Source organism: Rhineura floridana, chromosome 8, assembly GCF_030035675.1.
Source record: "Rhineura floridana isolate rRhiFlo1 chromosome 8, rRhiFlo1.hap2, whole genome shotgun sequence".
Lineage (NCBI taxonomy): Eukaryota > Metazoa > Chordata > Lepidosauria > Squamata > Rhineuridae > Rhineura > Rhineura floridana.
In genome coordinates, this window is record NC_084487.1 from 29,070,029 (window position 1) to 29,214,207 (window position 144,179).

At 42.8% G+C, this 144,179-nt stretch overlaps 1 protein-coding gene across 1 annotated transcript; it reads right to left on the reverse strand.

Annotated features, from left to right (window-relative positions):
• Positions 1-38,834: 38,834 nt before the first annotated feature.
• On the reverse strand, positions 38,835-104,321 carry SYT10 (synaptotagmin 10). Its single transcript, XM_061582173.1, has 7 exons — positions 104,195-104,321; positions 89,573-89,933; positions 65,081-65,645; positions 47,657-47,777; positions 44,522-44,693; positions 41,766-41,895; positions 38,835-38,939 (listed from the first exon to the last, which is right to left on the reverse strand). The coding sequence occupies exons 1-7, from the start codon at positions 104,319-104,321 to the stop codon at positions 38,868-38,870; spliced, it is 1,548 nt and encodes a 515-aa protein (XP_061438157.1). The 3' UTR covers positions 38,835-38,867.
• Between the last annotated feature and the right edge of the window lie 39,858 nt (positions 104,322-144,179).

Consider the following 144,179-nt stretch of genomic DNA (forward strand, 5'->3'; position numbering starts at 1 on the left):
GCATGGTTCATTTTACACAGAAGAAAGTAAACATCTGTTTCGGCAGAGGTGGGGAACGCTGTAGAGCAGGGTACTAAATCTCCAGCCTGCAGGCCTAATTCAGCCAGCATGGGTTCTGTATGGCTCTCAAGGTTGTTTCCTACAAACCATCCTCACCTGTCCCACACCTAACATCCTATGTGATACCATGGGTGGGGCAGGTAGGGATGGAAGGATCCATCAGTTTTGGGTCTCTCAGTATCTCATTTTTCCTATTTTAAATTCAGTTCTCCACATTTCTGCAGCAATTTCCCTTCTTTTTTAAAAAATACTCATGAAAATTCTTTAGCATTTTAGAGCAAATTTCTCCTTCAGCATTTTAGATCGAATTTCTTCTAATAAACTCATTTTTTGTATGCAGTTTTGAGTAATGCACACATTTTTGGATGTTATTTTTACCTGTACATCCAGTTTTATGCACACTTTCCCCTAATATATATGCATTTTTTGTATACATTGTTTGGTTGATGAACTGCACTGTCAAATTCAGATACCTGTGAATTTCGAAGGATGGCTGTGTTTTGGTTCTCACATGTTTTGGAAAATTTGATAGATTTGGCTTTAAAAGCAAACTGAATCGAATTTCTCCTCCATCCCTAGAGGCAGGTATGGACATGGCTAGAAAGAAACAATCAAGAGCTTAAAGGTAGCTCCCAATTGTTGGCAACCAGTTGATCACTGAGGCCATCTGTTGGGAATGCTTTGATTTGGATTCCTGCATTGCGCAGGGGGTTGGACTTGATGGCCTTATAGGCCCCTTCCAACTCTACTATTCTATGATCATGGGGACTGTAGTTTACCCCTCACAGAGCTACAATTGCAATTTGCCTGATCTCAGTGACTTAAAAAGGGCTGTCACATAAGGAGAGCCCTATTGGATCAGGCCAGTGGCCCATCTGGTGGCCCATCTGGTCTAGCATCCTCTTCTCACAGTGGCCAACAGATGCCCATGGAAACCCCACAAGCAGGATTTGAGTGCAAGGGCACTCTCTCCCCCCTGGGGCTTCCGGCAACTGGTTTTCAGAAGCATACTGCCTCTGACTGTGGTGGCAGAGCACAGCCATCATGGCTAGTACCCATTGGTCACCTTATCCTCCTTGAATTTGTCTAATCCTCTTTTATTTATTTTTATTTATTTATTATATGATTTATATCCTGCCCTTCCTCCCAGCAAGCCATCCAAGTTGGTGGCCACCACTGCCTCCTCTGGGAGCAAATTCTGTAGTTTTACTATGTGCTGCATGAAGAAGTACTTTCTTTTGACTGTCACAATTGGACAAATCATAGCAACCTCACACATCTAGACCTGTTGTGGTGAAACCAGGTAGGGTTTCTTAACTTCTGGCAATCTTGGCAATTAATGAATAGTCTTGAGAATTTCAGGATATATTTTCAAAAAATAAAAATAGTATCATGCAGCAAAATTGGAATTATGAAAGGATGACCGCATTTCGTTTCCATTTTTATTTCTTCCTTGTTGTTTGTTAGTATTGTCCTCTTCATTCAACTGTTGAGCCAAAATGTAGGGATTGGTAAAAAGGAAGTTGGAAGGCAAAGTCAGGAGAGTCAAATCACTCCGTAATGCCTGGGTTATTAGAAGTTCAACTGGAGTGTATACCGCAGATCAGGAAAGGGACCACCAGGACCAAGAGGATGCCAGTGTGGTTAACAAGCAGACTTAAAGATTCTAAAAGCGGCAAGAAGGTTTCCTTCAAAAAAATGGAAGACTTGTGTTAATGAAGAGAATAAAAAGGAACGCAAACCTTGGCAAAAAAAAATGCAAGGAGACAATGAGGGATGCTAAAAAGGAATTTGCAGATCACATTGCTAAAAACATAAAAAACAAAGATTTACTTAAATAATTGTTAGACTTAATCTGAACTGCAACATGAATTCTTCATATGTTTTATGTGTGGTATAGTGTCAAGATCTTCCTATAAAACTGATTGGTGGCTATTATTATTAATAATAATAGAATCACATTTCACATGAGTTACAAGGTGATTTAACATGCCATAAAACAGTTTTAAAACAGTACAAAACCCAACTAAAGATAGGTTTAAAAAAAATACAAATACAAAACAAAATAATACAGACTTTTTGCTGTCCTGGGCTTTTTTTAGGAGGAAGACCAGGATATAAATTTAATAAAATAATAATCAGTGCTTTTTTTGGTAAAAAAATGAGGTGCCAGTACTCATATCTTGATAAAAATGCCATGGGTGTCAGCCATGGGCAGCAAAAAAAGAGGACTCCATAACGGTTAGTACTGACACAAACCACCCAACAATAATAACAATAATAATATGAACACTTAAGCTTATCCTGATGGGATATTACTAAGATGATTACTAATCAGAAGCCCCCAGATTCAGTCCCTCACATCTGTATGAAGGGCTGGGAGAGAAGGCTGCCTGAAAACCTGTAGAGCTGCTGACAGTCATAGACAATACTAAGCTAGATGGACCAGTGGACTGACTTGCTATAAGGCAGTTCCTAAGATAAGTTACTGAGAGTTTTTTCAAATGTCCATATTATTCACTTGATAATTGCAATTATGAAGTGACTAATACAATATGTGAAATCTTCCTTGGCCCAGTTGTTAAGTGTGGCAAACTATGGACGTTGGACTCAATTTTGGATGTTTGACTCAAAAATAACTTGGTCTTTTCACATTACCAGAAAATGAGAAAAATGACAGAGATTGTTCTGTGCTGAATACTCTTGGTATTAAGGTAATCCAGAAAAACTGAAACATAAATATCACTGCAATTCTACCAGGCCTTGTCAAAGCTAACAACAGACTCTTATGGGGTGTACAAAGATTTATGAAAGCAATCCCAGAGTTTCCATTGCATTTTGAGCAAATGATTCTTCTTCAGGGCCATTGGTAATAGAAATGAGTGCCAAGGAACAAAAGGACTATGGACATGTGTGTTCTTTCCAAAGCGAAGGCTATAAAAAACAAACAAAGCAGTAAGAAGCTGGGAAAATATGCATTTATTAGTTAGATATTCTAAAGAATTGTTTGTTCCAATAGTAGCTTTGATTTCACATTCTGTTTTCCAGTATTTACACAGTTGCTGTAGGGTATATCCCCATGCTTATCCCCCATGGTTGTTATGTTTAATGTGAGATGTACTTTTAAAATCATGTTTCTTGATCTAAACATGAAACCAAAATCAACTCTAAAGGAGGAGGCCCAAGAGGCAGATACATAAAATCTGAAGAACCTTCAAAAGCTAGCCATCCTTTGAAAGCGTCAGCCTCTTTTCAGCTACAGGTCTGTACACAGACGGAGTCCAGGATGACATTAAAATCTTTTGGAAGGCAACGAAATTTAAAGCTCCTGCTTTTACTGTTTATTCCTCCTAGAGCTTATTGAGAACAGCTTCTGCAGCACTAAGTAGAGTTTTATGAAATTTCACTTCTTTTCAATTTATTTCTTGACTGAATGGTGCACACAAGTGTAAATCTGAGCCTCTGGAAGCATCCTCGTGTGACCTTGTTAACTATGAGCAAATCACAGTTTTGGCTGGAAAACAACAAACTGGAACAAACAGAGAAGAGAGAAAAGAGAACATAAGAACATAAGAGCCTGCTGGATCAAGCCAGTGGTTCATCTAGTCCAGCATCCTGTTCTCACCAGATGCCCATGGGAGGCCTGCAAGCTGGGCCTAAGTGCAAGAGCACTCTCCTGCACTCTCCAAGAACTGGTATTCAGAAGCACCCTGCATCTGACTATGAATTCATCATGGCAAAGTACCTGCAAAACAAAGAATTCAAGATAGCATCTGAATAACTGAATCAGCTGCAGGATGGGAGTACAAGTAACATTGTGTGTGTGTGTGGAGGGGTTTCTAGGAGCAAAGTTGAAACTGTCATATTTCTTTTTTTATTTTTGCTGTATTGCCAGGAAATGTACTGTTGCCTGCTAACAGAGGCAATGTTATATTTATAGTATGAACAAGTTTTTTTTGTTTGTTGTGATATTTGCTGTTACTGTTTTATTATTTTTGTTATTATGAAATTGTTCTTGTAATAGCTATTCACTTTTTTGTAAGCCACTTTGAGCACAATTTGTTTTGTGGAAAGGCAGCATACAAATAAAATGATGGTGATGATGGTGAATACCCCCACCCCCAAATTAAAATAGTAAACAAATATTATTCAACACAAAGCAGAAGTGGCAGAGAGGTCATGTGGAGCCACTGCGCTAACTTCCAGGCAAGTGGGTCACTGTAGCTTATTGAGACAGAGAAGGGAAGGGGTGAGGAGGCAGAGAGGTCGTTGGTGTGGTGCAAACTCACCTGCAGAGGCCAATGTGACACTTCTGCTGGTGTGTTTGCATCACGCTTTCCTCCCTGTCCCCCCAAGCAACAGTGACCCGCCTGCCTAGAAACCAATGTAGCGGCTTTGTCCCACCTGGTGAGCTTTTTCTGATATTAAGGTTCCAGTCCTGTACAAAATTGACTTCAGTTGGGCTTATCTCTAAGTCAGTGATTCTCAAACGGTGCGCCGGGGCACACTGGTGCGCCGCAAGAGGTGGCTAGGTGTGCCGTGAATATTATGAAAGTATATTATTAAGTTATTTTTATTCATAGTTTAAAATATATTAATATATTTTTAATTTTGTACACAAAGTGCGCCAGAAATTTTTTATATGTTTTACAGTGCGCTGAGAACCCAAAAAGGTTTGAGAACCACTGTTCTGAGTAGACATGCCTATGATTGCATTGTATGGTACTTGATTTATACACAGGATCGGGCATCATGTATGCAGTATATTTGGAAACTCTGTGTGTGCACACTATGAAACTGGTCCTATCTATTCATATATCTAATGAATATTTTAAATGTGTTCTTGACCTGTTTATATCATTGAATGTGAAGTGATACAACACTTACTATTTTATTATGTAAATAATGTTTTGGCTTCCTCAAATGAATCCTTGTTTCCTTGGTCAGTTGGTTGAATTCTTTTCAGGGCAACTTGAAAGAAAAGGTTGTGATTAGTGGCCAGGGAATCAGCCACCTTGTGGGACAAAGGTGGTATGCTACTTTTTCAAATCAGTCAGTCACCCCCTCCATCCATCTCATTTTCTCTGCAGCCCTGCTCCTGAATGATCAATTTATGGCCCAACTTTGGATCATCAAGTTTTTACACTTAAACCCACTGGCCTGTGTCTCTTTCCCTCCCTTCCCATCACCATTGCTCCTGTGGCATTTGCTGATGCTTATAACTACTACATCCCATTTCCTGCCAGCCACGATTCTTATTGATGTACAGACAGCAGGAGGATTGTGTAGGTAATAGCTTGTGGGACCCACAATTAAATTAGTTTGCTCTGCTCTATGCAATAGGAAGAAGTTGGAGCCATGCAAATTGAGATGGTGTGTACCTCTATGTGCTTCTGGTGCTCATCTCTGATACATAACCTGTTCATGGCTACCACTGACATTGTTTAAAAACTCCAGCCAGAGACAGATGCACTATCATAGCCAACTCTGAAGAATGGGGCTGTCACTGATGGGTTAGGGTCCAGTTCCTTCAAAGTTTTTTTTCTATAGTGGGTCCAAAGCAAGTCAAGATCTGACCAAGAGCTGGGCTGAACATTAAGCCAGACACAAGGATGGTACAGGCAGGTACATTCCCATAGCACAGGAGCAGCTTGCCCAGTTATCCCAGCAGTATCATTGCTGCCACTTACTGGGACAGTGAGGAAAAGGGCATGGCAGTGGTGAGGTTGGGGCTGCATGGTACACCAGTGGAGCCTATCTGGCATTTCCACAAGTGCACTCAGGTAGCCCCTACCTCTCCCTCTCCCTCCCCTAGTAAGTGGCAGTGGTGCTGGGAAGCTATTGTTGTGTCTCCAACTAGGTGAGCCACTGTTCCCATAGTGAATTCTTTCCCTCCCTACCATAACTTCTAGGGGCATGTAATGCAGTGCCATTCCTTGGGAGCTTTCCCACCGCTACCAGCAGCCAGTTTCCATGGAACAGGGGCAGGGAAATTCACTGTGTGATTCTGCATCATGTGCTCCTAGATGTTATGACAACAACAGTGAGAACTCACTACATCGGGGTGGTGGAACCTGTGGCCTGTCAAAAGTTGCTGGCCTACAATGCGCATCACCCCTGACCATTAGACATATCAGCTGCGGCTGATGAGAGCTGGAGTCCAACAACATCTGGAGGGCCTCAGATTCTCCACCCCTGCTCCACAAGGACCCTGTTTTTCAGCTGCATCTCCATGGCAATCAGATGATGAGACTCAGCTCAGAAATCTAAAGGAAATCAGGGTCTGATTATGAAGGCTCTCAGTGTTTTTAATGAGACAGGAAATGGAAAAGTCACCTATTTCCTGCCCATAGAGCCACTCCTCCTGCCAAACTTGAAGCTGGGGAAGGTTAAACTACTGCTACCATTCAAGTAAATCAATAGGCCATCACTTGTCAATGCTTCAAACACTTGTGCTATGAGTATAGTGGCCGGTGCCCATTGGGGATGGTAGGGCGGAAGGCAGGGAAGCCAACAGTAGGTGGAACCAGAGCCAACGACAAGCAGAGCCAACTAATTCTAGTTTTGTACCCATCCTCCTCTCTGTTCCACAGGGATTGAAGAGGAGGAAGCTGGCAGCCAATGTCACCCCCAGGTTGGTTGTAAGTAAGTAGGCAGGTAGGTGGGGGCTGGATGAAGGCAGACAGGTTGGTGGAGACTGGACCAGCATCCACTAGTCACAACAATTCAAGAGACACCAGAAAAGAGTCACCAATCAAATTGGTAAAAAATTGAAGAAAGAGACAGAAATTGTGGGAAGGCAATGCTTGTATCTTGCATCATGTATATTACAATTGAGTGAGATGTTATGATTATGGGGGGGGGGAGCTAGTGTGGCGTGGCTCAAGGTTTTGCTTAGGGCAAGGGGGAAACTTGATTGGATCACAGGGAGGTCTCTGAGATGGCCCTACAATGCATCCATTTTGTTTCCCCCAACTGAACTGGAGCTGCAAGCCTGTTTCGGTGTTAAGATTTTCCTGCCTCCTCTTGTTAAATCTAAATCTTCTTAATTTTAGTGCATGTCAATCAATATATTAGTTTCCAACAACTTATATGTCTATCTCCATTGGAAACCCCCCCCACACTTTCTCCTTGCCTCCCTCCCCTTCAGCATGGTCCTTGTGATTCCAAATCGTCACTGTAAATCACTTATCACTGCCTACTTTTTAAGACTTTGCAACCACAGATATTCATTGGAAAGACAGATTCAGATGCCATGGATGAGAGAGGAGAGGTGTTAGCTGTGATCCATCTGACAGTGGTGCAATTAAACTGCCAGGAAAGAACTGCAGCAGCTAAAAGAACCCCCCTTCTACATTTTGTGTTGTTTAACAAATGGTTTTGAGCCGAACACATTTTACATTGCCCATCCCAGGAAATAATTACCATAACTGGCTTTATAATAGTTCATGTGATGGGAAAGGGGCTATTAGTCATCATGCAAATACATGGAGAAAGGAACTGGATGATTTTCGAAGCATCATTTTGCCTGAAGGGTATAAATACGTGAATAAGACTGGAGTCCACAATGTGTGTGCCCTGTTGAACCCAGGAGGACTTATTTGTTTGAGTAAACATGCATGGGATTGCCTTGTACATCTGTCTATCTGTCTAAAACAAAATACATTTCCTTTTTGAAAGACAGAAGTTATTTAAGATTCTTTTGGAACCTTGTTGTGTGACTTCCCTTTTATGTTTTCTGAGTTTGGAGGGAAGGCTAGCTTTGCCTTCTACCATTTGGACCTTGGTAAAATGGAAGAAGGGCCTCATATCCTAGATCAGGGGGTTGGGTGGTCTGAGGCACAAGGGCTGAATGCAGCCCTCCAGGCAGCCTTGTAGCCAAGGTGGGGCAAATGAGTACACCTCCCAAGAGCTGTGTTTCACCCCTCCCCACAGGATGTTTTTTTTAAGAAAATTGTCTTTTTAATTTGTGACATGACAGATAATGTCAACCTCCATTTAAAGAATGATAGCTTGTTTTAAGAACAAGAGTGATTTAAGAATAGGACACTGAAAAATTAAGTGAGTGAGCCAAGGCGAGCGCACAACAAACACTTTATCTGGAAGAGACCCCAAAGGTCTGCTCTCTCAGGACTCTCCCTGACTGAGGGTAGATTTTTCATTTTCACAATCACCCTATAATTAATAGATTCTGGAAAAAAAACCAGCCTGTATAATAACATAAGCATTGAAGTGTTAAATATTAGAACTTTGTATTATGGAATAGAGTTAGACTCCACCCCTTGGAATTTCCTTTGCTCTGCTTTTTTTTGTTTCAGTTGTGTTCTTTACCTAGCCAGACACAAAGAAGCAGGTTTGTTTGCCTGTGGTAAGAAGTAAGAATTTCTTTATTCTGAAATTATCATGAGTACAGCAGGATTGGGGGTGAAATAAAAAGATAATTTAAAGTAATCTGGAAAAAAATAACTATCTTAAGTTACCCTTTACTCTTTTAAAGCATTCACTATATTCACAATCAGAGTAGTTATTTTTCTTCTTTTTATTGAGTACTTGATGACAAAGGATGAAAACAGCCCTAGAGGAATAGAAGCATTGCTATGCACACTACAGTTAGCTGCATTGTAACTCAGGCCTAATTTCTGATTTTCCCAATGTGTGCAGCTCAGCATGAGGCCTTTTCAGGGTTTCTGGGCAGAAAAATCAACCCAGCAACCAGTACAAAGAAATCCAATTGCTTTCCACAATTAGTTTCCAGTTGTTTGGTTAGCCATTTATAGAGCAACCAGTTAAAAAGTTGCCCTTTGATTGTCCAACAGGAAGGAAAATCTAAAGATCAGAAACAAGATGAGAAGGAGGGATCCTCAAGGAGGAGTTGACATCTTTTGGTATTCCCTTGTTCATTGTATCCTTAACATCCTTTATTCTTATGAAACAAGAAATATGCCTGCTCCTTGTAACCAAGGCAATGTAGTTAAATGAAGAGCAAACGTGTAGGTTCATGCAGCTATATTCATTTCAGTTGGATCACAGTTGGCTATAGAATCGTACTCATAGAGTGCTTATCAATGGTTCCTTCTCAAACTGGGGGGAGGTAATGAATTGCTCAGTGTTGGGCCCAGTGCTCTTCAACATTTTTATTAATGACTTAGATGAGGAGGTGCAGGAAACGCTTCTCAAATTTGAAGATGATACAAAACAGAAACAAATTCAAAGAGATCTTGATAGGCTGGAGGATTGGGCTGAAAACAACAGAATGAAATATAACAGGGATAAGTACAAAGTTCTACACCTAGGAAAAAGAAACCAAAAGCACAGTTATAAGATGGGGGATATTTGGCTCAGCAATACTACATGCAAGAAGGATCCTGGAATTGTTGTTGATCACAAGCTGAACATGAGCCAACAGTGCAATGTGGCTGCAAAAAAGCCAACTGCTATTTTAGGCTGCATTAACATAAGTATAGTTTCCAAATCATGTGAAGTACTAGTGACAATTCCATTGGCATATTGGTGCAAATTTCTCAGGATATACACATTTTTGTATGTAGTTCTGCCTAATATACGTATTTTTTTTGCAAAGCAGTTTTCCCTTATGTAATTCATGTTTGTATGCTATTTTTAACTGATATATGCATTTTAAGCATACTTACCCTTATATATGCATTTGTGTACAAATTCCTTGGCTGGACAACTGCATTGCAAAATTCAGAGAAGTGTGAATTATGTAGGTTTACATATAATTGCAAACTGAATTAAATTTCTCCCCAATCCCTAGGTGGCAGGTACTGAACGAATGCAAAAAAAAGCCAGGAGAAATGGAGGGAAGGGCCTCTGCACATACCCTAAGCTACCATCACCCATGAGACATCACAGCTTCCTCCTAGTTTCTGAATATACACCAAATGCAACTGAAAATGTAGCTTCACATGTTTCCAAGGAGATAGTTTCTGTAACTTCTTTCAGGGGATCCATTCTTCATGTTTGAAGTAAAAATGCTCACCCAATCTGTATAATGCTTCTTTCCACATTCTAGGGGCACCAGGACAAAGAAACAACAACAAAAAGGCCATATATTTTTGAAGCAATGTTGCTCTATTAAATGTAACTAATGTGAAGCAACAGAGAACCCACTGTTTCCAAGCATTCCGAGCACTGGGAAGAATTTCCTTCTTCCAGCCAAAGCAGCTGCTGAAAATCTAGCTGCGCTTTCCTACTCCCGCAATGGGGCCTTTTGATTTCTATTGGCCTTTAGCAAGCCCTTTGCCAATGAATCACAAGAGGAATTTCACACTGCTGTTAACTAATTGAATTCTGAAACACAAGATACCACAAAGCCAAAAGACGCTATTTTAGCCTTTATTGGCTGCAACTGCTACCCAGTCAGAGATATTTAACGTGATCACTCTGAACGCTTTTGCATTGATGAAGTGATAGGCTCATTTTCTCTCTAGCCGTCAGGGCTAGTTACAGCTCCCCATGGAGACTGTGATTTTTTCTTTCAACAACTCAGGAGCACTGTTTGAAGATGCTCTTCATGGAAGCCCTTGCTGACTCCTGAAGAGCGAGGTACATTTAAAAAACAAACTGAATCTTCCTTTGATGTGAGAGCATAGTTGCTCTTTAATGATGGTCTTTGAAAGCATTTGCTTTCCTTTTCTCTTTTAACAGTTCTTCAGTCTGTGGCTTACTCTGGAGACATCAAACCATTTTTGTGAAGGAAGCTTCTCGACAGGACAGGCAAACCCAGGAACATATCAAACCTATGCAATGCCCACTGACATAAGTGAGATTTGAGATCAGAGGTTGTATTTCAAAGGATTTTCTGTCTGTCACTATCTGACAGATTGGTTCTGTTTGGCACAGTACAGGAAATCTCCCAAGAAAACACATCCCAATACAACAAGATTTTGGGCCTTCTTCAGACAAAGCAATGGTCACAGTTTTGTGAAGGCTCAGTGAATGGTTTGGAAGCCACCTGACACTGAGACATTGCTTAAGCTAAGCTGCTGTGGGCCTGATCGATCCCTTGGAAGGGAGATGACTGGGAGGGTAATACAAGAGTGGGATGAAGCCCCCATCTGCACTATACATTTAAATTAAATCAGTATCATACCACTTTTAACAGCCATGGCTTCTCCCAAAGCATCATGGGAACAGAAGCTGGTTAAAGGTGCTGAGAATTGTTAGGAGACCTCTATTGCCTTCACAAAGCTACAATTCCTAGAGTTCTCTGGGAAGAGGCATTGATGGATAAACCACTCTGAGTCCCCAAGATGATGTTAGGCATCCAACACATTATATCAAACTGTGGACACCCCCCCCCGCCCAGCATTCAGCACTCAGGCCAAGTGGTGAGCTAAACAATAAGCTACAAAAAACAATCTGAGGCATTCTGGAATATTCTGTAGTCTTTTTATTGGTGTGTATGTGTTGTTATTATTTATTGAATTTAGTAGTCCAGCCACTCTGGGCGACGTACAAAATAGGCATACAATACCTAGACATTAAAAATCTAAAAACAATGAAGATATAATCTAGCCAACCCCAAAGGCCTGCCTGAAGAGCCAGGTCTTCAAGGCCTGTTGGAAACTCATCATAGAAGGGGCATGGTGGAGATCATTTGGGAGGGAGTTCCACAGGGTGGGGGCCACAACTGAAAAAACCCTCTCTCTAGTCCTCACCAGTTTGGCTGTTTTGACTGATGGGATGGAGAGAAGGTCTTTCGAGGCTGATCTTGTTGGGCGGCATAGATGATGATGCTGGAGGTGCTCCTTTAGATAGACTGGGCCAAAACTGTATAGGGTTTTAAAGGTCAAAACCAACACCTTGAATTGGGTCCGGTAAGCAACTGGTAACCAGTGCAACTCTTTTAGCGCTGAAGTGATATGATCTCACTGGCGGCTGCCTTTAATCAGATGCGCCGCTGCATTCTGTACCAGTTGCAGCTTCCAGACCGTTTTCAAGGGTAGCCCCACATAGAGCGCATTACAATAGTCTAGGCGAGAGGAGACCAGGGCATGTACCACCGATGGGAGCAGATGATTGGGAAGGAAGGGGCGTAGCCTCCTTATCAGATGGAGTTGATACAGTGCTGCCCGGCTCACAGCCGAAACCTGAGCTTCCGTGGACAGTTGGGAGTCAAGAATGACCCCGAGGCTACAGACCTGGTCTTTCAGGGGCAATTGTACCCCATTGAGCACCAGGTCCAAATCCCCTAACCTTCCCTTATCTCCCACGAACAGTACCTCGGTTTTGTCAGTGTTCAGCTTCAGCTTATTCCTTCCCATCCAGCCACTCACCAATTCCAGGCACTTGGATAGGGTTTCCACAGCCAACCTCAGTGAAGATTTAAATGAGAGATAGAGCTGTGTGTCATCCGCATATTGGTGACACTGCAGCCCAAATCTCCTGATGATAGTCCCCAGCAGCTTTATGTAGATGTTAAATAGCATCAGGGAGAGGATGGAACCCTGTGGCACCCCACAAGTGAGAGGCCAAGGGTCCGAAACCTCATCCCCCAATGCTACTCTTTGGTGCCTATCAGAGAGGAAGGAATGGAACCACTGTAATACAGTGCCCCCTATGCCTAACCCCTCCAGGCAATCCAGAAGGATACCGTGGTCAATGGTATCAAAAGCCGCTGAGAGGTCTAGGAGGACAAGGAAGGTGCACTCACCCCTATCCAACGCTCTCCTCATATCATCCACCAAGGCGACCAAGGCTGTTTCAGTCCCATGTCCAGGCCTGAAACCCGACTGAAATATATCCAGATAATCCGCTTCCTCCAGTTGCGCTTGCAACTGCTTCGCCACCACCCGCTCAACCGCCTTGCCCAAGAATGGTAAGTTTGAGATTGGGAGAAAGTTGTTCAGATTTGGGAATCCAAGGAGGACTTCTTTAGAATTGGTTTTATTACTGCCTCCTTGAGGGCTGATGGCATTACGCCCTCTTCCAAGGATGCATTTACCACCGCCTTGATCCCCTCACCCAGACTGTCCTTGCAGCTCATAATGAGCCACGACAGGCAAGGGTCGAGTAAGCAGGTGGTTGGCCTTAAGGTTGCAAGCACCTTGTCCACTTCATCAGAAGGAAGAAGCTGGAACCAATCCCACACCACCAGAGAACCACTGGCCGACTTTGGCTCACTCACTGTATCCATAGTGTAGACGATCGATTTTATCTGCAAAGTGCTTTGCAAACTCATCACAGGAGGTCTTAGGTTCTGAAGCGACTGGACCGACCAGGCTTCGGACCACTTGGAACAGCCTCCTGGGACAGCACTCTGCGGACGCAATAGAGGCAGCATAAAAATCTTTTTTTGCTGCCCTTATCGCCACATGGTAGGCTGCTGCAGCCACTTTAACCCATGTCCGATTGTCATCAGAGTGAGATTTCCACCACCGGCGCTCTAGCCGTTTCACCTCCTGCCTTCAAGTTCACAACCGTGGAGTATACCACGGTGCTGTCTGAGCTCTATTCAGGGGGAGAGGGCATTTCAGAGCCACCTGGTCTAATGCCCCGGTGATCGCCTTATTCCACTCCTCCACCAGGGTCTCGACCGAGTGCCCATCTGCAGGCTCCATAAACTCCCCAAGCGCATTCAGGAATCCATCAGGATCCATCAAGCACCTGGGCTGGACCATCCTAATGGGTCCTTTACCCCCACAGAGGGTGTGTGGCATCGAAAGGTCTACTCTCACCAAGTAGTGATCTGACCATGACAAGGGGGTAAGAGATGTAGCCCCCATTTTCAGATCACTCCCCTCCTCTCCCGAGACAAATACAAGGTCAAGTGCATGGCCAGCTACATGGGTGGGCCCCCTGGGAATAAGGTGCAGCTCCCAGGAAGCCATGGTTTCCATGAAATCCCGAGGTGCCCCTGTGAGGATGGCCTCAGCATGTACATTGAAATCCCCCAGCACCAGCAAGTTTGGGGATTGCACCCGCACATCCAAGACCACCTCCAGCACCTCGACCAGGGAGTCAGTCATGCAGCGGGGTGGGCGGTACACGAGCAGAATCCCTAAGCTGCCCTTTGGGCCCAACCTCCAGTACATGCAATCAACAACCTTGGTCTCATGGAGAGGAGGTCTGGTGAGAACCAGGGACCCCCAATAGATGACCGCCACTCCCCCTCCCCAACTTCCAACCCTCAGCTGCTGCGCATATAGGAACCCAGCTGGACACATGGCCTCAAGGATGGGAGCTGCGGTCTCATCCAGCCAGGTTTCCGTAACGCATGCCAGGTCCGTGCCCTCATCCAATATCATGTCATGCATGAGAGATGTTTTTTGGGCAACGGACCTGGCATTGCACAGCAGCAACCGAAGGTTAGAACATGGAGTCCTGCATCCCCCAGCTATCTTTCGGTTCTGGGCAGCCCTGGAACAAGGGACAGATATTACGTATCTCTCCCTAGTTCCTCTTACCTGACGTGGCCTCCCTCTAGCACTCCACAAGCATCTGCCTCCCAGCCTCGTTATATCTTGGCCTCCCATCACTCCCCCCCGATTTACACATGCCCCTGACGCTGGAGTCCGCAACTCAGGCAGGCCACCCACCCTTAAAACCACCCAGAACCCACCCTTAAAACCACCCAGAACCCACCCTTAAAACCACCCAGAACATCCTAAAATCCCACAACCACACCAGAGACCCACCCCCCAACAACAATTAATTTAAAATCAAAGCAAAATTATTTAAAACTAATCCCCAAGCCCAACCCAAGGCCAGAAAGTCCTCCAAAAGAAGCTGCATTTAAAGGCTGGAGGGTGGGGCAAGGCAGGTGGAAACAGCCTCCCCTGATAGCAGCTGATATATATGTTTGATAGTTTGGTTAAAAATAAAATGAGTAAGCTGGAATTTATTTTTTAAAAACATTTCTATTTTTTTCTGTTAATCTAACACAAGGAAAAGGTTAAATACTAAGACCCGTTAATAACTAGATAAGCTGGACAGCTTTAAAATAACTGGGGTGGGCAGGCACCCTGAATTTTGCTCCTGGTTCCTTTCAGGAAGGGATGAGGGCAGATTTACAATAACGAATGTAAGAAGAGCCCTGCTAGATCAGGCCAAAGTCAAGCATCCTGCTACCCACAGTGGTCAATCAGATGCCTCTGGAAAGACCACGAGCAGGGAATGAAGGCAACAGGTTTCTCCTCCTGCTTTTGTTCCCTAGCAACTGTCAATTGCTACTGACACGGTGGCTATATGCTACCTCCAGGTTCAGAGACAGCATGCCTCTGGAGGTAGCATATAGCCATTGCATCAGTAACCATTGATGTAGCCTCATCCTCCATATTGTCTAATCTTTTAAAACTGGTGAGGCTGGTGGTCATCACAGTATTATTCTCGCAGTGAATTCCATAAGTTAACTATGCACTTTGTGAAGTACTTTATTTTGACTAAGGGCAGCCCAAGATATTTTGCTTCCTGAAGTGGACAAGATGGCAACTCTCCTTCCCGCTCCATTTTCCTGTACAGAAGCCACCAGGATTGGCAGTTGAATCTTATGTCAACACTGGCAGTGGTCCATTGCCATTCATCTTGCCTGAGGGCAGTTTAGGGGGTTCAAGACAGGCTGTATGGCACACACAGCTTTCTCCTCCAACTGAAGGAAATGGGCGGAGTCTGTCACCATCTGCTGCCTGAGATGGTTGCCTCACTCTACCTAATAGTAGGGCCAGCCCTGCTTTTGTCTGTCCTACATTTATATATATATCTCCCACCTTTCCTCCCAGAAAGAGCCCAGGGTGGCAAACAAAAACGCAAAAAACACTTTAAAACATCTTAAAAACAAAAGACTTTAAAACCATCTTTTTAAAAAAGGTTAAAAATATATTGCATTTTAAAAAAATGCTTTAAAAACATCTTCACAGATATAGACTGGGATAAGGTCTCTACTTAAAAGGCTTGTTGAAAGAGGAAGGTCTTCAGTAGGAGCTGAAAAGATAACAGAGATGGTGCCTGTCTAATATTTCAGGGGAGGGGATTCCAAAGTGTCAGCGCCACAACACTAGAGATCCACCTCCTAAGTTGTGCGGAACGGATCTCCTGATAAGATGGTGTCTGCAGGAGGCCCTCACCTGCAGGGCACAGTGATTGACAGAATATATAAGGGGTTAGACAATCTCCTACCACTCAGTTTCATTTCTGGCATTAATGGGGGGGGCACTATGATCTCCTTACCATGTCTAGTACCATCAGGCACGCCACTTCTTTATTTAAACTCTCATCACTGGATCTTTCAGGACCGATTCCTTTCAGCTAAATGTGTGAAATGTCTCCACTGAAAATGAGTTTGTGCGGATTGACATTGGAAAAAGGTAATTCACCTCTAATAGCTCATTCACGCTGCAGACAAGTCATCACTTACATTAACAAGTCAGTGAGTGAAGATGAGCCCCAGCCCCAGCTTCCAGAGTCATTGAGGAGAGGATCAGAAGTAGCAGATGGTGGAACAGAGACCATGCTGTCTCAGTGTCAATTTTCAAACAAAAACAAAGCCCTACTGCTGTCTGCTGCTATAAAACTACCTTGAAGCATCACTGTGGCTGAAAGAGTGTCTACACATTTATATTAATGTTTATTCATTATTGCATTTATATCTCACCTTTCCACGAAGGAGCTCAAGGAGACATACATGGTTCTTCTCCTTCCTATTTTATCCTGATATCAAAACAATGAGGTAGGTTAGACTGAAATATGGACTTGACTTGTCCAAGGTAGACGTGACTTGTCCAAGGTGGCCCATAAGCTTCATGGCTGACTGGGGATTTGAACTGTGGTCTTTAAGGTGTTGCTCCAGCACTCTAACCACTACACCACCACCACCATCATCATCATCATCATCATCATCATCATCATCATCATCATCATCATCATCATCATCATCATCATCATCATTATTATTATTATTATTATTATTATTATTATTATTATTATTATTATTATTATTTATACCCCTCCTTTCGGCCAAAGGCCCTCAAGGCTGCTTACAAAGAAAAATAAACACAGGTATAAAAATACAATATAAAAATACAATGAGTGAATAATTTTTATTTTAGTCAACCAACCACAATACAATATAAAAATATTAACGTGAGACTACTTGGTGACAGAGCTATGGCAGACATCAAAACAATATGATAAAATTAATTACAATTCACAATCTTACAGGGTCTGGTCACAATGGCCAAGTTCAGAAATTTGGCCACTTGAACGGTAATTGCCTTATCAGAGCCCTCTAGTAAGACAGGCAGAAGAGACTCAAGGGGATGGCCTGGAAGGGACTGCATAATGGGGTATAAGAGATCTTTTCTGGCCCCTTTATGATACCTACAATTAAACAAAACATGTAACACAGACTCCACTTTGGCGTTAAAATAAAAATACAATAAAAGCAATACAATTTATGAAAATTAAATTAAATAACAAATAACATTATAATAACAAATAAAATTAAATAAATAACATTATCACTATCGACACTGCCAATAAAGAGGAGGTGGTGTTAGCGGGGGCGGCAGCTCCCAAGAGGCAGAAAGGCGACAGGCATTTGTTACAGCGAAGCTGTTTGCTGTTTCAATGCTGTCTCCTCTCCATGTCCTCCATGTTTTTGAACACACAACAACACTCAGAAGTGGCTCGTATCAGTGGTAGAGCACTTGCTTCATGTGCAAAAGGTCCCAGGTTCAGTCCCTGGCATCTTCAGGCAAGCTCGAGAAAGATTCCCAACTGGAATCCCGGAGAGCCACTGCCAGTCAGTGTAGGTGATACTGAGCATCAATGGTCTGACCTGGCATAAGACAGCTTCGTCTATTCCAGTGTCGAAAACCAGACTTCATCAACGTGGCATCCTCCAGATGTTGCTGGACCTCAGCTCCATCAATCCCAGGAAAGATGGCCAATCGTCAGGGATGGTGGGAATTGGAATCCAGGAACATCTGAGGAACATCTGGAGGACACCAGGCTGGCAAAGACTGTTGCAAACTGTCACTGGCTCAGTTATACTGCGAGATGATGTGTGATCAATATCTACCTGGAAGAAAGGTTTTCTTTGTGGATAGGACAATTTCTGTGCCATTTTCTCACCAATTGCCCATATTTTGTTTGGTTATCTGCACTTTGACTTGTGTACATTTGTTATTTTGTAATGTGTGAAAGGCAAAACCAGTGTATTTTATTCATCTCTTTATTCATTCAGTGTGGTGTAGTGGTTAAGGTGTTGGACTACGACCTGGGAGACCAGGGTTCAAATCCCCACATAGCCATGAAGCTCACTGGGTGACCTTGGGCCAGTGGCTGCCTCTCAGCCTCATGAAAACCCTATTCATAGAGTCGCCATAAGTCAGAATCGATTTGAAGGCAGTGCATTTATATTTTTATACACCAGTGCAATCCTAATGGACACAGAGTCCTCTTGTCTCCTGGAGAGAGCCACAGCAACTGCTGCACCTACATCTTTGGCAGTAAATTAAAATAATCAGTTTCTTCCCTGCAAGCATGAATCCCTACCACAGACCTCTGAAGTAAATTGCATTTTGTTTCTTAAGTGGACAGTTTGGTAGGAGCAGAGTAATTTTGGCATCACTGGAGATAAGAAACATGATTGGAGTAGAAATCCCGAGCGATTTATCAGAGCTCTCCATTTAAGAATTCAGTGAGCACAGCATGGTGCTATTTATCATACTTTCAAACAAATCACATACAGATTATGCAGGTTTTCAGTGTTTCATAGGCTGCTTGCCAGCAGAAGAGTAAATAGCAGTAAATCAGCAGTCATTTCACTTAGTTGAATCAGGCGGGAGAGGTGAGCCAGTGCCAAGCCCCCCTCCATTGGTCCAGCTGGGGCTGACAGCCCTTTGGCTTCTTCCCCACTCAGAGCTGCCTCCATCAGTGCTTGTTCTGCCTAATGGTTATGGAAATGACATTTTGAAAGAATTGGTACTCAGGTATGCTTATTTTCTTCTTCCTTTCCCTTCTTTCCCCACCTCTCCTTTTTGTTGTGTCTTCTATGGCCAGACAAGACAAGACATCATTTCCACCATTTGAAATTGAATGAACTTAAGTAGCAGGATATGGGTCGTGGGTGGGGGATGCAGAGGGGCTTTGTCCTTTTGCCCCCTCTGTGGTCCCAGCCGAGGATTGTCCCCACCCTGCACCTGCTATTTGCATAGACAAACTCCCATTTAACCCAATGAAAGAAATAGCAGGCATGCACCCACCCAAGTCTGGTGACCACAGCAGGGGACAAAGGGTTAAAGGCCCCCCACATCACACATGAGCAGCACGTTGTCTACTTTGGCCCTTAGATTGTAAGCCATTGTGTTAAATGAGGGAGGGGGAACCTGAGGCAGAGGGGCCAAGTGCAGCCTTCCAGACCTCTCTGCCCCATGGGATTCTCCCCAGGCCACACCCTCCTCGAGTGCTTTTGTCTGGCTGGAATGGTTCCTTGAGATCTGATCATGGCTCTTGCTTCCCTGGATGGAGGACAGACAGTTGCGTGTGAGAGGGTGGAGGAACTAGCCTGGTGTACAAAGGTAACATTTCTGTTCATTGCTCTGCTCACCTTTGCCTCTGGCCCTGCCCACCACTGGCATGTGGCCCCGAGAAGGTTGCCCCAAAGGCAATGCCGTCCCATGGCTGAAAAAGCTTCCTTATCACCTTTTTAAACTATAAACCAGCTTTAGTGCTTTAGCAGAAAGTGTATATAAATGCAATAAATAAATTACGTTTTGGGTTTGCAACATTTTGCGTGCTGCAAAATCCATTCTGGTGTCTTGGGTTGCCTGTTTTAAGGAAAAAATACCTGCATATTTTTGTAAAGGTGGAACAATTAGTGCACCCTTAAGGCATATGCACAATCCATAGCCTCAGCAGGTTATGCTCATACTAGGAAATGCATATTCGCCCTTGGTCACACTGTACACTTGTAAAGAGTATTAATGGTGATAAGTGATGAGCATTAATGGTCCTGAAGAGACCCTCCCTGGACCCAGAAAATCTTAATAACTATAAGCTGGTGGCAAATGTTCCATTCCTGGGCAAGGTCCTTGAACGAGTGGTTGCAGGCCAGCTCCAGACACTCTTGGATGAGACCGATTATCTGGATCCATTTCAGTCGGGGTTCAGGCCTGGTTTTGGCACGGAAACAGCCTTGGTCACCTGGTATGATGACCTTTGTTGGGAGAGAGATGGGGGGAGTGTGACTTTGTTGATTCTCCTTGATCTCTCAGCAGCTTTTGATACCATCGGCCATGGTATCCTTCTGGGAAGACTGGCTGAGTTGGGAGTGGGAGGTACTGCATGGCAATGGTTCTGCTCCTACTTGGTGGGTCGGCTCCAGAAGGTGGTGCTTGGGGGACATTGCTCTGCCCCATGGATTCTCCAGTATGGGGTTCCACAGGGGTCAGTTCTGTCCCCCATGCTGTTCAACATCTACATGAAACCGTTGGGTGCAGTCACCAGGAGTTTGGAGTACACTGATGACACGCAGCTCTATTTCTCCTTCTCATCCTCTTCAGGTGAGGCTGTCAATGTGCTGAACCAGTGCCTGGCTGTGACAATGGACTGGATGAGGGCTAATAAACTGAGGCTCAACCCAGACAAGACTGAGATGCTGCTAGTGGGTGGTTCTTCTGACCAGATAGTGGATGTCCAACCTGTCCTGGATGGGGTTGCAGTCCCCCTGAAGGAGCAGGTTCGTCACTTGGGGGTTCTCCCAGAACCATCTCTGTCACTTGAGGCTCAGGTAGCCCAGCTACACCCCTATCTGGGAAGGGATAACCTCGCTTCAGTTGTCCATGCTCTGGTAACCTCCAAGTTAGATTACTGCAATGTGCTCTACATGGGGCTGCCGTTGAAGACGGTTCAGAAACTGCAGCTTGTGCAAAATGCAGCAGCCAGATTGGCAACAGGGACCAGACGGTTTGAACATATAAAACCATTTCTGGCCCACTTGCATTGGCTGCCCATATGTTTCTGAGCCTGATTCAAGGTGCTGGTTTTAACCTATAAAGCCTTACATGGCTTGGGACCAGAATACCTGATGGAATGCCTCTCCCAACACTAACCTGCCCATACACTACGCTCAACATCAAAGGTCCTCCTCCGGGTGCCTACTTCGAGGGAAGCTGGGAGTCTGGCAGCAAGGGAGAGGGCCTTCTCAGTGGTGGCCCCCAAATTAGGGAAAGATGCTTTTGATGAGGTGCGCCTGGCGCCAATCCTGTTACCTTTTTGGGACCAGGTCAAGAGTTTCCTCTTCTCCCAGGCATTTTAACAGCATTTGAATAACATGTGTTTTTAACTTGCTTATAGGTTTTTATGTGTTTAAATGGTTTAAACTGGTATACTTGTTTTTAATGTTCTTAATTGTTGTAAACCACCCAGAGAGTTTCAGCTATGCGGAAGTATATAAATACAATAAATAAATAAATAAATAAGTGCCCCAACCATTGTTCTGTTCTTAGGTTTTGTTCAGGCATGCATGCATATTATTTGATGGGTGTGTAAACTGATACTCACTGAGCAATCTTTGTCTTTGAGGTAGGGATGGATCTGTCAATTTCAATTCTCACAGTTTCACATTTTTCCAGTCTTAAATTAAGTTCTCCACATTTCTGCAGCAATTTGATTTTTTAAAAACTCTATAGCATTTTGGTGCAGATTTGTGCCTAATGTATATATTTTTGCAAGCAATTTCTCCTTCCTGTATGTTATTTTCATGAATATATACATTTTTATGTACATTTTCCCCCAATGTGTGCATTTTTGTTAACATTGGCTGGTTGGAGAATTGCATCACAAAATTCGAGGAAGATTTGGCTTTAAATGCAAATGGAATCAAATTTCCCATCCATAGTTTGATGTGATGTGTGTGTGTGAGTGTGTGTGTGTGTGATATTAACAGAGGACATAAAAAAACCTCTGACATTTAGGTTGATACTCCATGCACATTTACTTGGAAACAAACTCCACTGAATTTTCATGACTTTTTTTAAAAAAATGCAAACTGATGTGGAACTGTGGAAAACTGAACTTGGAAAGATGAGAAACCAGAATTGAAAAATTCACCTATCCCTAGCTGCAGAACATTCATGTAGATCCAGAACAGTTCTCTTAATGAAAATAAAGCTTCTCTGTGTTGACCTTACGAGCAGCTGCATAGGCTGTTAATGGGTTGCCTGAGCCCATTTTATATTGTAATATTATCTTACATCTCTGTAAAATACATAATTTTACTTTGGCTCACTTACAGTCCAATCCTATGCATGTTTACTTGGACATAAGCAACATTGATTTCAATGGGACTAACTCCTATATAAATGTGAATAGGATTGGAGCCTGAGGGAGCAATCTGAAATCCTGACTAAGAACAACAAGGCTAAAGGAGCAGCAGAACCACCTCTCCATTATACAAGTAATAATTTGTCAATTTCAGTTCTTTCAGTTTCTCATTTTTATAATTATACTAGGGGCTTCACCTCTGCTCGCTTTGCTTGCCAACTCTGCCTACCATCACCAATGCCCCTTTCTCCCTGGGTCACCAAAGCCCGCCTCCCCCCTGGTTTGCCATAGCTCTTCCTCTGTTCCCCTCAAGTGTCACCAGAGCTCCCCTCCCTTCCCCACCCCACCCACCCCAGGTGTTGCCACAGCTCCCCTCCCTTTCTTCCCCCCCACCCTATGGGGAGGTAGAACTCCCCCTTTGCCTTGTCCCCACCCCCCCCAGGGGATGGCAGAACACCCCCTTCCCCTTCTCCCATGCCTATCACCCCAGGGGGCAGCAGAACTCACCCTTCTTCTTCTTCTCCCCAGCCCACCCCTCCCAGGGGGGGCAGAACTACCCTCCCCTGGCTGGCCTCCCACCCACCTGGTGAGATCATGTGGGCCTGCCACCACTGCTCTGGGCCTCATCACACCTGTGTGTCACTTTCAAACATGTAATATAGGTAGAAATTCAGTTATCTATATTTCTGCACAATTTGTGGTCTTTTAAAAAAAATCCTCATGAAAATTCTTCAGCATTTTAGTCTGAATTTCTTCTAATAAATATATTTTTGTATGCAGTTTTGATGAATGTACACTTTTTTTGCAAGCAATTTATCTTAATATAATACATTTTCAGTAATACATTTTGTGCACACTTCCTCCCTAATATATGCCCTTTTGTAAACATTGCTTGGTTGGAGAACTGTATTGAAAAATTCAGATAAGTGCGAATTTCAAAGGAAGGCTGTATTTTGGTTCTCATATTGTTTCAGAAAGTGTAGAATTGATAAATTTGGCTTTAAATGTGAACTGAATCAAATTTCTCCCCCATCCTACTCTGCACCCAAAGGAGTGAGGGTTGGTTTTGTCTCATTTTTCGACTGTGCCACCTCTAGGCTAGCACAGCAGAGAGATCCAGATCCAGATCAGGTCAATCACTGGTAGCTGGACTGGCTTAGGATCTAGTGGATCCCTATTTTGGGAGTTTCTGCTAGCTGCCACTGGAGTGGGTCCAACTCTGGCATTACCTTCCACTGACCTGCTGCCAGAGACCAGTAGGCCAGGTAGATGAACACATCCAACACTTTCAACCCCTGTCCCTGCCCAGTGTGGTGGATCAGACGGTTGGATTGGTCTATTACTGTGATTGTAGTAGTTAGGGAGCCAGATGAGAAATGGGGAGACCAAGGTTCAAATCCAAATTGACCCTTGCAGCAAAATGGATGGTTCAGGGTTACCTCAGCTTAGCCTACTCACAAGATGGTTCTGAGAATGAAATGGGCAAGGGGAACCATTCATGTCATTGCGGCTTCTTGGAACAAAGTCAGCACATAGTTCCTATGTACTAATAGCAAACTCATTCACTGAGTGTACATTGTTCCATAGTCAAAAGATTGTCATCTATGCCCAACAGGGAGTATAAGCAGGATAGGGAGTTCCAAGTTTGCAAACACAGAAAAAAAATCTTCAAGAAAAAGCTCTAAGTGGGAGAGAACCAACAAAGAACCGAATGAGGACTGAGAATACTCAGTGGGCATGGAATGCTGCTGGAGAGGAACTGCAATGGAGTATCTTGGGAAAGGCTAAAGCTAGTTGGCTGGAATCCTGAACAGGAGTGCTCTTTTCTGCAATATTTTGTTGCAAGTCCCACTGAAGAGGATTTGGGCCAAAAATAATCATCTGAGTTTTCTGGCTTCCTTTTATATATTTTGAAAGAAAGGTATAATTTTGATATTGATCATTATTATTTAATCTGATATGCTATTGCCAACTGAGATGATAATTTTTATTTGCTTTTTATTGCATTTTATATTATTATTTCCCTTGTTTTTAAATTAATATTTATGTATAATAATCTTCATGAGTAAATTGTTTAAATTAGTGAGGGGATGTGAAAATCATTTGTATTGTATTCCAATGACATTTGTAATCTTTATTTCTCTTGGTTCTGGGATCTTTAGAGTCCTGAATAATTTTTTTTTTTTATTGACTTCCAATTTGTCGTAAATCAGCTATACAAATATAATACATACGTATCAAACCTGTCTCTTAATACATTACAAACTCACTTTCCTCCATAAACTGTCTTAATTATTTTGATTAATCGTCAAATCCCATTATCATTATTTCATTTTGATCTTTTCGCAAAAAGTCCAAGAGAGGCTTCCACTCTTTGAGAAATATATCTATCGATTTTTTTAAAGTAAACATGTCAATTTGTCCATCTCTACTAAATCCATTAATTTCAATAGCCATTCTTCCATTGTAGGTACTGATTCCATCTTCCACTTTTGTGCGTACAAGTCTTGCTGCCGTAATCATGTATAACACTGAATAATTCTTATTAATGTGGTAATAAGTGTTTCACCTAATTTCTAGATTTCAGTGGCTAGTCTTTCATATTTCAAGAAATTGAAAGTAGATAATTTTAGATTACTTTATTTCTTCTTTAAAATACATATGAAACAAATAGAATAAAATTATATCAAATGTTTCTTGTTTTTGTTTCTTTTAGATATAAAATTATCACAAACTGTACACTTGGTAACATATCTTTGAGGTGTTATCATTACATGTTTTGATTTTTCTCTTGACCGACAAATAGATTTTCACACTTTCTAGATGATACATTGTAAAAATACAGAAACATATTGTTGTACAGCTCTCAAAGGCTAGTGCAAAAAATACAGTTACTATATCAGTAATAACAATTATATACTCTCATTTTTCCACAAACGGCTGTTTATAGCGCATACAAAAAGCCAGGGACATATGTTGGGAGAAGGGAGAAGTGTGCTTTAAAAAATTCTGTCTATCAAATGCAGAAGCCAAAGATACCAACTTGAACAATGGCTAAGTACCAAATCACAAATTGCCTTGAAAAAGGTCACATAATTAACACTGCATAAAGGATACCAGAAAAGTTCCTATTCAGCCAACATCAAATAGCAAAGGGTAGGCAGATGGTTTGAAGAACAAGGTCGTCCTTCATAAGCTACATTGACTTGGCCTTGTGACTTAGGCCATGCACTATACATTTAAAGTAATATCATACCATTTTAAATAGTCATGGCTTCCCCCCAAAATCTTGGGAACTGTAGCTTGTTAAGAGTGCAGAGAGCTGTTAGGAGACCCCTATTCTCCTCACAGAGCTACAATTTCCAGAATTCCCTGGGCATCGGGATTGATTGTTAAACCAGTTTCAGAATTGTAGTTCTATGGGGGCAATCAAAGTCTCCTAACAACTCCCAGCACCCTTAACAACTTACCCAGCATTCTTTAGGGGGAAGCCTTGACTGTATAAAGTGTTATGATACTGCTTGAAATGTATAGTGCAGATGGGGCCTTAGATTATTCCACACAGATAGGCAGTTGAACAGAGTTTTGGGCTGCCTAGAGCCTGATAACAGAAGAATATATCAAATGGCAGAACTGCGATTAGGAATAGTGGCGGCTCCTAGCCTTGTCCGAGTTCTGTTGTACTAAAAGAGGATTGCAGGGGAGGAGTGCCTGAATGGTGCACAACTCAGCACATCTGAAGCATATGCAAACCCAGTGTTGTCTATTGAGAAGGGGATTTCCCCCCACAAAGCAATATTTAATGGGTAGTGTTTCTGTACATATGCATTCATCCTAAATTTCAAGCTGGAATGTGCTGTATTTTTCCTCCCCCGCAGGAGCTTCCATACACATGTAGCAGTTCCATAGGTAGATCTAGAAATTGTGGCCATTGACTTTAGTGGTGGAAGGAAAATGGGGATTCAGATGCTTAGTTCAGCCTTCCAGAACCTGGTGCCCCCTAGATGTATTGGACTACAACTCCCATCAGTCTCAATCAGGGACTGTGGGCATTGCATCAGGCTCTAATTTGCAACACACTAACTTTGTAACTAATTTTAAAAACTTTTTTTTAAAGTGCATTATTATAATGTTTAGCTTTCAAGATTCCCAGCAGTTAGCTATCCCTGCTTTATTTTTTGTTTTCTCCTTCCCTTTTTGGACAGTAAATCCTTTATTTCATTTTTCTAAAAATAAGCATATATATTCTAAATCTCTGTGTATGTAAAAACCAAAATAGTCTCTGGTGAAGAAAATATAATATCAAAAGCCAGACTTTGTCCACCTCATTTCCATGGAGCAGATTCCCTGAATACAATATTAGAAAGAAGTGGAAATTGGACGATTATACTTAAGAATCTGCAGGTCTTTGGAACTTAGCTGCACTCATTGCCTTGTGTAGCTGAGTTTGTATGGCAGAGTAGCCAACATGGTGCCTTCCAGATGTTGCTGGACTATAACTCCTATCATCCTAGTCCAACAACATCTGGAGGGAACCATGTTGACTGCTCCTATATGTCAAAAATCTGTTCCAGCCAGTGAGTATAAGATTGACCCTCTAACCCCACTGTTCAGCCTTGGCTCCCAGATGTTCTTGGACTACAACTCCCATCAGCCACAGCCAGCTTAGCCACTGGTCAAGGAACATGTTGAAGAACACTGCTCTGACCTATCCTACAAAGGCAGGTTGCCAAACAAACCTGATGATCCAATACTTGGTTGTCGGGCAGCAATGAGCTTCTGTTATGACAGTGTAGTCTCATGATCTATTTGTCTGGCTTTTAAAGAACATTGAGGTGGTTATGATTCTTCTTAAGGAGTATATGACAGAGTTTATGAACTCCATGTACTGATCATGGAGAGAAACTGAGCACATTGTCCTTGGAGAACCTTGCAATGGACAGCAGGTAAATTCCTCAACTTTTGACAAGCATTGTTACTAACACTTGATGTCCGCTACCCTTGGATGACAAGAATAGTGGATTTGGGGGAAGAAATAAGAGGCATAGTGTGAAGAAAGATGTCAGATAAGTTGGCCAGTTATTGACAATTTATAAATTGGAGGGGGGCACTTCTCCCAGGATATTTGGTATTCCTGCTTAATATACATGGTGTCCATCAACTATGAAGAGCATATAGATCTGTTTTTGGCGTATTCATTGTTAAGATGTGGAGTGCATCCAGGCTGATGCTATTTTCTGAAAATTCTGGTTGTGCAATTATAGTTCATTTTACACTGTTGCATGACAAACCTACTTCCCCCAAAGACTAGACTTTTTGCAATAAGGAAAGCAATTGGAAAATGCACTGGAAAGCATGGGAGTACACTTGCTTTAATGCAACTTCATCTAAATTCCCCTCAAACAAACCAGAATGAAAGCTCATTAAATATCATCATCTAAATATCACCATCTCATGAAATATCAGCATCTAATCTCCCTGTAAACAAATTAGGATGAATGCTCAATAAACAGGTCATCTGGAAGCACCCTCAGATAGGCAAGGGGCCTCTTACCTACCAAATGATTAACAATATGTGCGTGTATTATAAAATGGAATGTGGCAATCAGTCAGTCAATCAATAATAATAATAATAATAAATTTAATTTCTTCGTCGCCTATCTGGCCGATGGCCCCATCCTTCATTCTTGACAGCCAGCCAGTGTATTTAAAAAAAGAAATCTTGAGGATCAGAATAAAAGCATTTGAGTGAAAGGAAGGAGCAAGGCAAGGTGCAGTTTGTCTGACTGAACTCTTATCTCCCTGCCCACCCCAGAAATTGTTCTACCAATCCAGTAGTCTGAGAAAAAAAGATCTGGGACAGTAAAGAACTTTGGGGTTGTATTTATGGAGAATCAAGAACCTCAGTGCTTTCACTGTCATCAGTAGAAGAATGACTGTCTTGAGCAGGTACAGTTCATTCATACAACCCGTTGGGTAGCTTCCACAGCTGACAATGGGAAGCCCTGATTATGTGATTAGAGTGCTATATTGTGTGATCTATACCTCTTTCTACTGGCACAGAAGTTTGAGGTGGACAAAGTACAGCAATTTTAGAAGAAGAAAATAGTAGAATTTGTATGAAATAGATATATATTTTACATACTTTAAATTGAGAAATAATTTCATTCTTCTTATTGTTATCAAAAGTAAACTTTGTTTCTTCATTTCCCATATAAATATATAGACATTTCAAGTGCAAGGGGGCAATGTAAGTACTCATGGTAAAGACAGATACTCTCACAATCTTTCATGCAAACAAGATCTCATATTGACAATAATCCACTACAGGAGGAAACCAAATCAAATTTAATAATACATCACATCTGAATTCTGAATCTGGCTCTGCTGTGACAATCCAGTCATTTTAACTACCAATTTAGGCAACCAAGGCAAATGCTTCTTGTTGATGGCTTGCTTGAGTTATACAAGTTAGGATGAAAATATGACTTTCAGTGGAGATTATAGGCACACATCCGATCCAGCAAATTGCTTCAGGTATGTGAATACTAATGCATGCACAAGATCAAACTATATTGACTGCAGCAAATACAGGATGGGGAACCCCAGTTCTACACTGCAAAAAGGGTGGCCGTGTGTCCTACTTTACATAGGGCAGTCATCTCTTTGAAAGGCTGTCAAAAGACAGTCCTCTCTTTGAAGGAGCCCTCTATTGGAACAGTTCTCTGACCTAAGTCCATCTTAAAGATAAAGGATCATGAGAAGGGTGCACAGGCCTTGAAGTGCCCGCTGACAGCATCTGGACAGTAGACTGAGCAGTCCTCTGGTTGCAGTTTTCCCGCTATGGTGAAATATATTGCATTTCTTTCTTTCTTTTATTTATTTTTTAATGGCACTGTTAAACTGCTTTTCTGGGCAAGCCCATCCAAAGCAGCCTTCTGTTCCACCCAATGGCTATTTTAATTGTAGGAATTTCTAAATGTGCATCTATACCTTTACATTTTATGCAGATCTGAACTTTCTTTTATCCACTTTTTTGATGATGCATTTCTTCTTTTTCTTTGATGATGTGTTAGCAGCCACCCTAATTGCAAAACAGTGGGGGTATGCATACTTTGAAATGGGTGTTTAGGCTTTTCTCCACCTACCTTTGAGTCCTGCAAGCGGCAAAGCACATGCTTTGCATGCAGAATTTCTCTGGGTCAATCCTTAGCTACTCCAGTCAATAGACATTGGGAAAGGTCTCTGCTGGAGCTCCTGGAGAGATTCTACCGGTGAGTGACAGTACTGAGCTAGATGGACAAATTACCCTGACCTGCTATAAATCAGCTTCCTATGCTGTTTGCTGAGAGACTATAGCTCAGTGGTAGAGCAAATGCTTGGAAGGCAAAAATTCCGATTCACTCCCAGCCATCTCTAGGTAGAGCTGGAAATGACTCCTGCCTTGAAAGCAAGCATAGACAATACTGAGCTAATGGGCCCAATAGTCACACTTGGTATGTGAAAGCTTCCCATGTTTCTATGTTCCTAAGGTGCTCAGAACTCCTTTTCTCCCAACAAGTCTTTCAACTTGTTAAAGGCAGCTGGGATGGGGTTGAAGGTGAAAGGTAGGGAAGCAATACATATCCCCTCCATCTGGCTGCTTCTCTATTTCAGATTGTCTACCTTCACTCACCACTCTGTGGTGAAGAAGCAACATCCAGGATTCCCATACCCAGGTTTTCTTTTTGCTGCCCTCAATGTAGTTCCACCACAGAGTTCTCTTCCCAGTTCATTCCCATGGAGGCGGCTGATCCCCATGAACTTTCTACTGAGCATGCAGAAGAGATCTTTCCATTAAAACGAATGGTGAGCATTCAACATGAAAGTAAGCATTGGGGCAAGAATTGTTTGAGCAAGCTCCTTTCGTGCCAATGGTGCTTAATTAGAAGAATATACTGAAGCTCCATTAAATGAATGAGTGCTGCATAGGAACAGTTTGACAATTTGAAAATGTCAATATTAAACACATTTACAAGAGACACTTCCCCGTCCATACTTTGTTTAGCTCACTTCTTCAGAATTTAAACACCATGCTAGTGAATTTTACTATCACCTTGTCTCATACTATGAAATTATCACCTTGTCTTATAATATGAAATCAAATCATTGCAATGACCAAACACATAGTGATGTTTGAGTACCTTAGTTAACACAACAAACTATTACACTCAACACTCCCACCCCCTAAATTCCCATTATTTGGCCATTCAGCACACATTCATTTTTGCTGCACACATAGAAAGAAATGTCAAGTAATCTATTTCCTATGTACTTTGTTTTTTTTTAAAGCCTCATTTTAAGTTAACACAAAAACAGTTACTGCAAATAGAGAAAGCACAGCAGCAAACAGACTTTGAAAGTCATCATTTAAAAGCAATATTACAGATTCTACATATTGGAAATACTTTTGGGATCAAGAACATATGAAGAGCCCTGCAGGATCAAACCAAAGACTTATCTAGTCCAGCATTGTGTTTTTCACAATGGCCAACCAGATGCCTCTGGAAAACCTTCAAGCAAGACAGAGGGCATGCAAAATATTAAAATCTGTACGCTATCATTCAAAAGTGTGTTATTTTTCAAATACTGAATAAGTATTTTGTGCAATGTAGAAATCATTATTTAAATTACAGTATTTGTGTGTGTTCTTATTTGCTAATAAGAATCAGTTGCAGTTTGGCTATCAATCAGTGAGAAGGCTCCTAAAATCATCTCAGAATTTTGTCCATGGAACTCTTCTATATAACGTTTCTCAGTTGCACATGGGGCTGATTGCATTAGTTTAACGGATTAAAAAGGTAGCACTTCTGTCCCAATTTCTAAAATCCCTTTCACACTGCAGTGCCTGTTGCGTTAAGGAACAGCAGCTTTTTCAGCCGATATACTGGCACTTTGCGCAACAGTCTTTCACACGGCTGCAGTGAACGTCTTGTTTTCATCCCTCACCCATTATACGCATGCATATTGTTCCCCACTGTGTAGGAGGTCTAAGATCTCAACCCAGCACCATGCAAGCCCTCTCCCTTTGGCACCTGACTTTTAAAATTATTTTAGTTGTATAGACATAGGGGTGTGTGTAGGAAATGCTGCTGCTATCTGCGCTGATGCCAGAATACTGGTACAATTTTTGTCAGGCAAAAAAACCACCACGCTACTAAAGGGCGGGAACACATTGCATGCTAGGATGCCTGTCACATGAGTGGCTGCAGCTAGTGAAACACTCCCATGATTTTCAAGGTTCCCAGCCTTGCTAACAGATTATTTCTGGTATCATTTATACCAGAAATTTGCACTAAATTTGCACTACATTTCCCTAGAATTTCAGAGCTAGCTTGGGCATCGTGTGAAAGATCAAATGTAATGCGCAAATTACCAGGTAGGAAATTGTCAGAATAACGGAATAAAGTGCAGTGTGAAAGCAGCCAATATGAAAAAAGGATAGATAATGGAAGGGGTGGGGAGGAATAAATCCAACTTTCTGTCCCCCCCTGCCTTCTCCCAAATAGATGATTGGCACAATTGGACATGAGGGTAGGGTGTATGTGGCAGAAGCTCCTAGAGGGAGCATTTCAGATAAATGTTTATGCAGCACCCATAAAATGGGTTCCCTCTTTCTGAGACCAGACAAGAATTGTTAGTGTGAACTAAGGCTTTTACATCTTATACATTCATGCATGAATAAGCCCCATCTACATAATCCATCCACCTCTGATCGCACAGATGGAGCCTACTCATATACAAATATAAGCAACAGTTCATATATATACATCTACACAGATCCCTGCTTTCTATATTGGTAGTAATGCCTTGGCAGTACATAAAGTATCTCTGAACAGTAAATTTGGCACACTGACTTCAGTTCCTTTCACATAGGATAATTTACATTTTTGGAAAAAAATATGTACTTTTCAAACTGCAACTGCTCCCTAAAATAATTTGATACAAAAGTATCTTCTATTAATTATCTATTTTCTATTAATTCATTTGCAATACAGTTAAAAAGACGTTTGCATCTGGAGCATCTCACAAAACGTAAAACAAAGAGAAACCAGAAATTTAGTTTGATTTGTTTGAACCTCTTCATAGTAAACATGTTCATGATTTCCAAACAATGAAAGAAATGTTAATTTAGCCACTCAGATATTAGCTCAGGAAGAATTTATGAGTCCTGCAAAGATTCTATGCATATGCTATGACTAGATGAGCAGTTTTGACTGACATCAATAAATTTGCTCAGATAAGTAAACTTTAGACAGATGCACAAGTCTTTTCAGGACTGAACCCAAAGATACATTTTTGAAAAATATCCACAGTTACATTATTGAAAATATCATTGATAAATGAATAGCAGGTAACTAATAGCTGGCATTTTACTCCCTATGCTGGATGAAAAAGAATATGCCTTTAAGGCCAAGAAAGCTACTAGCTTTTAAGAGGATCATAAATAGTTTAAGAGAGGCATCATGACCCATGGTGTACACACATTTATTTCATCCACAACATTACTTCTGGTCAAACAGGTTGGGTAGGTTTTTGAGACACTACAAAATCCTGTCAAACTTTTTTTTACCAGATGTGATGAATGTGCACACAAAGAGGAGCTTACCTTCTAAAAATGATGTCTCCAGTCTATGCTAGTACTAACACAACAGCTTCACTGTTTTAAGATGCATATAAATCACAGCTCCCACAAAGGCATATGCATGGACTACTATTACTAGCATATGTTGTAATCCTGTACACATTAATTGAGGTGTATGGAAATGCTGGTTCACACAGGTTAGGCTTGTAGACCAATTGCATGGCTGCATGCAGGAATGAGCCTTGGCACTGTGTATATAACCTGCAATGAAAGCTGGAACCTATGCACTTAGATCCTGTTTGCATTGCCACGCAGAAACCCAGTTAATATTATAGGTCATAAGAGAGGAGTACGTGAGTCCAAGGCTTGATCCCACACTGCAACAGATAGATAACCTGGGCTGGGACCTTGCCTTCGATCCCATTGAATCAATGGAGTTTATGCCACATATGCAGTCATGCCCAGAACTGTATCCTTATCCAGCCTTTCCCAACCTTTGGGTCCCTAGATGTTGCTGGACTACAGCTCCCATTAGCCCCAGCATGGCCAATGGTCAGGAGTTATGGGAACTGTAGTCCAACAACATCTGGGGACCCAAAGGTTGGGAAAGACTGTATACCTAACCCAAAGCTTTGTGCAGCCCTGAGCTCAGTGGAATCAGGGACTGCTATGCTTGTGAAATACTGGGGAAATGTCTATGCATGGAGCATTCTCTGGTGAAAGCAAATGGAGGAGCTCCTACTCACACAGATTGCCATATGAGCCTCAGAGCCCCACACACAAATCTAAGCCAATGAATCTGACCTTTAGACTGCATTTCTGTAATAGGACCCCTTATTTCCCATGTGGCTCAAGCACATGTAACTTTGTGCACGACTGTGGCCTTGCAGCCAATTCCTGTTCATATTTACAAAGACTCGGTTTAGACACCTGACCTATGCAGTGATCTGTCTGCATGGTTGAGGACCAGATGTGCACCATCCCTCTTCACCACACACCAAAAATAACATGTGCAGACACTCCATAGGGAGCTACATATGCAAGTGTGGGTGGGATAGGTGCACACCCCTGCCCCATGCTAACTGAGTGTGGAATGGGTACATGTCTGAAGTGGATCCCATCAAGTTTAATGAGACTAACATCAAATAAGTGTGTATAGGATTACAGCATTAAATGGACAACACTGAGGAGGAGGGCACAACTGATTTTTTTTCCTTTGGTGTTGGATAATTATAATAATCATGCTAATACTAATAGTCATTTAAATAAAACTATGACACTTGAAATCTCTTCCAAGTTACAATAAAAGTTCTGTCTTCTTAGTAGAAACCTATGAATCAATAAAAAGTATATGTTCTTTACAGAACACTAATGCTACATTTGTTTATGAACTCAAGAGGGTTTTTGTTTTTGGATGGTAGGCGTAAAACAGTGCAAAATATATTTAAATCTTACAGTATATCACTACCAAAAATGTAGCAACAAGAGCAAAAAGGCCCTTCTTATTATTGATGGCATGTGAAGAGAAAAGAATCAGAATAGCTTTGAAAACTCTAGAAAGTATGCAGATGTATGCAAACCCAAAGAGTGTTTGCACAGTATTTGTGATGACAGTTAAGAACAAGGAGTGCATTACAAGAATTCTGCAAAGGCTAATCTACATATACATGTTTCTGATACAATGAAGTCCTATTAATAAGAGTTAGATAGAATACTCTGTGGTACTTCTCCAAAAGGTGATACAAATGATGCTTGCAGGGATTTAACCCCATAAGCATCAACTTTTGACCAGTATCCATATCCAAATGCTCATTAAAAATATTCTGTACAGGATATTGGAAAATAACAGCTAGATAGTATTAGTTATACTGCTACTGGTTGGAAAGTATGTGTGTGGTGGTTTTGATGCATGAGCCATCATTAGCTCTGGGCCAAATCTGCTGTCCTCAGCTGCCACCCTGGGTTCCCTATCCACCTATCCCACCCCCTCCATCTTATATTTATTCATTTTATTTCAACAATTTATATGCCACTTAATTACAGTCATCTCTGTGTTGACATCATACATTTAAAGTGTGTTATTTCCCCCAAAAGAATCCTGGGAACAGTAGTTTACCCCTCACAGTGCTACAATTGCCAGCACCCTTAACAAACTACAGTTCCCAGGGTTCTTTGGGGGAAATAATATGCTTTAAGTGTATGGTATACACACAGCCTATGATTGACAGAAACAGGAGAGAGGGAGCTGAAATGAGGAAATCGTCTTCCTTTTTCCTGTTCTTCACATGACCTATCCTGTCATGCTGCCTGAAGCATGCACACATGTGTCACTTCCTCTCCCAAAATTAGAAGGGCAGAAAAAGAGGATCAAAAAATGGTGGGAAGTAAGGAAGTAGCAGCTGTAGAATGGGAGGGCAGGTTTACCTGTGGCTCACTTTATGGAACTGTTGTTGGGTTGGACAGGGAAGGAGGGTTACCTGGATCTCTATCACTTGGTACCTCTGCAGCAGGGATGGGGAGCCTTGGACTACAACTCCCATCAGCCCCAGTCAGCAAGGCCAATGCTCAGAGGTGATGGGAGTTGTAGGCCAGTAAGAAGGCCACAAAGTTCCCACTTGTCCTTTACAGAGTGGTCCACCACCAACTCTAGTTACCAGTTGTGGCCACCAATAGAGTATAACTTGAAATATCCAAATGTCTTTTAAAAAATCTAAACAAAAAGCAGATGCCTCATTAAAGGGATATATCCAACATGGAACTGTGTAATTATGGGTAGAACCTGGACTATGTTAGTCATGCTTAAGTCCTATTGATTTCAGTGGGTCTCAAGTTAGTCAGGACTAACATTTCACATTAATTTCATATTGGTGGAACCAAAGTGTCCTAACTTCAGGCATTAAGTCTTCTTGTGTTCAAAGGATGGGGGGGGGAGGCTGCACAACCTGGTCCTGCCCCCACTGTCGCCTCCTCTCCTGACCTTTGTGCATTTTATTTATTTATTGAATTTATATCCTGCCCTTCCTTCCAGAAGGTTTGAATGAAATTATAACATCTTACAACTATCCCAGAGATTTGCAAGTCTGCCCAGAATTCCTGATTGGAGGAATATTTCTGAGCATATAGACGTGAATGTGTTTAGTGGAACATAGGAAGCTGCCTTATACTGAATCAGAGTTTTGGTCCATCTCGCTCAGTATTGTCTACACTGACAGCGGCTCTCCAGGGTTTTAGACAGGAGTCTCTCCCAGCCCTACCTGGAGGTGCCATGGACTGAAGCTGGGACCTTCCGCATGCAAGGCAGATGCTCTGCCACTGAACTGTGGCCCTTCACAGGGAATGCACAAAGGTTGGGACTGGAGAGAAGCCAAAGATATTGGGGGCAAGGACACTGCTCCACATTGCATACATTCATTGAACTTGAGCACACCCAATGCCTGAATAGGGCTTCAGTCTGGATCAAATCCATTGGGTATACTATGAAACTAGATGCAAATATTAGATTTGAAAATAAATGAAGGTTGGAATTGAAGCCCACACGTAGCCTTTATATAGGTGATTTAGCAAATAAATGTGATCAGCAAATGAGTCATAAAAAGGTCCACATAAATTAATGCAAGCAATTTGCAGAAAGAAGAATCAAGCTGAACTGAACCATTTCTGTTATATTGAGCTCTATGCTTAGCTTCTTTTTTTATCTCTTGGCAAGACCAGCTCTGCAAGAAGGCTGGTTCATACCTGACATTTTTCCTGAATTGAGGTAGTCTCCATCACACCTGAAGTGAGGCACAAGAGTTTAGTTTCTTGCAAATAGCAGGGTCTGGCAAATTTCCCCTGCAAAAATGTTCTAATGTAGGAACCTTTTTCCATGCTCCTCCTAAATATAAGGAATCACTGATTTTTCCACACACCTATTGCAAAGATTAGTGTGCTTGTGTGAATGCAATCAACAGTCAACACAACAATGTTCCGAAACATCATAAACCAATGCAGGAGAATTGGGCTGCACAGATTTAACTGGACTTAGTAGCCAACCCTTGCATTAAGTAGACAACAAAGCTTGACTTTCTCACTTCCTTCTCCACCCAAACAAAACAGGTTTTACCCAGGAGGAACAGTGGGGAGTGTCGTTTTTGGCAACCCCCAACCCTTCCAACCACAACACTGATTATGCATTCCAGAACAAGATGGCAGCCTAGTACCATTTTGGGGGGGAAAAGACTCTTTGTCTTCCTGAAATGATAGGTGTTTAAAAAAAAATGTTACTGCTGGAGGCTTTAAATTTCTAGTTGTTGCCGCTGTCAACCCGACAACCATATCTGTGGACTCATGCAGTAGAATCTCTATTTTTTGAAAGTGGGTGTGCCTCAACTTCTAAGTGAGCTGAATTCATGCTGTAGCCTCATAAATGCTTATGCTAAACTTCTGTTTTATCCAAATGTCTGATTATGAGTCCTCCAAGCCAATCACATCCACAAAATTGGGCTGAAATACAATAAAGTGTTAAAGAGTTGCCTCTTTGACCTAGCAAAGCAAGGCTATATCAAAGCCCTAGAAGCTAAAGTGCCAAATTAAGGGCTAAACTTGTGATGGTTAAAGCATCTTTGCATTTAATGTGTAGGGGTTTTTTTTAATGCAAGCAGGAGCCTCTGGGATGGATGGGCTGATAATTATTGGGGAATTCCTTCCTAAAGCAAATAGCAGAACCGGAAGAGTGATTTTTGCCAGCACTGAAGTAGGGAAGAGAGGATTGAAGCCCCCTTCCCCAATCTCAATAATTATCAGAACTTTTCCCAGCGGCTGCTATTTGCATCAAACACACACACACATAAAATGCAAAGATGCATTTAATATCATACCACACATCTGGCCCTAACACACGTCACTTTGCACATTACAGTTTTGCATTTACACCCAAGACATTTTAGTGTACACCAGTCTTTCTTAAACTTTGGAGAAGGGGTATGAGAAATCACAGGGGCAGATGAGGGATTGCCAGCTGGCCATCCGTGGCTAAGCAGTTGCAATTTTTCTTGGATGAATGGATAACTGGGCGCAGACCAGCCTTTCCAACTGGATAGCAGCAGGGAGAGGAGAGGAAAAAGCTCCTGTCTATCCTCATACTTCCTTTGTGGCTCTGTGCTACCGTTGCATGCTTGGCTTTCCTCTGACTCTCAAGACAACCCAGCAAATAGGGAGGCCCATTCAGAGACAGCATGTCCTCCAGCTTCCTGAGCACATTTTGGAGGAGACTGAAGGAGGAATATAGATTCTTGGAATTGCTGATGCACATGTGAACCTCCTTGAGTAGACTCTCTGAATCCCACTCTGTATTGGGAATATACAATGTAGAGTACATACAGAAAGTGGTGATGGATTTCAAAATATATAAGAAATACTGGTGCACACTTAAAAACACTGTATGAGCATTTTGTACACTCATCAGGGAGCTGTGATAGACTGCAGTTCCCAGTATAGGATTCACCCAGTGGCAAACCGGGTTTTGCCTCTACATAATGTATAAAATTGCTACAACTTAGAGGCACGTTGATGAAAAACAAAGGAAGTACAACAGAAAATGTGATGTTGACACAATTTGTGCTGTCATGAAGATTACGTTGTCTTCAAGACCTTACACACACCTATATTTGTTCTTCTGAATTCTTTGTTCATACAAAGAAAGCAATGATCAGGGCACCTTTTCATGACATCTTTAACGGGTATTCAGGAAATACAATGAGAAGTTAAGAATTCAAAATGTTGGTATGATGCAGTTGAAATACAATTGATTATAATGCAAAAATCTGGCTGCAGGTCATCAATTGGACGCAAACCTTTTGTAGCATATAGATATGGTGAGCTTGTGATTGAGCGGGTCCTTGGGAATCCACTATATAGTCTAGGGAGTAAGTGGTGGTTTTGGTGATGAACAAGACCCTTGACTGTCAAAACTGGTTGCTCGGCCTGGCAACTGGAACAAACAAACACAACTTTTTAAAAGAGACCTTTTGAGATCAAGTTCAGCATCCTGCGCTCACATTATATTTATTTATTTATCGAAATAGTTATACTTCACACTTTCATAAAATATATCAAGGCAGTATACTACATGTACATATAATAAAATCAATAAAAGTATCCACAATTAAAACACCAATAAAACATCAGTAGATACTGGTTGGTTTAGAAAGAAATTCATATTGAGAGGGCCTGCCTAGCGATACTGTTTTCAGAAGGCATCTAAAAGAAGGCAGGGATGGTTCCTGCTGAACCTCTACTGGTAGGAAGTTCTACAGGACAGGACCCACCACACTAAAAGCTCAGTCCCTGGGGGAGGTCAACCAAACTTCAGGGGTGCAAGGAACCATTAGAAGTGCCCCATCAGAGGCTCTCAGTTATCGAGGTGGACTATAAAGGATCAGATGGCACTTAAGGTACTTTGGGCACAAGTTGTTTAGGGATTTGTAAATTAACACAAATACCTTGAACCTGGCCCAGTAGCAAATCAGCAACCAATGCAGCTTTCTTAGCAGCAGAGTAACATGTTGCCACTGATCTGCTCCTGTGAGCAGTCTGGTCACTGCACTCTGTTGCAACAGCCGGACCAGATACAAGGGCAGCCCCACAGTAATCAGGTTTTGAGGTTACCAATGCACAGATCACTGTGGTCAGGCCACTGTGGTCCAGGAACAATTGTAGCTGGCATACCAGCTGAAGTGGTAAAAAGAACTGTAGGCCACAGAGATCACTTAGGCCTCAGGTGGCAGCAGTGGATCAATAAGTACTTTCAGACTGTGTACTTGCTCCTTCAGAGGGAGTGCAACCTTGTCCAGACCAGGCAATTGACTTGTCTTCTTGACATTAGCCAACCACATGCCTCTGGGAAGTCCACAAGCAAGACATGAAGCAAAAGTCTTCCCCACTGTTCTTTCTGGCTACTAGGAATCAGAGGTCTACTTGCTCCACATAGCCATCATGACTGATAGCTATTGACAGACCCATCTTCCTCCATGAATTTATCTAATTCCCCTTTGGAGTCATCTGAGATACAGGGCATCACTACATCTTGTGGCACCATTTTCCAGCCAGATTGGATTACTGCAGTGTGCTCTACATAGGAGAGCACTGAAGAGTCTTCAGCAGCTTCAGTTGGTTCAGGATATGGCTTCAAGGATATTGATGGTTGCTTGCCTGTGGGCTCATAACACACTTATCCTACAACAGCTGCCCTGGTTGCCAATTTGTTTGTCTCTTCAGGAACTTTAAAGTCCTAAATGCTTGGATCCAGGATACCTTAGGGATTGCCTCCTCTTGTATCAGTCTGCTCATTCCCTAAGATATGGAGGAGAGGCTCCTCTCTGTGTCTCACCTGTGATGGAAATATTGTTGACTGGGACAAAAGAAAGAGCCTTCTTAGTGGCTACACCCAGACTATAGAACATCTGCCTCCATGAAGTTTGGTTGGCTCCCTTCTTTGCTGTCTTTCATTGATTGATCAAAGACTTCAATCTAGCCAATCAGATCCAAGGCTTTTGCCTTGTGAGACAGATATTTTTACGTGGTCAGTCTGGTTTCATCTGTCTCTTATTTTGCTATTGCAGAGATATGTTAATTGCTGGAAGCTGCCCTGAGTCATGTGTTTGCATTATTTATTTATAATTGCATTTATATCTCCTAAAACTTCCCAGGAGCTCAAGGTTCCCCTCCTCCTTATTCTATCCTCACCAGTTAGACTGAGAAACAGTGACTTGCTCAAGGTCACCCAGTGGGCTTCATGGCAGTGAGGATTTGAACCCTGGCTTCCTAGATCCTACTAGTCCAACACTCTAACCTCTGCACCACATTGAGAAAGGTGGGATATACATTCTTCAACAAATAAACAAACAAGTCTGTCATGTCTTTTGTCTGTCCTGAATCTCTTGCCAACTGGATGCTCTTTTAATAAACTATATATATTGGATTTGAATGTTAAACATCATGCTACAGTGGGGTTACAGAAAAATGGTTTCCAATCTATATGCTTCCCCCAATAGAACTAGTAGAATTTTTGCTAGTTTGGGGAACATAGGAAGCTAGTTCAGTATTGGTTCAGTATCTGGTTCAGTATTGTCTACAGTGTTCTTCAACCTTGGGTCCCCAAGTGTTGTTGAACTACAACTCCCATCATCTCCAGCCAGCTTAGCCAATGGCCAAGGATGATGGGAGTTGTAGTCCAACAACATTTGGGGACAGAAGGTTGAAGAACAGTGGTCTATGCTGGCTGGCAGCGGCTCTGCAGGGTTTCAGGCAGGGAGTCTCTCCAGCCCTATCTCGAGATGCCAGGATGCAAGGCTCTACCACCGAGCTACAACCCTTTCCATGGTTTTCAAAAACTTTTCTGTGATCCCGATCCAGGGGGCCTTTTGGCAGTTTTTTTTTTTAAAGGAAGGGAAGAGCAGGGGATTCAGTCACAGCTGTGTTGTGTCCGGTTTCATCTTTCTCAGAAATGCATCGGTAGTGAATGTTGTTAACTGGAGGGACGGAATGTAAAAGGGAGTCTTTTAAAAATTTGAATCTATATTCTAGTTAATGGGCTTTTTCAAATGATTTTAGTAAAATACAAAACACAGTTTTCTTTGGTGAAAATGCTTTTAGGGTCTTCTTTCATGTGGTGTTTTGCACATAACCTCCCCCACTTCTTCACAGTTTTATCCAACAAAAGTGCTGCCTAAATGCAGAGGCCTGTTGGAGATATGATATTGGATAAGAGAGATATAATGAGGACTAGGCTGCTGCAGAGATGTTTCAATTCTCTTACCTCTACTAAGGGATGCCAGTGGGTTATAGGCTTGCGGGGATATGCCAGCATTTCATTCCAGTGGTCCCTTCCGAGTCCTTCTGCATCAAGTCCAGTTCTACATACCCCAATCACCTCATTGTGTCCTACTCTAGGATTAAAGAAGGAGAGAGAAATGTCTCACAATTATCCACAACAGGGTGTGCTCAAATAATACAAATGAGCAACCACATTGTGCAACAAGAACAGCTAGTCTGCAAACTGAATGAATTCAGCAAAATAAGAAAATTCTAATTGGTGCCACTTATTGGACTTAATTTATTTTGCTTCTGCTAGTCATAGCTGGGCTAAGGAGATACAAGACACTGAAGTCCCATATTTTCACCGGTGGAAATTTTATTCAGTAACTCCTCTAGCCTCTGATATTTCACTTAGCATTGGTTAACACTATCAAGCATATTTTCACATTCAAAAGGACTAGGAACTTGCTTGTTTTTTTTAAAGCTGAGATTCTTGGGAAGATTAAGGTTGCAATCCTGTACCTGCTTACCTTGCAGTAAGCACCACTGAATTCAGTGGATGCCCTTCTGAGTGTGCAGTATCGGTAGTGAAAAATGGGTACTAAATTTTATACTGTAAATAAATAAAATTGTGCTGTGTAAGTCTATACCTGTTATCACATGTTCTGCTTCCACAGGATGGTAGCATACGTACCTCTCTGTCTATCCATGATGCTGTATAGATATCCTTGAAAGCAATGGCTTTTCTGCATTTTACTGTCAGACACTTTCAAATGTGCCCTTTTAACATTTATCATTTTTTTTTAAAAAAACTCCATTAGCCATGAGAGCTAGATATATTTTATGCTTAATAATGAATGCTAAAGAAGTAAAACAGCCCTTAATACCCAGGATTCTGAGGTAAGTCTACACAGGAGCAGTTTCTTAGGGAGCTTCAAATTGCCCATCCCATAAGTATTTATTTATTTATCCGGGTGAGGCCATCTGCAACTGAGCCTTTTTGACTGTACAGTGCCACCTTTGGAATGCTCTCCATTCATTCTTGATCGGTGCCAGGCAAATGCCATTTTTGTTCCTCAGGTTTTTAAAAAACTTTAACCCACCATGACAGTGTCTACATCATGCTCTCCCTTCCTCCTTTACTGATCATAATATCATCCTGTACTCAAATTCCAATTCAATTATTGGAATACAGTCACTTATGCGGCCAAACTAGGAACAGCCACACAAAAGATGGAGGTATCAGCAGAGGTTTGCAGGAGTACCAAAACTCTTTAGACCCCCCCCAGGTGAGGGATCTTAAAAAACAGTCCAATGAGGACTGAACATGTCTAGTGGCCACACAATTCTGACTGACGGTCGAGAAGGAGGAGGAACTTAAAATTTGGTGTGGGAGGAATGGAGTTGAGTGGCTAGAAAAGGAGGGGAAAGGAGAGACAAAGCTATAAAGGTGCCCAACCATTGGCTTGCCAGCCAGCATCCACCTCTTTACTTGCTCTGGTCAGCCTCCTACTTTTGCATAGGAGTGGGGAGAAATTTGATTCAGTTCCCATTCAAAAGCAAATCTATCGAATGTATTCCTGAAAAAAGAAAAGAACCAAAACAAAGCCAGCCTTCAAAATTCACCCTTATCTGAATTTGGCGATGCAGTTCTCCATCCAAGCCATGTTTACAAGAGTGCATATATTAAGGGAAAGTGTGCATAAAAATGAATATAAATGAAAATAGCATACAAAACCACATTTTATTTGGAGAAACTGCTTGCAAAAATGTGTACATTAGTCAAAACTGCACACTAAAATGTATGTATGAGGAGAAATTCACATTAAAACGCTGAAGAATTTTCATGAGGGTTTTTAAAAGGGAAATCTGCAAATAGCTACCGAAATGTAGAGAACTGAATTTAAGACTGGAAAACTGAGAAATGAAGAGAACCAAGCTGACAGAATTTTCCATCCCTGCGTTAGAAGGGAGAGCTTTGAAGGCTCCCTCTTTGCACATGCACACACACACACACTTTTTGAGATGGTGGTGGTGGTGATAATGAGTATTTCTTAGTTACCCTCCACCAGAAGATCCCAGGGCAAGTTACAACATATAAAATCACAACTTAAAAGTTTTTTTTAAAATAGAAATAAAAGACATTTTAAAAAACGATCCTATGGGTCACAGAGACGCTTTTAACATTGGAATGGAAGGGTGGCATCTAGAATTACCTCTCCCTTTGTCCCTGCTAAGATTTGGAATACCCAGAGCTGTGAAGTGCACATAAAATGTTTTAACAATCACAGCTGTGAAGAGCAAACATTCTCCGAGAGTCTGTCCTTAAGTAGCCAAAACAGCATCACCCATGAACAAGAGGGAGGTTTGCAGAAGTACAAAAAAAGGTTAAGGGGGAAAAAAATCTAAGGGGATATTCTCCCCTCCTGTAAAAAACAGCCCAATTAGGAATGAGTATGCTCAATGGGCACAGATAGTTGAGCATCTGTTGGAAGGGGGTGGGAAAATGGCAAATCAGAGGCAGGGGGAAATGGAAGAGAGAACAGGGCTGTTTTGAATCCTGAACAGGAACACCTAAGACTACAACATTTTGTTTTAGATCTGACGTGTTTTATCTACAGCACATCTTTTTGCTTTAGAGATCCCCACCCAACAATTGTATTGTGTTAATTTTGTTATTGTTACTTGCCCTAGAAGTATACATGTTTTATAAATAAAACCATAATCTTTCGAAAAAAAGAGGAAAGTGTAATATACCGGTCATAATCCATAACAGCAATGGAGAGGCTGACTTGGTCCACATTCTCAGGGGGGATGTCAAAAACAATGGCCTCGCTGTATACTGGATTGAGAGTGTTTTTCTTTGTAGTTGTTTTTCTCTTTTTCAGTCTCCGACCGTCACACATCAGGGACACTTTGACATATGGATCTGAAATAACAGGAAGAGATTTTAACACAACTGGGTAGGAAGACATGCAGAGTTCGCACGTAGGGGAGAAATTAGCAATCGGTTCCACCAAGCATACATAGGAAGCTGCCTTATGCCCATTCATGCCTGTGGTCCATCTAGCTTAGTATTGTTGTCAGGCAGGAATCTTTCCCAGTCCTAGCTGGAGACATCAGAGATTTAAATCTGGTACCTTTTGCATCTAAAGCATGTTTTCTGTCACCAATTTACACTGGTTGATGTGCTCATAAATGACATAGAGTCAAGAGTGGGCAATGAGGTAGCACAACTGGCAGGTGACACCAAATTATTCAGGGTGGTGAAAACCCAAGCAGACTACATGATCCCAAAATGATCTCTCCAAGTGAGGCAAATAGGCAACCACATGGCAAATGAGGTTTAATTTAATTGGGAGTCACTATTTTTGGGTGGGATTCAATCACATACCAGCAAATTCAGGTTGTGCAATTAGTTGATTTGGTACTCTTCTGCAAAGCACCACTCCCCCCCCATTAGACTTTTTGCAATGAGGAGTGCAGGGAAAATGCACTGGAAAGTATGGGTAACAATTACTTGATCCAACATTGTATAACCTCCCTGCAAACGTATCAGAATGAGACCCCGGCTTGCTCAATACATAGCTGCTGGCATCTGAACTCTCCTCAAACATTGTGCAAATGAATCAGGATGAACGCTCAATAAACTGGGCATTTGGAAGTGACCCAAAAGTGCCAAGTGATTCACATTAAGGCAATTTTCTTTTAACTTCATTGATAGTGTTTGAACTGGCTAAAAGTATCCAAGAAAGAGATGCTGGGGTCATGGGGGATAGCTTCATAGGAACATTGGGAGGAGGCACGTAGCCCACTGTGATATAGTACATGCTTTGTATGCAGAAGATCCCAGGTTCAACTCCCAGCATTTCCCATTCAGGCAGGGAGGGGAACCTGTGGCCTTCCAGATGTGGTGGGTGATCATTCCCATTGTCCCTGACCATTGGCCATGCCACCTGGAGTGGATGGGAACTGTAGCCAAACAATACCTGGGGGGCTTCAGGTTCCCTATCCCTTCATTAAAGTATCTCAGAATTCTGAAACACCGGAAAACCTCATCCTAAATGAGTCTTCAGTAAAGATGGAAAGATCTGTCAGTTTCGAGTCTCCTAATTTCTCATTTTTTCAGTCTTAATATTCAGTTCTCCACATTTCTGTAGCAATTTGCAATTTTTTAAAAAAATCCTCATGAAAATTCTCCAGCATTTTAAAGCAAGTTTCTCCTAACAGACACATTTTTGTAGGCAGTTTTGACAAATATACATATTTTTGCAAGCAATTTCTCATAATATAATGCATTTTTTGATTCCCCCGGTCATATATTCACTTTCCCTGAATATATGCATTTTTGTAAACATTGGTTGGTTGGTGAACTGCATTGCAAAAGTCAAATAAATGCGAATTTCAAAGGATGGCTGTGTTCTGGTTCTCATATTGTTTTGGAAAGTGAGAATTTGATAGATTTGGCTTGAAATGCAAACTGTATCAAATTTCTCGCCCATCCCTAGTCAGAAGCAGCTCGCTGGATGGGGAGGAACCGCTACACTAGCCTCCCGGCAGGTGGGTTGCTGTTGCTTACCGGGGGGGAGGGACGAGGCAGTGGGAAGACCAGCAGGATTCAAACACACTGGCAGGAGCACTGCATCGGCTCTGCTGGTGCATCTGCACTGGGCCAGTCTCCCCACCGTCTCACACCCTTTCACTCCCAGTAAGCAACAGCGCCGTACCTCCTGGGAAGCCAGCGTAGTGGCTCTGCCACATCCAGCAAGCCGATTCCGGTCTTTATGTCTTGCTAACATAACATAATTTGAAGCCAGCTCCTTTGGATGTTGTGTGTGTGCATGTAAGTAAGTCCTGCTGAATTCAGTGAAAGTGCCAGCACAATCCTATACATGTCGTGGGACCATACTCCCAGGCAAATGGGTATAGCAGCCTACATTGTATTGAAATAAAATGGTAATGGACTGCCTTCAAGTTTATAGTGACCCTATGAATAGGGTTTCATGGTAAGCGGTATTCAGAGGGGGTTTACCATTGCTTTCCTCTGAAGCTAAGAGGCAGTGACTGGCCCAAGGTCACCCAGTCAGCTTCATGGCTGTGTGGGGATTCGAACCCTGGTCTCCCAGGCCGTAGTCCAACACTGTAACCACTACGCCATACTAGCTCTCTGCTTTCCACTGAACTGAACAGAAAACTTCTAAGTAAGTATGTATGGGACTGCAGCCCAAGGCAGCTGCTAACATACATAGAAGCTGCCACAAGTTAACAACTGTGCTGCTGCTGATGTGTGTAGCGGGCTAAATTGAGCTTATCAGGAAGAGAAGTTGAGATAAGATGTCAAGATCCTGGAAAGAGGAAATAGAGCACAGAATGGTTTTCCTTAGTTTGTTTTCCTGAGGCTGAAATTACATGTTACAAAGAGTCCCATGTTTCTTTCTTCCACATTTTCTTAAGTCCAAAGCAAACAGAGGGAAGGTTCCATCTGGGCAGGAGAAGGCTGTGCTTAACCCTTTCCCCTCTGGTCCTTTTCCAGCTCAGCATCATCTTCCGCAAGCTGCTTGCTCACCTGTGCAAGGAAGATACAGGATCCCTGTTATCTCCACTGTACCTTTTCCCCTGCATGAGAAAAAGCAGTGTGGGGAAGATGATTTTGAGCTGGGGGGAGGATGAGAGGAGGGGAGAGGATTAATCAGCTTCTTCCGCACAGACAGATTGTCCTATCAGGGTACTTTTTTTAAAAAATGTGAAAGAAAGAATCATGGAGCTCTCCATATTGTTTAATCCCCATTGTCTGTGAACTCAAGATCAAAGGCCTTGGAATCTTGATGATAAATCCTTTCCCCAGAGGATCAACACACATAGGCTAAGCTAAGTTAAATGGTGCATGCTTACCTGATGAGCCAGTGATGTCCATAGCTTTGAGATTTCTGCATTTGATGACTGTGAGGGTCATCCTCCCTGCTGTAGGCAAATAACAAAGGGAAAACATAATCTCCCCCAAATCTATACTTTCCTGTAAAAAAAACAAAAAATAGGTTTAAATAGAGGTGAGGCACCTTTTTCAGCAGGTCTGCTCTCATCATCATCCCCTCACAGAGGTACAATCATCTGATCATCAGAGGTACAATCCTCTGATCATTCTCCCTTCACAGAGGTACAGCACTCAGAGTAGTTTAACAATCAATCCCTCTTCCCAGGGAATTCTAACTATGTGAAGGGAATGGGGGTCTCCTAACAATTCTCAGCACCCTTGACAAGCTACAGTTCCCAGGATTCTTTGGGGATGCCACAACTGTTTAAAGTGGCATAATACTGCTTTAAATTTATAGTGTATATGTGGTCTCACAGGCCCTTTTCAGGCATTAGGATCCAAAGTTAAACAAATACTTGAGGTGGAGTGAGGTGGGGATGAGCATGTTAACTTCACCACCCCTTTATCATTTCTGTCACTCCTAACTCATGGAAAATCAGGCTTCTAAAATGTAGGATGACCCTCCATGGATACAGGAGGTTTTCTGCTCCACAGAAGTCCTCTCTCTGAGCTGCGAATACAACAGAGCTAGAGGAAGCAGACCCAGCATGTGTTTATCTAGCACTGGAACCTAATGCTTGAAGCAGGGTACAGTCTGCTTAACTTCTGGTTCCTTTCGACCAGGGCTCTACATCAGTGGTTCCCAACTTGGGGGCCGTGACCCTCAGGGGGCTGCAAAGTAATCCAAATAATCCAAAGTAAAGAAATAAATTATTTATTAATTTTTTAAAAATGTCTTCACTCCCTGGACACAGTCTACTTCCCACTGCCACTGCAGACGACACTTCCCCTTGCTCCAAACGAGAGGGAGGACTTTTGCTACAATGCCAGAGTGTCTTTCAGGCATGCCAAGGGCAGGCATCTGCCTATAAAACACGTGGCAGATGCCAAAGGAGGCTGAGGGTGAAACTACCAGGAAGAAAGGATTGCTATCACTGACTCCCATCTCCTCGCACTGCTGCAGCTGACACCCTTACTCAGAACGAGTACTGCAGCTGAAATGTATTTATTTATTTAATTATTATTGCATTTATATTTCACCTTTCTTCCAAATTGCTCAAGGTGGTGCACATAGTTCCCCCCCCTTTCCATTTTATCCTTACACCAACCCTCAGAAGCGTAACTAGCTTTTTATGTGCCCTGTGCAAGGTTTTATTTTGGGGGCCCTTAATTTTTTTCGGGAAAAAAATAATAATAAAACAAATACGATATAACAATTGCTTTCATTTCAGCAAATCCATTTCAGGGCCCCCTTCGTCCTGGGGCCCTGTGCCTGTGCACCTGTTGCACCTGCCTAGTTACGGCACTGCCAACCCTGTGAGATAGGTCAGGCTGAGAGGCTGTGTCTGGCCCAAGGTCACCCTGTGGGCTTCATGGCTGGGTGGGAATTTGAACCTGGATCTTAATCCAACACTGTAACCCACTGGTATTGGGAGACAAGGCTGTACATCAGACCCTGGGGCCGGGAGGGGATACCAATTTGATGAACCTTTGCATTAAGAAAAGAAAGCAACACCTCCCTGTCTCCAGGGAGCTTTTTATGGAAAGGGATATTTGGAGATATGCTTTTGCCACGTACCATTTTTTCAATTAACAGAGGCTAAATGGTGTAGTGGTTAAAGTGTTGGACTATGACCTGGGAGACCAGGATTCGAATCCCCACACAGCCGTGAAGTTCACTGGGTGACCTTGGGCCAGTCACTGCCTCTTAGCCTCAGAAGGAGGCAATGGTAAACCCTCTCTGAATACCGCTTACCATGAAAACCCTATTCATAGGGTCGCTATAAGTCAGAATCGACTTTAAGGCAGTCCATTTCATTTTTCAAAATTACAATTAGCATGGGGGGGTGTCATGATTTTTTTTTGAGCTGATAAAGGGGGTCCCGTATTCATAGAGGTTGGGAACCACAGCTCTAGATTATTGAACTATGTTACAATCAGGATCTCTAACTTTCACCTCCCTTGCGAGGTAGCACCACTGAGAGATGCTATTCATGTCATTACACATAGGTAGCACCACCACCACCCTGTTTTAATAACTTATCTTAGTCTAAAGATGTGGAAAAGTCAAAAGAACATAAGAGGAGTCCTGCTGGATAAGATTAAAGGCCCATTTAGTCCAGCATCCTGTTGTCACAGTGGCCAATCAAATGCCCACAAGCAGGACATAAGTGCAACAGCACAAGAGCACTATCCCTACTTGAGTTTCCAAGCAACTGGTATTCAGAGGCACACTTCAAATTTCAGTCTTACAATATCATAAAGGGGGAAAGAGACAAATTTAAAGCAGCTTTCCTTCTAGCAATTCAGTAGTGTTAGACAGGACAGTTGTATGGATTAGAACCCCCAAGTAAAACCTCATTGTTCAATTCCAGGTTTCTTATTTAAGATATTTAATGAAGATTCAAGAGTAAAGCAAGGGAGAATGATAGCATCCTTTAAAATGAAAATTCAAAATTGTTCAGCTAAACGTTACAGGCGTTCTTTGCTCTTACCGTGAACATCAGCATGGCCCACTTTTTGGCCCTGTGTTGAACAACGTAGGACTGAAGCAAGGAGTGGTGCCATGCTGAATACCTCTGCCCCTGATGTTGTATGCTCCTCCCTTGATGTCTGCACATACAGTGTGAACATCTGTAACAAGGGGCCCTTTGCACATGAAAGTGTGTCTGTGAAGGTATCCCTGGAAATCTGCCAGCTTGAATAAGCAGAGTTGCAGATTCCAGGCAGGCCTTCACAACTATATATGTGAAGCCCCCCTTGCTACAGACTTTCATGCTGCATGTGCAGACGGAGGGACGGTGAATGCAACATTAGGGATGGAACAACCCATTGGACTTCAGTAACTTACAGATGCAAATGTAATCATTTGCAGCATGGATTCTGATGTAGGAAGCAGAGTTCCTCTGAGCCGTCAAAGATGGACATCAGCTTTTCCAAAAAACTTGCTATTTTATGACTTGATTCCCAATGAGTAGGATGAGTGGGTGGGACAAGAAGCACAATCAGAAGAAATTCTGGTTTCTGACTGTCTCACACATACACATGAAGGAAAATGCTAAGCACATTGTTGAGTTTATGGAAAGGTACAAAGATTGTGAGATGTTTCTCTTTCTCCTCCCAGACCTTCTGTGTGTAATGGTGCTAAAGATTGGCTGTGTACCATACATTTAAAGCACATTTCCCCTTTCCCAAAGAATCCTGGGAATTTTAGTTTACCGCCCACACAGCTACAATTCCCACCAACCTAAACAAGCTACAGTTTCAAAGATCCTTTCTTTGGGATGGGGAAGTGCTTTAAATGTATGGTGTGTAGACAGCCACTATCTAAGTGAGGGCTTGCATTGAGGATTATGGACAGTCTTTGAGCAGAAAAGGGGGACTCTGAAGAGAAACAGGGTTTTAGGGCCTTGGGTTATTACAGATCCAGTCAACCCAGACCATTGGCCATGCTGGCAGGGGCTGATTGAGAACTGATTGAGAAAACAACAGAGAAACCTGGGATTTTAGCATAGCTGTTACTGGGCAGCAGCATGTTTCTTCCCATTTAACAGAAAAAAAAGATTCATTGGTATTCAGTATGAACCACAGTTCCCTCTCCAGTGGGATGAGTTACTGTAGAATTTTCTTACCTCTGTGCCGTCAGTATTCTAAGATCCTGGAAGCATACAGGTTCTAGAATCTAACAGTACCCTTTTGTGTGTGTATGTTTGTGTGCAGTTATTTTTTTTGTGTAGAAACATTCTTTTTCTTTTAGTCTGTCTGTCTGTCTGTCTGTCTGTGTCTGTCTGTCTGTGTGCGTGCATATATAAGGGAGAACTTTTGGATATACTCTCTGGACACATTGGCACCACATGGCCTGAACCTGGAGGACAGTACCAGCATTACTTAGCTTCTGCAAATGAAGCCCCTCTGAGCAGTCCATCCTCAAAGCTGCCACCTTGGTAACAGCATTTGTATGTTAGCAGCTGATGAAGGTGGAAGCCGAAACTTTTGGTAATCCAATAGAAACCTCTGTTTTGTTAATCACAATTACGTGCATATATTTTTAGGTGATTAACGGAACCCTTATAGGGATCCAGAGTAAACTTGGGTTAACTTCTGTTTGTTGCCTTCACACACACACACACACACACACACACACACACACACACACACACACACACACACACACACACACACACGTGCCTAGGGAATCTCCTCCATAGGCACTTAACTATCCAAGTAAGCAAGTGTTGTATCATCTTATAGCTATAGTATGGCAGTAAGTTTCCAGAGCAGTAGGCATGTTAGATAATTGCAGCAAAAAAGAAAAGAAAAGAGTCTTACGGCATCTTACAAACTAACAAATTTATTATGGCATAAGCTTTCTTGGCACACAGTGGACTTCATCAGATGCATGAAGTGTAATCCTAAATTGGCAAGTGAGGCAGAGAGTATAAGGGAGTGAGGTCAGTGGGAAATGAAACACAAAAGGAACAGACAATACTATAACCTAAAAGCAAAATAATTACAGTGATCAATTAACAAGGCAGTGCTGGTGATAACGCAAAGACCTTGACATTGGTAAACTATTTACCACATGTTTCTTCTGTAACTTGTACACTTCTTTAATTTTAAAATGTATAAGTTATGGAAGAAACAACTTAATCTGAGGTTTGAGAATTTGGGGGAGGGGTTGTACTTAAGTTTTTGTTTAAAAAAAGTTTCTGCATTCAGTCCTAGGCATGTTTTCTCAGAAGTATGTCCCACTTATTCCAATGGACTTTCTCCCTGCTAAGTTTGCAGTCACAGGAAGGGATGGGAAAGAAATTCAGTTCAGTTTGCATTTAAAGGCAAATCTATCAAATTTACATTTTCTTCAACAATATGAGAACCAAAACATAGCTATCCTACAAAATTCACACTTATCTGAACTTTGCAATGCAGTTCTCTAACCAACCAATGTTTACAAAAATGTATATATATTAGGGGAAATTGTGCATAAAAATGCATGTATTAGTAAAAATGACATCAAAATGCATTATATTAGGGAAAACTGCTTCCAAAAATGTGTACATTAGTTGAAACTGCTATAAAATGTGTTAGGAGAAAATCACTCTAAAATGCTGATGAAAACTACACTAAAATGCTGATAAATGAATGCTGATGAGGACTTTAAAAATGCCAATTGCTGCAGAAATGTGGAAAACTGAATTTAAGACTAGGAAAATGAGAAACCAAGAGATCAAAAATGGACCGATCTTCCATCCCTAGCCACAGTAACCCTGATGTCTGCCATAGAATGAAATCTTGCTCCTTAATTCTTAAGTATGCAAAGCCATGCTACAGTTTCTCAATGGCACAGGAAAAACACTTTGTATGGGATCAGAGGTTTTTATATAATTTTCATATATGTTTCTTTAAAGAAGGGGCATAGCTAAAGATGGGATGGCACTATATGAGTGTGGTTAAACTTGAGGTTACAAGATACCAATTATCCACCACCACCACCAAACTTGTATCATTCCATGCATCCATCAGTTTTGAGTACATGGCACCAAAATACTGTCTTGCAATAAGTTTTCTTTCCAAAGATAAAAGTAGGCCTGTGGTATAATGTTTTGAAGTTATGGCAAATGATGTTAGGACATTGTTAGTCTGCCTGCATATTACAGAGAGCCTTTTGGGGGAGTTTTGTTTGTGTTGTGTCAGATTCTCATGAAATGCAAACAAAACCTGCTGGGAGAGAGAAGGGGATAAAGGTTTTGCTCTGAAAGTGGCTGTGAAACAAGTTGCCAGTTGGGAGAGTGCTGAGAAATGGATGAAAACATACTCCAAATGAGGACCAGAGAGAAACTGAAAGCAACCATGGCATTTTCACTATAGTAAGCTGCACAAGTATGCAGATGATTCACACAAGCACACACGACTACAAAACAAGAAAAAGGTATGTCAGCCTCTAAGACAGGGGTTCTTAACCTGAGGTCCATAGACTTCAGGGGGTCCATGAATTTGAATGGGGGGGAAATTACATCTTTATTTTCACTAACCTCTAACAGTTAGTGTCTAACTGAAATTTAGCATTTCCTTCAATTATGAATGTAGGCAACAAACCACAGTAGTATTAGCAGTACCTGTGACTTTGTCACCAAATATTTTCATATCACATTACAGTTGTTGCAGATATCTCAAAATATCGTTTTCGCTCATCACAACTTTGAAATTACGGTAGTTATTAGACCCTCTGCTAGATTGCACGTGATCACAGTCTTCCTGTCTACAGATGGCCGTGCGACGTAGCTGGCCAACTATTGGGCAATTCTGTGCCTAGTAGCCATTCAGGCACCAAACCAAATATTTCTTTTAACATTTTGAAGCAGGTCATTGAGGAATTGGCAGCCTCACCATTTCCCTTCAGTATGCAACTGGATGAAACTACAGACATCTCTCAATGTAGCAGCTCCTTGTTTTTGTTCACTATGTGCATGCTGACACCATCAAAGAAGAATTCTTATTTTGTGAGTCCCTTTTGGAAACTACAAAGGCCGTCAACATTTTGGAAATGGTAGAAAGTTTTTTCCCCAAACAAAACTTTGACTGGAAAGAAAAGCTTCATACAATTTGCACAGATTGAGCTCCTGCGATGCTTGGTAATACATCTGGTTCTGCTACTTTAATGAAAAAGGAAGCTCCTCACATCGTCGTCACTCATTGCTTTTTACACAGACATCAGAGCTTGGAAGTAATTCGTTACTTTTTTGAGGAACGAGTGGGTAATTCCTTTACATTTTGATGGTAATAGAACTAGGAGTAATTTTATTACTTTTGTGGAGGAATTGTAATGTTTCCAGCATTACATTTGGGCATTACTTGGGGGGGAAGCAGGGGAAGTCTTCTGCTCCTCTGATTTGTGGATGAAAATCATGTGCCTCAAACTGGGCTTCTGTGCAGCGTTGCTCTTCCCTCATGCTCTGTGGGTGGGTAGGAGGCGAAGAGGGAGGAGGTGGAGAGTGAGAAGGGGTGGAGTGGAGAAAACAATTGTTTAAAAAAATAGATGGTGGTGGTGAAGAATGGAGTGGAGGGGAAAAGGAGTCGGAGGGCAAGGACATGGATAAAGGAGGAGAAGGAGGCAGCAGCAGAATGGAGATAAAGATCTGTGGAAGTGAAACATGACAATGTGTGTGTGTGTGTGTGAATACTGTGTTTGCACTTGACACCCAAAGTGGCCTCCACCACCCTCTCTGGCTACCATGCTACATTTTAACTTTTTTGCATCTCAGGGGAAAATGTTTGCTTGGGTCAGTGTCCCTTCGTTGGTGGCATGGCAGGGTCCGGGAGGTGGCTAAGTGAGAGCGATTATGCTTGCTGGCTGGGGGGGGTGTTGCACTTGGTTTGACGTGCAAAGATCTGTGTAGTGGCCTCTGCCTCCCTCCCCACATCCCTTACCAGCGGAGAGACCACCATTGCTATCTTATGGATAAAAATAATTATTCTACTACCTCTGTATGTATGTGTTTATTTTTAATTTTGTTTTAGGCTACTTAGATGTGCAGCTTAAGATGCTTAAGATGTACTTAGATCATGAAAAACTATGGAATGCTTTAAAAGAAATGGGGGTGCCACAGCATCTGATTCTCCTGATGCGCAACGTATACTCTGGACAAGAGGCTACTGTAAGGACAGAAAATTGAGAAACCGATTGGTTCCCTGTCAGAAAGGGTGTGACACTGGTGTATTTTATCACGCTATTAGTTTAATCTGTACGCAGAACATATCATACGAAAAGTGGGACTGGACCAAGATGAAGGAGGTGTGAAAATTGGAGGGAGAAATATCAATAATTTAAGATATGCAGATGATACCTTACTACTAGCAGAAACCAGTAACAATTTGAAACGAATGCTGATGAAAGTTAAAGGGGAAAGCACAAAAACAGGACTACAGCTGAATGTCAAAAAGACCAAAGTAATGACAACAGAAGATTTATGTAAATTTAAAGTTGACAATGAGGACATTGAACTTGTCAAGGATTATCAATACCTCAGCACAGTCATTAACCAAAATGGAGACAATAGTCAAGAAATCAGAAGAAGGCTAGGACTGGGGAGGGCAGCTATGAGAGAACTAGCAAAGGTCCTCAAATGCAAAGATGCATCACTGAACACTAAAGTCAGGATCATTCAGACCATGGAATTCCCAATCTCTATGTATGGATGTGAAAGTTGGACAGTGAAAAAGCAGATAAGAGAAAGATCAGCTCATTTGAAATGTCATGTTGGAGGAAAGCTTTGCACGTACCATGGACTGAGAAAAAGACGAATAATTGGGTGTTAAAACAAATTAAACCAGAACTATCACTAGAAGCTAAAATGATTAAACTGAGGTTATGATACTTTGGACACATCATGAGAAGACATGATTCACTAAGAAAGACAATATGCTGGGAAAAACAGAAGGGAGTAGAAAAAGAGGAAGGCCAAACAAGAGATGGATTGATTCCATAAAGGAAGCCACAGACCTGAACTTACAAGATCTGAACAGGATGGTTCATGACAGATGCTCTTTGAAAAGAGAAATCTGCGAACACCTGAAAACACTTCAGAACTCTTTCAAAAGTTATTTCTTTCTCGATGGCATTAAAGTTGAACCATGGATCTGCAATCCTTTCTGATATAAACTATATCGAAGACGTTGACCAAGCCAAAGATGAACTCATTGATCTTAGGACAAAAATCTTACTATAATTGGAGTTTAACGCAAAAAGCCTTGGAAAATTCTGGTGTTCCTTGAGAGAAGCCTATCCTCGCCTTGTAAAGTGAGCTATGGAAGCTTTAATTCCATCTGCAACAAGATATCTTTGCGAATCGGGATTTTCAACACTTGTAACCATCAAAACAAAAAATCAAAATCGATTGGATGTCCAACATGACATGCGTGTTGCCTTGTCAAAGACCACCCCACAGTTTAATGTTCTTATTCAAGCTAAGCAACAACAGCCTTCACTCTTTGTCTTTAAAAAATAAAATTTAACTTTCACTTGCCTATATTTTAAATGTATTGTCTTGTTATTTAATACATTAATAAAGAAGCACATATATTACTATATCATAAATTTGTTTTTTTAATATTTTGATAATTGTATTTCAATTGGTTTCCTTTGTAATCCTATGTATTTTATTTTATGCATTTAAAAACATGATTCTGAGAAGGGGCCCATAGGCTTCACCAGACTGCCAAAGGGGTCCATGGCACAACAAAGAACCCCTGCTCTAAGGCAATCTGCATCTTTATGTGCAGCCGGCTATTTGGAAGTCAGTGGCTGCAGTGGAACAATTTATATACCACTTAATTACAATTGTCTCTTAAGTGGTGAGCCACATTAGATAGGACGCGCTCAGGGCCTACACCTAAGATTAGCATGCACCTAATATTTTTATGTGCAGACCTAAAAATATCACATGTGAATCTAACAAATGCATGTTTGAAACATATCTATATATGGCCTTGTGTAGGATCTGAGGATCTAGAGGAGTAAAGCAGGAGGTCTCTAAGACTTTGGTGTCTGAACTTGTCTTGCAACTGGGATGGTTTAGCAGCTAAAGGGATCAATTACTGATTTGCATTGTCCTTGATCTAATGGCTACAGTTTCAGTTTATCAGGTAGCAGTGGCAGTTGGTGGCTCCATGTCAGTGGGGCAGTGGAATCCACTCTGGGTTTTAGTGTGAACTTTCAACGAGCTGTCCAAGGTGCTTTTGCCCTGCTTTGGACTAAAAGCCAAAGAGGATTCCACTGCCCCATTGACATGGAGCTACCAGCTGCCACTGCCAGGTAGGTTAGATGCTACTGATCCCAAACTCTGTAGAAGCCAACTGAAAGCAAATGCTGTTCTTAAACAGCAGAAGATGACTCTGAAAGAAGGATTCAGAAAACTGGAGACCAAACTGATGCTTTGCAGCCACTGTGGGGATTTCCAGAGTAGAAAATATTGAAAGTGCAATAGTAGAGATCATTCAGTTTGTAATGTAAGAGTTAATTCTGTTGTTAGTAAGTCAGCTATCCAAGAGAGTGGTGGTAGAGGTCTTGCTTAGCAACTAGTCAGAGTGGCATGATCTTTTCTGAGGTAGCAGATGCTCTGATAGGCTGTGTAGTTCTGAGGGCGTTTTCTCCTGTATGTTTGTTTGAATGTCTCCCTGCTATGCACCAGGCCTGAACTAAGAAAGACATTTCTCCCCAAAACATACATTGTTTTTGTTCAGTTTGTTCTAGTAAAACACTTCAGGATTTTTTCTCACAGGACTCCATCTGTGTTATTTAAGTGACTTTGCTAACAGAAAAATGCTAGTCAGAATCACAGAGATGAAAGTGTCCTCAAAGGTTCCACCTCCCCACCGGAATTCTTTCTTCAGTGCCTGAGAGATGGCCTTAGGATGCAGCAAGGTGAAGTAGACTGTTTTCAGTGACTGAGTTCAGATTTTGTCAACCATTTTACAAACTGGATAAACTGCTGTGGACATCATGTGCACACCAAAACCAAGCACACCACATACCTATTCCACTGGCTACAACAGAATGCTTCTTCCAAGCCAAATTTCAGTGGGAGGCAAGGGAGAGAACCCTGCTGGCACCAGGGAAGGACTTTGCTGGTGAATGGGTGCCCACAGAGGCTATGTTAGCAACTTCTGTTTTAAGGGAATAGCTGAAGGCAAGAATTCATGTCTGAATGGTGCATGAGAAACTGTGACGTGTGCACCTTGTATTGTGGTATTTGGTTCTCCATTTAAGTGCTGACCCTACCTATATTTCTGAACCATCTGCTAAAATCAAGGTGCATTAATAGATACTCAGCATCTATGAGACCTGTCACCCATTGTCCATGTTGTTGCCAGTCTAAGTAGAATGCTAAGGGTGAGACCACATAGTATACACATCGTTCCCCTTCTGGTCATACAGTCATTCCTATACAGTACCATGAATTGGTTACAGCTACCTAGATTGTTTCCAACAGCTGTTCAGAAGAGGCAATGAGAAAAGAAATGCAAGGCCACAAAATGCATATGGTGGCACCAGAGGTGACCATTAGCACAATCAAGATGAAACAAGCTGGTGCTTTGGAGGCTGCACTAAAAGTCCCTGGAGGCTCTATTAGGAATACTTTGGCCTAAAATGTTTGCCACTCGACGAACCTAGGACAGCTCCAGAGGGTGGCAGGATCAAGCATATCCCAGTGGCTTTACAACCCTAAATGACTCATTGAGCATCTCAGATCAGAGGCAGTGAGAAAATTCTGGGATGAACACCCTACCTATCTCCGGTTAAAGGGACCCACTGATGGTAAATGGCCTGACAATCTCCTGAATCATGGAATTGCCCTTGAAGGGAGCAATCTGTTTCTGAAATGAATCAAGAAACCTGAGTATGGACCATAGATCAGGAGTGGGACAAAGGTAGATTGGAAAGATCTCTGGGTGATTTGTAGCAGATCCGCCAGGCGTACTCCAGGGTTTTCTAACTCCTCTCAATTGTTTAACAAACAACTACAAAAAGGTTCTTGGTTAGGCGGGTGTGCTCAGAGACTTTGCAATAGTGGTGGATGGTATGGTCGGGCTGTGCTGCTCACCTGACCTCCCTCTGGCTGAGTTGCTGCCACATACAGGGATGGAGAGAGGGAGGGGCGAGGGAGCAGCATGCTCGGGGCAGTGCAAATGTGCTGGTTGAGCTAATCAGGCTATTCTGCCAGCGTGTTTGCACCACACTGACCTTGAAATCATTTTGCCTCTTCCTGCCTCCATCCCAATATACAGCAGTGACTCTGCCACAGGGAGGTGAATTGAGCAGCACAGCCCTACCATGCCATCCGCTACTGGTGCAAAGACTTGGTTCTGGCAATGAAGCAATTTCATGGGCTGACCATGTGAGCAGATGCACACTGTTCATTAATTTTAAGTGTATGCCTCATCCCCACCACTATTATGCATCTGGCTTTGGTGGTTTAGTAAAACTGAAAGTAGTTCCCACAACCTTGAAGTCTGCCCATTCCCACCATAGGTCAGTTGTAGCTTAACATGCTTTGCATGCAGAAAAGCCCAGATGCAATCCCTGCCATCTCCAGTTAAATGGATTGTATAGAGGTGATGAAAAAGACCTCTACCTGAGACCCTGGAGATTTGGTTACTGCTAATTGGGTAAATAATCTGACCCTTGTAACTTAAGGTAAAGTTAAGGCTTTGCTTGCTGCACACAGAAACCTCCCAGCTGAAAGGCTGGACCTCTCGATCAAAGCTTTTTTCTCTTCTTTTTGTAAAGTCGCAAAGTTATTATTTACAATTCTAAAAAGCAGTTCATTAGCAGTAAATAAGGACACAGCCACAGTAAGACACACACTATAATTGGCCTTGTGTGCCGCAGAGAGCTGATGGGACTTATACTAATGTCAGAAGCCAAGAAGAGCAATAATGTTCCAGTGAATGCACATTAACAAGTCTCTATCAATGGCAACATGTTTTAGAGGATACAAGTCTTGCTCAAAAGGATTGGATGACCCATGAGGCTTGAGTTTCTGCGTTGTATTCAGTAAGAGTCCTACTTAGAGTATACCCATTGAAATAAATGAACCTGAGTTAGTAATGTCTATTAACTTTAATGGGTCTACTTTGAGTAGAACTAGTATTGAATGCAATGCTCCGTGGCCAGTCTGGGCTATATAAAGTACAATGTCCTCTCCTTTTCTGCGTATCACTGGGCCATTATAATATATTTCAACACCTATCAGATATAATTCTAAAGGCTTGCCGACTGCTATATTTAATGCACTTAGGTCATGGGGGTACATTGAAAAAGTTCATTTTTTTGATAGGTAGAATTGATTAAGGTCTCAATCATACCCTATTTACCTGAGAGTAAGTTCCACTGAATTCACTGGCTTCTGCATAGCCATGGTTAGAACGGCAGCCTTAAACTCAACAACAACATTATCATCATTATCATTATCTGATAGTGACAAGATTATCATTATCATTATTATTTGCTCTTTTTCACCAATAGTGAGCCAAAGCAACTTACAAAATATAATTCCTTAGGCTAGCTTGGTTAAAAAAGTACCTATTTGTATGGGCTAGAACAGACATGGCCAATTTCTCCGTGGATGTGGGGAAACTCTAGGTTAAGATAGTGAACCGTGGGCTGAGAAATTGTATTTTGCTCCATAAAGTTATTGCCTCAGAAGAGGTCAGGCTTCATGATAAACATAATGGTAAGGGTTTTGCAGCTGTGGAGTGCCTGCAACCTGACAAAACTCTCTATACAGTTACATCACACATACACAGTCTAAGAGAGAGATGCATCATTAGAATGTGGAAAAACTCAAATTTATGAGGAGCTGAACTTATGCTTTTCTTTTCCCTATGGTTATATCTGTAGGCCAATGTCTAGATTTGGTGGGACCACCTATGGCTAGATGATAAAGGTGTATACTGACTACAAGAATCAGTTCAGATCCTGAAGCAGCACTTTAGAAAACTGCCTACTTCAGTCCAAAGTGCTTCACAGATTGCTCAATTCAGCTCGTGGTTTGTCCATGTCTGGTTCATTTCCCCTACTTTCACTATTGGACATTTATTACTTCACACACACACACACACATTTTGGCAGAAGTGGATAAAAGTTGCAGGCAAGTTTGCCGCTTCTGAAAGCACGAGTCCTGCTGAATTTCATAAGGATAGCTGCAGCTGTAACAGTTTTAGGGTCCACTAAAATTTTAGTGCCCCCCCATTTACTATTGGGAAATTTCTTTTAATTGAAGCTGATGAAATTTGAGACATACTACGTCCTCCAGTGGATAAAGCTTGCCAAATTATATCATCTTATCAGGAGGTTCGTTCTGCACAATATAGAAAACGGACCTATAGTGTGGCGGCACCTACCCTGTGGAATTCCCTCCCTTTGAATTTTAGGCAGGCGCCATCTCTGCTATCTTTTCGGTGCCTTTTGAAGACTTTCCTCTTTCAACAAGCCTTTTAAGTTGAGATCTATCCCAGTCTGCATATGTGTTAGAATTGTTTAATATGTTTTTTAATAATGTTTTTAACCCTTTTTAAAGGTTGTTTTTTTTAAATGTTTTTAATGCTGTTTTGTTTTAATGTATTTTAAGATCTGTTTTTATGATGTTTTAAAGTTTTTTAGTGCTTTGTTTGCCGCCCTGGGCTCCTGCTGGGAGGAAGGGTGAAATACAAATTAAATAAATAAATAATAATAAATAAATTACATTCAACATAGATCTAGGGGCTTTTTGTGCTGTACACCTTCAAAATTGTTTTTGAGGTGGAAAGAATTCACTTTCTGGGTGAAATAATTCCCTTTGATTACAAGCTTGACCTGTCAATCATAATGGAGATCTCCCTTTGCCCTCTCCACACTCTGCTATTTGTTCTCCCTTCCCCCATCATCCATCCCACCATGGTATTATGGCATTATGGTAAGCTTAGAATTGATAATATGGTCAGCCTCATATCTAATTAAGTTTAACTTCTGATATCCATATTAATATGGTACCCATATATATATATTTGAGGAGTGCTATTCATAATGAAACATCTCCCTTTATATTTGCGTAGAGTTTTAATATCCATTGTAGTGAAATCTTGATGTAGCATCTCAGATATGCTTAGAACAGTGGTGAGGAACCTGTGATCCTCCAGATGTTGCTGGACTTTATTTTATAGAATTAGTGAAGAACATTTTTTGGGGACTATTGGCTGACAGCTGTCATTTCCCACCTCACAGATTATCCTAGGCACAGCATTGTTCCAGGACATTCTGGAAAAAAGAATAGTGGTGTCAAAAAGAAAAGAAAAAGGAAAGGAAAGAAAAAAAGTAATGGCTACCACTAGGGGATGCCATTTTCTCCCCCAAAATGATGCAGTGCCTGCAGCATTCGGGGTGAGGGGGTGGCCTTCAGCTGGTGGCTGCCAAGAGATACTTCTTATCAGCATTGCTGAAAGAAAACAAAGAAAAGGACAAGAAAAAACCACAGCTGCACCATTCACAGGACTAGTTAATAGTGCAATATTCCAAGTGGTGCACAGACAAAATACATCTGACTGACCTGGAACTGGTTATAAGTAACTAAGCTCAAAAGAGACCAGTTAGGATTCTAGAAAGTGAGAATATACTTGGACCAAACTGAACCAAGTCCTTAGTAACCATGAGGAGCTGGGGTTCAGTTTCTTCTCCAGCTCATTCCCTCTGTCCTCTAAACTGTCCCATGTCACACATAGCCCCGCCACACACACTGCAGGCATTTGGTGGCAAATCTGTTCCAGTACATGGGGTTGCCACCATCACATTTAGTTAGTCCCTTTGTGCAAGGGTTGCTCTCTCTCTCTCTCTCTCTCTCTCTCTCTTCTCTCTCTCTCTCTCTCACACACACACACACACACACACCACAACCTATTCTATTAGCTACAACAGAATACTTCTTTCAAGTCAAATTTCAGGGAGGGGAGGGGCAGGGGACCCTGCAGGCACCTAGGAAAGCCTCTTTGGGTGTATATCAACCCATGAGCACTACATCGGCGACCCAAATCTATGAGCTGTATCCAATGTTAGTCATTCATACATTGAAATTGGCAGGCATGACTAACATAGGTCCATTCATTTCAATGGATCTGCTCCAAGTAAACCTGTGGTGGATACAACCCTGTTTTTTTCCTTTTATATCTGATTAATTGTTCTTTCTTCTAATGTTCATTTTATGTTTTTTTTCCTGCTATTGACCACATTTGCACCATACATTTATTTCACTAATATTCCACTTTAAACAGTCATGGCTTCTCCCAAAGAATCCTGGGAAATGTATTATGTTCAGGGTGCTAAGAGTTGTTAGAAGACCCCTATTCCCCTCATAAAATTCCCAGAGTTCTCTGGGAAGAGGGACTGATTGTTAAATCACTGTGGTAATTATAGCTCTGTGCGGACTGTAGGAGTCTCCTAACAACTCTCAGCACCCTTCACAAACCATACTTCCAAGGATTCTTTGTTTAAAGTGGAATAATAGTGGAATAAATGTATGGTGTGAATGTGGCTATTGTGTTGCTGCTACCTCTGCTTCTTTTATTTCTTTATGAAGACTAGTCTAACATTAGTGTCTTTCTTTCTTTCTTTCTAGATATCAGGAGCCCTCTAAGAGTAATCTGCATTATTTAAAACCATTATCAATAGCTATTTCAAGTGCCAACTTTTCTAGTATGATCAGAAGGAGATCTGTGCCCCACACTACCAGTTCTGAACGTGTAAAGAGCATTATGCTGTTCTAGAGCCTCAAGGGTATTTTCTGTCATAACGATGTGTGTCCATTCTCATTTGATGAAGTCCTTCACAACATGCTATTGAAGGTAACAGGTCATCTTTCAAGACAGAAACTGGTTCAAAGGTAGGAAACAAACGTTTGGAATGGATGGACAGTTCTCACAATGAGAAAGAGCTAAACAATGGTCCCCATAAAGATCAGTAATGGGGAGGGCACTTTTTAATATGTTCAATTCGAGATCTATAAAAAGTGAAGAAAAGGACAACCAAAACATTGAAGGGAATGGAGCAACCCATGAGGAAAGGTTACAACATTTGGGGTTTAACTTGGGTGGGGGAGGTGAATAAGGGGAAACATGACAGAGGTGTATACAATTATGTATGGTGTAGGTTAAGGTGATAAGGATAATTTCTCCCTATCTCATAACGCTAGAACTTGAGGCCATCCAATGCTGCTAAATGTCGGGAGATTCAGGACAGACAAAAGGAAATACATGGCTAATGGTGCATGGTTAATTGCTGGAATTTGTCACCAGAAGATGTGGTGATGGCTGCCTACCTGGATGGCTTTAAAGGGAGAATAGACAAATCCATGGAGGATAAGGCTATTGATCATTACTAGTCACAATGGCTGTGTACTACCTCCAGGATCAGAGAAAGGGTGCCTTTGAATATCAGTTGATGGGGTAGATGAATGGAAGAGTGCAATTGCTTTCATGCCCTGCTTGTGGATTTCCCAAAGGCTTCTGGTTGGCCATTGTGAAAACAGAATGCTATCTGATCTCATAGCGCTTTTATCTGAGATAAGGTGGGGATGAACACACACATACCCATTGTAGAATGCAATGTATTTACCAATCTTCTACATGGCAATTATTGACGGTAAAAAGTAGCATCTGAAGATGCTGAACTAATATCTTTCCCACACTGTACAACACTGTCACAAAAATCTCATAAATTATTATTCATAAGTAAACATTTTTTGAGACATGCTACTTACTGTAGTGGCACAATGAATGTCTTTCCATACTGTGGCCTCTCTAGAGAGATCAGATACTTCAAAAAAGTTATCCAGAATAACTTCTCCAATCATATCATGTCTAGAAAATCTGTCAAAATCATACACACTGAAATGTAGTTTCCTGTTGCAAAGCTGATCATAGGCTACAGGAAACTGAAAGGTTTCATCGAAGACAGGGTTTAACGTCTTTCTATGAACCCGTGTCTGAAACTTCTTTTTCCTGTCTGGAAGAAGGTAGATTTTCACATAGGGATCTGATGTACCAGTGAAGTCTTTAGCTGGTAGATCCAAGGCTTTGACAATGGTGACCAAAAGCAGTTCATTTTCATAATCATACTTAAGAGTAAAGTTAAGTTTCCCACAAGTTTTCACATCCTCTTTCTTTCCGTCTGAATCAACAGACTTCTGTTTATAAAGTTCAGGTTTTATCCGTCCAATGCTGGTTGTTGTCTCCCCCCTTTGTAAAACAGGATCTGTCCCCATGTTGAAATCAATGCTGGACACCTGCATTTGCCTTGGCAAATGTCTCCTGAAAGAATTGTGCCTGCATACACAAAGACAAAGAAATTAACTTTGATTATCTCAAAGGGAAAGAAAATAGCTTTTACATAGCTAAAAATGAAATAAGTAAATCAACCGCTCACATTTAACACATTTCCATTATTGTTATAACTCTCTTGAGAGAACAATTACCAACAGCACTAAGTAATCCAAGAAGGGAATTCAATAATCCAGTTCAAGAAGAATGTTGACAATTTGGAACAGCAACAACAACAATGGAGAAGAGCTACAAGAACTGTAAACAATTTTGAAGGAGACTCCTATGAGACAGACTGAAGGGAATAGTCATGTTTAACCTAGAAAAAAGATTGATGAGAAACAACAACTACAGCAGCAACAACAACTGTAGTTATAAACCACACTTTCATATAAAATATCACAAGGTGGTGTACAGACTAAGATTACTCTTGCTTTTCTAGCGGGGCCACATTTGCATTCCCTCCCTTTCTCAAAGAGCATTTGGGAGGTTGTCTCCCAAAGGGAGGCAGTGGAGGGGAGGAACCCATGGTAGTATGACTGGCCAATCAGAAGGGGGGATACTGAGGCCTTATTGGCTTAAGGACACCCTTTAGGGATCTGCCAGTGTATTATGCCTGGTGGGATGGGGGGGTGCCTTTCAGGCCTGACATGTGCATTTTGGGTGAATGCTGGGCGGCGGGGCCTGGGTGCACATATTAAATTTATAACCAATGCTCACCTAGCAAGGAGGGAGTAATTTCCTCCCCATTCTTCTCTGGTGGGCTGCAGCCTGTAGCTGTATCACATTCCCAGGGGACTGGAGGGGTGCTTCCTTGCCAGAATTAGATAAGTCCTCACCTTTCCATAGTTTCTAAATTTGGTTAATTTGGTTTGCAGTTCTTCCAAGTTGTTATATTAATAAATATAACTGTATCCCAATGCTTCCATCTTAACAGTCTTTGTGGGTGTGGGGACAGAAACAGTATTACAATGGAAAATGGAAATGGACTGCCTCCAAGTCGATTCCGACTTATGGCAACCCTATGAATAGGGTTTTCATGGTAAGTGGTATTCAGAGGGGGGTTCCATTGCCTTCCTCTGAGGCTGAGAGGCAGTGACTGGCCCAAGGTCACCCAGTGAGCTTCATGGCTGTGTGGGGATTCGAACCCTAGTCTCCCAGGTCGTAGTCCAACACTTTAGCCATTACAATACAAACAATAAAAAGCATTAAATACATAAGTAAGAGGTAGTTAGCAAAGAATCTGAGATTTAAAAGGCCTGAATAAAAGTTTTTAGAAGACTTCTAGACACATGCAGGGATGACTCCTGCTGAACATCTATTGCTGAGGGGTTCCATAGGGTAAGACCCACCACACTAAAAACGTGGCCCCTGGTAAAGGCCCACTGAACCTCAGGAGCATGTGGAACCACCAACAATGGTCCATCAGACCTCAGGGATCAAGGTGGAGCATAATGAATCAGGTGCCCCTTAAGGTACTTTGAACCCAAGTTTTTTAGAGCCCTGTAAATTAACACAAGAGGTATACCCTATCTATCTATCTATCTATCTATCTATCTATCTATCAATCAATCAATCAATCAATCAATCAATCAATCAATCAATCAATCAATCAATCAATCAATCAATCAATCAATCAATCATAAGAACATAAGAACATAAGAAGAGCCTGCTGGATCAGGCCAGTGGCCCATCTAGTCCAGCATCCTGTTCTCACAGTGGCCAACCAGGTGCCTGGGGGAAGCCCGCAAGCAGGACCCGAGTGCAAGAACACTCTCCCCTCCTGAGGCTTCCGGCAACTGGTTTTCAGAAGCATGCTGCCTCTGACTAGGGTGGCACAGCACAGCCATCACGGCTAGTAGCCATTGATAGCCCTGTCCTCCATGAATTTGTCTAATCTTCTTTTAAAGCCATCCAAGCTGGTGGCCATTACTGCATCTTGTGGGAGCAAATTCCATAGTTTAACTATGCGCTGAGTAAAGCAGTACTTCGTTTTGTCTGTCCTGAATCTTCCAACATTCAGCTTCTTTGAATGTCCATGAGTTCTAGTATTATGAGAGAGGGAGAAGAACTTTCTCTATCCACTTTCTCAATGCCGTGCATAATTTTATACACTTCTATCATGTCTCCTCGGACCCGCCTTTTCTCTAAACTAAAAAGCCCCAAATGCTGCAACCTTTCCTCGTAAGGGAGTCGCTCCATCCCCTTGATCATTCCGGTTGCCCTCTTCTGAACCTTTTCCAACTCTATAATATCCTTTTTGAGATGAGGCGACCAGAACTGTACACAGTATTCCAAATGCGGCCGCACCATAGATTTATACAACGGCATGATGATATCGGCTGTTTTATTTTCAATACCTTTCCTAATTATCGCTAGCATGGAATTTGCCTTTTTCACAGCTGCCGCACACTGGGTCGACATTTTCATTGTGCTGTCCACTACAACCCCGAGGTCTCTCTCCTGGTCGGTCACCGCCAGTTCAGACCCCATGAGCGTATATGTGAAATTCAGATTTTTTGCTCCAAGATGCATAATTTTACACTTGTTTATATTGAATTGCATTTGCCATTTTTCCGCCCATTCACTCAGTTTGGAGAGGTCTTTTTGGAGCTCTTCACAATCCCTTTTTGTTTTAACAACCCTGAACAATTTAGTGTCGTCAGCAAACTTGGCCACTTCACTGCTCACTCCTAATTCCAGGTCATTAATGAACAAGTTGAAAAGTACAGGTCCCAATACCAATCCTTGAGGGACTCCACTTTCTACAGCCCTCCATTGGGAGAACTGTCCGTTTATTCCTACTCTCTGCTTTCTGCTTCTTAACCAATTCCTTATCCACAAGAGGACCTCTCCTCTTATTCCATGACTGCTAAGCTTCCTCAGAAGTCTTTGGTGAGGTACCTTGTCAAACGCTTTTTGAAAGTCTAAGTACACTATGTCCACTGGATCACCTCTATCTATATGCTTGTTGACACTCTCAAAGAATTCTAATAGGTTACTGAGACAGGACTTTCCCTTGCAGAAGCCATGCTGGCTCTGCTTCAGCAAGGCTTGTTCTTCTATGTGCTTGGTTAATCTAGCTTTAATAATACTTTCTACCAGTTTTCCAGGGACAGAAGTTAAGCTAACTGGCCTGTAATTTCTGGGATCCCCTCTGGATCCCTTTTTGAAGATTGGCGTTGCATTTGCCACTTTCCAGTCCTCAGGCACGGAGGAGGACCCGAGGGACAAGTTACATATTTTAGTTAGCAGATCAGCAATTTCACATTTGAGTTCTTTGAGAACTCTCGGGTGGATGCCATCCGGGCCTGGTGATTTGTCAGTTTTTATATTGTCCATTAAGCCTAGAACTTCCTCTCTCGTTACCACTATTTGTCTCAGTTCCTCAGAATCCCTTCCTGCAAATGTTAGTTCAGGTTCAGGGATCTGCCCTATATCTTCCACTGTGAAGACAGATGCAAAGAATTCATTTAGCTTCTCTGCAATCTCCTTATCGTTCTTTAGTACACCTTTGACTCCCTTATCATCCAAGGGTCCAATCGCCTCCCTAGATGGTCTCCTGCTTTGAATGTATTTATAGAATTTTTTTTTTTGGTTTTTATGTTCTTAGCAATGTGCTCCTCAAATTCTTTTTTAGCATCCCTTATTGTCTTCTTGCATTTCTTTTGCCAGAGTTTGTGTTCTTTTTTATTTTCTTCATTCGGACAAGACTTCCATTTTCTGAAGGAAGACTTTTTGCCTCTATGAGCTACCTTGACTTTGCTCGTTAACCATGCTGCCATCTTCTTGGCCCTGGCGGTACCTTTTCTGATCTGCGGTATGCACTCCAGTTGAGCTTCTAATATAGTGTTTTTAAACAACTTCCAAGCATTTTCGAGTGATGTGACCCTCTGGACTTTGTTTTTCAGCTTTCTTTTTACCAATCCCCTCATTTTTGTGAAGTTTCCTCTTTTGAAGTCAAATGTGACCGTGTTGGATTTTCTTGGCAATTGGCCATTTACATGTATGTTTAATTTAATAGCACTGTGGTCACTGCTCCCAATCGGTTCAACATCTATCTATCTATCTATCTATCTATCTATCTATCTATCTATCTATCTATCTATCTATCTATCTATCTATCTATCTATCTATCTATCTATCTATCTATCTATCTATCTATCTATCTATCTATCTATCTATCTATCTATCTATCTATCTATCTATCTATCTATCTATCTATCTATCTATCTATCTATCTATCTATCTATCTATCTATCTATCTATCTATCTATCTATCTATCTATCTATCTATCTATCTATCTATCTATCTATCTATCTATCTATCTATCTATCTATCTATCTATCTATCTATCTATCTATCTATCTATCTATCTATCTATCAATAACCCACCCTTCATCCAGAGGTCCCAGGGCTGGCTACTACAATTTTAAAACACATAATTAAAACAGTTAAAAACAACCTAAACAACATCATAGAAAATAGGGTGGGTCCTAAAAATATACATCTCAGGTGTTGAAGGCCAGGGTAAAGTTATTTAGGGCTTCAAACACTAATGTGAGCACCTTGAACTGGGCCCAGAAATGAACTAGCAACCAATGCAGCTGTTTTAAAACAGGAGTTGTATGAGTTCGAAAAGGAACCCTCACCAGTACCCTTCTGCATGAGAGCAGAAGAAGACAGAAACCAGAGAGTCAAGTTGGTCAAGAGAGGTAGGGACCCATGGAGAGATCCTGTGACCTTGCAGAAGAACAGGGGGAAGCCATCTCCCCAAATTCTATCCCACTGGAAGTTTAGGCACCACCACATTGAGGAATGCTGATACTTGGAATACGTGATATAGTCAGTTCCTGCCCCAGAGGCAGTTGTTGGTGGCTGCAAATAATTACCATTAGTAGTGAATTAACCAACTCAGATCTCCAGCATTTATATAACATAACAACAATAACAAATTTTAAAGAACAGATTGGGGTTATTTAGGATAAAGTGAAATTATAACAGTTTTGAATGTTTTTATTTTTTAAAAAACCTTGAGTGTTTTCAGCTTTTCACACTCTCTTTCTTTATTACTTATTATGCCTGTATAGATATACCATCAACATACAGTAATAGCTACAAATCCATACCGCAGGAGTGGGGAACCTTTGGCCCTCCAGATATTTGCTGAACTACAACTCCCACCAGCCTTAGCAAGCATGGCCAATGGCCAGGGATGATGAGAGCTGAAGTTCAGAAACATCTGGAAGGCCAAAGGTTTCCCACACCCGCCATATAGAATTAAGCACATTTAACCCTAATAGGTTGCATCCAAACTGTGAACAGGAGGAAGCTTGGATCCAGCAGAGGCTTCCAAAAATGGGTAAGTTGGTGGAGGCCCTTTTTGCAGATCCCCTCTTCCCCTATCAGCCCTCTGTGCCACCTCACACACTTTCTAAGGGTCCCCAGCCCTCCAGACCATATCAGGAGGAGGGAAGCTCAGGCAGCTGCAGGAAGGAGACCCAAACCCAAGAAGATCGCCCCAGTCCATGAGTGAAACTTTGCTCATGGAACTCTGGATCCAATCCATTTATTTTAACAGCTGTAAGCGTGCTTAACACTATGCTGGATTGTGGTCTTGATGTATGGGATTAGAAATATTATTGTTCACAATATTACTATATTTGGTTTTTTAAAAGTGTTTTCAACTGAGTGCTGCTCAGAAGTGAAAAAACACACCATTTCTACTGGGCTCCAGTTGGTTAACACCTAAGAAGAGATAACAAAAGGGATAATGCAGTTTAAAGAAAAAGAAAAAAGAAAAGAAAAAGCAAGAGAGGGAATGGAATCCAGAGGCAATCAGCAGTCGAGGCTACAAAGCTAGATAGTCAATGAGGCAGTGGAATAGAATGTTCTGATGGGTCCATTTTCCTGGCAATTTTATTTTTTAATTAAAATTATTTTTTTAACCTTCTCCTTTTTTTCTTTTTTGCAATGGCAGGCAGAATTTCCCCCTATAGGTTCTTACCATCACTTAGTTTTCTCCTCCTCACTATTGCACTTTTTCAAGATCGCCTCATTTTTATAAAATATACTTTTACCAATATGCTAACTTGCTTTTGTACACAGAATTAAACTGCCATTAAAAGCAGTTTATTTGTCTGCATGTCCGCTGATTTTCATGCTTCAGGAAGGCACGTGTACATGTGCACTCACCCTCTGAGTGCACTGAAAGAAAGAGGAGACACCGCTGTGACACTAGCTCTTTCATACCGGGAGTACAAATTGTCCATGCGGAAACTATTGTGTTATACTTCATGAAAAAACACTATTTCCATTTACACCTAGAGTGCCTGCTAAATGGAAAACCCTCAAGTAGTCATCTTTTGTTGAACAGGAATGTTGGACTGAACTAAGCAGAAACCGATAAGATACAATCCTGTTTACTCCTATAGTCTCTTGGTCACACTTCATTCGAACCCACTCATTGCATTCAGATGTAACAATATGCTATGGTTTATCAACATGTAAAGGCACTTTGGGCTTATGGCCGTGAGGAGAGCAGAAGCTTTCATCTTACATTTTGAATTAACAATAGTTTAGTGACATGTCCAAATCCTAAACTGTTGTTAATCTTAACTATAGTTTATTGCAGCCTTCTCCAGCCTGATGCTATCTACATCTTGTTCCACAGCCCCAGCAGGTTACAATCCAAAACATCTGGAAAATACAAGGTGGGAAGGCTAGTTTATTGAAACAGCCAGCTTTAAAAACAAGGCTTGAAGTTGACTTGTTTCAGTAAACTATAGTTAAGACTAACCACAGTTTGTCTTGGTTTGGACATAACTCTAAACTGTGGTTACTTAAAAAACAGAAACCAGAACTTACAATTTTGTCCTTGCAGCTCTAGTGGAGGAAGTGGGGGGAGTGCATGAATCTCACTCAGACTCATTCACATAACAACAAACCATAGTTTATCATAGTATACAAATCCAGCTGCTGACTTGTTCCCACACTAGAAGTGCCAGCAAGATCAACCATCAATAGAGGCCAAGCCTCTCTGAATCCTGTAAAACAGGGGCCTGGATTTGGTGCATCTAGCACTGATCTTGAGTAAGGATCAAGCGTTTTTTTAATGGTTCAAGTTGACTTTTTATGCTTCTTTTGGTTACAATTTATGCTTTCCCATGCTGAAGTTTTCTTTTAACTTTTCTTTTTATTTGCAGTTTTGCAAGCTGCTCTGAGATGGATGCTAAAGAGCAGTATTCAAATGTTTTCTTAAAACAAATATAAACAACTGAAAAATAATTGCATGCCTCAGGGACCAGAATGAACTGAACAAAGGAGAGCTGCATGAAGATAGCCACAACACTGTAGCTATATTTTACTCATTTGTTACATTTGTATCCTATTCCAAGCAGAGCTTGGAAAATTTACTTTTTTGAACTACAGCTCCCATCAGCCTAATCCAGTGGCCATGTTGCCTAGGGCTGATGGGAGTTGTAGTTCAAAAAAGTAACTTTTCCAAGCTCTGATTCCAAGGATATCGGGGCATGTGGTCAGGGCCAGCACCAGCCTGCCCCAGGCCCTGACACACACACGCATGCAGGCACCACCTACCTCTCCCTGAAGGGCCCTTCCTTAGGGTGGATAGGTAGTGGTCCTTCTCATGATGTGCAGGGCGGATAGCAGGAGGGAGCTCCCAGGCACACACCCCTGCCACGCAGGCGTGCAACAGCCGCCTGCAACATGCTCCAACTACCTCTCCCTTGAGGTAAATGCTGATTGCCAGGGCCGGCGCCAGGCATGCCCGGGGCTTGTTGCGCTACAGGCATAAGCCTGCCATCAACCAAGATGGCAGCTGGTTTCCCTAAGGGCCTGATGCCTCTGCCACCATCTTGGTTGATGGTACACATGCATGTTATACACACATCAACCAAGATGGAGATAGGGGCATCAACCCCTTAAAGAAACCTCTGCCACCATCTTAGTTGATGGTAGCCCTGTGCACGCAGCGCACGCAGCAGCAGGAGACAGGTGAGACATGTAGGTGGAGCGAGTGAACAGGCGGGCAGCCTGGAAGCTCCCTCTCTGGGATCTGCAGCAGGAATCCTGCTGCAGATTGCAGAAGGGGAGTGCTACTCTCCCGCCCTAATGAGGGGCCCTTCAGGGGCCCCTGTGGGCTGTGGCAACCTCAGCCAGGGCCTGACCTGGCCGTCCCTTGGTGCTGGCCCTGTATGTGGTTATCCTGTTTTCCCCCAAACAACAACCACATGGAATAGTTTAGGCTAAGAAGGAAGGCATGTGAACCAAATGTGTAATAATATTAGTTTAATTAGCTTTCCTTGTATAGTCAGATTTGTGGCAGTAACTAGGAGAGATCTATCCACCGTTGGCTGGCTGGCTAGCTATGGCTGTGGCTGTGCCCTTACCTAAAATAAGTGGACCTGGCCTCAGTCATTCATGCCCTAGTTACATCCATATGGAACAACTGCAGTGCTCTGTATGTGGGGCTGCAGAAACTACAATTTGTCCAAAATTTAGATTACATATCCATGGAATATCAATCTTATGCCAACTGCATTTGTTACCAATTTGTTTCCAGGCTCAAATTAAAGCGGCCATTTTTAAAGCTCTTGACAGCCTAGGGCCAGGTTACTCCAAGGGCCTTCTTCTTCCAAATGAAATGCTCCACGCCCTAAGAGTGGCATCAGAGGGCATGTTCTGTGTCCCATCACCACTGGAAATATGGGCGGGTACAATGGAGAGGATCTTTTTGTTGGTGGCACCAAACTGTGGAATGCTGTCCCAAGGGAGATGCAACAAGCTCCCTCTCTTCCCATTTTCAGGCAGGTTGAAAATGGCATGCTCTGCTGTTTAAAGTTATTTTTGTTTTAGTGCGTCCACATTTAGCTTTTATGGGACCAGAACAACATATTACAGACTGGAGTGCTCCTGTTCATTATTCCAGTCAATCAGCCATATCCTCTTCTATGAGACTCAATTCCATCCCTTCTCCCCTCTAGGGCAGTATTCCATGGTGGTTCGTTGCTTATTGGGCTGTTTGGCAAGTTCTACTAATGGTCTTCTGCAGTTCTGCAAACTGTAGGGTTTCACCAAGACTGCTGATACCTTCCTCCTGTGCACAGATGGTGCTGTTTTGGCTGTATATTTGGCTGTTTTGGGCTCCTACTAGAAGGAAGGGCGGGATATAAATCTAATAAATAATAATAAATATATAAGCAATGGCTCTCACATCTGGATATCAGAAATAGAGGGAATGATTAATAATAATAGAGGAAGGGGAAGATTCAGTCTGAGCATTTGGAATGGGATGGACCATAAATTAAAACAGCAAAACTGGTATGATGGTTAGGCTGTGTTGATGTATATTTGTCACAATAATTTACAGCTGCCACATGCTGAAACAGTAACCATACACAATCTGGTCTTTTTTTTTTTTAAAGTAATGTGAGATGTCTTTTTCAAGTTGCCCAATGCCCCTTTAAGATTTAAAAACGGCAATTTCAAAATACAGAATGTAATCACTAAATTGTAATCTCCCTCTGCCATACCCTCCCATCATGCCAACCACTGTGTTGTTATATGTCACCAACAGTCATTCCCAGGAGGAGTAATATACAGTGGCACTTATGCTCTAGTAAGCCAATGCCCTAATGACATGGTAGTTTGCGTGGGCTCGTCCAAGTCACAACATTTCAGCAATACAGCTAATTGATGTGTTAATTATTTAAATGCATTGTAGTTCCCATGGCAACATGGGAATGCTTTTTGAGTCTGCAGGAACAATGAGGTTCGTGCGATTGCTGTACTGAAGTATCAGAAGCTTGGCCAATTAGGTTGCTGAGATGCGGCTGCACAGTTAATGGCTCACACCTGCTACACTGTTTTCCTAGGCCAGTGCAGTGCACTCCGATTTGTTGTACTGCTCAGGGCATGCCTCCATCTCTCTGGCTCCCTGGGTGAATTAAACAGTGCAATCCCCTACCAGCACTTAGATCCTGGAGTACAAAAAGCATCCAGACAACTGGCAACACAGTGAAGATTGGAAGCCCTAGAAAAGCAGCCAAATTTCAGTTCAGACAATGGATTTTCCAAGAAAGCAACAAAAAAGAAAATGACCAGCTGAATTCCTCCAGCAGGCTCTGCACATCCCCAGTCACAATCGACACACATCTGGAAGCATGCCGAATTCTAAAGATGTGCAAACTCCCTTTCCCTTGTCCAGAGGTGCCCAGACTCTTCCAAGCCCTCCACTGTCCCCAACCATACCTGCATCTGTTTCCCTGCACTGCCCTTGCAAGCTCCACCTCTCCTCTTACTCCAAAATGTACTTTCCAGCATCAGTCAACAGGGGGAGCAACCAATGAAGGGAGTTATAATAGTCTTTCATGCCACAACTGCCTGGTGACGTAGGACAATGTTGTCTATACTGCTTACACTACTCCCCTCCTTTTAACCTCCAACCTGAGCTACGAGTCAGTTATTTGCCTGGGATAAAGGAGCAATCATGAACAACTCTCAGTCTCCTTGAGAGAAGGATTGCTTGCTTTCCTAGTGTAGTGGCAAATTCAGAAGTGCAGGGTCCCTTCATGACAGTTACAGCCACGACCCCTCCCCCCTTTTTGGCTACTGAGTTGAGAATGAGATCCTTATTCATGCCTTCTCCCACAACAGACATCTCTAGGATCCTATAAGCATGGAAGGGTAGAGTGTTAGTGGCTGACTCACCTCCTTTCACTCTGAGTGGCTCCAATCAGCAGGAAAGGACAAGGAAGCATGTTAAAAGACTCTTCTCAGTGGCTAGCACACTCCCCTATCATGCTGATTGATTTGTAGGATGCTGTAGACATAGGGACCCTGCTGGGACCAGGCTCCCATAAAAGTAAGGGGTCTAAGACCACCCGAGACCCCAGACTACTACACCCCTACTCTTAGACCAAAGGTGGAGCACCTCAGGCCTGGAGGCTGAATGTGGCCCTTCTGTCTGGCCCTTGGGACTCTTCCCAGACCCCTCCCCAGCCACTCCAACTCCTCAGGCCGCACCCTTCACCAATCCTGCTTCACACCCTCAATGACTGGGTTTTTTTGCCTGGCTAGAATGTCTCCTTGGACTCTGATAATGCCTCTTGTTTGGATGGATGATAAAGAAGGTCGTGCGTAGAAACGGGCCTCCCATACAAAGCTAAACATTGGCATCCATTGCCCTGAACACTTTTGCCTCTGGTTCCACTGGCCACAGGCATGTTGCCCAGGAAGGGATCCAGCCCTCTTTGTTTATGTATAAAAAATGAGTATAAACCCTCTGGACAGGAAGTCCATTCTGATCACTGTCCATTCTGATCTAACGGGAAAAGGCTGCAAAGCAGAATCGCTGGCACAGCCACTGCGTCCTCTTTGCCATCATGCTCATAGGAAATGGTGTGTGATCTCTGGCAACCAAAAGGACCAGCTCTATGCTTGTTCCTCTCGTTTGCTGCCCCTCCCTTCCAAAGCAAGCAAGACATGACACAGAAATACATTGCTATAGAGGGTTCCAACTTTTATTTAAATATAAGGACCTGCAATGAGCATATAACTATTTAATCAAGGGTGGGCCTCTGCCACTAGAGGAGTCTTATGGGTCAAACTTGGTCATGGCTGGCTCCTATATGAGCAAACTCCCTCTGGCTCAAGGCACAAAACATCAATGTGGCTGTTCTTCACCCTTCTTTGTCTCCTCACCGGAAGGTTAGCTGAGGGGGGCAATGTCAGCCCACCGCACTGGCCAGTCAGTGGTGGGCTAAGGCCTCTATGGTCCATGATACAATGTTCTTCCTTCATCTTCTCAAACCAGCTGGCAACAAGGGATTAGACTGGGCCACCTTCCCTTCAGCCACTAGGTGTCTCAGGATCCTTACCGTAGTATTCTGACTTAAGCCCAAATTTCATACTGGTTATGACCAAAATGTCAGTTTACAACCCAATTGGTCAGATGATCAATATCCTCTAACATGTGATAGGTGATAAAAAAGGAGGGGCCCAGATGGGAACCTCCCTTAAAGTTCCTACTCCATTCCTGTAAAAGGAGACTTCAACACCCACACTGCCAACAGAGGGCGGGTGAAAGAAATGCCCCTTACGGTGAAGAGGAAGCGGTTTAAGGGGCAGGCTTGTCTTTTATGAGCACAACTCCCCTGATTAGCTGAGTGTTCCAAAGGTGGTTATGTCAGCTTGTCCTATTTCACACCCTTCCATTCTGGCCTGGAAGGATGGGAGAGTGAGAAATTATATCTCTCTCTCTCCCCCCCCCCAACTAAGGCACAGCAGAGCAGCATTCCATCTGATCCTAACAGACAGTACAGTCAGGCACTTTTTGAGAGTGTTCAGCTTGCCACATGAAGTGACCAAGGAAGATGAGCCAGTCTTTGGAAGTATGTCTTCAGCATGTGGATGATGCATAACTCCACTGGTGTCTGGTGCCCACTGAGACTGGCTAGGGCAGAAGGCAGAGAGACCAGCAGTAGGCGGAGCCAGAGCCAACGACTGGCGCAACCAGAGCCAATGACAAGCAAAGCCAATTAATTCTAGCTTTGTACTCATTCTCCTCCCTGCTGAATTCTACAAGGGCAACCCTGGGGCTAAGGAAGAGGAAGCTGATAGGTAGTGTTACCCCCTGGAGTGTTTGTCATTAAGGTGGAGGCTGACTCAGGGCAAGATGAGGTTGCTAGGACAGCACTCCTAATGGATCAGCCTCCACTGCACAGCTCTACATTTTGAAATCATTTTGTAAACAGCAGCAGCAGCAGCCGCCGCCTTGGTTTTGAGCCAGTTTCTAGTTGAGTACAAAAATGAAGGATCAATAGAGTCACGACATCATGTTGGGAGAAAAATGTAACTCACTTTAATTCCTGCTTGCGGCCTCTAACCTCCTTACACAGAGCCGCCTGTTGGTCCATGTGGTTATATAGCTAACACCACAAAACAGTCAAAGGAAATCTAGACAAGATGGTGGGAGACAACTAATATGTGATAGAATCATAAAGTTGGAAGAGGCCTATATGGCCATCGAGTCCAACCTCCTGCTCAATGCAGGAATCCAAAAACCCATAGCGGATGGGTTTTCCACTCATTGTGGATGAATTTTGTGGGGATGCTTCTTGACCCAGCATTTCTTTGGCATAAAAGGTGGATACTGTGACCCACAGCCTTTTCTTCCAGCTTCATCTGATTTGTTGGTTGTGCAGGAAAGACACATGGGCTCAATTTGGGATGTCCCAAACTATCATGGGAACAGGGAGCTCAGTCCATTTGCTTATTTAGAAAGCTGAAAGACATTCATAATTTAAGATATTTTCCCAGAGTCCTCTATTCCCATCCCTGGGCTGATTCACATGTGTGTGTTTATTACTGATCAGTTTAATGGATTTCCAACTCAACTTCTAGGTATCTTCTCAAGGCAAGTTATAAATTACAGAATTAAATTCCAAGATTTTTTTAAAAAAAAATCTATTTAACTACGGTATCAAGTGATGACTTGTGCACATGGGCCATCACAAATCAACCCCCCCCCACAAAACTTTCTGACCATCTCACACACAATGCTTTTCAACTGGCTGAATTCACAAGGTCTCCTGTGAGTCACCACTGATTTAGCCAAATCATGAGACACCAACTGATCACCAGTCATGTGTGAACCAGGCATTAGATGATGTTAATTTCCGTGCAGCATCAGCATGTGTAGAAATGCTTGAATGAGCAAAGAAATTGAGTGAAGGCTTAACTAATGTGTTAACCTCTGCATCTTTCCCACCAATTTAAAATAAATAAAACCTGTTTTCAAGTATTTATAGAAATGGCAAGATTCTCACGCAGGAACTTTCTGAAGCACTCTTTAACTGAATAAACAGCAGAGCCCAACAAGTAGATCATATTCACTTTGCTTTGCTGAGCCTTTGGGCAAACCTGCAGCATCCCCTGAGAACTTGTATTGTTTCCTATCATTTGTTTTTAATCTTGGTTTCCTAATAGTTGCTATCCATTTTAATTTTTCATTTAATCCTTCTTGGCTGTTCTATTAAGAGAGAGGACAAAGAGGTCCAGCCAATTTGCCATTAATTATGGCTGCAATATTTTCCATGTTATTGCTTTTCCACCTCGTCGCAAAGCCTGAAAACTCATTTTGACCTTTTTTCATTTTTTTAAAGAAAATGCCTCAGCTAGTAATTTTATCTGGGCTTTCCTTCTGTCTGGGTCAGGCCGGGGCAGCAGAGGGTTACACCAGAGTTTTGACATGGAAGGGTCTCAGAGGTCAGCATAATAAGAAATTCTAACACCCAAGAAGCATATTGTACTGTTCTGTGGACCAGTTTCAGCATATGCCTATCCTTGGCCTCCATACTTCCAACCCACATATCAGAACCAGAGTCAGGATTTTCTCTAAACACACTTCGTATGGATTAGTCCAGGGATGGCACATCTTTTTCAGCCTGAGGGCCACAATCCCTTCTGGATAACCTTCTGAGGGCCACATGCCAATGATGGGTGGAGCCAGAGACAGAAGTGGGACGAATGACAAATGTCAGTTTTTTCCTTTGTACAGTAGACTAGTTTCTGCACACACTCACATGCCCCTCTCTATTCTCCTCCAGACAAGAAAGACAAGAAAGAGGTATTATCAGTGTTCAAGGAAACATTCTAGTCAGGCAAAAATATTTGGGGTATGACAAAGGGCTAGTGAAAAAGGTGGCCTGGGGGTAGGGGGTATGACCTGGAGAAAGCCTTGGGGGCTGGATAGAGAGGCCTGTAGGAATGCATTTGGCCTGAAGTTTCACACTCCTGGATTAGTCAATACAGCAGGAAAACACCACTTTGAGAAACCTAGTTTTACTAAGGCTAGACATAATCAGATCCAGGGCCAGTCCAACCACTAGGGAAACCAAAGCAATTGACTCAGGTGGTGCATGTGCCCCCCTCAGCCAATTGGCATCTCCCTGGCCCATCACTTGCTTCCATTGGCTTGTCTGCCCAGTTGTCCAGCAAGGCTGATGAACCCCACTTCCATCCTAGGTAGGGCCAAGGGCGTCCCTCCTCAGAGCAAGGCATTCTCTGTAAGGTGGCAGTGAGATTGCCTGCGCCCCTGCTGAGGTTTGCTGTATTAGCTAAAAATGATGCACAAAAGAAGACCTGAACTAAAAGCCTCTGCGCCACCTTATATGACTGTATAATTACCAGGGTTGGGGCAAGACATTCCACCACCTTATCACCTCTCTGTCCATTGGCAATGCCATCGTGTCCTGCTGCTGCCTGCACGGTGGGACCATCTTGCCCATGTCTTGTTCTGAGGTACCTCAGGTCCTTCCATAAACCTAAGTATTATGAGTACTTTGGTCTTGGAAAGAACTTGCAGCACCACTACTGCTACTGCTGTGGCTGAATTAGAGGTGGCCCTCCAGGTGCTGTTGGACTTCAACTCCCATCAGCATGGCTAATGATCAGAGATAGTGGTAGTCGGAGTTCAACAACATCAAGAAGGCCACAGGTCAGCCATGCCTGCTTTAAAGTTTCACAATAAACTAAGCAACTTTAAACAGGCACTCTCCAGAAACTGTGGGATATTCTGCCTTGGGAGCCAAAATAACTTGGCTGCCCTGAAGTTATGCTCCTTGCCTTGCTGGATGGGCACCATTTGCTGTGATGCTTCAGGCAGAAAAATGTATTTGGCTGGCCCTGTCAAGGGTTGAGAATCTCTTGTCCCTCACCCTCAAACACCCCACCCCTAACTTCACTTCCTAGGGGAAACACTGCTCACCTTGGCTTGGCGGAATGGACTAAACCACATGGCCCCAGAAGCTCTTTCCAGCCATAAATGTCTGATTCTCTCTCTCTCCCCCCCCCATATCAACAAGGATATTCTTCAGCCTGGCATGGACTCTCAAGTGAAGCTAAATTGCACTCTGGAGGTTAACAACAGCGATGTGGCAATGCTTATTCTGGTGTCATTTACTGCTTGTTTGGGATCCAGAGACTTGAAAAATGATGTCTTTTCATAAGCAGGCCCCTTGCATAATCGCATAAAATATAAAGAGGATGTAAAATGTTCCAATTAAGATTCCTCACATCCCCGCCCCACACCAGTGAGCCTCCGTATTAGACAATGCATCTAGAAAAATCATGACGTGAAGTTATCTTAGCTGCCTTTCAGCGGAAACCCCTTGGGTTCATTAGTCAGTTTTATTATTACGTTAGTTAATTCAAAGGGACCAGAAAGACATCTTTCCAACAGACGCAGCGATTCTAGTGGGAAAATGTCAGTGAAAAGGTTACACACTGGAGCATAGCCTTCCTAGCACACAGGTGTAACACATGGCAGACAGCACCTTGAAGCTAGATTCCAGGCAAGCTTCCAAAGACGATTCTTGCCCAGGGCTACTCAGGAGAGAAGATTTGGTACCGAGTGGGCAGCAGTGGTGGGGAACAAACCAACCAGTTGCCAATAGAGATGTCACTGGATTTCATATTTCCTTGGCTTGGCTTAGGAACCTTGGCCATTCCTTAGCGCCCTGGGCTCCTGCTGGGAGGAAGGGCGGGCTATAAATCAAATAATAAATAAATAAACAATGCTTGCCATTAATACAAGGCAAGTATTGCACACACACACACCACACACACTTCTTCAGCTTGGATTATAATCTGAAGCAGAGCTAGACTCAACACCTCCCTCCCTTGCAGCTCTGATTCCAGTGGCAGCCGCCAAAGGGAGGGAGATCTGGTCACTGCTGCTGGCTGCGCTGAGGCAAGGAGTGCTGGGAAATGTAGTTTTTTTTAAAAAAAATGTTCCTGACAGACGTCAATTGGAGGTTTAGAGATTCATGGGGGAGTAGGTTTGGACCCCATCAGCAACGGGACCTGTTTTAACTTGGATTGGTAAAAACTAAAACAAGAATGTAGATCTCCCTCATGAATAAATGCAAAAGTCAAAGCTTTTGTCATTGTAAAAGTCAAAGTAGCCTGTGCATTTTTAATACAAATCTGTTTCCATGCACTGAACATACAACTTTAAAACCATTGTTTTACAAAATAGTTATTAACCAACCAATGCATATAAATTCATTATTTGGTGTGCATAGAGTTTACACTGGACAAATAATTGGAAGATATTTGTCTGTGTAACCAGATATGTTATTTCACTTTTTTAAAAAAATGCATATCAGTGCAGAAATGGGCTTATGAATTAAGACATCTGAAATGATGTGGACCAGGAATAAGAATAATCCAACTATCCCTTGCAAAAGGTAGGGTGAAGAGGCTGCAGTCTCCAGGAGAGCCCAGCAAGAAGGAAATGTACATCCTGAATAATACAAGTTACTTGCAGAAGAACATTCTAAAACTGTTTAAAAGATCAAAACATTGCAGGCCAGCCCATGTGATTTTTTAATTGCAGTGTTTGGTTGTTGATGATGTTGATGTTGTCATCTAGCACTTAGTATCTTTATGTGCTTAAAAATCAAACATGATTATTAGGGTGATGTCTATTATATTCTCTCGAGAAAAAAAGGGTCATCATTACTGTCTGCTATATATTAATAATAACCATGATTGTGCCCTTGTACTGCATGTAGGCTTTTCATGGCCACTATCCAGAATGCTGGACAAGATGCGCCTTTGGTCTGATCTTTCCACTTCCTGATTGATAAGAGCTTCTAGAAATGGTGCCACACCAGAGGAAGATCTTTGCAGAAGGAGAAGGGGTGCCCAAGTTTGCAGGGGGCTGGTGGGCCACCTGCAGAGGCTTGGTGAGCTGGATCCAGCCCATTGGCCACAGGTTGGCAGTCCTTGTTTTAATACTTGTGGTATGCCTGGTGTCATACCCATAAACAAGAGACCATGCACTATGCAACAGAGGATTCAGATGAGGTTCCAGCTCTGCAGCTGTGGGGAAGAACATCCAGAGCCATCTTCAGGACCCTCCCAACTGGAGGACTCAGCCTTGTTGCCCTCGTCTGATTCAGAAGAGGGGTCTTCCACATTACCAGTCTCCCCAGCTTGACAGGAGCCAAAGGCTGCAGAATAAGGCAAGTGTCCCTTAACAGCCAGCCAGCTCATTTGGGGAGGCAGGGCTTACTGCACTTCAGGTCCAAACAAAATATATACTGTATAAAACTACAGTTGGAACTAGACAATAGTTTGAAAAGCAACCTCAGCTGGACCCTTGGACCTCTCCAAGGTCCCGCAGGTGCTCTGGGTGCCTAGAACTCTTGACGGGACATTGCTGGGCTTTTCCTACAAGCTTTGAGCTCTTGTATAACAGGGCAGTTGGTGGTTTTGGCTCCTGTGATTTGTATTGTGTTTTACTGTGTGGGGCTTTTGCATTTGAGTTTTATGCTAGGATGGATTTTTTAAAAGCATTATTGTGGACTTTTAAAACTCTATGATTGTTATGTTTTTAATTTATTTGCATGATGCTTAGATAACGTGTTTATGAGATATCTAATAAGTATAAATAAGCTAAGAAATAAAACGTAACTGCTGCTCAGAGCATGGTTCCTCAGTCATAGCAAGTTGACCTTGGGGAAAGTACTGAACAAAGCAGCTTTACCTCATTTTATTTATTTTATTTATTTTATTTAATTTATATACCGCCCTAAGCCCTGTACTGCCTGCTTTGGACTTTGACTAGCAGCCGGTCTTAGACAATGTCATTTACTTCTGCCCCTTTCCCCCCCCTCTGGAATTTGACCCCACCAGCCTATCCTCAACCTTACTCCTTGCCCTTGACCCTGCTGGGCCCTGATGCTTCTCTGCAATCTGTACTTCAATGGTGCTTTCCCCTTCAGCTAGCTCCCACAGTGGCAGTGAGTCTGCTGAAGGAAGGAACTGCAGGTAGGTGTTATGACCCACAACCTGGGGAGCTTGCAATGTGTCGTGGATGACTCTGGTGAAGATGAGGTTTGGTCTATTGCCAGTACCTTATTCAGGATACTTCTGAATGGTGGAAACGGCTCTACCACCATCCTTTCAATCAGAGGATGAGTCCCCTGTGGCATCTGCCTCTCCTTGATCCCACAGGAATTCAAGACTGCAAAACAAGGTGATGGTCCTTTAACTACCAGATCCTCCAGCAAGGCAGAGCCTATCACAATCCAAGTCTAGTCAACCTACATAAGGCTTCAGTTGACTCTAGCTCTCTGCAGAGACAACATCACGTGTGCCTGCCTTAGCAGCCCCCCTGGAGCTGTCCAAGGTTCTGTTCTTATCTGCCCTCTGCTTACCTAGACTCTTGTATGCCCGCTATTAGTTCCCTTGCAAGGCTCAACCTCCAACAAAAGAGAAGAGCTCACTCCTCCTCACCCATGCATCCCTCTTGCTCTTTAGAGTGGACCTTTCCACTTTGCCTCTTTATATGTGAATGGGGCAGACTTGTTGCTATCACTAGTAGTTTGAACCTTACTCATGTGTCCTTGATGTACCTTATAACAGCAATAACACAGAAGATCAGTACATTATATCGGCTGAAATTGATCATTTTCTAGCTACAGAGCTGAAAAACAAAATCTATGCAAGTACATCTTCCCCTAGCATCTGTTATATCCCATACAGTGTAAACACTGTATGCACGTATATCATAAAGGCTATTGACCATTTACCCATACATACTATGCAGTATACTAAGTAGAATCAAAGTTTAGAGTGCCTGCTTCTTGGACACATTTGTGCTGGTTCATTCTGATGCAAATATAAAAAAGACATTTGTTGTAAGTAAATAATTTACTAAGCAGAAAGGCAGAACTTTTAACTCTTAGCATCTATGATCTTCTGTTTGTTCTATGACTCATGACCATTGTCACTTCCTAGTTGTCATTTTCTCTTTCTGTGCCTAAAAAGGCATTACTTAAATTTTTTCATGTGCAGAGGAGGACGTGTGTATTCCATTCCTTTATGTTCCTTGTGCATTAAAATTAAATGCTTCTGTCACTCTATTCATAAATTTGTTCTTTGATTGATGGCTACAAGTGGCATTAAGTGCTGAGGTATTGTTCTCAGAGATTTCTTGATGCAATCCAAATTCTCAGTTAATGTTAGAACTGTTACCTGTTAAAAGAGTTGCTGTTTTTCAAATATGAGTTGACGCCTGACAGCAGTTAAGATTGAAGTTGCTGCAGTATTATGTCTCATCTTACCTAAATTGTGTCTCAACTATTACTGGGCTAACACAAGAATGCTGTATCACATTTTACTGATGTTTGTATTTTTATGCACTCTCTATATCTCTGAATGATTAGAGGTCCCAGAGACACCACAAATTAAGTCCTTTGGATGAAGGAGAACTGGAAACTCATGGTGTCTTTGTAATATTTGCGGGAGATTCTGGGTAAGACCCATAGCTCAGTGGTAGAGCATCTGCATTGCATGCAGAATATCCTAGGTTCAATGCTCAGCATGTCCAGGGAGGGCTGAAACTGTCCCTTGGCTGAAACCCTGGAAAGCCACTCCCATTTAGTGTGGACAATACTAAGCTAGATTGACCAATGGTCTGATTAGGGGCTTATTCACATGGGAACATTTCTTTGTAGCAAATACACTGCTTTTACCAACATAACAGATTTGCAAGGTCCACATTTCGTGCTCAATGGTAGCTTCAAATCCATTGTTTTCCATTCACACAAGTAGGCATTCCTCTGGGAAGGATTAATGCTGCTGTTTCTTTGTGGCCCCGCCTTCTAATTTTACATTTTTACTCCCTCCGGTTGCTCAGCTACTGGGCATGTGCAAATATTTTTGACCTGCACAGTATTTCTACTCCCTCCTGCCCCTACCACCCTGAAGTTTGGCGGTTGAAAAGAAGTGAGGTCATCTGCATACATTACTCAGAAGTTCTTTAATGGTAACCCCTTACTCTCTCTGAAACCCTTGTTGACTGCTATGAGCTATGTAACTTTTTGTTAAGTGTATCTTCAATATTTGGATCACTTTTCTTGACTGCTTCTTGCAAATGTCTTATGTGATTGTCATTTCCCATTCAGATCAAAACCCTGTCTTGTTCCCAGGTGCTTTTGTTTTGGGAGGTGATGGTTGAGTTTCCAATTAGCTTTCTACAATAGCCTGTTCATACATTAGCCATATGAAGGGCATGAACAAGGGGAAGTGGGGCTGCCTTTGGTCTGACCCCTGATGCTATGAACTCCTGGCTTGATGATCCTCCCCCTACCTCTGTATGTTGAGCTGAGATCTGAAGGAGCAGCCCTCTTTACTCATATAAGGTCCTCCACATGCTGGGGAACCCTGATAGCACAGAGCTTCTGATCACATGGAGGACCCTTCATGAGTACAGATGTGATAAACATGTGGAGATGGGGGATAGGTGGAGCTGGACAGGTCCACAATATTGGAGGTCGACAAGAAAGCATGGTCCTGTACCCCATCCATGCACTGAACTGGTGCCTGGTTGCGACAATGGACTGGATGAGGGCTAATAAACTGAGGCTCAATCCAGACAAGACTGAGATGCTGCTTGTGGGTGGTTCTTCTGACCAGATGATGACTGTCCGACCTGTCCTGGGTGGGGTTGCACTCTCCCTGAAGGAGCAGGTTTGTAGTTTGGGGGTTCTCCTAGAACCATCTCTGTCACTTGAGGCTCAGGTAGCGTCAGTGGCACAGAGTGCCTTCTACCAACTTCAGTTGGTGGCCCAGCTATGCCCTATCTTGACAGGGATAACCTGGCTTCAGTTGACCATGCTCTGGTAACCTCCAGGTTAGATTACTGCAATGCAATCTATGTGGGCCTGCCTTTGAAGAGGGTTTGGAAACTGCAGCTTGTGCAAAATGCAGCAGCCAGATTGGTAACAGGGACCAGACAGTCCGAATATATAAAGCCGATTCTGGCCTGCTTGCATTGACTGCCTGTATGTTTCTGAGCTCAATTCAAGGTGCTGGTTTTAACCTATAAAGCCTTACACGGCTTAGGACCACAATACCTGATGGAATGCCTCTCCCAATATGAACCCACCTGTACACTACGCTGAACATCCAAGGCCGTCCCACGGGTGCCTACTCCATGGGAAGCTGGGAGTCTAGCAACAAGGGAGAGGGCCTTCTCAGTGGTGGCCCCCAAATTATGGAATGATTTCTTTAATGAGGTGCTCCTGGCGCCAACACTGTTATCTTTTTGGCACCAGGTCAAGACTTTCCTCTGCTCCCAGGCATTTTAGCTTGTGTTTTTAAATTGTTTAAATTTTTTTAATTGTGTTTTAAATTGTTTTTAAAAGATGTATTTTAAATTTGTATATTTGTTTTAATGATTTTAGTTACTGTAAACCACCCAGAGAGCTTCAGCTATGGGACGGTATATAAATACAATAAATAAATAAATAATAAAATAAATTAGCTTTCTATGTAGGGGGGTTAATGCCTGAAGAGGGCTCATATCTGGTGTGGGGAACTACAATTCCCAAGGGTCAGGAATATAAAGTGGGGATGCACACAGCATTATCAGTGTGCATATGCCAACATTACGAGCTAGGATAGAACTCTTGGGAAACAGACACGTTCTTTCTAAAGGCTCATTAGGAAGTCTAGTAATTGCTGAGCCAATTCCAAATTGAGCTGAGGGGGAGTTCACCCACCATTAATGTCTGCTTTATTTACAAATATAGAAGCAGCCATAAGTGGAGAGAAGCAGGTCCTCTGACAAGGCAGCACATCAGATTACTAAAGAGAGAGAAAGAGATCTTGAAACTCAAGGAGCTTCACCTTCAGAAGCTCACCGTTCTTTTTGTCTCTCTCCTTGAGCTCATTCCAGCTGCAAAAGCCGTGTTTCTGACACATACTCTGTCTGCCAAGCACTCCACCTCTGCAGCTGAGTTGCCTATTCAGCCATCAAGGGAATGTTAACAGATCCCAGGACTTTTGATCAGTCATCATCGTAAGGCAAAACTATAGTGATAAACATTAGCTACTGCAAGATTATTATTTTTTTAGAAAATTCACAAGAATGTATTAGAGAGTAAATGGTTACCTCAAATACTCTTCCAATATAGACTTTGGATACGGTAAAGAAGGGTGTGTGATGCTATAACTCGCAATTCTGTGCACACTTCCTGGGAGTAAGCTGCGCTCAGGAGCTCTGTTTTGTTGCTCTGTTTTATTATACATCGTCCTGAGCTCTTTCAGGAGGAAGGGTGATTCATAAATGAAACCAATCAGCCAGCCAGTCACCCAGTCATGGAACTTACTTTTGAACAACATACATAGAATTGGGGCATAAGCTGAAATCTGCAATCTTTTGTGGACTGTGTAACTAGTATTTGTACACCACATTCTGAGTCACACTAATTTAGAAAGGAATTTAGCTGAAATCACCATGTCAGAGCATGAAAATACGTGAACATTTGCTAAGCAGTAAATTTCTAGGGTGTGTGGCGAACCATTTACTATGCCAGATCTGTCTCATCCTGCTATGTTGCTGAGGAAATTTTACTACTCTCTCATAGCTTCCCCAGACTTCTGATCCAGTGTGAAACTGTAGCAAGATTTTCTTTCCCAGTTAGGAGGACACTGCAGTCAAGTGGTTTATCATATAGTCACATAATCAGAGCTTGGAAAAGTTACTTTTTTGAACTACAGCTCCCAGCAGCCCCAGCCAGCATGGCCACTGGATTGGGCTGATGGGAGCTGTAGTTTAAAAAAATAACTTTTCCAAGCTCTGTACACATCTTGCATACCACGGTACGCTATCATTATGGCAAATAGTCATCTGTATTTTGGCCTTAATAACAAATACATGCTTTGGATTACGGTGTAACAGAGCTTTGCCAACCATTATACAATTGTGTCAAATGTGCAATCTAGTGCTAAGTTTCTTTCCCTCATAAAGATTTGATTGCTACTTCTCAGCCAAATGGTCGGACCTAGGGGCATGTGGTTTTTTTTAAGTGTTCATTTCATTTCCTCTTACCTTGATGAGGATGTAGGCTCGGTGATCTGCCTTTGCATACGTGCATGCTTAATTAGATGTTCTTTCAGCGCGTTCTGGACCTCTGCTGGAATATCAGGTGAAGTGTGGCTAATTTTCATTGCCGCCTCCAGGATTTTTGTGGAAGGCTTCCCGTTTTCTTTAATCATTTCCTTTTTCTCATTTGTTTCCAGAACCTCAGTGGGAGCACTGGAGGTGCTTTGAGGGACGCTCGTAGTGTTTGTTGTCATTGGTTTGCTCCTCCAGCATGGCCAACACAACTTCCAGAAGACAAAGAGTGAGACTAAGAGCAAGGCAAGCCCACAGAAGCTGACGACGACTGCGAGCAGGCTGACGGAGATGTCTGCATAGAACAAGAAGGCAAGGAGAAATCGCTCAGACAGCTTTAATTGGCAGATTTATCCAAGATCTAATTGGGTTTAATTGGTAGATTAATCCATTTAGAGCCTAGTCCCTCTGCTGTTTTACTCAGAAGTAAGTCCAACGTAAGTGTGCATAGATTGCAATTTTCTGACAGCGAGGGCTCTGGCTTTTTGGACAGAGGTCTGCCAATATTTACTTACTTACTTAATAAATTCCTGCCCTTCCTCCCAGTAGGAGCCCAGGGCAGCAAACAAAAACACTAACAACACTCTAAAACATCTTAAAAATAGACTTTAAAATATATTAAAACAAAATATCTTTAAAAATTTTTAAATACATCTTTAAAAAACAAAGCTTTAAAAAACATCTTAAGAAGCAATTCCAGCAAAGATGCAGATCGGAATAAGGCCTTTACTTAAAAGGCTTGTTGAAAGAGGAAGATCTTCAGTAGGTGCCGAAAAGATAACAGAGATGGTGCTTGGATAATATTTAAGGGGAGGGAATTCCAAAGGATAGATTCCACAACACTAAAGGTCCACTCCCTATATTGTGCGGAATGGAGCTCCTGATAAGATGGTATCAGCAGGAGGCCCTCACCTGCAGTGTAGTGATCGACAGGGTATATAAGGGGTAAAACGATATTTCAGTTATCTTGGTCCCAAGCTATATAGGGCTTTGTTCACCAAAACCAGAACCTTGAACTTAGCCCAGTAGTTAATGGGCAGCCAGTGCTAACCCTGTGATTATTCCATTAAGAGATATCTCCTCTCCCACACAGGGCCAGTACCAACTGGAGATGGATGAGGACTAGTGGCTGGTGACGTTGATGGTCCTTCTTGCTGTCACCAGCCACCATCCCATAGTGGGAAGATCTCAAATAGGGGTTGCTAACCGTTTTTGGCCTTAGAGCCAATCTACTCTTGGCCAACCCTCGGGGGGCTGCATACTGTGGTGGGTGTGGCCACCCCACACTCTCTCATGTAAACTCTTGCATGTGTGCACACATACTGTACACACTGAAACACTCTCCCTTCTCGCTTTATCTGATCAATGCAAATCAGCTGAGGAAGAGAAGGAGGAGGGGTAATCACCATCCTTTCTCCGCTCATCAAATGATCATTTCAGTGATCAATGAGGGGATGATTTGCATTGCCATCAGGGCACTGGGCTTTGCCAACCCCAGTCTTGTGTATACTTCAGGGTGGTATTTTTTCCTGTTTAGAGTTGCTGCTGCCAAAATTAATGGGGTCTTGGGGATTCACTAAAAATTGCTGGGGGGACATCCCTGATCTAAGGCAATGGGTGACTGTGGAAATTGGGAGAAGAGGAAAAGCCCAGCAGAGGCTGGTCTATTAGGACAAACGCAGCGCTGCCCCACCAGCCCTTGGTCTGCCCTGTGCCAACCCCCACTGGCCTGCATTCTTAACTTACAATCGGTCCAGGGGGACGCTGCCTCTCAGCTTCCTCTTCCTGAGTCTTAGTGCTGCTCCCATAGAATGCAGCAGGGAGGACAGGGGCAAAACTAGAATTTATTGGCTCTGTTTGGTCACTGGCTTTGCCTTTGCCTATCACTGGCAATAGCTCCACCTACTCCTTTCCTCCCACCCTGCCAGCCTTGACAGAGATGTCACATAGGAGAGCGCTCCCTCCTCTTTAGTCTCAGTGTTGGCCTTGTAGAACTCAGCAAGGAGGAGGATGGGGGCAAAACTAGAATTGGTCCATTCCACCTGTCGTCGGCTCTGGCTCCACCTAGTGTTGGGTTCCCTATCTTCCGTCCCACCAGTCCCAATGGGCACCAGACATCACTGGAAAAGGATACACAAACACGAGGGAGAAATTGTTAGAAGGAACCACAGTCAGTGATGGGTCCCTTGCTGTGCACCAGGGCCTGGAAGGTGCCTGATCTCACTGGCTGCTGACATCGGGTCTGACTTCTGATTCCACAGGAGATGTAGCACAGAAGTTCTCTCACTAGCCAATAGAACTGATAGAAATAACTGTAGGGTCAACATCTTTTTTTTTAAAACTAGAAGTTACTTCCTGACAAGTGGCTCCAAGCACTAAAACAAATTGCATTTCTGCTGTAAGCTGCAAGATTCCACACTACTGGGGATATTGCACTTTTTCTATGTGTTCATCCCACTGTGTTCCATCCACACCAGAGAGCATCACATGGCAGCTGTGGGTGGGGAAAGGGAAGGTCTGATTTACATGAATGGCTAATTGAAAATAAATAAGTTTCGAGCAATCTATTTGGCGCTAAGCACATTATTCATTTAGGCGTGAATTCCCATTACTACCCATGAAATATCAAAAATAACATGTTTAATGTTTATTTTGGGCCACAATCACACCATACATTTATTCTGCTATTATTTCACTTTAAACAGTCATAGCTTCCCCCAAAGAACCCTGGGAACTGTTGTTTGTGAAGGCACTGAGAATTGTCAGGAGACTCCTATTCCTCTTATAGAGCTATAATTCTCAGAGTGGTTTAACAGTCAGTCTCTCTTCCAAGGAACTCTGAGAACTGTAGCTTTATGAGTGGCTGTAGTGACTGAACCATTCTTCTCTCCTCCAAAAGGTCTTTGGTAAGGAAAAGCAAGAAGGGTGACAATGCTTTGTGGACCCACATAAGAACAGCCTGCTGGATAAGGCCAACGGCCCATCTAATCCAGCATCCAGTGGCCAAACAGATGCCTACAGGAAGCCCACAAGCAGGACCTGAGTGCAAGAACAATCTCCTCTCCTGTGGTTACCAGCAACTGGTATTCAGAAGCACACTGCCTCTGACCATGGAGGCAGAGCATAGCCACCGTGGCTAGTAGATACTGATAGCCTTATCCTCCATTAATTTGTCTAATCCAAAGTTGGTGGCCATCGCTGCCTCTTATGGGAGTGAAATCTATAGCTAAGGAGGTTTGAGGATTCCACACTTTTAAGAGCTGTCAAAAAACATCATTGGGCAATGCATTCAGCATGGAGGTGCAGCGATGGGAAAAGCTGAACCTTGACAATGGAAATGGACTGCAAGTTGATCCCAACTTATGGCTACCCTATGAATAGGGATTTCATGGTAAGCGGTATTCAGAGGGGGTTTACCATTGCCTCCCTCTGAGGCTAGTCCTCCCAACCTGGCTAGGGCCTGCTCAGCTTGCCACAGCTACACAAGCCAGCCCCTTCCTTGTCCACAACTGCCAGCTGGGGGGCAACTGGGCTCCTTGGGACTATGCAGCTTGCCCACAGGTGGCAGGGCATGTAACCCCTGAGCCACTCCCTGTGGGGGTGATCTTTAGCTGGCCCTTTATACCCAGGAGACACGAGCAGGGATTTGAACTCACAGACTCTGGACTCCCAGCCAGGCTCTCCTCCCCACTGTGCTATACCAGCTGTAACTCTAAAAGCCACAGAGACCCTGAACAGGAAAAGATATGGCAGCCCTGCATTACAATGGGGTCTTCCAGGGGAAAAGTTATCCTCTCTTCCTAAGTGATTTTTAAATGCTTCTGGATGAGTGCTATAACGGGTGGAGAACCTCGGGCCGGCGGGGATGCAGATCTCCAGGCTTCTCCACCTGGCCCTCAGAACTCTCCCTAGGTCACACCCTCACTGGCTCTGCCTTGGACCCCAAATGATTGCGCTGGCTGGATTGTGTCTCTGAACTCTGATTATGCCTCTTGCTTCCCTGGACAGAGTGAAACATGTGAGTGTGTGCAGAAATTAGCCTACCGTACAAAGGTAAAATTTACATTAATTGCTCTGCCCACTTTTGCCCCTGGCCCTTCCCATTACTGGTATGTGGCCCTTAGAAGGTTGCCCGGAAGGGAATACGGTTCTCAAGATGAAAAAGTTTCCTCACCCTTGTGCAATAACAACCAGCTTGGAGCATCAGCATCTGGCATGAGCTAGGAGTCAACAGTTTATCCCTCCATGTACAACGGAATAATTAATGACACAATTAATGGCACAAGCAGTGTTTCTAACAAAAGAGTAGATTATATTTCATACACAGCTGAGAGAGCAAGACAAGGAGTAGGGGAAACAAGTAGAAGTAGAAAATTAAAGGGAAGGCATTATGCACAAACTTTTGATACAGGTGATCTTTGCCTCCCAAATGAACTTCTGCTCTGTACCCTGATTCAAAGCCATTATTTAAATTAACACATTACATTCCCTTTCTTCTCCCCCTTCTAGAGTTGTAGAGGGATTAAATTTCCAATTGAAGCATCAATGATAAACCAGGATTCACTCACTCACTCACTCACTCACTCTATCTAGTTTGTGTGTGTGTTTGTGTGTTTGTTTGAATAATGTCACCTAACTGCAAAAGGTTCTCTAGGTGGCTTACAGCATAAACAGCAAACATAATATGATGAAAGACAACAAATAAAAATGGTAATAGATCAAAATGCATTACTTAAAAAACAAACAGAGGAGTAAAAATAACTCTAAATCAATTTAAATCAGGAAAAGGGAGAAAAATCCATCAAGCTAAATCAGTGTTTGAACTACAACATAATTTAGGAGGGAAAAATAAAAAAGGTTCTTGCCTTCCACCAAAATAACATTGCAGCAGTCACCAGGTGGGCCTTTCTGCAGAGGACATTCCACAACTGGGGGTGAAGTTCACTGCTAAGAAGGCCCTGTCATTCATTGCCACCCACCATATCTCACTTCTCATGGGGACTGTTGATGGAAGTTTCTCAGATGACAATCTCAGATATCAGGAAGGTACTATGCCTGAGTTAGAGGATACTCACTTTCAATATATTACAACTGCCCAGACAACTGAGTTAATAGCTGGTATACAAATAATTAATAAAAACATAATTAAATAATACATTTGAAGTATGATCTGAATGGACAACTCTATTCAGTCTTGAGAGAAGGGATAGTCAACCAAGATGCAAATGAGAGCAGGTTTCTTCACAATTTCCTTCAGATTCCTTACCCTCTTTTGCTTCATTTCTTCTTCTTTTTTTTTGTAACATGTCTCCTCTAAGATCAGCCTTTCCCAACCTGGTGCCTTCCAGAAGTTGTTGGACTAGAGCTACCAACATCCCTGACCATTGGAAATGCTAGCTGGGGCTGATGACAGTTTTTGTTCATGGAGGACACCAGGTTGATGAAGTCTATAAGCTTATGAACTAGGCAATGTTTTATTTTTTACATTGTACAATAAATCAATCTGATAGAGCTAAATGAGCTGGAAGATGTGGCTTTGATGGTCAGGGCTGTACCCATTATTGCCAGTTCTTACATGGAATATGACTGGCTGTTAACCAGTGACTGTGCCATGCATCCTTCCATTTATGGAGACCTTATCACCAAGGTCTTTTTCATTCATTCATGCTCATCACTTGATGACTGCAATATCACACAATGACCTGTATGGGAAACCTTAGAGAAAACATTAGTATGTCACCTCAAAGGCAAAATTTCACTTGCTAATGTTTTGAGTTAGAAAAATAATTGTCAAATTGGGTCAAGCTGACCTTTCCTGTACCCCTTCCCTTCCAAAGCACCACTGAATGCATTTGAAAAACACTGCTTACAATTTATTCTTCTCTTGCAAGAAAAAAAAAAAGATGGGCCACTGTACAATGGTTTCGTAACATGGACTCAAGCTGTGCATGGATGGTATGTTTTTTAAAAAAAAAAAATTCAGGCCATTTTCAGAATTTTCCAACTGTTTCTCCCAGCTAAATAGGGTAGCCAACAGTTCTCTTTTCACCTCCAAACAATTGCACAGTGCTTGGAAGTACATCCCACACAAACATTATCTTTTTCAAGGGCAATAGCTGTGAAGCCACTTTTGCTTATGTCAAATGCGGGCTTAGTTCCTTTTAAAACATATTGGACATGTTGTGTCTGACATAACCTGTATTTTGAATTCTACCACCCACATCCGCATTACCACATCAAACTGTCTTTGAGAAAAGCTATGGATTGTACTACTATCAAGCAGGTAGTTCTTACATATCAGGGCTAAAGATGTTTATTTATTTGTTTGTTTATTTGTTTATGTTTAAAGATCCCAGTACTGGGATGCTCTTTGGCAGGACCCACTCCCTCTCCACTGCCTCCCTGTCAGTGTTGAGAAGGACAGAGCAAGGTAGGTCAGTGGTTGCAGCACCAAGGAGAGCTCCTAGTGAGCAGCTTGCTCCAACAAGGACTGGGAGTGAACTAAAGCCTTTGGAGATTCTGCTTCCAGTCCAGAACTCCCATGCACCTCTCGCTTGCCTGAATAAGGATATGTGTGACTTCCTTGACTTTTGCATGGCTGGAATGTAGCCTACCATACAAAGGTAAGAACCACATCCATTGGTCCACTCAATTTTGCCTCTGGCTCCACCCACCACTGGGATGTGCCCTCCTGGAAGGCTCCCCAAGCGGGATTGCAGCCCTCAAGCTGAGAAAAGGTTCACTATCCATGTCAAAAGTGCTATATATCATTATTCTCTCTCTCTCTCTCTCTCTCTCTCTCTCTCTCTCTCTCTCTCTCTCTCTCTGACACACACACAAACGAAATAAATCCATCTTTTAGCACCACTACTCAACTACATTTCACCATTTCATATAACCAAACTTCCCCATCAAAATTCACTTTTCCCTCGATATATTGCTTCACTAGGTTCCAACTTTTCAGGGTTTCTTCATGAATATTTATATGGATTCTTCATCAGTGCTGCCAATGTAACAACCTCCAGTTTCCCTCATATTCCCTAATTAACTAAAGTGCTATATCATCATCATTATCATTCTCTCATAATGCACAGTGATAGACCAGCTTGTTTGTGAGCCACTAAGATGCAATGATTTGTTAAAGGAGATCAAAATGGGATTTTTGGTTCATGAAGTGAAAAAAAATCATTTTTATAACTCATCCACATTTAGGATCTTGTAAAAGAACAAAACATTGCAGTGTGTGTGTGTGGAGTTTTGCAGCATATTTAGCATTCCTGCTGAATTGCTCCATTCTCTTAATAGATAGGTGAGCTCTTAACATTGTAAAGGAACTATGTAATCATCAAGACAAGAAAAGTGTAAATGTACTTTGGTGTTAAGGGTAACTCCTGACTAAGCACTGTAATTACTTCTGTTCAGCACACATTAGTCAGATGCTGTGAGAACATCTACTGCTGTCTCTCTGTTTTGGATGTATAAGTACTTTTGGACACTAGTATCTATTCAAGGTTTTGGAAACGGTGTTCCTTATCTAGTGTCAGTTAAACACTGAAACGTATTGGACAGGCAGCTTTTAATTAACAGGATTTGGCTCTGAGTGTAAACACCATTGACAACTGTCATCTGATAGCTCTGTCTTGAAGTGGGGAAGAACATGTGCATGTAAATAAATACAACTTCTACGATGAGAATAATTAGAAGTCCATTTGTCATTGAAATGCACACTCATGGTTTGGGTTTTAAAAATTTCTCACTGGATAAAATTGTACAGTGAGGTGTAGCTCTAGAACTTATCGCTAACTAGGTATAGTAGTGTACATAACAGATGACAGACTAGAGAAGAGAGGAATGCACATATGAAATAAATGGAGAAGGGTCATGCTAAAAAGACTCCAATTATTTAATTTCATTTTCTTGCATTTCTGTTCCAGCGTTCTTCCATTATGGAACCTAAGGCAGTGTACATGTGGTTACAAGGTGGTCATCCATTCAGGCACTGACCAGAGCCAGACCTTCTCAACTTCAGCAAGGTGGTAACCTCATGTGACTTCAGGCCACTCCTATAATGTGTTTCATTGCCACCTCCAAATATGGCAAGAAAGTTTCAGTATTGTTGAGTAATGTCTCACATACTTGCTTATACTATTTAAAGCAGCCTTCACAAACCTGATGCCCTCCAGCTGTTTTGGACCACTTGCTGGGACCGGTGGGAGTTGTAGTCCAAAACAGCTGGTGGGCATCAGGTTAGCAAAGGCTGATTTAGAGAGATGAGGTTTCCCCCTTTCCTCTCCAAAAATGAATAGTTATCTTGCCAAACTTTTAACTATCATTGATCTCTGTGAGGATGTTTGCTCATGTAAAAACATTTGTCATTTGTAAAAACATTGAGCCAAAAGTGCCTCTTCACTCTTATGATACCCTTTGCAGGTAGCCCCACTGGCTACTGTCAATGGTTCTGGAATATTATGGCATAATATTCAAAGAGGCAACGTGGGGGAAGATGAGGCCTGTAGTGAGGTCAGTTGTAACTTCATCTTCACTTTTGGTAGCAAAGCATTGATGTTTAAGAAGAAGCATGGGGGTGAAAGCAGCCATAGTTGCCATTTGTCTCCAAGTAACCCCACCTACCCTGATTCCATTAAAAAAATTAAGAATTCCCCATTTTTCTATGACGGTGGTGTCTCTGTGATGGATGCCCTTTTCTTTTCTCCTCTCTGGTACTCCCAGATACAAGGAACAAGTGAGGTGGTAATGTGGAGGAGACCTGCTTTGGACTGAGGGCAACTCCCAGAGTTGCTTCAGGGATCTACATCAGGTGTTGGGAACCTTTGGCCTTCCAGATGTTGCTGAACTACTTCTCTCATTTTCCCTGGTCATTAGCAATGCTTGCTGAAGCTGATGAGAATTGTAGTTCAGCAACAAAGGAAGGGCCAAAGGTTCCCCACACCTGCTGTACATGTAAGGTATGGGCTTTGCCTCTGACTTACTCCTCCAAAAGTAGAAAATCTTACAATCTGCAGACCAGGAAACTCCTTCCTTCCTTCCTTCCTTCCTTCCTTCCTTCCTTCCTTCCTTCCTTCCTTCCTTCCTTCCTTCCTTCCTTCCTTCCTTCCTTCCTTCCCAGATGTTTATAACTTGCCCTACATCAGTATAGATGCCCAAGCAAGGTACAGAACACAACACCTAAGGGTCTCTTGGAATATATGAAGCTGCTATATACTGAATCAGACCTTTCTAGACCATATTCACTAATAGACAAAAAAAACCCTTGCGGTTTAAGAACATAGCTATAGCCAGCAGATATTTCTTTCAAACTTTTAAAAAACAGGAAAATTGGGCAGCTAAGTGAATGCACCAGGGGAGCAATAAAAAGGCTTTGAAATTAATAAAAAATAGTTTTGACACAGATTTCTAGGATGAATAATGAAAGAAATATAATTTTCTAGGTCAGATGCTCTGTAGAAACAGTAGTTACACAGGAAAGAAGCAAAGCAAGAAGAACACCAAGAAACATACAAAAATGTAATTCTCCATATTTGGAGATGTAGTCCTGATTGCAGGTGTTGCTGCCACTCACCATATGCTCAGAGGCTCATGTTACCAAATTCTTCCAAGCTACATAGGAAGTGGATTGGATTGTGAAAGACCAACCCAAATTGTGTTAGCATTTTTACAAATTTGTAGGGCAGTATAATACCTCAGAGAGGTCAGATCTCCTGCTCTCCTGGTGCGTTCACTATAGTTGCCCAATTTCCATGCTTTTTAGATAGAAATATTTGTGGGCTATAAGTACGTTCTTAAACTGCAATGTTTTTTGCCCATTAGTGAATGTCTCTGTTTTTTAATCTAGGAGGTAGGAAATGAGATCCTGTGCAAGTTTGCTGACAGTGGATTGATCATGTGCATGCTTATTGAGTTCATTGGGATTTCTCCTCTGCAATCATGCTTAGGATAGGTGAAACTGACCACAGGAAAGGAGGAGAAGAGGGACGGAGTGAGGGCTGGAGTGGGCAGGGGAGAAGGAAGAAGGAAGAGGGGAGGGGAGGAAGAAGGGAGGAGGAGGGGGAGATTAGAGGGAAAGGAGGGGAGGGGGAGGGGATAGGGTAGAGGAGAGGAAGGAAAGAGAGGAAAGGAGAGAGGAGGAGGGGAAAGACAGGTCTGATCATTTGCATGCTTATTGAGTTCAGTGGGATTTACTCCCATGCAGTCATGCTTAGGATAAGTAAAACTGACCATGAGGGAGGAGGAGAAGGGGGAGGGGAGAGGAGAGGGAAGGAGGAAGTGGGAAGAGGGTGGAAGGAAGAGGGGGAGGGGATCGGAAGGGGTGTGGGGAGGGGGTGTGGGGGCAAAGGGAGGAAAGGAGCAAGAGAGAGGGGATAGGTGTGAGGAGAAGGGGAGGGCAGGTTTGTTCATTTGCATGCTTTTTGAGTTCAATGGGATTTACTCATGCTTAGGATAGGCGAAACTGACCTGGGGGAGGGGCAGGGAGGAAGGGGGAGGGGAGAGGGAGGGGACGAGATTGGGTGGGTGGGCGCTGGGCAGAGGGAAAGCCTCTTTCCTTTCCAAAAAGAAAGTGTTGTGAACAGTATCATTGTTTTTCAGGGTGTCCCCCATCTTTGTATTCTACAACAGGCACATGTAGCCTCCCACCCAAATTTAAACCAAAGCTGTCCCTGGCCACATCTACACCAGACCTTTATTTCACTTTAGACAGTCATGGCTTCTCCCAAAGAATCCTGGGAGGTATAGTTTGTGAAGGGCATTGCTCACCTGCCTCCTGAACACCAAGCGTTCCTGCGGATTCCTGAGAGGAGAAGGGGTGAGGTGCAAGGGGTAAGGCAGGGTGTGGTGCCAAATCTAATCTGACCCTCCTGCCACTGCTCCCACACTCCCCATGCCTCATCTCTCTCCTTCACAGGAAAAGGCAGTGACACTTGGTGTTCAGGAGGTATGTGGGAACATCACTTCAATTGCACTGTCCCACTGACCACTAAGAGACAGAGAGAAAGGATGGGATGGCACTTAGAGAAAAAGAGCTAGGCAATGCTGCAAACGTCACCCACTTTCGCCTCTGGCTAATTCCACCATTGACTCTAGCTCCACCTGCCATGAACTTTGGCTCCACCCACCATTGGCTATTGCCTCCAATTGAGTTTTCATGTGGGTCCTTCATAGAATTTCCCCCCACCCCTGCTTTATACCATTTCCCTTTGATTCAATTTAAGCAGCATCTTCTTTTAGCCTTAAGGGAGAAGGTGTTATTTAAACCACCGAAGTGTCTGTGGCCTGATGTGACCATCATCATTTCCTTGTGTGCTATCTCTGATGTTTAAAACTCCACCATTTGCTCTCCTATATTATATGTTATGCTTGGAGCTTCTGCCCAGAAGATCCACCTGGTTCCTAATCTGCCTCTTCCTTCATACCCGATGTTGAAAAGCATGCCTTAGTCTGTGTCCCCAGCTGAAATTTATTCATCATGTTTTTATCCCACCTTTCCTTCATCCATGGACCTCAGGGTAGCATATGGGGTTCTTCCCTCACCTATTTTATCCTCCCAATCTTCACAGCCTTGTGAGGCAGGGCAGTAACTGGTCCTAGATCAAGGTAGCGAACAATTTCATTTGTTAGTTGCCTAATACCAAGTGGTCTCTAGGTGACTTACAACAGATTAAAAAACACACACCACAGAGTTCCCATCATCCTTGACCATTGGCTATGGTGGCCAGGGCTAGTGAGAGCTGGAGTCCAACAACACCTGGAGGGCCAAAGCAATGCTGTATGGGGAACATAAAACTGACCTTCATATACAGGGTTATTGAAGGATGACTACGCTTGCTAAGTGTTAAATTTTGATTGCCTTTACATGGCTCCAGTGCAAAACCAGAAGACTAATTTGCAAGTACACAGGCACACTGCACACAACAACCTAGGACAAAAGAGGAGCTTGTTCACCTTCCCACTGAGCTATATCTATTATTATATCTCATGAAGCAAGCAAGGGGTGTTTTTTTTTGCTGTTGCAATTTTGGCTGATCCTTACAAGTGGAAGACTGAGATGGAGAATGTCACTGCCAAAAGTGGTAGCAGATGAGTCCCTCCACATCCAAGCACAGTGTTTTAAGCACTGCACCATTAATGACAAATGTTGCAGCACTATTCTGCATGGTCTGATCTCAGAAATCTTGTGGTTTCACAAATAAAGAGCTGAAATGGCACACAGGTCCACAATGAAATGATCTTGACTGGTGGTGGCGGCTTCTAGTATTGCCAGAGTGCTGTACGCATGCTTATTTATTAGCATATACCATAGACCTTTCACTGCTCCTCCTCCTCCAATATGTGCTCCAAATTTTCCTTAACAGATTCATGAAACGGAACCTCCATGTTCAGAGGCAGTACACTTCTTGTACAAGGGATGTTGGGGAAACATACAATGTCAATACAAAGCCCATCCTCTGCTGAGGAACATAGGAAGCTGCCTTATACAAAGTAAAACTATTTGTGCATCTCTTGTCTACTCTCGCTGGCAACAGCTCTCCAGGGTAACAAGCAGATGTTTCTCAAATCATCTGCTACTTGTCCTGAGAAAATAATAATAATAGCAAAAATAATAATCTGGAGATGCTAGGGATTGAACCCTGGAACCTTTTGCATGCGAAGCGTGTGCTGGATCATTGACCTATGATCCCTTCCCTTGTGAGCTAGGGAGGCACCTGGTTGGTCAGTGCTGGGAAAGAAAATGTTGGACTAGATGGATCATGACACAAATAATCCACAGATAAGCCTTATATTCTCATGTTGTTTCTTTAAAAAAACCTCACCGAGTTCCTTCTTCGGGAAAGGCACAAGTCATTTCCCCCCACATACACAGAGAAATGTCCTTGCTCTGTATCCATCTCCCAGGCAAATCTCTCTCTTCCTGTAGCAACAGGTGCTTCCAAACTCCTCTCATTCCTGCCACCTGTTGCCCTGCTCACCAGCAATTGAAGCGGTATGTCAATTTCAACAAGGACAAGGATGTCAGGAGGGTGGGAGGGAAGGGAGACATGTCCCATAATGTATGCTTGAGATATATCTGTACAACCTTCAGCAGAGTTTTAAAAGAAAAGGTGAGATAATCCTCCTCATCTCTCGGCAACCGGAGAAGAACTGGCTCCCCCCAGCCCTCCATTTTCCTTTTACAGAATGAAAAATAAAGTTAAAAGAAAAAAAAGTGAGATTCTCTTTTAAAATCTCTAGCGATTGTCTTTCGAGTTCTGTTAGCAAGGGATGGATGGAAGGAAGGCAGAGAGAAGGTCTTGGGTAGATTACAAATACCTGCAATTCTTCATGCCTTTCTGCTACCTTGTCCAAGATACCTGGAGTGAGTTTGAAGCAAAGTGGGTGGGTACCTAATTTCAACCCAAGACATAGTCCCAGATCAAGTGCAGGTGGAGTCCCAAGGTTCAGCCATGCAACAAGTGAAGCAGCTCTGAGTAGTGCTCCCCGCAGGACATGCAGAATGCATTCCTCTCATCACAGCCACTCTTAGGGTGTTACCATCTCCCCTCCCTTTCTACAGGCTCTGTGCCTTTAGAGAGCTGTGTGGCAAACCAAAATTCAAGCAAGTGCAACTTTCTCTATCACTATGGGGGGAGCTGTACTGGTTGCATTTCTGCCTGCCGCACAGCTGTTAAAAACCACAGAATTTCTATGGAGGAAAAGATACGTACTCACTTATAAGGGAGCAGGGCTTTTAGGCAGGTTTGACTCTCTCTTTAATGGCATCAACCACTGGTTCATTATTTTAATCTCACTGCTAGAACCAGATCCTTCTCCACTTTTCTTTTCAAACATAAGGCAAAAGAAATGAATAACGGGGAGAAAAAATGACAGAGATAAAAGGTGACCCCCCCATATATTAGTACAAGACTTCCCCCCCCTTTTGGGAGAAGGGAGAATGAGGCATACGAATAAATATTTGTAGCAGCAGAATCTAATCAAGTCCTTAAAAAAATCGATTCTCCTAACCCCCCCCCAAAAAAAATCTTTACCATGTCAGTGGTAACTTGGCCCTTTACAAACACTTTCCGTACCATTTGTGTTCTCGGAGATCCCAGATCGGCCTGGATCCCTCCGATAGTTCTCCCCGGGCACTACACGGTCAGTTTCAAACGAGCATCTAGCTAGCCAGCCAGCCAGCCACAACAATCGTCTTTTTGTTTAGTCTCGCACGAGTCCCTTGCAGAAACAAGAGGCGCGATTGCAACTGCCCGGTTGAAATTTAGACCAGGAAGGCAACGGAAGAAAAAAAGTAGAAGGGGGGGGGAGAGAAAGTTCAACTTTCCAAACGCCCACTCAAACCCGCTGCCGTGGCTCCCATTAGTGGAAGGAAGCGTATGCCTCTCCTCCCCCCTCCCCAAACCATCGCCACCGCCGCACGCCTCTCTGTTCCAGCCCTCTCTCCTTTCTTGAGAAGCGAGGCAGAGGATCAACAGCAGACGCACCCGAGGGGAAGCGGCAGCGGCCGAGGAGGGCAGAGCACGCCGCCGAGGGAGAGCTGGACTCTACCTGCGCGGCTTATACCTTGGTTGGTGGTCTCCAGCGGGAAGATGCCCGAGCATTTCTCCAACTCCACTTGCCCTCCCAGGCACAGCTCGGAGATGATCTGCAAAGCCTTGTGGCACAAGCTCCCCATCCCGTCCTCCTTGTGGAAACTCATCCTTCCTTTCCCCTCCCTTCCTCTTGTTCTTCCGTGCGTTCGTGTATTTTTTTTCTCCCGTCTCTCCTGCTCTGGTCTCTTCCCTCTCGATCTAAACCATGGCTCTCCCTGCCAAAGGATGCCTCACGCGCCACCTTCTTCTTCCTGGATGGTCATCAGCGGTGTTTTGTTGAGAAGCATCCAAAAAGAGAGAGAGAGAGAAAGGGGGGGGGGAGGTACCAGCTCTCAAGGCATCAGCGAAAAGAGGAGGAGGGCTAAGGGGGAGAGATGATGCGTGTACGCTGGAGAGGGAAGAACAGTCCAAAGGACACGTTGCAAGTGAGCCAAGAGTCACCATCAGGAGAACAAGGGTGGCTCATTGGGATTGGGGTGGGGGAAGAAGGAAGGAGGGTTTTTTATATAAAAAAGAAGGAGGGGGGAATCACACTTAGCAACGCCTTTTGCGCTTCGTGGACCTCGGCAGGCTTCTGGTCCAATGGCAGGTGATTGGGACAGGAGCCAGAGGTGGCGATCTCTGCGCGGTTGGGGCTTTGGCGGCGGGGAGGCTCCTCTGCTGTCGCTTGAGTTTAGGGGATGGGGCTAATGGAAGGGAGGAGGAAGGGAGGGAGGGGCCGCAGAATAGGGGGAGGGGTGCCTGTGCGCGCGGGGAAGTGCCTCGATGTTTCCCGCGAAGAGGAGCGGGCGCTTCTGCTCAGTCTCTAGAGGGCATGAGGACCTCGGGAGCCTTTATGTCCAACTCCACAGCGGCGTGGAGGGTTTGGGGGTGGGGGATAGAGCTCTGTCTGGGGATTGGTCGCTGTGTGTGTTTGTGTGTGTGTATAAGAAAGACAGAGAGAGGGTGTCTGTGCCTTTAGGAACTAGGGGGAAATTCAACAGGTGCTGTGAAAAGGGGGGGATGGAATTGACTGGTGGTTACAGCATATTACGGACGGGCTTGTGGGAGAGTTAGAATAAAGTAGCTTGTGAAGAAGATCACTAACAATTAACAGAATTTGGAGTTGTAAGTTATGCAGCTGAATCATAGTTAGTATGTATATTATTTATTTATTTATTTGATTAGATTTATATCCTGCCCTTCCTCCCAATAGGAACCCAGGGCACCAAATATCTATCTATCGATCGATCGATCGATCCATAGATAGATAGATCCATAGACAGACAGATAGATGGATAGATCCATAGACAGACAGATAGATGGATAGATCCATAGACAGACAGATAGATGGATAGATCCATAGACAGACAGATAGATAGATAGATCCATAGACAGATAGATAGACAGACAGATAGATAGATCCATAGATTGATTGATCCATAGACAAATTAGAGCAGTTCACAGAGCTTCTACACAGGATGACTGTCCCCAGTCTGGTCCCCTCCATTTTTGGCTACAGCTCCCATCAGTCCCATCCAGTACAGACAATGGTCAAGGGTGATGGGAGTTGTAGTCCAACAACATCTGGAGGGTACTATGTTGGGGAAAACTGACAGAGGAGATAGCTGTGATTTTTTCCCTCCTCTTGTCATAACACTGGAACTCAAGGTTACCCAATGAGGCTATTACTCTGCTGGGATTAGGCTGAATATGTAAAGGCTCAAAGTGTGGATGGGGCAGAGACACTCACAAGCCCCACCCTGACATCCTTACCTGCATTGAACTCCACCCCTCAGTCTTTTAGGAAATTTCTGCTCACATGCACTTGAATACTCCTCTGCACAATCCTTCCCTGATCAACAGAGTCACAGTATGGGACTGAGTCCATGAGGCAATGTGCATAACTGAGGATGTGAATCCCTGTCCGTGGAGACAGGGTCTGCCTGTTCAGGCAAACTCCTGAGCATACTTCTAGGAGGTTCAGGATGGATAGAAGGTAGGACTTCTTCAGGCAGCATAAAATTAAATTATGGCCGGCAGTACCACAGGTGATGCTGATGACTTTGTTGTTGTTTTAATTAATCATTAGACAACTTCACAAAGATGGGTCCTTCACCCATGATAGCTAAAAAGAATCTTAATGACAGTGTGGCTCTGATGATCAGAGGCTGAGGACAAACCACAGGGGAAGGTCATGACCTGCATGTCTGGCTTGCGACCAATCAGAGGCATTTGTCTGTATGCTATTGGGAAATAAATGCCAGACTAGATGGACTTTGGGTGGTCCAGCAAGGCAATTCTTATGTACTTGTTATCTTTTTTCCCTAGTCAAACAGCTGTTGAAGTCACAGAAGCACCCCGAAATTACACTTTTGGATACTTGGGTTCAACCCTAGGCTATGTGAAATCTTAAGTAGAGTGTGTATTGACTTGGAGAGTCAAGACTGTAATTACGCGCCAAGTAATGTGAGGGTGTATTTTCCCGCACTATCAAATAACCATAGGGAACCTCCTCACTTGATGAGGAGAAAGGACAGACGACATGGCTTTGAAGCTGTTTTCTACCAGTAACTGACATTCAGAGGCATACTGAACTTGGATGTTTAATGTAGCCACCATGTCTAATAGCCACTGACAAGTAGGATCTGCAACAAAATGTTGTGGTGGAGTGCTCCAGTTGAAGATGCCAGCCAGCCAGCCAGCCAGCTCCAGTTCCAACTCCTTTCCAGAATACTCGATTCCACTCCCTGGTTTTCCATCCACGTCCCTCAACTGTCATTCTATGGCTATCAAGCATATTCAGTCCTCATTGGGCTATTTTTGAGGGTTTCTCATGAGAGCCAGTGTGGCGTAGTGGTTAAGGTGTTGGACTATGACCTGGGAGACCTGACACAGCCTGAGTGGCCATCCGGCAACGCATCAAAGACACAGATTTCCAACACCATTTGATGCTTGTAAGAAAACATTGGTACAATCCTAGATGTTTTTCTCCCATGCCCTATTTGGAGGATTTGACACTCCCTAAGTATCGAAGGGCTTTCACTCTGGTGAGAACGAATACTCTCCCCTCTGTCCTGTTGGAAGGCAAGTTCAACAAAGTCCCATACAGTCAAAGAATTTGCCCCTGTGGCGAAGGTGAAACTCAATCCAACGTGCACGTTTTATTGAGATGCCCTTTTTATTGTGATTTAAGGCAACAGCTAATTTCCCCTATTTTAATTTCCTTCCCAGGTAGACCAGAATCCTTTTATGTTGATTATTTATTGGGAGATTACTCCCCACAAGTTACATATAAAGTCACCAAATATATTGCGGCTTCTATTTCTTGTAGAAAAGTACAGGTCAAATCCTTGTTAAAATCTTGATTGGATGTACTAATTCCAAATTGTAATACATTTTATCTGTTTTTATTCTTTGTATTTTCTGTATCTGGTCTATGACTGAAATAAATTATTGATTGATTGATTGATTGACCTGGGAGACCAGGGTTCGAATCCCCACACAGCCATGAAGCTCACTGGGTGACCTTGGGCCGGTCACTGCCTCTCTGCCTCAGAGGAAGGCAATGGTAAATCCCCTCTGAATACCGCTTACCATGAAAATCCTATTTGTAGGGTTGCCATAAGTCAGGACCGCCTTGAAGGCAGTCCATTTCCATTTTCTCTTGTCCTTTAGAAAAATTTTTTTTGGAGGAGGTTACCTTCTGCCAAATTTGGGGTTGCCACAATCCATTTTGGCTGCATAAAGATCCACACTCAAAGAATGAGTTTGCTATTCGTATATAGGATATATTTAGCCTTCGTGAATACCCTTTTAAAGATATCTAATCTGATGTTGATCACCACCTCTCAGAGCAGCGCATTCAAAAAATGAATTATGCATTGCCTGGATACAAATGAATTATGTATTTTTTTTCTTTTTGACTTGAATCTGCTGCCCATAAGTTTCATTGGATGGCCCAAGTTTTGGAATTATGAGGAAGGAATAAAAACAAGCAAACTTCCCTGTGTTTCCTTTCTCCAGATGAAGCATAACCAAATAAGCCTCTTCTTAAACCCAATATAGCATTTTCTACTTTAATGGAAATTTATTTTTCTTCATGGTTTCTCTAGGGTGTTATTTTAATGCTCCTAAACTATTTCAGTCTTGAATGTTGAGGGCAGGCAGCAATCTGAAATGAAAAGTACATCATTTGACACATAACTTCCCAGGTGTCAACCCCTGCACCTATTTTGAATGTCAGAGCTAATCCACTTAAAGTAAACGCTTTGCAACATGTTCTGAATTTTTTTTCTTCACCACTGAGCAATCATAGGATCTTAAAAAAAAAAAAGATTAAACTTGGTGGATGCAGACTTCCCCAGCGATTTAAAGGAAATTATTTGTTGATTTCTTTGATAATGAATTGATTTTCCATGTGGAATTAAAGGTTTAGATTACCATGCTGTGATTGTCCTTTAGCCCAATGTAGAGTTGGCTCTCATTTCACACACCCCACTGAATGAAGTGCTAAGCCTCCTAATGATTTTGAATGAACCTCAACTGTGTCCACTGTTGTTAATTTCATGGACCATCCCTGTGTTTAAAATGACACAAACCAGTACAGAACAATTCACCCTGTGAATCATGATAAACAGCTCTAGGGGATTCTTACAGATAATGGCACACTACTGAGATCAATTGTCAATTTCTTTTACTGACTAGTAATTTTGCATCCATGCTGAAGAGAGGATGTTTTAAGTGTTGGGGTGGAAGTATCCCCAAATTGCTGGGAAACTTGAAAGTCTTCTTGAAGCTTTGCATCCAGTGGTACTAAAAATAGTAGACAGAGCAGGGAGGTTGCACATATGAAGCTGCCTTATAATGAATCAGTCCATTGGTATGCTTCAATTGATCACTGTGACTTGCATCAGCTTTCCAGGCCTTAAACACCTTGGGGACCAGGTTACCGGAGAAAGCACTATCTCCTGTACAGACCTGCCTGGTCACTGTGATCATCATTTATTTTTATTTATTTATTTATTGTACTTTTAGACCGCCCTATAGCAACAAGCTCTCAGGGCGGTGTACAACAGAATAATCATCAGAGGCCTTCCTGGTTGTGCTGCTGCCTTCATATGCCTATTTGGGAACAAGCAGGAAGAAAGCCTTTTCCATTGTGGTGCCCACACTCTGGAATGGCTCCCCCCCCCGGAAATAAACAATGCACTGACTTGAAGCATGCTACACACTTTCCTGTTCCCCATGACCTTTGCTGGTTTTTGATGCTAGCCACTGTAGGATTTTAAGTATTCCTACAGACTGCTAGATTAGACTTGGTCTTAAATTGAATTTGTATTTTCTATATCACAGCTGGTATAGCACAGTGGGGAGGAGAGCCAGGCTGGGAGTCCAGAGTCTGTGAGTTCAAATCCTTGCTCATGTCTCCGGGGTGTAAAGGGCCAGCTAAAGATCACCCCACAGTGAGTGCCTCAGGGGTTACATGCCGTGCCACCTGTGCAGCTGTGGGCAAGCTGCATAGTCCCATGGAGCCCAGTTGCCCCCCAGCTGGCAGGTGCGGACAAGGAAGGGGCTGGCTTGTGCAGCTGTGGCAAGCTGAGAAGGCCCTAGCCAGGTTGGGAGGACTAGCCTCAGAGGGAGGCAATGGTAAACCTCCTCTGAATACCGCTTACCATGAAAACCCTATTCATAGGGTAGCCATAAGTTGGGATCGACTTGAAGGTAGTTCATTTCCATTTTTCCATGTTATGATACTGCTGTGCATTGCCTTGAAATACCTGCATAGCAGGCAGTACAAAAATCATAGAATCATAGAATAGTAGAGTCAGAAGGGGTCTATAAGGCCATTGAGGCCAACCCCCTGCTCAATGCAGGAATCCAGTTCAACAAATACCCAACCGGTGGATGTCCAGCTGCCTCTTGAATGCCTCCATTAATTATTTAATTTATTAAATATCTTAATAAATATGCAAGGACCAATCTCTCCCTTGGCCCTGCTGTCTGAGATCCTTTAACTGGAGATGTCAGGAACTGAACCTGGGCTTTCTTTTTCGTTTTCATGTGAACCATGTGCTTTCTGTATCATTGTGTGATGGTTTGGATTAGATTAGGAAGGAAAGCTATCTTATACTGAGTCAGATTTTTGGTCCATCTAGCTCAGTATTGTCAACTATGTTGACTGGCAGCAGTGTGCCAGAGTTTCAGACAGGGGTCTCTCTCAGCCCTGCCTGAAGACCTTTTGCATGCAAAGCATATGCCCTGCCATTGAACTGCAGTCCTTTTCCAAGGGATCCATTGGCTCCTTTGCAATCCTACAGTTTTGTGAAATACTATGTTCTCTCTTGTGTCTATGCTTTCCCAGAAAATGGTATCTAATCGTGTATTTTTTTTAAAAAAAAACATGCTATTTGGCTACTTCCTTTTTCAGAATCATCTGCTTCTATAGGCTAAATACACCATTTGCCAACTGCTGAAACTCCTAGCAGAATGAGTTAGGTCAAGGAAGTAAGTGGTTTAACTCTCAGCTAAATGTAAAATGTGTACCAATGTCATCATTATATTGTAAGCTAGCCCAATGGGTTTTATTATATTATTTATATCCATATATGATTACGTTTATATCCTACCTTTCTTCCAAAGAACTCAAGATGGTGTGAAATGTTGCCTTCCTCCCCATTGTAGCCTCACAACAACTCTGTGAGTTAGGTTAGGCTGAGAGATGGTGACTGGTCCAAGGTCACCCAGTGAGCTTGATGGGTGAGTGGGGATTTGAACCCTGATCTCCCAGCTTTTAGTCCAACACTCTAGCCACTACACTACAATTTTGTGGAATCCAGGGGTGCTTCAATGTGAAGTCACGGAGGACAAATGGCCTGGAAAGAATATTTCCTTACCACCTTTCTTTGCATTGTATAGTCATAGAGGGATCCTGTGTGTAGGCCACACTCTTACTTCACAGTGGATGACAATGAATCCTGACAATGCTGTTGGCAGGGCCTCAGTTCAATGGTAGAGCATCTGCCTTGCATGCAGAAGATCCTAGGCTGAATCCTTGGCATCTGCAGGTAGGTCTGGGAGAGACTCTTGCTGGAAACCTTGGAGAGCCCCTGCCAGTCAGTGTAAATAATATTGAGCTAGATGGACCAATGGTCTAACTCAGTATATAAGGCAACTTCCCTTAATCTTCCAAGATCCAGGACAGACAAAGACAGTACTTCTTCACACAGTGCATAGTTAAACTATGGAACTCGCTCCAACAAGAGGCAGTCATGGCCACCAACTTGGATGGATTTAAAAGAGGATAAAGCTATCAGTGATTACTAGCCATTATGGCTATGCTCTGCCTCCATAGTTGGAGGCAGTATGCTTCCAAATACCAGTTGGATCTGGTCCTGCTTGCAGGCTTCCCACAGGCATCTGGTTGGCCACTGTGAGAACAGGATGCTGGATTGGATGGGCCACTGGCCTGATAGAGCAGGCTCTTCTTATGTTCTTAAATGGTACACTGGTGGATGAATGGAGAACCGTCTCACATCTTCTGGGTGCTTAAATTCTTTCAAAAAGTACTGGGCTAGATGCGCATCAATCTGATCTTGTAAGGCATTTCTTCGGTTCCTAAGCAAGAGTGGGTAGAGTAGGTATGGGCAGCCAGTGACCCTCTAGATGTTGTTGGATTTCAGCTCCCATCAGCCCCAGCCAGCATGGCCCAGGGTCAGGGATAATTGGAGATGTAGTACAACATCAGCTGGTGGGCCACAGGGTCCTCATCCTTGGCATACAGATTAATTTGCCACCGTGGGCTCCTGCTTGCCGCCCTGGGCTCCTGCTGGGAGGAAGGTTGGGATATAAATAAATAAATAAATAAATAAATAAATAAAATTGGTGTAGTGGTTAGAGTGTTGGACTATGACCTGGGAGACCAGGGTTCAAATCCCCAGCAGCCATGAAGCTCACTGGTGACCTTGGGCCAGTCACTGCTTCTCAGCCTCAGAGGAAGGCAATGGTAAAACCACATCTGAATACCGCTTACCATGAAAATCCTATTCATTGGGTCGCCATAAGTTGGGATCGACTTGAAGGCAGTCCGTTTCCATTTCATGCTATAAGAGATACTATGTATGCAGTATTTATTTATTGCACCCTCCTCTTTTAATAGCACCAATTCTCAAGAGAAGTAAAAATTAAACTAAAATATAGTCAATAGAAAATAAAATGAATTTAAACATTCATAACAATTAATGTCTCATCACAAGTGCCACCCCCAAACCCCTAATAAGTCCAATCTTTCATCTTTCTTCATCTTTCTTCACAGGGAAGGTGCTCTTGATCATTTCTTCACCCTTTCCTAGATCTTTTCAAGCTCTATACTACACTTTTGGAGATGTGGTAACAAAAAAATGTTTGCAGTTTTCCAAATGTGGCTCCACCATAGATTTGTACAATGGCAATAGGATTCTGATAGTTCTACTTTTGATCCCTTTCTGGGTTCCGGTTCCGGATGACGGCGTCAGGTGAGCTTTTCGTCTCGTCATTAGCTTTTGCCAGTTTTATTTTTCTAAACAACTATTTCACCCTGGCTGAAGTTGAGAAACCTCATGATATCTCAATGTCTTTTAACTCCTAACTTATTAATTTATCAACTTAACTGGTTGAAGAAACGTGTGGGGTTAAGTGTTAATTAATTGGCGTCTTTGAAACTTTACACACCATCAGATAGCAGACAGCAAGGAGCTACATTCTAATCCTTTATACTTTATACTTCATCGGGAAATTACAGCCAGATAATGGTACTAACAAGGAAAGAGAGAAAAGCTCTCGGATTCCCCCCTCTTCTTGAAAGCCTGCCAGGAAAGGAAAAGAAAAAGAAGAAACAGGAAAAGGTTCAGGAGAAATCATCCCCAAGGCTGGCTGAAAACCCAATTAAAGAAATAAGAGAACAGCAAAAAATTATGAACTTTTTCCCAAACAAGCCACAGTACTGTACTGAATGGGATAGCTGGCAGGCTGCAGCCACTCCTTCGGACTGGTCTCTTCCCCTTAAGGGCTTTCCCTATAGCTCATGGAGGGAACCATTTGCTGTGAACCTGGCTGATGAAATAGAGTTGGCTGAAAGCCAGAATTTAACAAATGTAACTTCTCCAAAAGGGGCCAGGTATGTAACGTCTACAAATGTTTGCGAACAGCCCCCTGATAATTCCTTACAGGAGGCCACTGACGTGTCACACATCTCTTCCACAAACCAGAGCGCCTGTATATCTCATCACAAGGGGGTGGGCTTTCCCCCCGGATGGCCTCTAGATCATGTTGACAACCCCTCTTTGAAAGACGATCTTCCCGGACAAGGCCCGTCCCTACGAGATTGGATGCTTATGCTGACATCAGATTTGAAGCATGTTAAAACATATTTAAATGAATGCAATTCACTGTTGATAACCTTAGTCACTTTGCAATGAAAATTTTATCCACCTCATTTGACTGCTGTGCAAGCTCAACCGGTAAACCCCGTTGTTCCTGTAGAGCTACCCCGCCAAAAGTCTGTTCGGTCTAAAAAAAGGCGAACGGTGCCTTCTATAAAAAAGAGCAAAAATATAAAGTCATATAAAACACCAAGGAGAAATAGGATGAACTTTAAAAAACTTTTCAGCCTGTTGAATAATCTCACAGAAGAGGTTCAAACAAGGTCAAGATTGACACTGGACAAACATCTCCCCAAGGACTGCCCTTTGGTCCCCATGGAAAGAGGACCTGACCCCCCTCTCTGCTGCCAATTATAAAAGAATTAAGTACTGACCCTACCCAGAGTCAATCTCGTTTTATTCCCCACCAGGACCCTTGGCAAGAAGTATTAGAGGGCAGACAGACAAAACAGAATACAGAGCCATCAGTATTAACGCCTCGATGGAATCTTGTTCTGAACAGACGCAAATTGGTCTTTGGAAATTACCCTAAGCCCTGGGGTTATACTTCGCCAGATAATAGAAGACGTCATTTTATAGACATTATAAGTAAACTGACGATATTCCCCATAAAAACAAAAGATATCACGCAGATAGAATACTTCTATTATAATGATACTAGGGCTAGGGCGGTGGTCACTTTTATTTCTGAAGAGGTAGCTAATCAAATTTGGCTTAGAAATGAATTATTGACTAAGGCAGATATAGTAACTTCAAGATTCTTTGAAAATCTAGCACCTCCAATGGGATTAACTGCTCACCTCTACTTACCCCAAAGAAGAATGTATCCTCCGGCCTGGACTAACCTTAGCCTGTTGATTGACCTGGATTGTCGGGATCAAGCTGGAGGAAAGGAAGAAACCATCAAAGCTCCGGAAAGTGGGGCCCAGAGTAAGGAATTGGGGGCTTGCACCTGCACTTCGAACAATGACTCCTGGATGACAGTACCGCTGAATTTTAATGGGATAACTAATTTGAATTACCCAGAGGTAGTATCCGGGGAAGGAGAAACAGCCAGTGTTCTATCCCTGGACCTCGAACAAATATCAACTCATGAGGAAATCCATCGGGAAGGGTGGTTAGATCTTAAGGTGAGAGAGGAACAAGCTTTACTTCAGTCATTCAGTCATCTGCCTGCAAACGAACGGGATGGTATTTTATATAGACTTGTCCAACTCACTCTGCGTTTATCTGCTATCCATGAACAGACAAAAGGGGATCTGCTCACTCCTTTACAAGGAAGTCTCGAGGTGACGAACGAGTTGGAAGAACAAATCCCCAAGGAAAAAACCACAAATCCATCGCAAACAGGGACACCTCCACAACCACAATCACATCGCGCCAGTTACCCCCTTATGCAGCCTTCTACTGTTTGAACAAAGGATGGTAGTAACTGCTTAACTACAATGGCGGACGCATTCAATTCAGAATGACACGCTACGATTCTCTCCTGGAACATAATGGGATGGACTAACAAATTTAAAGAGGCAGATCTAACCCCTTTTCTGTCAAATTTTAAAATTATATGTCTCCAGGAAACTTGGGCGACACCAGACTTACCTGTGTTTTTAAATGGATTCCGAGCTTTTACTCTCCCCGCGATTAAATACAACGCTAAAGGCAGAGGTAGCGGAGGCCTCTGCATTTTTATTTTCTCAGATTTATTAGTAGATGTTCAAGCCCTGGATCCAAATTGTGCACATTATGTTCAAGGTGTGAGGATAACAGGTCCCTTTACTGGTGCTTTAATCATTGTTAACGTTTATTTTCCCCCTATTGTGGCCAAAAAGCTAGCACCTGGTTGTATATGGGACCAATTATCAGAATTCCTTTCACTCCTGGATTGCCAATTCCCCTCTTATAGGGTAATACTCTGTGGAGATTTTAATGCTAGGTTGGGACCCGGGTGGATTGAGGGACCCTCGTCAAACCAAGGTCCGACCTCCACTATTCCCTTGAATGCTAGGGTCTCTCAAGACCAACTAGTTAATAAACAAGGCTTGAGGTTAGCAGAACTCATCCAAGTGCATCATATGGAGTGTCTACACGGTTCTGCTGTAGACCTGACCAATGGAGCACTGACATACTTTTCACCCAGGGGAGCTAGAGCGATAGATTTTACATTTGTCTCAAGGGCGTTAGTTCCTGAAGTTTGTAAGTATGCAGTACTAGACAGAATCGAAAGTGATCATTTCCCTACTCTATCAGCTTTGAGCTTATGCCAACCTTTGCCACCCCCGGTCTTACCAAATTTGGAGGGTTTTCATATAGCTGATCGTAGAGTACGATGGTCCTCCAACTTGCATACTTCTGCTTTGCAATTCCTGGCTAGCAATACTCTGCTCTCACTTAGGCAAGGATTTAGGAACTTGGAGATTGATACCCTCGATTCTTACCAGCGTATTATTTCTCTTCTCAAACCTCTGCTGACTCGAAAGGTTTCCCACAGGGCTGCTAGACCCGTGAATTCGAGATGGTTTGACCATGAATGTAAAATTGCCAAACGACAATTAGCTAATTTTGCAAGAAGAACAATAAGGGACCCAACTACCTTTAGTCAGGACCATCTTGTCCACCTCCGCTCCTCATACAGGGCCCTACTAAAACAAAAAAGGGCCCTGTTTGTAAGAGCACAATGGCAACAGCTTAATCAAGCGATGCTGGATGGCAATGAGCGCTTGTTTTGGGATATGGTAACAGGGGGAACCGGAGCATTCAGACAGCTTATAATTGGACAAATCCCCGCTTCGGAGTGCATGATCACTTTACCAAGCTGTACTCAGTCCCGGTTACCACTACTGTTTCTCCCCTGCTCTTTAAGGAGGCGGACCTTCCCACCTGGCCCCCGGTTACGGGAACACAAATTGTGGCTCTTATCTCTTCATTAAAAAGGGGTAAGGCGCCGGGGGAAGATATGATACCACCTGAACTTTTCACTAATTTTATAGATTGGTGGGCACCCATACTGGCTAAACTGTTCACTAAGATTAATTCTACGGGAACTATGCCGGAAGGATGGAAGCAGACCATTGTTGTCCCTATTTTCAAAAAAGGAGAGAAACATGACCCAAACAACTATTGGCCCATCAGCCTCCTAGACGTGGGAGCTAAGTTATATAGTAAATCTCTTTTGCTTAAACTGGAAGAGTGGGAAACAGCTAATGCAGTTATATACCCTGAACAAGTAGGATTTCGGAAAGGTCAGAGTACTATAGATCATTGTGCCACTCTTCACTTCCTAATTAGAAATTTGATGCTGGGACCCACAAAGCATCTGTATGCTGCCTTTGTTGATCTGGCGGCAGCCTTCGATTCTATTGATAGAGAACGTTTGTGGGCTAAGCTTGCTTGCACTAACATCAACAAACGTCTCTTATATTTAATTAGGGAACTATATTCCAACAACAGCATGAGAATAAGAGTGGGAAACAATCTAACAGATCCTATTTTAGCAAACAAGGGAGTAAAACAAGGTTGTCTTTTAGCACCAAGTCTATTTAACCTCTACCTAAACGATATCGTTGCAGAATTAGTGGGCCCAAAATTCTTCCCCCCCTCAGTAGGAAACAGGAAGGTCTCCGTGTTATTATACGTGGACAATATGATTCTCTTATCTCTCACTAGCATAGGTCTAAGGAGATTACTGGCGAACCTTGATGTGTACTGCAAAAGGGAACATCTACAAATAAATTACCAGAAAACCAAGACAATGGTTTTTGGGAGAAGACACTGTAACCATAAATGGACCATTGGGAAACATCTAATAGAACAATGTCGTTCCTATAAATATCTAGGGATTCAGTTCCAAGATACCCTTTCTTGGAAAAAACAAATCGCTACCATTACACTTACAGCTGCTAGGTCTGCAGGGGCAATTCTCAAATTTTATAGGACTGCCAGGGGCCATCTTGTGGCCCCTGCCCTGAAAATTTTTCAGAACAAGTTTATACCGCAGATCCTTTATGGGGCAGCCATTTGGGGATGGGAGGCTTCTTCTTTTCCCTCTTTAGAAGCCGTCCAAAACAACTTTCTCAGACAACTTATGCGGTTACCACCCGGTACTGCTGCCGCGTTTTTGAGAGCTAAATCTGGTCTCCTCCCTATTAGTGCCCGAATTCATAACTCCGTGTTGACATATTGGGCCTCACTATCAAATGCTCCAGCAAAGATATTAGTGAAGGCCTGTTTTGATAAGGCCATGACATAGTTCCTGGAATTCCAAATTTTTGACAATATTCCATCTATATCATATCACAACACTACCTACTTCCTCGCTGAATAGGTTCAAAATCCAAGAACAGATAGAGCGACATTCTATATGGATGGACAGACTAGTAATCTCCAACTCTAAGTTCTCTAGGTGGTATGGCATGTTCAAATTCGATCATCTAAGGGCAAATTATTTGTCTCACTCTCTACCTGTCCATCTAAGACATGCTTTTACAGCCCTTAGATTTCAGACAATGCTAACCTCCATTATGTCTGGCCGTCATCACCAGATCCCGTGGAGTCAGCGGTTGTGTATATGTCAATCAGGCAAGGTGGAAGATTTACCCCATTATATACTTGATTGCCCACTTTATGCTCATCCTAGAACTAAATTCCTCGATATCATAATTAAAAGTCAAGGATCTTGCTGGGTAGAACAAATACTCTCCTTCCTCCTAGCTGACAGCGATTATAGAATCACATACAGGGTGGCCCATTTTGCCCTAGCCGCACAAAAACTGAGGGCCAAGCATCTAATGGATCTGGGGTTTTAGAGTTAATAGTGATTTTAATTTTTTTTTAATGTTTTATCTATTGTGTTTTATATTTGATTATATAAAACTTTTATGATTGTTGCAATGACCTATGGTCCGGCAATAAACTGACTACTTGATCTATTTCTGAACAACTCCTAGCATGGAATTCATAATTTTAATGTGGAATTCACTTTTTATACAGCTGCTGCGGAAAGCAGTGTCATCAGCTCTGCCATTTGATCCAGAATGATACCGTAGTCAACAGTATCAAAAATGGCTGAGGGAAGAATCAATAGGCTCATAATCCCTCTGTCTTTCTTCTGGTAAAGGCTTTCAATGAGGGTATCACAGCAGTTCTGAGACCTAAAGCCTGGGTCTGGCTTTGCAAACAAAACACAGACTGGAAGGTGATCATGGGAACACATGTTATTTATTTATTTTAAAAAGCACAGCACACAAGAGGAAGGGCCATAAAAGGAACCTGCTGGATCAGGCCAGTGTCCCATATAGCTCAATATCTTGTTCTCACAATGGTCAACCATATGCCTATGGGCAGGGGTGTAGTCATCTGGGGTCTCAGGGGGTCTTAGACCCTTTAATTTTGGGGTGCAGGGTCCCAGCAGGGTCCCCATGTCTCCAGCATCCTATGAGTCAATCAGCATGAAAAATGAGTCTGTTAGCCACTGAGAAGTGTCTTCTTCCTTGTCCTTTCCTGCTTACTGGAGCCAATCAGAATGAAAGGACATGACAGCCACGGAGAAGACTATTTTCAGTAGCTAACACCCACCTCCCCTTTCATGCTGATTGGCTCCTATTTATTTATTAATTAATTATTTGATTTAGGGACATCTCTTGTTGTGGGAGAAGACATTAACATGGATCTCTTTCTCAACTCAGCAGAAAGGGAATAGTGGCTGTGACTATCTTGATGGGACTCTGCACTTCTGCATTTGCTACTACACTACTGCCTATGGGAAGCCCCAAAAGTGGAATCTGAGTGCAACAGCACTCTCCTCACTTGTGATTTCCAGCAACTGGCATTCAGAGGCATACTGTCTCTGACACTGACATGCCTTTATTTACTTGTTTGTTTATAAAAGTATTTATATACTGCCCTCTTGCAAACATCATGGCAATGTACAGTAATATAAAAACCTTTTTTAAAAAAATACAAAAGAGTCATTAAAAAGACTGGCTGCTCAAAAAAGCATTTTAAAGAGCTGCAGAGGCCCATTGGCACAAAACAGTCTTCCAGAAATGGTTGAAAGTCAAGCGAGGATGTCTGCTGAATCTCTCCTGGAAGAGCGTTTTGCAGTATGGGACTGGAAACACTAAATGCTTGACTTCTTAAGTTCCTGATGTTCTTACATTTCTGGTGGTTGGGCTCCCTAGTGGGTGCAGGTAGGTCTGGGAGTTTCTGCTGTCTGAAACTCTGGAATGCTGCTGCCCATCAGTGCAGACAATCCTGAACTAAATGGATCATAAGCCTGACTCAGTATAAGGCAGCTTTCTTGGTTACCTTCTTCTCCTCCCCTCCCCAGTGTGTCCTGTCTTTACCTTTAGATTGCAAGTCTGAGAGCAGTTTCTAATTTTTGTACATGTCTAGCAATTTCAGGAGCTTAGCATTATTAATGATAATCGGAGTAGCTTACCCAAAACAAGATCTCACCAGCCTATTCTCAATGAAGTTAGTATCCAAGCAGCAGGCTCAGATGGCCTAAGTTAAAATCCAGAAATCACCTCCAATTTTACAAGTGACAGATGGGCAAAATGACTGAATCACACAAATTTAAAGCTAAAAAACAACCACCAAAGCCTTATATAAGTGTATAATGCTACTGTGAAGTGATCAGCAGGTTTTTATGGCACCTTGCTAATTTCCAGGAAATAAATCAAGACAAATAAGAGCAAACATTAACATAGATCAGTGCTTGCACTAGGGTGAAGTAAGGGGGCAGCCAGGAAAGCTCTTCTTGGTAGCTCCCCTCTTTTCCCTACAAAAACCTCTGGGAATGTTGCTACATCATCATGTGGCAACATGGACAGATGGCTTCTGGGGCAAAAATGGCAGCTGCCAGCCAGTGTTCCAATCCGTCCCTCCCCCTCCACGCCATATCCATGAGGCAAGTCAGCACCATGGACAGCTCCAAGTGAGCAATTAACTCCAACTGAAGCCTTATGAGTCGCTTTATCTATAATCTACTCCTGAACCCACCTGAAAAGTATGACTCTTTTTAAAGAGTCAACCCAAAGGCAAGCACTTCTTTTCCATTCTGGGGATTCCTGCCTAGTGTGCTCCCTATGAAATTGGATGAAATGGAAACGGACTGCCTTCAAGTTGATCCTGACTTATGGCGACCCAGTGTGGTGTAGTGGTTAAGGTGTTGGGCTACGACCTGGGAGACCAGGATTCAAATCCCCACACAGCTATGAAGCTCACTGGGTGACCTTGGGCCAGTCACTGCCTCTCAGTCTCATGAAAACCCTATTCATAGAGTCGCCATAAGTCGAAATCGACTTGAAGGCAGTACATTTACATTATGAATAGGGATTTCATGGTAAGCGGTATTCAGAGAGGTTTTTGCATTGCCTCCCTCTGAGGCTAGTCCTCCCCAACTGGCTAGGGCTTGTTCAGCTTGCCACAGCTACACAAGCCAGCCTCTTCCTTGTCTGCACTTGCCAGCTGGGGGGCAACTGGGCCCCTTGGGACTATGCAGCTTGCCCATGGCTGCACAGGTGGCAGGGCACGTAACCTCCAAGCCACTAACTATGGGGGTGATCTTTAGCTGGCCTTTGACACCCAGGAGACATGAGCAGGGATTTGAACTCACAGACTCTGGTCTCCCAGGCAGGTTCTTCTCCCCACTGTGAAACAGTGAAACAGGAAGTACTTGTCTCACCAAGATGAAGCAGGTGTAGGGGAAATTGTCTATAAGGATCCTGGCTCAGGTTCCTCATGCTCCCAACCACTAGCCTCAGGTTCATGATCAGCTGGTGGTGCAGAAGCCCTTCACTTTATTTATTTATTTATTTATTTATTGCACTTGCATACCGCCCCATAGCCAAAGCTCTCTGGGCGGTTTACAGTAATCACTTGGTCAGTTCATCTTCCTCCAACTGGGCCATGACAGCTAGTGTCATGTAGCCACCAATGAGAGCTCTTTCTGGCATTACCAAATTCCCCCACCCCCAGTTTGCCTCCCCCAAATGAGGTGATGAAAGGAGCAATTTTGGCTCAGCCCAAATATCAACACCAAAGCTTTCAGCCATCCCAGTAAGGTGCCCTGCTCTGAGGCTCAACCGGGTGGCAAGGTGAGGTTCAGGCAGGATGTAAGGCTCAGGCAGTAATCTAAGGGACACAATGCTCTGAAATTGGTTCAGCAAGGAACAAGCTGAAACAGAGCCCTTATATGGTAGCAGCAGCAGGTACAGCCTGATAGTTAGCACTTCCTGTGCTGCAAGCTGCTGCTTGACTTGAAGGGTCCAGCCTACTCCAGTAACCTCCTACTGTGATGGAGCAGGGGAGCCTTAGATCCTTCTGGGTCTTCTACAGTAGAGTTCTCTGACCCAGAAGATGGCAGTGTCACATCCTCAGGCTGGAATGGGAACTGGTCCCACAGGTCCATCTGATCTGATAGCAGCGCTGCTGGGGCTGGCCTTGCTTGTCCTTCTCTTTCAGGTGTGGAGTCCTCATCTCTATCACCCAATGGATTCTGACTCCTAGTCCTTAACACCAGGTGTTGTATTGCCCAGCTAGGTTATGCAGGAGATATCACTTAGAAAGTCATTTATCAGTTTTATCTTTTGGAATATTGCTGTTCCACTGCGTGGCTACACTGGAATATGCTGCCAAAATGAAATAAATAAATAAGGATTTCAATGTGAATTTATTCACTTTGCAATCTGTGAATGTATTTAGAGACAAGTTCCTTTGCTCCTGAAAATAGATTTTCATTTGCAATTTACATAAAAAAAATCTTGTGAGGTTATGTGCCTATTTTGCATGCCTGAGGCCTTCATTCCTCAGAGTAAACATTCAAAAAGGCAGTTGCTTTGATGACGGCCAGCTGGCACATATTGTGAATTAGTGAAACTGACAAACCTTTAAAAAAAAAATTGGTATAGAATTCACAGGACAATACCTTGGATTCTGGAATCTGACTCAAGTAATTAATATGCATGGGAATTTCCAAGTTATTAAAACTCTCGTATACCTCAAGGGCAAGGCGTTAATCATGTTAATGTGACCTTCATGAATGCAAATCATGAAAATCTCCTAGTTTGATCATATAAAACACACATGTATAGACACTGTTGCCTCATGAACTAATCAGTCCATTGAAAAGGTTGCTAAACAAACAATTGTCTTCAAGATTTGACATGCCTATAGATACAGGCAACCTACAACAGCCAATCATGCAAGGGGAATTACAAACAATGTAAATGTAGCAAGGTTAAAAATCCCAGGGTTGGTGTTACCCCATGTTGCAGACCATGTGAAAAGGCTGAAAGGTAGTTGCTTACAACAACCCTGCAATGTAGTCCACAATTCCTTCATTCTTGGTCACATTCTACTCCACCCACCGTACAGATCCCCCAGTCTTTACCATTCTAATTGTTGACTTGAGGGTTCTCTCTCTGCAACATCCCTGCCAGGTACCTATCTACACTCTCATTTGCCAGGATATGGCCCTGCTTCCAAATGGGGAGAAAGACTATGGGAGGAGGGAATGCATCAGATTTATTGACTTTTTAGATGATTTATATACTGTGTTTTGCATAAACCACAGGGTGGTTGACAACAAAATCAGGTAAGATAAAAGGAATATATTAAATACATAAAGTAACAGAGACTTTAAAAATAACAATATATCACTAAATAGCAACTGCTAATAGCAACAGCAACTAATCTATTTGTAGTCTGGTCTCTCCTTCTCCAATCACCTGTCAAAAAAGGTGCATCTCAACCAACTGCCTAAAACTATAAAGAGATGGGACCATATATGAGGAGCCATCACTGAAAAGGCCCTTCCCAGGGCCCCAACACAACATGGGCACCACCAGGAGGGACTTATCTGCTGATCTTAAGGCACAGACAGGTGGATATGGAAAAAGGCATTCTTGCAGAGGAGTTGCAGCAGCTACTTTCACATGCAGGAGCTGACCCCCTTCTGGGTTCAGTGGTAAGAGGATCATGCTAGGACTGAGGAGACCCTGATGCAAATCCCCTCTCAAGCAGCAGAGCTTATTGGATCACATTGGTCCAATCACTATCTCTCTGTCTAACCTACCTCAAAGGTTGTTGTGAGGACAAAAGGAGGGAGGGAAAATGATGTATTCCTTCACAAGCTCCTTGGAGAAAGATGGATATAAATGTAACTAATGCTAATCAGTGTGCGCTGCTCCAGCGGCCATCAGCAATGGAGCTCTTACCTCCTCTTCTTTTGTGTGGGTCTACATCAGGGATGGGGAACCTGTGATCTTCCAAATGTTTCTTTCTTCATTTAATTCATATCCCATGCTTCCTCCAAGAAGGAGCCCAGGGCAGCTCCTTCTCCCATCAATTCCAGTCAGCATGGTCAATACCGTGGCACAGTCATTAACCAAAGTGGAGACAATAGTCAAGAAATCAGAAGAAGGCTAGGACTGGGGAGGGCAGCTATGAGAAAACTAAAAAAGGTCCAAATGCAAAGATGTATCACTGAACACCAAAGTCAGGATCATTCAGACCATGGTATTCCCAATCTCTATGTATGGATGTGAAAGTTGAACAGTGAAAAAAGCGGATAAGAGAAAAATCAACTCATTTGAAATGTGGTGTTGGAGGAGAGCTTTGCACATGCCATGGACTGTGAAAAAGACAAATAACTGGGTGTTAGAACAAATTAAACCAGAAGTATCACTAGAAGCTAAAATGATGAAACTGAGGTTATCATACTTTGGGCACATAATGAGAAGACATGATTCGCTATAAAAGACCATAATGCTTGGAAAAACAGAAGGGAGTAGAAAAAGAGGAAGGCCAAACAAGAGATGGGTTGATTCCATAAAGAAAAGACACAGACCTGAACTTACAAGATCTGAAGAGGGTGGTTCATGACAGATGCTGTTGGAGGTCAGTGATTGATAAGGTCGCCATAAGTCGTAATCAACTTGAAGGCACATAACAACAACAAAGTTCAACGGTGATGGGGTAGGGGGGATGGACACAAGTTCCCCATCCCTGGACTCCATGCCTCCAAATATTCAGGAAATGCCAACAGACATTCATAATGCAAGAGCATTGTGTAACTCACAACATACACGATAAGACAGAAAGCACTGCACGATGGCCTAGGCAAGGCACTTCCTTTCCCCACTCCCACACTACAATTGCCAAATGGCAGTGTGAGAAGAACACATGCACAAGTGATAAATGAATTATGAGACAATTTGGGTTTGTTTGTTTTTAAGAGAAAGTGGTCTTTCTCCCATAGGTTCTCTGATGATGCCTGTAATAAGTCAACTCTAAGGGAGCTTACACATCACAGTCTTGTGCCAGTTTCTCTTAGCTGTGTGGCCCAGTAGAGGCTCAACTGTTTGCACATTTGAATAGTAGGGTTGGAAAATAGGTATACCTGATCCCCAGAATCAGGGAGATCTGCAGACTAAACAAAGGTGAATGTCAAATGGGAATGAAACACAACAATGACAACCATTTTGCTTGTAATGGCAGGACAGTAATTTTACCAAAATATTTGGTGCCACCTTCATACTTACAATCCGCCCAAGGGATGTCACTGGTTGTAAGCTTAATCTTTTTTCATTTCAGTATTGACCTTGTGGAACTCAGCAGGAAGAATGATGGGTACATAACTAGAGTAAGTTGGCTCTGCCTATCATTAGCTGATTCCACCTGCTATTGGTTTCCCTGCCTTCCAACCCACCAGTTGTAGTGTACACCAACCTCAACTGCCAATCTCAATGTCTTTTTGATGGTAGCTGGTGGAAGACTTATATATATATATATAATGCTCAGGGATTCCAGCAGCTTTCATAACTAGCAAGCTTTTTTCCTTTTTTTAATGACTTGCTGGATTGTATGGATTCACAAATTTTACTGGTTCTTGACTGATGCTGGGTTGATTTGCTAGGATGTTTAATTGCATCGTATTGCTTTTTATTGTATGCTGAACTGAAAGGTGGCATGGATATATTGCACTTGACAGCATTTAATATATTATTGTTGTACTGTAACCCCCTGCTGCATATAGGATGGAATGAACTTGTGTCTGTCCCCTTCGAAGAAATAAAGCAGAAGGCAGAGGGCAGAGGATATGAGTGACGTTTCTAGGTTTCACACAGTCAGCCAATGATGAAGGAGAAAGGGTATGCCTATTTCTCTTGGCCCTGCCTCATCCCTTTCAACAGCTGTAATACGTTGCTTTCCTCTGCTGCATTATAACAGTGCATGGTTAGCTGGTTTCATTTTGGGGGTAATTAGAACATTTGGGGTCTATTTGATTGGCCATGGAACAGGGCCTTTTGGGGGCTTTTTTTTTTTTGGCCTGTCCTGCACAAAGTTTGTCATGGGTTAATTTTAATTTGATCTAGTCAGGTTAATTTGGCTGGTTAGGCTGAATGAATTAATCTCCGCAGGTGACAACCAATGGATTGATTGAAAGATTAAAAATAAATCACTTTCCTCTTAAGCATGGGAAGTGTAGGTGCAACATTTATGTTGTCCTTTATAAATGACTATTTATTAATTATTTATTATAGAATTATTTTAAAAACCCTTATATTGCAATTTAATTAAAAATCAGAGCAATTTACAATTACTTATGCAATAAAACTACATAAAAACTAAAATCATAGATGTTATACCAGCTAACTGTTGCACAAAGGTTTTTTCCTTCTTAATATTCTGCTTCTGCACCCATAACGTGCACAGTGGGGCAGGCCCTGCACTGTGGATTATGTAACCTACCAGTAGAGGTTGGGTGGAAACCATCTCTCCCTTCTTTTAGACATCTTGTAAAAACTATATTATCCCGACAGGCTTTTGTAAGTTCATTTTTTCCCTTTTTAACCAATCTGTATCTATTGATGTTTGATTGATGTTTTTTAATTATGTATTATGGTTGTTTTTACTGATTTTATTTTTATGTGCTGTACTTCCACCTTGACACATTTTTATTTTTATGAAAGTGCAGAGTTTTAAATGTGTAATTAATGAATTAATTAATGATGGGTAAGCTAATAGTCTTAGGACTAATTCCATGGCTTAAATGAAGCCAAGACTCAACCATGGAGAGCAGGAACAGGAGCAGAAGCAACCAGGAAGATAATGCCTCTATAGAGCCTGCCTGCAGAGATCCCGGCTTAGAAGGGCTTCCAGATCATCCTTCTCGTGCTGTGACTACTAGGATGGCTTGAGGCCAAGTGCATTTTTCTTTTAGAAGCTAACTCCAGACTGACTAATGCAACTTTGGGCTCAGGTTGATATGTTGGCTAACTCCTCCTTGCTCCAAGTCTTCAAGTGGAGGCTGGACAGCCATTTTTTTTCTTTTGGAATTCTTACAACAAGCAGGGGATTGGCCTGATGGCCTACAAGAAACCTTCCAGCACTATGATTTCGAGTTGCCTCTGAGTTTGTACATTCCATTTTATTGCTGTTCCAATCATAATGTGATCATATCATGGTGTATGCTCATGTTTGACTATGCAGTATTTGTGATGTTTGTATTATGTTATACGTCCCCTGAGCTTGACCTATGGAGCTTTGATGGTTAAGAGCTCCCTATCAAGCTCCTCTCTTGCTCAATGCAGGGCCTTGAAGACCTGGCTCTTTAACCAGGCGTGGGAGGAGGGTTAGGTTGGCAGTGTGCAGCTTTGGGGGTGTTTTAACCTTTAATTTTTAATGCTCTCTGTTTATGTTTTTTATACAAACTGTATTTGTGTTTTGCTGTATGTCGCCCAGAGTGGCAGACTAACCTCTGCCAGATGGGCGTCTAATCAAATCTAATAAATAAATAAATAAATAAATGTGGGGCTTTCCTTGCACTTGATCTGGAAACTGCAATTAATACAGAATGCTGTAGCCAGATTGCTGATGAGAGGGAGATCATGTCAACATATAACACCTCTGCTCAGGGATCTGAACTGGTGGATATTTTGTTACCAGGCCAAGTGTTACTATTGGTAAAGCCCTTAACAGCTTGAGACCCGTTTACTTGCAGGACCGCCTTACCCCATATGTGTTCACTTGAGACTTTTGATCTGCAGAACTAGCACTGTTACAGGCACAGGTGCAACGTAATACTCGTTCTACACTGGTAAAAAATCATTCTTTTAGTGTGGCAGCATCTATGCTTTGGAACTTTGGGATGCTTTGGAGGCACCTTTGCTGTATTGTTTTTGGTGTCTGCTTGTAACTTTTTTGTTTAGGCAAGGCTATCCCCATGTCTATCTCTGCCTTCAAGTTGATTCCGACTTATGGTGACCCTATGCCTAGGGTTTTCATAGTAAGCGGTATTCAGAGGTGGTTTACCATTTACTTCCTCTGAGGCTGAGAGGCAGGGACTGGCCCAAGGTCACCCAGCGAGCTTCATGGGTGTGTGGGGATTCAAACTCTGGTCTCCCAGGTCATAGTCCACTACGCCACACTGGCTATCCAGATGTGTTTTAATGTTCTTAGCCTATTGCTGTTTTAATTGTTTTAAAATGATTTAATTAATTGCTTTTAATTTTTTAAATATAATTTTAATGGTTTTTGTAAACTGCTTAGAGGTTTTCTACAATCAAGTGGTATATAAATTTCGTTAAATAAATAAATAAATATACTGGGGATAGAATGATAGTTTTGGTTCTCTTAGTTTCTCATTTTCCCAACCTTCAATTCAGTTCTCCATGTTTCTGCAGCAATTTGTAATTTTTTTAAAAAAAAATCCTTGTGAAAAGTCTTCAGCATTTTAGTGCAAATTTCTCCTAACACACATTTTTGTATGTGGTTTTGGCTAATGTACACATTTTTGCAAGCAATATCTCCTATGATAATGCATTTTGTATGTTATTTTCACTAATATTCATTTATTTGCATACTTTCTCCTAACATATACATTTTTGTAAACAGTGTTTTGTTTCACAGTTGCATCACATAGTTAGGATAAGTGCCAATTTTGAAGGATGACTTTATTTCAGTTCTCATATTGTTTCAGAAAGTGCAAATTTGATAGATTTGGCTTCAAATGTGAACTGAGGGTGCAATCCCACTTGTGTTTATGTCAGGGGTCAGCCAGGAAAGCCCAGCCTGGTGGAAGAGGTGCTGGCAGAAACTGGCATAAGGCCTGAAAAAGTGGTGTTCCAGGGGCATGTTGGAGGAGGGACTGTGGGGGGGATTTAGGCAACATCCATCTCTCATTCAGAGCACTCCTACAGGTCTTGATCCAGGTGCCAATGAGAAAAAGATCGGTCTAAGAAAATAGTTATAAAGGAAGTCAATAGGGAGGGTTTACTTGCTGGTAGGTATTTGTGAGAGTCAGATTTTTCTTTTCCATTCATGCGCGCAGCTCCCAGCTGAGCCGACATTCCAGTGGCCCAGCAGCTCATCCATTTGAATGACAAATGGATGCCATGGAGCTTCCCACCAGCTTCTCCTCTGCCGGCACCCCTTCCGCCAGCTTCCCCTGAGTTGGATTGTTCAGTAAATCTAAGGCCCCCACCACATCTCTAATCTCACCTAAGTGCTTGGGTTCAGGGCTATCAGCCATCCCCAGTCCTGAGTCCTTTAGCACTGATGTCGTGATCCATCTGCAAAATTGAAATAGCACTGTAAGACTCCTGTTATAGGCTGGCTGCACTTCTGAAGTGGAGTAATCCCATTTGGGGAAGAGAGAGACACTGTAACATTTTCTTTAAGATCCTTACTTGTTTAATTTCAATTGTGAATCATTTCAGTCATGGAAATGCATTTTTTGTTGAATTTCTTTTAAGTTTGTACAACAATGTTCCCTGCCCTGTGCTCTTGGAATAAGGAGGGGGACACAAGATAAATGCATGGGAAGTGAAAAACTCTATTTCTGTTGCATCAGTTGGATAAAACCATTATATCTCTATCAAACCTTTTAGTTTCTGTATGCGAGAGATGTAGACAAAGGAAGGGGGGAAGGATTAAGGCTGTATTTTTTTAAAAAATCATTTTTTTTGCCTTGACATTTATTCTTGATAAATGAACGGCACTTCAGCATTTATGGAGCAGCAGGAGACCATTATCCTGCTACATTGTTCTAGTCCATTGACATTATTTCTTAATTATCTCTGCTACCACGAAGTCAGGCACCCTGCATCTGGTAGTGGCTAGATATAGCTTGGTTCCATCAAGCAGCCCTTTTACATTTTCAGTGGGAGTTAAGTCTGCCTGTTTCAGGCTTGGTGGAGTTTTTGTTTCCTATTTACTGTACAGCCACAGGAATACAGGAAGCTGCCTTTTAATGCATCAGACAACTGGTCCATCTAGCTCAGTATTGTTTACACTGATTGGCAGCAGTCATATGGGAGAACATTCCCAGCCTTATCTGGAGGTGCCAGAGACTGAACCTGGGATCTTTTGCATACAAAGTGGATGCTTTACCACTGATCTAAGGTCCGTACGTGGAAAGGAGTACAGGAATACACATGCATGCATGTGCTACTCGGCATATCAGATATGCTTGGACATCACCTGAAGTCCCACCTGACCAAGACCCTGGGAAGGCCTCCTTGAAGGAAGTGGCATGGGATCCCACAGAGAACCCCAGCACAACTGAGGACCTGGAAAAACCCTCAATAGTTTCAACACATTTGTCTCATAGATGTCTGGCCTGCTCCCCCTCTCCGTAACTCCTCTGACCACAGCCTGAGATCTGCCCTGATCCTCAGTTCTTCCCTTCTGACTCTTAGGACTCAAGAGCAAAAGTGGCAGTGGACCAGGTGGAAAGCCCAGAGTTAGCATAGGAATGCCCATTTGACTGACAGAAAGCTCTAGCTCCTCTGGAGGAAGGGTCGACTTGGGATCAGCACGATGATCCAGCTGGAAACAATGACCCAGCAGATGACTTTGGTCCCCTATGGATCTTTGATGAGTTAAGAGCTCCCTATCAAGCTCCTCTGTCCCTCAAGTCCTGTCTCCAGTTGCAGGTCATACACTAAGTGCTAATTATGAAGCCTGACCCGCTCATAATGCTACTTAGGAGGGTGAGAGTATTTCCCCAAAAGCTACCTTGATTACTGTAAAGTGAATATGGGTCTGGCCTTGAAAATGACTCGGAAGCTTCACTCAGTGGAAAAGTTTGTTCATATCACCCCAGGTTTAAAAGAACTGCACTGGCTGCCTATTGAATTTTTGGGTCAAATTGAAGTTGCTAGTGTTTACCTTTAAAGTCCAGAATGGTTTGGGAGTCAAATACCTGAAGGAGCACCTCTTCTTGCACCATGCATTCAGATCTTCTGCTGAAGTGCTTCTCTAAATATATTCCTTACTGGAAATGCCCCAAGTGACAACAAAGGAGAAGGTGGTTTTGCTGCTGGGTTGTTGTTGTTTTTTGAGGAGGGGGATGCCCTGGTTACAGAACACACTCCCTAAAAAGGTATGCCTGGTACTGCAAGTTAATGCTGGAGCCCTTGCCTTGCATGCACAAAGTCCCAGGTTCAATCCCCAGCATGTCCAGGTAGAGCTGGGAGACTCTGACAAGATACCCTGGAGATCCTCTGCCAGTAAATGTTGACAGTACTGAGTTAGATGGACCAATGGACTGAGCTGGTATAATGCATTTTCTTATGTTCCTATGACTGTGCAATAAACGGGGGGGGGAATCTTTCCCCTGAGTATACTGCTCTAGAAACATTTAATGTGTTGGAGATGAGAGGGGGGATACTTCCCACTACCACCAGGGGGAGATTTCCCTATCTGCAATCTTCACTTTTTCTTGAAATCATCCAAGACAACCCTAGATGAGCGTATTTCTAAATTTCTAAAAGATGTGAAACCTAGAACTTTAGACTTTAGTCCCTGAAGTTTAGACTTATGGCTCTGACCCTCCCCTGCAGGGGTGGTGGGCAGATTAAGATTCCACAGGATTCCTGAATGCCATGGGGGAGTTCCCAGTAGATACAGCAGGTGACCCTATTGAAACTCTTGTCACACTGTGGAACAGTGAGGGGCATTGGGCTCTTGATACGGTTGCCCCTGAGCGCCCTCTCTGGCATTGTGGAGCCCACTTTGCACCTTGGTTCACCAGTGAGCTAAGGGCAATGAAACAGGCTAGAGGACAGCTAGAGCACAAGTGGTGAAAGATGTGCTGTGAGGCTGATTGGGCATTAGTAAAACATTATAACCGTGCCTACTGTGTGGCGGTGAGGGTGGCGAAGAAGGCCCACTTCTCTTCCTCCATTGCATGCTCATGTAGCTGTCCGGTGGAGCTCCGTATTGTCAGGCGTCTGTTGACATCAGCTCCAGGAAATGGAGTTTTAGACCCTTCGGAGGCCCACTGTGAATTGTTTGCAAGGCACTTTGAGAGTAAAGTTGCTTGCCTCTGTAGCAATCTTGATGCCCCATCCATATCTACTATAGTCCCCAGTGAGGTGTTCAATGCAACACCTGCTGCAACATCTTGGGAATGGTTTCAGTTGATGCAGCCTGATGATGTAGACAATGTGCTTGCAACAATGTGGCCAGCAATGTGTCCTCTCAGCCCTTGCCCTTCTTGGCTTATTAAAGCTTGCTGAAGCGGTTTGACCAAGTGGATCTGGGGTGTGGTGAATGCATTGTAGCAGGAGAGAGTGGTACCAGCCACCCTGAAAGAGGTGGTGATCCGACCACTCCTGAAAAAGCCCACCCTAGACCCACTGGTTTGCGACAACTACCACCCGGTCACAAATACCCCCTTCTTAGAGAAGGTGATTGAGAGGGTTGTGGGGTAGCAATTGCAAGTACTCTTGGATGAAACAAATTATCTTGACCCACTCAGGCCTGGTTACGGGACTGAATCAGCCTTGGTCATCCTGATGGATGACCTTTATTGGGAGAAGGACAGGGGGAGTGTGACCCTGTTATTCTTACTTGATCTCTCATTTTTTATATCAGTGACCACGGTATCCTTCTGGGCCGACGTGGTGAGATGGGTATTGGAGGCATTGTTTTACAGTGGTTCTGATCCTATCTCCAGAGTTGATTTCAGAGAATAGCATTGGGTGATTGTCTTTCATCCCCCTGACAGTTGTGCTGTGGGGTCCCACAGGGTACCGTCTTGTCCCCCATGCTGTTTAACATCTACATGAAGCCTTGTGAGTGGTCATCAGGAGATCTGGGGTGAGTGTCAGCAGTAAGCTGATGATACCCAGCTCTATTTCTCTGTAACATCTGAGTCAGGATAGGCCATGCAAGGCCTGGACTGGTGCCTGGACTCGGTGGTGGGCTGGATGAGGGCCAATAAACTGAGTCTGAATCCTAGGAAGATGCTGTGGGTTCGTGGTTCCCAAGTTCAGATAATTGGTCAGTTGCCTGCTTTGGATGGGGTTGTACTCCCTCTGAAAGAGCAGGCCCATAGTCTGGGGGGTGCTCCTGAATCCATCTTTGTCGCTAGAGGCCCAGATGACCTCAATGGCTGGGAATGCCTTTTACCAGCTTTGGCTGGTAAGACAGCTGTGGCTGCTTCTGGACCGAGATAGCCTGATGACTGTTGTCCATGCACTGGTAACCTCCAGACTGGATTACTGTAATGCGGAGCTGCCCTTGAAGTTGGTCTGGAAGCTGCAGCTGGTGCAAAATGCAGCAGTGAGACTGCTCACTGGGGCAGGGTATCACCAACATATCACCTGCTGCTGAAAGAATTGCACTGGCTACCTATTATCTACCGGGCTAGGTTCAAGGTTCTAGTTTTGGTGTACAAAGCCCTATACAGCTTGTGACCAGGATACCTGAAAGACCGTGTCATCCGTTATATACCTAGACCATCACTGTGCTGTGCAGGTGAGGGCCTCCTGCAGATACTATCTTAGCAGGAGGTCCATTCCGCACAACATAGGAAGTGGACCTTTAGTGTTGTGGCACCTAACCTTTGGAATTCCCTCCCCTTAAATATTAGACAGGCGCCATCTCTGTTGTCTTTTCTGTGCCTATTGAAGTCCTTCCTCTTTCAATATCCCTTTTAAGTAGAGACCTTATCCCAGTCTGCGTCTGTGTTGGATTGCTTTTTAATATGTATTTAAAGCTTCTAAAAAAATGTTTTTAAAAGTTTTTAAATGTTTTAAAGTTTTTAAGTATGTTTTGTTTTAATATATTTTAAAATCTGTTTTTATGATGTTTTAAAGTATTTTTGGTGCTTTTGTTTGCTGCCCTGGGCTCTCACTGGGAGGAAGGGAAGGATATATAAAATTAATAATAATTAAGCTTGGCTCATTTAATGATTTATCCTCAGTTATTTATTTAGGGCTTTTGGGTCAGAAAATTGTGTAATAAAATAGAATTGGGATCAAAAGGTGTTCACTTAGAGCAAATCCCACAGACTTTGACTGAAGGCTGAAATATTCAGCAAACAATTTTGGAGTCAAACATTGACATAAATGTAAATAATAATTTGTCCTTTAGGGAAACTCACATATGCTCAGTATAGTAAACCAGAGTTGGAACTATGCTTTCAGTACATGTTTTCACAGGTGTTTACTAGGATTGTTGCTGGATTCAAGAAATGATAGCACACGAGTGATTAAGCACATGAGTTTTAATTGATTAATCTATTGATTGCATTTGCCACATTATCATATAAATGAGAACAATAGTTCTAAAGCAATAAGCATGCTTCGTTTTTCTTATACACATGTAGGTGTTATAGTCTTGGAAGAAGCAATCCTTTCTTATGGGAAAAACGGGGGGTGCCTCTTGGAAGATGATACGATCCACAGTTTTTAAAGTACTTGTATTGTTATCATTATCATTATCATTGTTGTTGTTATTGAAAATGTGCTCCCTCTTTCGTCAGGGACACCATTTTAATCAATGATAAAAAAACTTTAAAATGTATACATCTAATTTATTAAATGTTACATTTCCTCAGTTTTCCAAGCAATCCAGCAGGGGGCAACACATTTAGGAATAAAGTAAATACATAACTGATGTTTAATGAATAATATGCTTTCAATGAATTCAAAGAACAAATCCTATATTCAGAAAAACCAGGGGTCCACAGGAAGAACTGGGGTCTAGTTACTATTTGTTTCATTTATTTACAATATTTTTTACATGCCCTTCATCATGGCAGGGCAGCGCAAAATTAAAAAATATTTAAAAATAAATAAACCATGAACAACAATCCATACAAGCACAAATAAAAGATGCAGATAAAAACTAGGCAAGGTCAATGGGAGGAATAGTATTCAAACCCTGGCCAAAATGACTAATCCCCTATTCAACTCCGTCCTTACAATTTTCTCCTTTATATATCTGCAAACAAAGATTTCACAGGTGGGCTAGAGTCTTTATAAGGTTCCACAAGACTCTCTGCTATTTTTAAAATATTCTGTGGCATTCTGATACAGTGTAATTGCGTTTTTATATTTTATTCTTGTACAATGTCTTCTGGGTTGGTGTTTGATCTGATTCATGTGAGCAGCTCTGGGCCCATCTTTTATAGAGAAAGGGATATAAATGGTTAAAACAGACAATAATGTCACAGTGTGTGTTTCCTTGCTGCTACTCTACATCACATTGGCTGCCATTGGTTTGCAGAGTTGTAGGACAGATGGAGAGTATCACTTAAAAGTCTGCTTAAGCCTTATGGGAAGACGAGGAACAACCCGAGAAGGGGCTCCCATTTTCTGCACCGTGTCGAGCATCGCAGCATGTTCCATCCTGACATCAGGAAAGTAGGAGTTTGAACTGCTGTTCTGACACACTATGTTGCACAGTGCCTTCTCTCAGCACAACATGATGTAGCCACAAGAGATCTGACTTAAGGGCTGGATTTTATAGGCATGACATTTCTGATTGCAAGGCAAATGGGAAGACTTTATGGTTTAGTGTTATTACTAGCTCGGAGCTATGGACGAATACATGCATAATGATTTAGGCAGCTGTTAACATCCAGGCTTTATATATAGTATTGTAGAACAGGGTAATTTTCTGGGCACTAATGACAATAAATAGAAAGGGTCGCCTGTTCATTTTACAGTAGGTAGATGGAGCAAGTGCACATTCAGTGATTTGTTTAAAATAAAAAACCTACCTGTTTAAGATAAAAGTAAAGGCTATCTCATTTTGGCTCAAGCTCCACAAAGCCAGAAAATTGGAAGCTAAGGCTGATACCTTAACAAATATGCCCTGTGATCATATTCATATCATCAGTGGTTTGCAAGGTCACAAATTGTGCTTGTTTACAACTTACACTCCACACATTCACACTTTTCTTTGAACTTTCAGGTCCTCATTCTGATGGGGAGGATGAAGTGCCTGGGACCAGCAAAGTTACACCATGTTGTCCTGGTCCTGTATTGCCTTATGAAGCATCTAAGCTTCACTGTATTGGGGGAGGAATTCTCCTATGAGTTGGCTCCTGCATGTGTGCCATCAACCAAGATGGCGGCAGAGGCTTCAGCCCCTTAGGGAAACTTCAGCCATCAACTTGATTGATGGCAACCCTGTGCGCGCAGTGTGCGCAGCAGAAGAAAACAGCAGAGAGAAAGGTAGGTGAAGCAGGGGGATGGTGGGAGGCTCGGAAGCTCTTGTCCTGCAGTCCCGTGGAAGGGGAGTGGAAGGGCCCAGGGCAGGCTGGTGCCCAAGGGCCCCTGAATGCCTGGGGCCAGCCCTGATCGCTACTTTCATCTTTTAAGAAACAACCAGCATTCAAGCATCAACTCTGCTGAAAGAATTGCACTGGCTGCCCATTGGCTACCGGGCCAACGTCGAGGTTCTAGTTTTCCTGTACAAAGCCCTATACAGCTTGAGACCAGGATACCTGAAAGACTGTCTTATCCCTAATATACACAGTCGATCACTGCACTCTGCAGGTGAGGGCCTCCTGCGGATACCAACTTATCAGGAGGTTCGTTCTGCACAATATAGGAAATTGACCTTTAGTGTGGTGGCACCTAATCTCTGGAATTCCCTCCCCTTAAATATTAGACATGTCCCATCTCTGTTATATTTTCAGCGCCTATTGAAGACCTTCCCCTTTCAACAAGCCTTTTAAGTAGAGACCTATTCCCAGTCTGCACCCATGTTGGAATTGCTTTTAAATATGTTTTTAAACCTTTTTTAAAAAAACAATATGTTTTTAACCTTTTTTTAAAAAGATGTCTTGAAACCTTTTTAAAAAACGTTTTTAAAGATGTTTTGTCTTAATGTATTTTAAAGTCTGTTTTTATGATATTTTAAAGTGTTTGTAGTGCTTTTGTTTGCTGCCCTGGGCTCCTGCTGGGAGGAAGGGCGGAATATAAAAAAATAAAAAATAAATGAATAAAAACTGTAATATGTTTTGTAAGGATTGCACTTTTGGACACTAAACAATTAACAACTTCATCTTATATTTCAGTAGAGGGCACTCAGTACAAATGTTAGATCAAAATTATATGATCAAAGAAACTAAGCATAATATATAGTATTGTATTGTACAGAATCTTCCAGTAAAGCAGTTTAATGTGCAGGTGCATTGACCCTCTTTAAGATAAAATAACAACTGGTACAATGTGTAAAAAGTTTTACTTATGTCCAGGTCCATATTAAAGCATGGCAGGGCACCACCAGATAGGTGATCTGTAAGATAAAGTTTCTTCTCTGCATTTTGGGCTGAATCCAACAAAATCATTGCAGCAGCAGAATGACTTCCACTTGTGCAAAGAAACTTCCTGTCCTTCTTCCTCCCTCCTGTTCACCTCTGCAGCCTCTCCTGAAATCTGCTCCAGAGGGCTGGAGAAACCTCCAGAGCAGATTAGGGAGGGGGCAGGGGGCACATAGAGGGAGGAGATGGAGGGGCAGTTTTGTGCCATGAGTGGCAGCCGTTCCCTTTCGGCTGTGACTCTGTTGGATGCAATCATTTATCCCTTTTCTTGTTTTCACATGTTCCCTCCTCTCCATATTTAGAACCAAGGCAAACATTCAGGAAGAGCTAGTGGTTCAGTAACCAGCCAGTGAACAAATTGCTAACAGTGAGCCCCAAATATCAACTATTTGAGAATGTGCATGTCTATTATAAGCAGTACTGCACATCTATTGCCATGGGGAAGGGCCGTAGCTCAGTGGTAGAGCTTCTGCGTTGTATGCAGAAGGTCCCAGAGTCAGTCCCTGGCATCTCCAGGCCAGGCTGGGAGAGAACCTTGCCTGAAATCCTGGACAGCTGCTGCCAGTCAGTGTAGACAATACTGAGCTAGATGCTCCAATGGTCTGACTTAGCATGAAACAGCTTCCTATGGCTTCATGTGGTCCTAAACACCAAATACTGTTACACAGTGTTGCAGTGTTCTCAGATATACAGTAGTTCAGCACAGGTGTCCTTGAAATCTTTGGAGAGGCTTATGACTGCCAGAGGGAAACGTTGAAACTGGAGCAGGGCGGCGAGGGGAGGCATGTTTAATGTCCTTGTGTTCCTTCCTCCGCCTCCCCGTCCTTAACTCCCAGTGTCACCCAGTCCTCTCAGTTCTCTTCTGGTTTCATTTTTGTCTCCATCCATGAAAAAAATTAATAACCTGAAGATTTTTTCACAACAGGAAGTAACCTATTAAAGGCTTTGACGAACTTGCTTGTTCCTTTCATGGATTAACTATTTAGGACTAATAAAAATTTTAACATTTTAATGAACTGAGTCTGCTCTCCTCTCTACAGGTATAACAAATAGCATGTGTTCTATTCATGCAATAGATTGGTCTCCTCTTTTTTATTTTAAATAAAGGGGGGCACACAGACACACACACATCACTGAAGCCACTTTGGTCACTCTGATTGATGACATTTGTTGGGGGAGAGTGTGACCCTGCTTGACCTCAGAATATCTTTTGATACCTTGACCGCAGTATCCTTCTGGAGCAGCTCACCACCTCCCCTCCTCAGCACCTCACCCATCCCTTCAGTGGCTGGAGGCTCTGTGTGCTCTGCCATGAGCCCTTCTACAGCCACTGCCACCAGAAGCATGTCAGGCCACCATGGCACAGGAAAGTTCACCCTCATGGGCACCCTAGGTGCTTCCAAAGAGGCAGGGCCCAACGTGTTCTTGGTGGCAATGGCTGTGGAAGGGCTCATGGCAGAGTATCTGGAGCCTCCAGCTGCTGAAAGGATGGGCGAGCACTGAGGAGAGAAGGTGGTGATAGCAGCGGTAGTGGCAGTAGCAGTGGCAGTGGGCCCCCATGGGCCCCTGCATCAGTAAAGACATGTGGTGGGAGGAGGTGACCATACTGCTTGCTGCTGCTGGTGAGAGGCCCCTGTGAGTTCCTGGGTGCCCGGGCTAGTGCATGGCCTGGCTGCCCACTGGTGCCAGGTCTGATCATGGGAACTATCCATCTTGGGCTCCCTCTTGCTTCTCTGCTATTTAACATCTACCTGAAACTGGTGTGAGTTGTCATCAGGAGATGTGGAGTGAGATGACACTAATATGAGGATGATGCCCAGCTCTGTCTCTCTGTTCTGTCTGAATCAGGAAAGGTGGTTGAGGTGCTAAACTCGAGCTTGGAGGCAGCAGTGGGCTGGATGTGTGTGAATAAAATGAGCCTGAATCCTGAAAAGATAGAGGTGGTATGTGTCCCAAGTTCTCAGGTCTGGGAGGTGGGAAGATGGCCTGTTAAGGCTGGATCAGGCCAATGGCCCATCCAGTCCTGCATCCTTCCTGTTCTTGCAGCGGCCAGCCAGATGCCTATGGGAAGCCTGCAAGCATGAGCTGAGTGCAACAACACTCTCCCCTCCTGTGGTTTCCAGCAACTGGTTGTCAGAAGCATACTGCCTTTGACAGTGAAGGTAGAGCATAGCCATCATCGTTAATAGCCACTGATAGCCTTATCTTCCATGAATTTGTCTAGAGCTCTTTTAAAGCCATCTGGATGGGGTTGCAGTCCCCTGGAAGTGACACAGGCCTGAGATGAAATGGCTTGAGATGGAATATCTTATTTGATCATCACATATCCATGCCATGCAGAAACAAATAGAAGGCAACTCTGTTGCCTGGAGTTAACTTATTGCACAATCTGTATAGCAAAGAGCCAGCAGTGTGAGCTATGGAAGCTGACAGATGCTTAGACTCCTAAAGGCCCCAGTGTGGCTTTGAGAAGAGAACAGTTTTGATAACAGAGAGGCTGAAGAAGAGAGAAAAGGGGAGTGAAGATGAGCAGACAAGACATGAGAATTGTGGCTTGAACTGGGATTTAGAACCTGCCTCTCTCCATGCCTGAGATGGAGACAGATGAGACCAACTGCGGGATTCTGGGTTAAACTTTTCATAATAGTTGACTTTTGAACTGGAGGGCTCCTGTCACTTGGGGCTTGCATTTGTTTATTTCTAGTAACAATAAAAGAGCAATACTTGAAGAATGGCAAACCTGTTGGATCGCCTGGAAGGACTGGGAATAGGAGGCACTGTTCTATGGTGCTTCCGTTCCTTTCTCTCTGACAGGCATCAACAGGTAGCATTGGGAGATGAGGTTTCAGACCCTTGGCCTCTCACTTGTGAAGTGCCACAGGGTTCTATCCTCTCTCCCATGCTATTCAACATCTATATGAAGCTGCTGGGATCCATCATCAGGAGATTTGGGCTGCGGTGTCACCAATATGCAGATGACACGCAGCTCTATCTCTCATTTAAGTCCTCACCAGAGTTGGCTGTGGAGACCATGTCCAAGTGCCTGGAATCCATGAGTGGATGGATGGGAAGGAACAGGCTGAAGCTAAATCCTGACAAGACCGAGGTGCTGCTTGTGGGAGACAGAGGAAGGTTGGGTCCTGTTGACCTGAGGTTTAATGGGGTACAATTACCCCTGAAGGACCAGGTTCGCAGCCTTGGGGTTGTTCTTGATTCCAGGCTGTCCATGGAGGCTCAGATTTCGGCAGTGAGCCGGGCAGCCTGGTACCAATTACACCTCATACGTAGGCTGCAACCCTACCTCCCTGTTCATCAGCTCCCACTGGTAGTACATGCCCTGGTCACCTCTCGATTAGACTACTGCAATGCGCTCTATGTGGGGTTACCCTTGAAAACGGTCCGGAAACTTCAACTGGTACAGAATGCGGCGGCTCGTTTACTTACAAACAGTCGTTGCCGTGATCATATTACGCCAGTATTATTCAATCTACACTGGCTTCCAGTAGTTTTCCGGGCCCAATTCAAGGTGTTGGTGTTAACCTTTAAATCCCTATACGGTTTCGGCCCAGTTTATCTGAAGGAGCACCTCCAGCATCACCAATTATGCCACCCGACAAGTTCAGCCACGCAGGGCCTTCTCTCAATCCCACCAACAAAAGCAGCTAGGTTGGTGGGGACTAGAGAGAGGGCTTTTTCGGTGGCGGCCCCCACTCTCTGGAATTCCCTCCCGTTCGATCTTCGGCATGCCCCTTCCCTGGATACCTTCCGCCGAGCCTTAAAAACGTGGCTGTTTGGACAGGCCTTTGGGACCGCCGGGATGGGCTAATTACATACTGAATGCCCATTGTTGTGTACTGCACATGTTGTTATTTCTGTTACTGCTGATTATATTGTATTTTATTGAAATTTAATATGTACGTCGCCTAGAGTGGCTTCGGCCAGATAGGCGACCTAAAAATTAAATTTACATTTTTAATTTACATTTATTTTGTTCAAGTATGCTCTGCAAAGCCATCTTAGCTGAGTGGAATCTTTGTAGTTTTTGGGGAAATCTGAGACCCTTGCCTTAGTAAGGGATCCTCTCGAGTTCTAACATATAAGATTTATTTTTTACTCACATAGGAGGGCTAACCTCTGACAGAAGGAGCAAGTCCATAGCTTGGGGGTACTTTTGGATCTAACATTGTCACTGGAGGCTCAGATGGCCTTGGTGGCTAAGAGCGCCTATTGTCAGTTATAGCTGGTTTGCCAACTAACAAAGATGACTTGGCCACTATCCTCCATGCTGTGGTAACTCCCAGAATGGATTATTGCAGTATGCTCTATGTGGGGTTGCCTTTGAAGATAACTCAGAAACTTCAACTGGTCCAAAATGCAGTGGCCAGCTTACTGGCTGGAATTCCTTTAGATCTCATAGATTCCATTTTAAAACAGCTGCATTGGCCGTTCATTTCCGGACTCAATTCAAGGTGCTCATGCTAGCATTTAAAGCCCTAAACAACTTCAGCCCCAACTATCTGAAAGATTGCCTCCTTTCCTATAGACTTTATAGACTTAAATACATTTTTGTAAACACTGGTTGGAGAACTGCAACACAAAATTTGGAGAAGGGTGAATTTCGAAGGATGGCTGTGTTTCATACCAGAGAGGTAGCTTTGTTTATCTAGCTGTAGCAAAAAGGAAAAAGAGTCTTGTTGCACTGTCAAGACTACCAACTTTTATCATGGCATCAGTCAAATGCAGCATGGATGGTTTCTCTTGAAAAGATGGGAGCTTTTATATCCTGAAGGAAAATACATTTCCTGATCTAGCCTGGATAGCCTGGCTCAGAATCCAACACTTTCTAATAGAAGCTCATTTTGTCAAAGTCTCTCATTCCCCAAATGCAGCATTCTGCAAAGGAAGAGATGGAACCTGGCACAGCACAGAATGAGCCATCATTGTTTAATTTCACTTTTCATTAAAACCTGAATGCTTTGATGAACTCTTCAAAATCACACATAGGAAATAATTGCTTTCTTTGAACCCAGGTAGGTGATAATGCTATGATTAACAGCAATCACCCCCTTCCAATTCATTATGGACCTTTGAAGGGGTCCTTTTGGGATGGGAAATTTAATGGAGGTGCTACTTTTCTTAAACACCCCTGTTATTAGAGCTTTAGTGCCTTTTTGTGGTTTTGAACCGTGAACACATGTTGTTTATTTGTAACTTCGTGCAGCAGCAGATCATGGCCAATAAAGTTAATGCGAGGCATGGCTATTGTTTATTGCTGTGATTGCAAAGTAGCTACGACAAAGTTTGTTGCCTAAAGTTCTCTCGTACAACCCCTGACCCGCATTCTCAGAAAATGATTCTTTCTATTACATGTATGTTATTTAGTTGCTTTTAAAAAAAAATAGTTAACTGTTCAAGGCAGTAGGCAGTGAAGTCACAGAATATGAAGAACAGAATCATTTCAAGACACTGATTGATTGACTGAGTTTATTTTTATGCCACCTTTCCACAATGAGCACTGCACTGACCTCCCCCACTGTCTTGCTCCTCTCACCCCTCCCAGTTACCAGCAACAACTTCTGCATTTGGAAGCCAGCTAAGCAACGCTGCCCCACTAGGCTCCATCCTGCCCATCGCTACTGGCAACAGCACCTCCAGAATACAGCCTCTGCATCTCAGCCAGTCAGGTGATTAGTAAACTGTCTCTGTGCTGTGTATGAAAACCATAAACAGATGATGAGCTTTTTCAGCTTATTCCATGGGCAATAGGGATGGAAAGATCTGTCAATTTCAGTTCTCTCCCTTTCTCATTTTTTCATTCTTAACATTTAGTTCTCCATATTTCTGCAGCAGTTTGCTATTTTTTAAAAAAAAACAATTATGAAAATTCTCCAGTATTTTAATGCAAATTTCTCCCAATAAACACATTTTTGTAGGCTGTTTTGACTAATGTACACATTTTTGCAAGTAATATCTCATCATATAATGCATTTTTGCATGTTCTTTTCACTCATATATTCATTTTTATGCACACTTGCCCCTAATATGTACATTTTAGTAAACATTGTTTGGCTGGCGAGCTGCATTGCAAAATTTGAATAAATGCAAATTTTGAAGGCTAGCTGTGTTTCAGTTCTCATATTGTTTCGGAAATGTATATCTTATATTTAATGTAAACCATGTGGAGGGTTTTTTTTTCAATGAACCTGTTAAAAAATAAAATAGGATATGCTTTCAAATGCTTGGGCACAATCTGGTAAAAGTTAAGCACTGCCGAAGGGTGATACTGAGCAATGTTACTCAGAAGTAGATATCAGTGAGGTCAGTGGAAATTACTTCTGAGTAAATATGCCTAGGGTTGTACTGCAAATGTAGAATTCTATCCGAGTGACCTCAATAAAGGTGCTTATGTGTGGCTGGATCATGGCCTATATGTAGGCAATATGTATTCATTAGCAGGCATTAATATGCATAAAGAAGCTAGTAGGGGGTGCTCTGGAACAAACTACCATTCACAAATGACATGGCTTATATGGGGCTCAATTGCTTTGGATTGTAAATGCACATGCTATTATGGATGAACAAATCCCTTTTTTGTGTACAATATTAAGCTAAGTCCTTTCATTTGAGTGACATGCTTTATGCAACTAATTACTGATGGCTCTCTCATAATTGAGTTGTTGCTATACATCACTTGAGCAATCATGTATCAACACTGGCAGAATTATGGCATGCAGCATTAATGGTGAGTAGGGATGGGAAATTAAATTCAGTTTGCGTTTAAAATCTGAAATAATATGAGATAATATGAGAACCGAAACATAACCATTCGCACATCTAAATTTTGCAGTGTGGCTCTCTGACCAAAAAATGTTTACAAAAATGTACATATTAGGGGCAAGTGTGCATAAAATGAATATATGAGTGAAAATAACTTACAAAGGAGAAATATTAGGAGAAAATGCTTGCCGAAA

What these genes read in the sequence shown, in the direction of transcription:
- SYT10 (XM_061582173.1), bottom strand. Translation starts at nt 104,321, where the DNA reads ATGGGGAGCTTGTGCCACAAGGCTTTGCAGATCATCTCCGAGCTGTGC. An exon ending in ACATTCATTGTGCCACTACA is followed by an intron (nt 47,778 to 65,080) that starts GTAAGTAGCATG and finishes TTTTTTTTACAG; the next exon opens with GAAAGTATAGATTTGGGGGA. An exon ending in GGACATCACTGGCTCATCAG is followed by an intron (nt 44,694 to 47,656) that starts GTAAGCATGCAC and finishes CTGTTATTTCAG; the next exon opens with ATCCATATGTCAAAGTGTCC.